Here is a 126,132-nt window from a genome sequence, read left to right on the forward strand (position 1 = left end):
ATTTGCAAATCAATCAATGTGATAGAACACATTAATAAGAGGGGAGAGAAGAACTACATGGTCCTCTCAATTGATGCAGAAAAAGCATTTGACAAAATACAACATCCTTTCCTGATTAAAACTTTCCAGAGTATAGGCATAGAGGGAACATTCCTCAAGTCCATAAAATCCATCTATGAAAAACCCACAGCGAATATCATCCTCAATGGGGAAAAGCTGAGAGCCTTTCCCTTAAGATCAGGAACACGTCAAGGATGCCCACTCTCACCACTATTGTTCAACATAGTACTAGAAGTCCTAGCAACAGCAATCAGACAACAAAAAGAAATAAAATGTATTCAAATTGGCAGAGAAGGAGTCAAACCCTCTCTTTTCACAGATGACATGATACTTTATGTGGAAAACCCAAAAGACTCCACCCCCAAATTAGTAGAACTCATACAGCAATTCAGTAATGTGGCAGGATACAAAATCAATGCACAGATATCAGTTGCTTTCTTATACACTAACAACGCAACTGTAGAAAAAGAAATTAGAGAAACGATTCCATTTACAATAGCACCAAAAACCATAAGATACCTCAGAATAAACCTAACCAAAGAGGTAAAGGATCTATACTCTAGGAACTACAGAACACTCATGAAAGAAATTGAAGAAGACACAAAAAGATGGAAAAATATTCCATGCTCATGGATCGGAAGAATAAACATTGTTAAAATGTCTATGCTACCCACAGCAATCTATACCTTCCATGCCATCCTGATCAAAATTCCAATGACAGTTTTCAAAGTGCTGGAACAAACAATCCTAAAATTTGTATGGAATCAGAAAAGACCCCGAATCGCCAAGGAAATGTTGAAAAAGAAAAACAAAGCTGGGGGCATCACGTTGCCCGATTTCAAGCTACATTACAAAGCTGTGGTCACCAAGACAGCATGGTACTGGCACAAAAACAGACATATAGACCAATGGAACAGAATAGAGAACCCAGATATGGACCCTCAACTCTATGGTCAAATAATCTTTGACAAAGCAGGAAAGAATGTCCAATCGAAAAAAGACAGTCTCTTCAATAAATGGTGCTGGGAAAATTGGACAGCCACATGCAGAAGAATGAAACTCGACCATTCTCTAACACCATACACAAAGATAATCTCAAAGTGGATGAAAGACCTCAATGTGAGACAGGAATCCATCAAAATCCTAGAGGACAAAGGCAGTAACCTCTTTGACATCGCCCACAGCAACTTCTTTCAAGATCATCTCCAAAAGCTAGTGAAACAAAAGCAAAAATGAACTTTTGGGACTTCATCAAGATAAAAAGCTTCTGCACAGCAAAGGAAACAGTCAACAGAACAAAGAGGCAACCCACAGAATGGGAGAAGATATTTGCAAATGACACTACAGATAAAGGGCTGGTATCCAAGATCTATAAAGAACTTCTCAAACTCAACACCCAAAAAACAAATAGTCAAGTCAAAAAATGGGCAGAAGACATGAACAGACACTTCTCCAAAGAAGACATACAAATGGCTAACAGACACATGAAAAAATGTTCATCATCATTAGCCATCAGGGAAATTCAAATCAAAACCACATTGAGATACCACCTTACACCAGTTAGAATGGTAAAAATGGACAGGGAGAGAAACAACAAATGTTGGAGAGGTTGTGGAGAAAGGGGAACCCTCTTACACTGTTGGTGGGAATGCAAGTTGGTACAGTCACTTTGGAAAACAGTGTGGAGGTGCCTCAAAAATTTAAAAATAGAGCTACCCTATGACCCAGCAATTGCACTACTGCGTATTTACCCCAAAGACACAGATGTAGGGAAAAGAAGGGCCATATGCACCCCAATATTCATAGCAGCAATGTCCGCAATAGCCAAACTGTGGAAAGAGCCGAGATGCCCTTCAACAGATGAATGGATAAAGAAGATGTGGTCCATATATACAATGGAATATTACTCAGCCATCAGAAAGGATGAATACCCAACTTTTACATCAACATGGATGGGACTGGAGGAGATTATGCTAAGAGAAGTAAGTCAAGCAGATAAAGTCAATTATCATATGGTTTCACTTATTTGTGGAACATAATAGCATGGAGGACATTAGGAGAAAGAAGGGAAAAATGAAGGGAGGAAAATCAGAGGGAGAGATGAACCATGAGAGACTATGGACTCTGAGACACAAATAGGGTTTTAGAGGGGAGGAGGGTGGGGGGAGTGGCTAGCCTGGTGATGGGTATTAAGGAGGGCACGTACTGCATGGAGTACTGGCTGTTATACGAAAACAATGGATCGTGGATCACCACATCAAAAACCAATGATGTATTGTATGGTGACTAACATATTAAATTAAAAAAAAAAGAAGTAATTAAGGTAAAATAGGTCATATGGGTAGGACCCTAATTCAATATGACCAATATCTTTATAAGAGGGAAAGACACAAGGAATGCACATGCACAGAGAAAAGACCATGTGAAGACAAAACAACTAGGTGGCCATCTGCAAGCCATGAAGAGAGGCCTCAGGAGAAATCAAACCTGCTGACACATTGATCTTGGACTTCCAGCCTACAAACTATGAGAAAATAAATTTCTGTTGTTTAAGCCACCAGTTTCTGGTATTTTGTTATGGCAACCCTAGCAAACTAATACAACATCTGAAGCATTCACCAAGTATTTTTTTTTATTATGTTATGTTAATCACCATACATTACATCATTAGTTTTGATGTAGTGTTCCATGATTCATTGTTTGCATATAACACTAAGTGCTCCATGCAGAACTTGCCCTCTTTAATACCCATCACCAGGCTAACCCATCCCCCCAACCCCCTCCCCTCTAGAACCCTCAGTTTGTTTCTCAGAGTCCATAGTCTCTCATGGCTTGTCTCCCCCTCCGATTCCCCCCCTTCATTTTCCCCTTACTGCTATCTTTTTTTTTTTTTTTAACATATAATGTATTATTTGTTTCAGAGGTACAGGTCTGTGATTCAACAGTCTTGCACACTTCACAAAACTCACCATTGTGGTTTTGATTTGGATTTCCCTGATGCCGAGTGATGTTGAGCACTTTTTCATGTGTCTGTTGGCCATTTGGATGCCTTCTTTGGAAAAATGTCTGTTCATGTCTTCTGCCCATTTCTTGATTGGATCATTTGTTCTTTGGGTGTTGAGTTTGATAAGTTCTTTACAGGTTTTGGATACTAGCCCTTTATCTGATATGTCATTTGCAAATATCTTCTCTCATTCTGTCGGTTGTCTTTTGGTTTTGTTGACTGTTTCTTTTGCTGTGCAAAAGCTTTTTATCTTGATGAGGTCCCAAGAGTTCATTTTTGCCCTTGCTTCCCTTGCCTTTGGCGATGTTTCTAGGAAGAAGTTGCTGCGGCTGAGGTCAAAGAGGTTACTGCCTGTATTCTCCTTTAGGATGTTGATGGACTCCTGTCTCACACTGAGGCCTTTCAACCATTTGGAGTCTATTTTTGTGTGTGGTGTAAGGAAATGGTCCAGTTTCATTCTTCTGCATGTGGCTGTCCAATTTTCCCAACACCATTTGTTGAAGAGACTGCCTTTTTTCCATTGGACATTCTTTCCTGCTTTGTCGAAGATTAGTTGACCATAGAGTTGAGGGTCCATTTCTGAGCTCTCTATTCTGTTCCACTGATCTATGTGTCTGTTTTTGTGCCAGTACAATACTGTCTTGAGGATGACACCTTTGTAACAGAGCTTGAAATCCAGAATTGTGATGCCACCAGCTTTACTTTTCTTTTTCAACATTCTTCTGGCTATTTGGGGTCTTTTCTGGTTCCATACCAATTTTAGGATTAGTTGTTCCATTTCTTTGAAAAAAGGGGATGGTATTTTGATGGGGATTGCATTGAATGTGTAGACTGCTCTAGGTAGCATTGACATCTTCACAATATTTGTTCTTCCAATCCATGAACATGGAACGTTTTTCCATTTCTTTGTGTCTTCCTCAATTTCTTTCATGAGTATTTTATAGTTTTCTGAGTACAGATCCTTTGCCTCTTTGGTTAGATTTATTCCTAGGTATCTTATGGTTTTGGGTGCAATTGTAAATGGGATCGACTCCTTAATTTCTCTTTCTTCTGTCTTGTTGTTGGTGTATAGGAATGCCACTGATTTCTGTGCATTGATTTTATATCCTGCCACTTGACTGAATTCCCGTATGGGTTCTAGCAGTTTTGGGGTGGAGTCTTTTGGGTTTTCCACATAAAGTATCATATCTGCAAAGAGTGAGTTTGACTTCTTCTTTGCCAATTTGGATGCCTTTGATTTCTTTCTGTTGTCTGATTGCTGTGGCTAGGATTGCTAATACTATGTTGAATAGCAGTGGTGATAGTGGGCATCCCTGCCATGTTCCTGACCTTAGGGGGAAAGCTCTTTTTTTCCCCATTGAGAATGATGTTCACTGTAGGTTTTTCATAGATGGCTTTTATGATATTGAGGTATGGACCATCTATCCCTATACTCTGAAGAGTTTTGATCAAAAAGAATGCTGTACTTTGTCAAATGCTTTTTCTGCATCTATTGAGAGGATCATATGGTTCTTGTTCCTTCTTGATTAATGTATCACATTAATTGATTTGCGGAAGTTGAACCAAACTTGCAGCCCAGGGATAAATCCCACTTGGTCGTGGTGAATAATCCTTTTAATGTACTGTTGGATCCTATTGGCTAGTATTTTGGGGAGAACATTTGCATCCATGTTCATCAAGGATATTGGTCTGTAATTCTCCTTTTTGATGGGGTCTTTGGTTTGGGGATCAAGGTAATGGTGGCCTCATAAAACGAGTTTGGAAGTTTTCCTTCCATTTCTATTTTTTGGAACAGTTTCAGAAGAATAGGTATTAATTCTTCTTTAAATGTTTGGTAGAATTCCCCTGGGAAGCCATCTGGCCCTGGGCTTATGTTTATTGGGAGATTTTGATGACTGCTTCAATTTCCTTAGTCGTTATAGGTCTGTTCAGGTTTTCTATTTCTTCCTGGTTCAGTTTTGGTAGTTGATACATCTCTAGGAATGCATCCATTTCTTCCAGGTTATCTAATTTGCTGGCATAGAGTTGCTCATAATATGTTTTTATCATTGTTTGTATTTCTTTGGTGTTGGTTGTGATCTCTCCTCTTTCATTCATGATTTTATTTATTTTGGTCATTTCTCTTTTCTTTTTGATAAGTCTGCCCAGGGGGTTATCAATCTTGTTAAATCTTTCAAAGAACCAACTCGTTGATCTGTTCTACTGTTCTTTTGTTTTCTATTTCATTGATTTCTGCTCGTTGTTCTGTTCTACTCTTCTTTTGGTTTCTATTTCATTGATTTCTGCTCTGATATTTATTATTTCTCTTCTCCTTCTGTGCTTAGGATTTATTTGCTGTTCTTTCTCCAGCTCCTTTAGGTGTAGGGTTAGGTTGTGTTTTTGAGACCTTTCTTGTTTCCTGAGAAAGGCTAGTATAGCTATATACTTTCCTCTTAGGACTGCCTTTGCTGCATTCCAAAGATTTTGAACAGTTGTGTTTTCATTTTCATTGGTTTCCATGAATTTTTTAAATTCTTCTTTAATTTCCTGGTTGACCCATTCATTCTTTAGTAGGATGCTCTTTAGCCTCCATGTATTTGAGTTCTTTCCGACTTTCGTCTTGTGATTGAGTTCTAGTTTCAAAGCATTGTGGTCTGAAAATAGGCAGGGAATGATCCCAATCTTTTGGTACCAGTTGAGACCTGATATGCGACCTAGGATGTGATCTATTCTGGGGAATGTTCCATGGGCACTAGAGAAGAATGTGTATTCTGTTGCTTTGGGATGGAATGTTCTGAATATGTCTGTGAAGTCCATTTGGTCCAGTGTGTCATTTAAAGTCTTTATTTCCTTGTTGATCTTTTGCTTAGACGATCTGTCCATTTCAATGAGGGGGCTGTTAACATCCCCCACTCTTATTGTATTGCTGTCAATGTGTTTCTTCGCTTTGAAATTAATTGCCTTATATAATTGGCTGCTCCCATGTTAGGGGCATAGATATTTACAATTGCTAGATCTTCTTTTGGATAGACCCTTTAAGTAGGATATAGTGTCCTTCCTCATCTCTTATTACAGTCTTTGTTTTAAAATCTAATTTGTCTGATATAAGGATTGCCACCCCAGCTTTCTTTTGATGTACATTAGCATGATAAATGATTTACCAGTACCTCACTTTCAATCTGGGGGTTTCTTTGGGTCTAAAATGAGTCTCTTGCAGACAGCATATTGATGTGTCTTGTTTTTTTATCCAATCTGATAGCCTGTGTCTTTTGATTGGGGCATTTAGCCCATTTACATTCAGGGTAACTATTGAAAGATAGGAATTTAGTGCCATTGTATTGCCTGTCAGGTGACTGTTACTGTATATTGTCTGTGTTCCTTTCTGGTCTATGTTACTTTTAGGCTCTCTCTTGGCTTAGAGGACCCCTTTCAATATTTCTTGTTTGTGTTTGCAAATTCCTTTAATTTTTGTTTGTCCTGGAAGCTTTTTATCTCTCCTATTTTCAATGACAGCCTAGCTGGATATAGTATTCTTGGCTGCATATTTTTCTCATTTAGTGCTCTGAATATATCCTGCCAGTCCTTTCTGGCCTGCCAGGTCTCTGTGGATAGGTCTGTTGCCAATCTAATGTTTCTACCATTGTAGATTACAGATATCTTGTACCAAGCTGCTTTCAGGATTTTCTCTTTGCGTCTGAGACTCATAACTTTACTATTAGATGTTGGGGTGTTGACCTATTTTTATTGATTTTGAGGGGGGTTCTCGGTGCCTCCTGGATTTTGATGCCTGTTTCCTTCCCCACTTTAGGGAAGTTCTCTGCTATAATTTCCTCCAATATACCTTCTGCACCTTCTCTCTCTTTCTTCTTCTTCTTCTGGGATCCCAATTATTCTAATATTGTTTCATCTTATGGTATCACTTATCTGTTGAATTCTGCCCCCGTGATCCAGTAGTTGTTTCTCTCTGTTTTTCTCAGCTTCTTTATTTTCCATGATTTGGTCTTCTATATCACTAATTCCCTCTTCCGCCTCATTTATCCTAGCAGTTAGAGCCTCCGTTTTTGATTCCACCTCATTAATAGCCTTTTTGATTTTGACTTGGTTTGATTTTAGCTCTTTTATTTCTCCAGAAAGGGTTTCTCTGATACCTTCCATGCTTTTTTCAAGCCCAGCTAGTATCTTTAAAATCATCATTCTGAACTCTAGTTCCGACATCATACTAATGTGCGTATTGAGTAGGTCCCTGGCAGTCGGTACTGCCTCTTGTTCTTTTTGTTGAGGTGATATTTTCCATCTTGTCATTTTGTCCAGAGGACAATAGATGAATGAGAGAACAAAATGCTAACAGGGTAACAATGAACGCAGAAAAATATACACTAAACAAATCAGAGGAGACCTGAAACTGGTGGAAAAGAATGGGAAAGAAAGAAAAAAGAATAAAAAAAGAAAAAGATAAAAACAAACAAAAAACAGAATATGATCAAATATGATCAGGCTGGTGCATAGATCAGTGCCATACACTAGATTTTGGGCATATTTTGGTCTGTTAGAAGAAAGTGCCTCCCAAACTTTAAAGAAAGAAAAACTTATATAAGTGCAAAAATAAGGGTAAATACGATGAAGGGATGGAATATGACTGTAAAGATGAAAATTATAAAAGATTTTATAAAAGGAATTGATAAAAAGTTGGTTGAAAAAAGTAAGCAGAGGATTTAAAAAAAAGGGGGGGAGAGAATGTGATGAGGCAGGAAACTAGAACAAAGCCATACACTAGAGATTTAGGGTATATTTTGGTTTGTTAGAAGAAACTGTATCCCAAAGTTTTAAAGAGAGAACAACTTATATATATATATATCAAAAATAAGGTTAACTACTCTGAATGGATAAAATATGACTCTAAAAATGAAAAATAAAAAAGATTTTTTAAAAAAAGGGATTGATAAGATGTTGGTTGAAAAAGGGAAAAAGAAAAATTCAAAAAAAAAAACAAAAAAAAGAAAGTTAAAAAAAATTAACTTTGAAAGACTACAGAATCATGGGAAAAAAGCCATGAATTCTATGTGCAGTATTCCCCTAGCACTGGAGTTCTGCCGTTCTCATTGATTGGTAAACTTGGTCTTGGCTGGCTGTTCTTGCTGATCTTCTCGGGGAGGGGCCTATTGCTCTGGTTCCCAAATGTCTTTGCCAGAGGCGGAATTGCCCCGCCCTTGCTGGGCCCAGGCTAAGTAATCTGCTCGGGTTTGCTCTCCGGAACTTTTGTTCCCTGCAAGCTTTCCATATAGCTTTGGAAGACGAGAGTGAAAATGGCGGCCTCCCAATCTCCACCCCGGAGGAGCCGAGAACTCGGGGCCCGGCTCCTCAGTGTGCCCCCAGAGTAAAGCAATCAATCACTCCTGTCTCCCCGGTCTCCAGCCGCACTCCGTGCTCACCTGGCCAGTGACCGAGCGTTTCTATCTCTGGCACCCGACCCTGTGTGGAGTCTCCAAACCCAGCAGATCCCTGTGGTGCGCTCCCGCACTGCTCCTCCCGGGGGAGGAAGGGGAGTCTCCCTGGATCTGCCAGTTGTTGGGTCCCTGCTGGAGGAGCAGTGGCCCGACTGTGCCGCAGATCACAGTTTATGGCAACCCCGAGCTGAGAGCTCACTTCTCGGCTCCATCTCTGCAGCCGGCTTCCCTGCTCTGATACCTGGGAGCTCTGCCACACTCAGGCACCCCCGGTCTTTCTGTGACCCTGAGGGTCCTGAGACCACACTGTCCCAGAGAGGGTTCCACCCCCTGCTTAGCCACTGGAGCGACGTCCCTCATCGGAGCGAACGTCCAAAATTTCCGATTTTGTGCTCCGCGGCTCTATCACTTGCCAGAAGCGGTCGATGGAGGGCCCCTGCCCCGCTGTCTATCTTTCCGTATATCACCTTGGATTCACTTCACTGCACGTCCTACCTTCCAGAAAGTGGTCACTTTTCTCTTCAGAGAGTTGTTGCTATTCTTTTCTTCGATCTCCTGTTGAGTTCATAGGTGATCAGAATGGTTCGATCCCTATCTAGCTGAATTTCTGGGACCAGACGAAATTTAGGTCTCCTTCTCCTCTGCTCCTCTCCCTCACCAAGTATTTTTAAGCCACAAATAAATGTCTATCAATGAGAACAGGAAGAAAAAAAAACACTTCAGTAATCTTGCAAATAATTTAACAGAAAATAATAAACTGGTTCTATACACAACAGCAAATACAATGACCATGTGGGTCTGGATGCTTTGATGACTGACTACACCATGGTTGAATTGACTGCTTCGAAACTGGGCCACATTCAGAGTTACCATCTTAATCACTATATATGGATTGGGACAGAGTCCAGAAAAGATGCAGGGAAATCATACTACTTCTAGTATTGTCTGATATGACTTTCTGATTCAAAGGAGTCATTCAGGGGCATATATTCTATTTCTACTTACTTTCCAAGACTACAAGACTATGGGACATATAAAGTTTTTCTCATAATATTTTAAGAGTTGCTTTGTTGAAGTTACTGAATACAAAATCTGACAAGGGCTTGCCCCTGCCTCAATTACATTTACTCTCCTTGAGTTTCTTTTGACATTTTTGACAATTAAAAAGTAGTTAGCCTTTTTGCTGACTTTGCATAAAGTTTCTGAAGATACACACAATTTCAACCACATTCATTTCTAATCCATGATTTCCCCCCCCACTGATCTTTGAATAATTCAGAATAATTGACATTCTCAAGAAATATATTTTAAGTATTACCCTACTTTTTAAAATTTGTACCTTGTTTCAATTTGTTCCCATACTTTCATGATATCAGGAAGCTAATTGCAAATGCATTTTGGCTCTTTTTTTTCTTAAAGATTTTATTTATTTATTTGAGAGAGAGTACATGAGTGGGGGGAGGGTCAGAGGGAGCGGGGCAGAGGGAGAAGCAGATTCCCCGCTGGGCAGGGAGCCCAATGCATGGCTCAATCCCAGGACCCTGAGATCATGATCTGAGCCAAAGGCAGACACTTAATATACTAAGCCTCCCAGGTGCCCCTATTTTGGCGTTTTAAAATTATACACATGGATATTTCAACACATGGTAAAAAACCCAATAGGTCTCTTTTCAATCTTCTCATTCACATGTCATTCCAGTCTTTTTTATCAAAGATCCTAAACCATACTGTGAGCCAAGTGTCTGCTCATTCTTACCCACCTTTCCCACCCCTGCCTTATTTAAGGGGTTGGTCTGCCATCCCCTCCTGCATTTGTCCATGTTGCAGAAGCTTCTCTGTTGTCACATAGTGGGGCTTGGTTCATTTCACTCCTGGTGGCCTCGTGAATTCTAGGATCACTGTCCTCCCTCTCTATACCCTCTGGTTCCAGTTACATTGGCCTCAGGGAGAGGTGAGATGGTAAGGCCGCTCTTCCATTTACTGCCTTGTCTCTTAATTCCCTTGCCGACTATCCCAACACCACCCACATAGGCTGCAGAATAGATACTATGTTTTTCTGAAGAATTGGGAGAAAGCTAGAGGGAATAACAATGTAGGAAAAAACAAAGAACTGGATGCTATAGGTCCAAAGAACAGAAATAAGGTTCCCTTTGGGGGAGCAGCATAGTTCCTAGACTTGCTTCACCCTCCCCCAAAGGTCACTTTGCCCCAGAGACCCTCTCCTTTTACCTTCACAGTGAGATTCTAATACTACTTTATAAATACATTCTCCTTAACACAGGAGTGATATACTAGTCCTAGGCTCTGTGCCTTGTGCCCACTTCCACCTAGAGCTATTCACCTGAGGTTAAACATTTCTCCAAGTCTGCATTGCTATATCTAGAATAATAGTACTTAGGATCTTCAGCAAAATTTTGGGACTTAACTCAAAGCATACACCCTTTCATGAGACCTTTGATATATTAGAGGAAAGCTATGCCTCCAAGCTCCTCAATGGGAATCTAGTAGAAAACACACATGCACATATATACACACTCATGGGCACACATACATGTATTACATGTGTGCACACAGCATATGCATACACGGTCACACACATGCATATGTATTCACACACGTACATATATACACACTATCATAACTTTCCCCAAAATATAGAACAACCAACCTCTCATCAAGAGCCTTAATTACAGAACCTGCAGAAGCTTTTAAATTTCTTTTTTTTCATTCATTTTACTTTTATTTTTTTTATTGTTATGTTAATCCCCATACATTACATCATTAGTTTTAGATGTAGTGTTCCATGATTCATTGTTTGTGCATAACACCCAGTGCTCCATGCAGAACGTGCCCTCCTCAATACCCATGACCAGGCTAACCCATCCTCCCACCCCCCTCCCCTCTAGAACCCTCAGTTTGTTTTTCAGAGTCCATCATCTCTCATGGTTCGTCTACCCCTCTGATTCCCCCCCTTCATTCTTCCCCTCCTGCTATCTTCTTCTTCTTCTTTTTTTTCTTAACATATATTGCATTATTTGTTTCAGAGGTACAGATCTGAGATTCAACAGTCTTGCACAATTCACAGCGCTTACCAGAGCACATACCCTCCCCAGTGTCTATCACCCAGTCACCCCATCCCTCCCACTCCACCCCCCACTCCAGCAACCCTCAGTTTGTTTCCTGAGATTAAGAATTCCTCATATCAGTGAGGTCATATGATACATGTCTTTCTCTGTTTGACTTATTTCGCTCAGCATAATACCCTCCAGTTCCATTCATGTCGTTGCAAATGGAAAGATCTCATTCCTTTTGATGGCTGCATAATATTCCATTGTATATATATACCATTTCTTCTTTATCCATTCATCTGTCGATGGACATCTTGGCTCTTTCCACAGTTTGGCTATTGTGGACATTGCTGCTATAAACATCGGGGTGCACGTACCCTTTCAGATCCCTACTTTCATATCTCTGGGGTAAATAGCCAGTAGTTCAATTGCTGGATCCTATGGTAGCTCTATTTTCAACTTTTTGAGGAACTTCCATACTGTTTTCCAGAGTGGCTGCACCAGCTTGTATTCCCACCAACAGTGTAGGAGGGTTCCCCTTTCTCCACATTCCCGCCAACATCTGTCATTTCCTAACTTGTTAATTTTAGCCATTCTGACTGCTGTGAGGTGGTATCTCATTGAGGTTTTGATTTGGATTTCCCTGATGCTGAGCGATATTGAGCTCTTTTTCATGTGTCTGTTGGCCATTTGGATGTCTTCTTTGGAAAAATGTCTGTTCATGTCTTCTGTCAATTTCTTGATTGGATTCTTTGTTCTTTGGGTGTTGAGTTTGATAAGTTCTTTACAGATTTTGGATACTAGCCCTTTATCTGATATGTCATTTGCAAATATCTTCTCCCATTCTGTCAGGGGTCTTTTGGTTTTGTTGACTGTTTCTTTTGCTGTGCAAAAGCTTTTTATCTTGATGAAGTCCCAATAGTTCATTTTTGCCCTTGCTTCCCTTGCCTTTGGCGATGTTTCTAGGAAGAAGTTGCTGCAGCTGAGGTCGAAAAGGTTGCTGCCTGTGTTCTCCTTTAGGATGTTGATGGACTCCTGTCTCACATTCATGTCTTTCAACCATTTGGAGTCTATTTTTGTGTGTGGTGTAAGGAAATGGTCCAGTTTCATTCTTCTGCATGTGGCTGTCCAATTTTCCCAACACCATTTGTTGAAGAGACTGTCTTTTTTCCATTGGACATTCTTTCCTGCTTTGTCAAAGATTAGTTGACCATAGAGTTGAGGGTCCATTTCTGGGCTCTCTATTCTGTTCCATTGATTGATGTGTCTGTTTTTGTGCCAGGACCATGCTGTCTTGATGATGACAGCTTTGTAATAGAGCTGGAAGTCCGGAATTGTGATGCCGCCAGCTTTGCTTTTCTTTTTCAACATTCCTCTGGCTCTTCGGGGTATTTTCTGGTTCCATACAAATTTTAGGATTATTTGTTCCATTTCTTTGAAAAGAATGGATGGTATTTTGATGGGGATTGCATTGAATGTGTAGACTGCTCTAGGTAGCATTGACATCTTCACAATATTTGTTCTTCCAATCCATGAGCATGGAACGTTTTTCCATTTCTTTGTGTCTTCCTCAATTTCTTTCATGAGTATTTTATAGTTTTCTGAGTACAGATCCTTTGCCTCTTTGGTTAGATTTATTCCCAGGTATCTTATGGTTTTGGGTGCAATTGTAAATGGGATCGACTCCTTAATTTCTCTTTCTTCTGTCTTGTTTCTTCTGTCTTGTTGTTGGTGTATAGGAATGCCACTGACTTCTTTTTTTTTTTTTTTTAATATTTTATTTATTTATTTGACAGAGAGAGAGAGAGAGGCAGCTAGAGAGGGAACACAAGCAGGGGGAGTGGGAGAGGGAGAAGCAGGCTCCTGGCCGAGCAGGGAGCCCGATGTGGGGCTCGATCCCAGGACCCTGGGATCATGACCTGAGCCGAAGGCAGACGCTTAACGACTGAGCCACCCAGGGGCCCCGGAATGCCACTGACTTCTGTGCATTGATTTTATATCCTGCCACTTTACTGAATTCCTGTATGAGTTCTAGCAGTTTTGGGATGGAGTCTTTGGGGTTTTCCACATAAAGTATCATATCATCTGCAAAGAGTAAGAGTTTCACTTCTTCTTTGCCAATTTGGATGCCTTTGATTTCTTTTTGTTGTCTGATTGCTGTGGCTAGGACGTCTAATACTATGTTGAATAGCAGTGGTGATAGTGGACATCCCTGCCGTGTTCCTGACCTTAGGGAGAAAGCTCTCAGTTTTTCCCCATTGAGAATGATATTTGCTGTAGGTTTTTCATAGATGGCTTTTATGATATTGAGGTATGTACCCTCTATCCCTATACTCTGAAGAGTTTTGATCAAGAAAGGATGCTGTACTTTGTCAAATGCTTTTTCTGCATCTATTGAGAGGATCATGTGATTCTTGTTCTTTCTTTTGTAAATGTATTGTATCACGTTGATTGATTTGTGGATGTTGAACCAACCTTGCAGCCCAGGGATAAATCCCACTTGGTCGTGGTGAATAATCCTTTTAATGTACTGTTGGATCCTATTGGCTAGTATTTTGGGGAGAATTTTTGCATCCATGTTCATCAGGGATATTGGTCTGTAATTCTCCTTTTTGATGGGGTCTTTGGTTTGGGGATCAAGGTAATGGTGGCCTCATAAAATGAGTTTGGAAGTTTTCCTTCCATGTCTATTTTTGGGAACAGTTTCAGAAGAATAGGTATTAATTCTTCTTTAAATGTTTGGTAGAATTCCCCTGGGAAGCCATCTGGGCCTGGGCTTTTGTTTCTTGGGAGATTTTTGATGACTGCTTCAATTTCCTTAGTGGTTATAGGTCTGTTCAGGTTGTCTATTTCTTCCTGGTTCAGTTTTGGTAGTTGATACATCTCTAGGAATGCATCCATTTCTTCCAGGTTATCTAATTTGCTGGCATAGAGTTGCTCATAATATGTTCTTATCATTGTTTGTATTTCTTTGTTGTTGGTTGTGATCTCTCCTCTTTCATTCATGATTTTGTTGATTTGGGTCATTTCTCTTTTCTTTTTGAGAAGTCTGGCCAGGGGTTTATCAATCTTGTTAATTCTTTCAAAGAACCAGCTCCTAGTTTCCTTGATCTGTTCTACTGTTCTTTTGGTTTCTATTTCATTGATTTCTGCTCTGATCTTTATTATTTCTCTTCTCCTGCTGGGTTTAGGCTTTATTTGCTGTTCTTTCTCCAGCTCCTTTAGGTGTAGGGTTAGGTTGTGTACTTGAGACCTTTCTTGTTTCTTGAGAAAGGCTTGTATTGCTATATACTTTCCTCTTAGGACTGCCTTTGCTGCATCCCAAAGATTTTGAACAGTTGTGTTTTCATTTTCATTGGTTTCCATGAATTTTTTAAATTCTTCTTTAATTTCCTGGTTGACCCATTCATTCTTTAGTAGGATGCTCTTTAGCCTCCATGTATTTGAGTTCTTTCCAACTTTCCTCTTGTGATTGAGTTCTAGTTTCAAAGCATTGTGGTCTGAAAATAGGCAGGGAATGATCCCAATCTTTTGGTACCGGTTGAGACCTGATTTATGACCTAGGATGTGATCGATTCTGGAGAATGTTCCATGGGCACTAGAGAAGAATGTGTATTCTGTTGCTTTGGGATGGAATGTTCTGAATATGGCTGTGAAGTCCATTTGGTCCAGTTTGTCATTTAAAGTCTTTATTTCCTTGTTGATCTTTTGCTTAGACGACCTGTCCATTTCGGTGAGGGGGGTGTTAAAGTCCCCCACTATTATTGTATTGTTGTCAATGTGTTTCTTTGCTTTTGTTATTAATTGCCTTATATAGTTGGCTGCTCCCATGTTAGGGGCATAGATATTTACAATTGTTAGATCTTCTTGTTGTATAGACCCTTTAAGTAGGACATAGTGTCCTTCCTCATCTCTTATTACAGTCTTTGGTTTAAAATCTAATTTGTCTGATATAAGGATTGCCACCCCAGCTTTCTTTTGGTGTCCCTTAGCATGGTAAATGGTTTTCCACCCCCTCACTTTCAATCTGGGGGTGTCTTTGGGTCTAAAATGAGTCTCTTGCAGACAGCATATCGATGGGTCTTGTTTTTTAATTCAATCTGATAGTCTGTGTCTTTTGATTGCGGCATTTAGCCCATTTACATTCAGGGTAACTATTGAAAGATATGAATTTAGTGCCATTGTATTGCCTGTGACTGTTACTGTATATTGTCTGTGTTCCTTTCTGGTCTATGTTGCTTTTAGGCTCTCTCTTGGCTTAGAGGACCCCTTTCAAGAGTTCTTGTAGGGCTGGTTTTGTATTTGCAAATTCCTTTAGTTTTTGTTTGTCCTGGAAGCTTTTTATCTCTCCTTCTATTTTCAATGACAGCTTAGCTGGATATAGTATTCTTGGCTGCATATTTTTCTCATTTAGTGCTCTGAATATATCCTGCCAGTCCTTTCTGGCCTGCCAGGTCTCTGTGGATAAGTCTGCTGCCAATCTAATATTTCTACCTTTGTAGGTTACATATCTCTTCTCCCGAGCTGCTTTCAGGATTTTCTCTTTGTCTCTGAGACTCGTAAGTTTTACTATTAGATGTCGGGGTGTTGACCTATTTTTATTGATTTTGAGAAGGGTTCTCTGTGCTTCCTGGATTTTGATGCCTGTTTCCTTCCCCAAATTAGGGAAGTTCTCTGCTATAATTTGCTCCATTATACCTTCTGCCCCTCTCTCTCTTTCTTCTTCTTCTGGGATCCCAATTATTCTAGCGTTGTTTCGTCTTATGGTATCGCTTATCTCTCGAATTCTGCCCTCGTGATCCAGTAGTTGTTTCTCTCTGTTTTTCTCAGCTTCTTTATTTTCCATCATTTGGTCTTCTATATCACTGATTCTCTCTTCTGCCTCATTTATCCTAGCAGTTAGCGCCCCCATATTTGATTGCATCTCATTAATAGCCTTTTTGATTTCTACTTGGTTAGATTTTAGTTCTTTTACTTCTCCAGAAAGGGTTTCTCTAATAACTTCCATGCTCTTTTCAAGCCCAGCTAGTATCTTTAAAGTGATGATTCTGAACTCTAGATCTGACATCGTACTAATGTCCGTATTGAGTAGGTCCCTGGCAGTCGGTACTACCTCTTGTTCTTTCTGTTGAGGTGATTTTTTCCGTCTTGTCATTTTGTCCAGAGGAGAATAGATTAATGAGAGAACAAAATGCTAACAGGGTAACAACGTTCCCAGAAAATATACTCTAAAGAAATCGGAAAAGACCTGAAGCAGTGGGAAAAGAAAGGGAAATAGAGAAAAAAGAAAAAGAAAAAAAAAAAAGGAAAAGAAAAAGATAAAGATAAAAACAAACAAAAACAGAACAAAACAAAAAAAACCAGAATGTGATCAAATATGATCAGGCTGGTATATAGATCAGTGCCACACACTAGATTTTGGGTGTATTTGGTCTGTTAGAAGAAGGTGCCTCCCAAAATTTTAAAGAAAGAAAAACTTATATATGTACAAAAATATGGGTTGATATGATGAAGGGATGGAATATGACTGTAAAGATGGAAATTATAAAAAAATTTATAAAAGGAATTGATAAGAAGTTGTTTGAAAAAAGAAAGAAGAGGATTTAAAAAAAAGAGAGAAAAAAAAAAGGGAGAGAATGTGACCAAGCAGGGGAGTAGGAAAAAACCATACAATAGAGATTTAGGGTATATTTTGATCTGTTAGAAGAAACTATCTCAAAATTTTAAAGAGAGAACAACTTATATATATATACGCCAAAAATACAGGTAACTACTATGAAGGGATAGAATATGACTCTAAAATGAAAAATAAAAATGTTTTTTTTAAAAAAGGGATTGATAAGATGTTGGTTGAAAAAGGGAAAAAGAAAAATTCAAAAAAAAAAAAAACAGTTAAAAAAAATTAACTTTGACAGACTAAAGAATCATGGTAAAAAAAGCCATGAATTCTATGTGCATTATTACCCTAGTGCTGGAGTTCTGCCGTTCTCATTGATCAGTAAACTTGGTCTTGGCTGGGTGTTCTCGCTGATCTTCTGGGGGAGGGGCCTGTTGCCATGGTTTCCAAAAGTCTTTGCTGGAGGCAGAATTGCCCCACCCTTGCCCGGTCCGGACTAAGTAATCTGCTCGGGTTTGCTCTCCGGAGCTTTTGTTCCCTTCAAGCTTTCTGTACAGGTTTGGAGGCGGAGAGTGAAAATGGCGGCCTCCCAATCTCTGCCTCGGAGGAGCCGAGAACTTGGGCCCCGCTCCTCAGTGAGCCCCCAGAGAAAAGCCGCCAGTCACTCCCGCCTCCCCGGTCTCCGGCCACACTCCGTGCTCACCTGGCCTGTGACCGCGCGTTTCTATCTCTGGCACCCGACCCTGTGTGGAGTCTCCAAACCCAGCAGATTCCTGCGGTGCGCTCCCGCACCTCTCCTCCCAGGGGAGGAAGGGGAGTCTCCCCGGATCTGCTGCTTGTTCGGTCCCTGCTGGAGGAGCAGTGGCCCGACTGTGCCGTGGATCACGGTTTATGGCAACCCCGAGCTGAGAGCCCGCGCCTGGGCTCTGTCTCTGCAGCCGGCTTCCCCGCTCCGATACCTGGGAGCTCTGCCACACTCAGGCAGCCCCGGTCTTTCTGTGACCCCGAGGGTCCTGAGACCACACTGTCCCACAAGGGTTCCACCCCTCACTTAGCCACCGGAATGACGTCCCTCAGTGGAGCAGACTTCTAAAAGTTCCGATTTTGTGCTCCGTGGTTCTATCACTTGCCAGAAGCGGCCGACGGAGGCCCCTCGCCTGCCGTCTATCCTCCCGAATATCACCTCGGATTCACTTCTCCGCACGTCCTACCTTCCAGAAAGTGGTCACCGCTTTTCTGTTCAGAGAGTTGTTGCTCTTCTTTTCTTCGATCTCCTGTTGAGTTCATAGGTGTTCAGATTGGTTTGATCCCTATCCAGCTGAATTCCTGAGAGGAGACGAAATCCAGGTCTCCTACTCCTCCACCATCTTGCCAAGCTTTTAAATTTCTTTATCTTTGACCAGATCAAACTCTTATACTGGACTTTCTCCCTAATTAGTCTCTAAAAAAGGAGGGAGAAGAGTGGAAAGTTAATTTCTCAATTCAGATCAATGCTAAAGCTAGAATTTTCATTTTCATTTATACCACCCATAGGTAGACATAAAAAGTCCACTTTTTCTAAGAAGGATATCCATATAACTATGTGTGTATAGGTATATATAAACATTCAATATACATAAAATGAACACCTCATAAGTAAAATTTTCCATATATAAACTCTCCTGTGGCCACTATCCAGATCATAATATAGAATATTACTATCACCCAGAAGTTTCTCTTGTACTCTCTCAGTCAACACCACCAATTCCTTCATTCTCCAAAGTTTTGACTTCTAACACTATGGATTAAATTTGCATTTTCTTGAACTTTATATAAGAAATCATACAGTATATACTTTTTGTGCCTGGCTTCATTTACTCAACATAATGACTCTGAGATTCATTCATATTGTGGCATATATTAGTAGCCCATTCTTTTCTATTGCTGTGTAGAATTCCATGGTATAAATATACTACAATTTGTTTGTTCATTCTCCTATTTATAGATATTTAGGTGGTTTCCAACTTGGAGCTATTATAACTAAAGCTACTACAAACATTCTTGTACATATTTTGTTGGACATATGCATTAATTTCTGTTGCATATATACCTATGAGTAGAATTGCTCCTAGGGTAGGTATGTAGAAACTGCCCAGGTTTCAGATTTGGTTGAATCAATCTGTGTTCCCATCCTGCAAGGTATGAAAGTCCCAGTTGCTCTTTATTCTTGCTACCACTCAACATTGTCAGTCTTTATCTTTAGTCCATTCTCCTGGGACCTGTGGTAAGTTTTAAGAAACTAAACATTGTTGTGATATTCTTAAAAACATTTTTTATTGCTATGGATATAAAACAAAACAATAATTCCTAACATCTTTCAGATTGTACCATGATATATTCTAAGGGGTCACTCAAGAAAGTATATAATTTTGCCCTAGCTGGGATTAGATAAAATGATACTGTGTCACAAATTTGAGGTAGATCAAAGTTTACTAGCACCAACCAGTCATGTGACAAGAAATTCAGCCTGAACCAGCAAATATATGAAGCGCACTTACAGTAGCAATCTGTGGTTAGACTGAGAGATTGGTGGATTATAAGAAATAGAGTAACAAGCTTACTAATGCTATAAAAGATTACCAATGGATAATCTATTACATCTAGGATTAATAGATGGTGTTTTAGATAAATTACAAAATGGCCATAATTATTTCCCTCCCTACCCCTTTGCAATGAGTCTTTGCAGTTCCTCCTGTCAAGAAGGGGAGTCAATTCTCCCTCTCCTTGAATTTGGGCTGGGCTTGTACTTGATTTGTTCAATAAAATCTGATGAATTGACACTGTGCCAATTCTAGGTCTAGGCCTCAAGAGGTCTTGTAGGCTTCCACTGGCTTTCTTAGAACCCTGCACATCTACCATGTGAATAAACCCAGGCTAGACCCATATGGTTCAGTGACAGATCATTTCAGGTAAGGCCATTCTAAACCAGCCAGCCATCATCTGAAACCTGAAGAACCATTTAGTTGAGCCTAGTCCAAATTCTTAACACATAGAATAACGAATGAAATAAATGGCTGTTGTTTTAAGCCTCTAAGTTTTGAGGTGGCTTGTAATGCAGTAAAATCTAACAAATACAGGAAGTATATCACAAGTACTTGATGAAAAAAAAATTCTTATTTATTTATTTATTTGTCAGAGAGAGAGAGAGAGAGACCAGAAGCAGGGGGAGGGGCAGAGGGAGAGGGAGAAGCAGGTTCCCCGCTGAGCAGGGAGCCAAATGTGGGACTAGATCCCAGGACTCTAGGATCATAACCTGAGCCAAAGGCAGACACTTAATGGACTGAGCCACCCAGTGTCTCGGAAAAAAATTCTTAATTATCATTATGAAAAACTCAAACACAATTGCTTTTGAGTCCTGCCAATAGTTGCTACTGCTGATAATGGTACTTAACATTCACTGAATGGAATGTCAAGTACTTACATATGATATCTCATTTATTCTTACCATAAATCTATTAGGTAAATAATAGATTACAGTTGAGAAAACTGAGGTTTGCCTCACAGAGTTGACTCCAGAGCTGACTCTAAAGCTTAAGCTATCAGCCACCTCACCACCAGCTAATCACTAGTGGTTTATTCTAATGCAATATTACTTTTCCTGCTCATTACAATTTAGAGATAGGAAATCGATAGTCAAGAAAAACTATGATCTTGCTCAACCCAGTCCCTGCTAACTCTTAGTCTAATGTAGTCTTTTGCTAAAATTTTTTGTAGTTTATAAATTATATTAAATTTCACAATAAAAAATCTTCATGGTAGTTTATAAAAGAAAATATGTAGGGTAAATATCCTTTAAAAATTCTCATTCAACAACCTAAAAGGGATAACAAAATTTCCTCACTGTATGGAAACTTTATAAAAATGTATTTTTTTAATTTTTTAATTTTAAAGATTTTATTTATTTATCTGACAGAGAGAGGGACAGCGAGAGAGGGAACACAAGCTGGGGGAGTGGGAGAGGGAGAAGCAGGCTTCCCGTTGAGCAGGGAGCCCGATGCGGGGCTTGATCCCAGGACCCTGGGATCATGACCTGAGCCGAAGGCAGACGCTTAATGATTGAGCCACCCAGGCACCCCTAAAAATGCAATTTTAATAGTACAGTTTTATAGGGAGTACATAGATATATTTGGTTTATTTGTACAGTGTAAATATCATTTTAGGTACCAGGAAGAAAATGAGACTATTATATCACTGTAAATATTTTTGCAATTGTATTGTGATTTTTTTTTCTTTTGGCTTTACAAAATTGTGTTTTAGATTTTAAACTTAGAGTCTGGGAATGAGCAGAGAGAAGGCAAATAGTAGATCTTTCTGAGTTTTGGAAATCCTCTGGGATTTCATAAGAGGATAGAAAGCTCCTTAAAGTGCCTTATAAATATTATGATTTGCTTGTTGAACTAATGAAACACAAAAATAATTTAGATATATGCAAATCTGCCAAGCAGAAGTTAGCACTTCATAATTCATCTCCATCTTAAGCTGACTGGAACCCTATCGGAAAGAGCTTCTTCAAGCTCATAAACCCAAATCCATAAAATGGACTAAAAATGACAACACTGCTTCCCATTCCAAATTCTTTATTGTCTCAAATCATCAACAGAATCATTCGAAAACCAGAATAAATTCTATTGACAGAATGCGTTCAGATATTGTGGGAAAAAAAAAACAACAGAAGAAATTAACCATTATCAAGTGCCTATGCAAAGAGACTTTGTCTCATTTGGTTCTTGTGGCACTCTATTTCAGATACAGAAATCAAGGCTCAGAGAAATTAAGTAAGTTGCCCAATGCTATGACACTGACAATTAGCAGATTGCAGTCAAATTCGGGTCTCTTCGATTCTAGAGCCCATACATGCTACATACTTTCATTAAACTTCATTAAATAAACTAATTACTAAATGGATATGGATCAGTTATAAAGGATTTCTTGCTCATGCAAATCAGCAAAATAATGTCAACATGTGTTTTCAATTGGAAAATGGGGGGAAAACACCTTTCTATAGAATGTATTTATGTTAATCACCTTTCCCCTTCACAGGCAGTAATCCTCATAGCAAACTAAATACATTAGTGAGATTGAAACACTGTATTTTTTCCTCTGTACTAGTCTAGACAAAAAATCTATTTTTTATTACCTCAATTTTCTTATACTTCTTCATAAATAGCAATTAGTTTTAAAGGCATTCAATCTCTTAGTACCTGGAAATTCAGATTATAAGAAAATGTAGAGCAAAGTTTTCTCTATACAAAAATTATAGTTATTTGTATAAAAGAATACATGATTTACCTACTTCCCTTCAAAGAGGACATAGGAGGACATGAAGAAATGTTCTAGGTTGAGGTGGGATAGAATGATGAAGAAAGTGGTATCTCTGCCTTTAGAGGTCTGCAGATTATGTAAATTTGTTTCTTGGTCCAATTAGATACCTGAATAGACTCTAGATAACAACCACGTGTATCTAGGCACCAAGCACTGACTTTTGTGTTGGAAACAAAGATAAATAGACTAAGTCCCTGTCCTCTAGGGAATCAAAAATTTAATGGGGAAAGACAGTTATGCAAACAAATTACAGCTCTGAGTTAAGTGTTAGAGTAGAGACATGAACTAAGTTTGAGAATACAGGTGAAGCATTTCCTTCAGCTGGGGAGTATCAGGAAAGTCAGCCTGGAGGAAGTGGCATTTGAGGGAAATCATGACATAGGTGTTGAAATTTTCTAGGCAGAGAAGGCATGGTAAGAAAGAGCCTGGGCAAATTCAAAAGAGGGTGGCCAGAGGGGTCTAAAGACAGGGGTTTACTGACCTTTACCCTCAAGAATAAAAGGTGAAAACTAGAGTCCAATGAGGCTTTCCACAAATCAAAATTTAGTAAAACTGCCAATTTCACTCTTAAGTCAGTGTTGCTCAAAATTTCTTAAGGCAAAGGTATATGATAAGGATGGGGTTGGCGATGGGTTATAACCTAAAGTAACGTTTAGGGAACATGAGATATTTGTAGTGTTATAATTTTTATATTAGATCTGGGGTCAGCAATTCTGCACCCTGCCACCTATTTTCATAAAGTCTTATCAGAACAAAGGCACATTTATGTATTAAGTAGCCGTTTTTGTATTACAAGTGTAGGATGAAAAGTTGCAAGATATCATCTGTCCACAAAACTTTAACATATTCCCCATCTGAACCTTTAATAGTTTGCACTAGAGCTATACGTTAATGCAAATAAATCTCAGAAAAATAATATTGAGTTAAAACGTTTCAATGTTATAAAGAATCATGTTATATAAACTGTAAAAAGACCTCAAATTTACTATTTTTTAGAGATACATGCATTAAAAGTATAAAGACAGGCATGGCAATAATAAATACTCAATTCAAGACCATGTTTCTCTCTTTGGAAAAGAGAGAGAATGTAAGCAGAGAGGGATTTTAACTACTCGAAATGCTTTATTTCTAAAGCAAAGTGGTGAATACAAAAGGGTTTATACTATTCTCTATACCTTTTTTGTATGACTGATGTATTTCATAATTTAAAAACTCTTTGGTTATACAAAAAAAGAAAGATGGAAGAAATTAGACGGAGAAGTTATAGAAGTTTCTATTTCCCCAAAATGGCTGCAACAGTATCTTCCATCCCATATGTTCTTCTTAAAATATGACTTTTGACACCCCTCCCATCAAGAGGTGGGGTATGTATCCCCTCCTCCTGAAACTGAATGGGCTTTTATAAATGTTTTGGTCAAAAGAGTATGGTACAGGTGATGCTATAGGACTTTCAAACAAAGCCATAAAGGTGATGCAGCTTATACTTTGCTCACTGGAATTCTCACCCTTAAAGTCTTCAATTACCATGTTAAGGAGCCTGACTACTCTGAGGCAGCCATGCTGTGAGAAAGCCCAAACTAGCCCACATAGAGAAGTCCGTGGAGAAGTCCTGAAACTTCCAAGGGTGACATGCCTAGATAGTTCCCAATTGCTCTAGTCTCCATTCTTCCAGTTTTAGCTCTATCTGATTACAATAACATAATAAATTCTGAGCCAGAACTCAGGCTTTCCAACTGAGTCAATTTAGAACTCCTGTGCTACAGAAAATGTGAAAAACAGTAAAGGCACTGTTGTTATTTTAAACCTCTAACATTTGTTTCATAGAGCAAGTTGTAACTAGAATTGACCCCATCACTAGAAAATAGTTACCTGCCTCCAGTGGGGGAAATCTGAGCTGAATTGATCCAAAGACCCTCAGAGAGGAGGACCAGTTCTAGAAGAGAGGAGGAGTACCTGGCTGGCTCAGTTGGTAGAGCATGTGATTCTTGATCTCAGTGTTGTGAGTTTGAGCCCCATGTTGGGTGTAGAGATTACTTAAAACTAACATCTTTAAAAAAATTTTTTTAGAAGGTAGGAGAAAGCATGTGACTGAAAACATGGATAAACTGTAAGTCTTTAGTGAGAATCCCAGGTCCCCACTTCTATCTGAGCCATCAAAGAACCAGTGAGAGGCACTCATTGCAGGAAGGACAAGGATTATTCTCTAGACAAAGTGAATGGAGAAGCCTTGGGAGAAACAAAAGAGGGACAGCTGAAAGGCAAAGAACATTGTCTAAAGAGGAAGGACACAGGAGTCTAAGCTCTAACACTGTTATTCATTGATTACACATCCTTATCCAAATCATTTTCTTATTTGTTAAAGAGAAGATAGACAGGAATGATCTCTAAAGCAGATGTCCACAGTAAAAATCTGTGATTCTATTAAAAAGGAGCATACCCCTTAAAATATAGCTAATTTAAGTAATGAGCCACAATATAAAGTATTTTTTTGTCAATGGAAATTTTAGTTCACTTCTCATAACATGTAGTTCTCCTTCAGTTAAGGTACTTTAATGACACCCCCCACCCCAACACACACATACACTTACAAGGGACCAAATGAAAGGGTATGGGCCATGATACAGAAAACTGAAGGAATATGCATGGATCTAGGACTGTAGAACTGTTAACAATCTGTAGACCCAAAGCAACAAGAGAAACGAAAGGTCATGTAGAGTAGGCTACTTTAAGAGGAGTAGTGACTTCCCAGGAAGGCAACAGATAGCTAGAGATGAACTTTCAGGGGGAAAGCCAGTGGAATAAATATACTGACCTCATTCCTTTAGTTTTCTATTTGTGCTTCCTTTCCAGTGGCCAGACTCAACTAGAAGCCTGAGAGCACTGATTCCATTGATGTATTCCTTGCCATTGGACTCCAGGACAGCAAGCAGGTAGAGTGGCTCTGGTGGAGAAAAAGGAAGACCACCAACATAGAAGTGCTGATGAAAAGGTGCTAATCGTAGCTTCAGAGAACAAATTGAAATTCTCTTTTTTAATATACATAAAAGTTGTTAACTATGGGACATTAGGTGAGAAAACTGGAGATATTCTGTGGTGTGAGGAGTCTAGAATAATTAGCTCAAAAATCAATCGTTTTCTGTTTTGCCTGTTTTAACTTGAACAAATTTTGAGTCATGACTGATGGCATAAATTTCAGTATTTGCTTTTTAGCTACATAAATAATTCCTCTTTTCTTTGCCTGTTCACATCCAAGTTGTTTCAGCTACTCATGTGATAATGAAGCATGTTATGTCAGAACTGTCTGATATTTTGGTTTTTGTCAGAGAACTTCTATCTTGCTTTTTCAACTCGGCAACTTTCTAAGTAGGCAAAGGCATGTAGGGAAAGAGGGGAAACCTTAGTTACAATATGTACTGTGTGGAGAAACACAGAAGGGTGTATTTTGTTACATATAGAAACACTATTTGCAATTACTTATTTATATCCTAAGTAACTTACTACACACATAAGCTTATGTTTCAAGAGGTAATTAATTTGGTCTACACAGGACAAATATATCTCTTCTGGGTCTCACACCTCTAAATCCTGTCCTACCAATCCTTTGGGATCTATATTGATTGGATTAACACAAATCCTATACAGTCCAAGTAGATACCAATTTTGACAGTTTTCCCCCCAAAAGTTCTCCACCACATTAACAAGGATAAATCCCCTCATGGGGGTGAGTACAGAAAGTCTTGACTAGTTCCTCTTTCAGAACTTTTCTACTTCCCTTCAAAACTTTGGACTTATATTTCCAATGGTCAGTTATACATCTCCATCTAGTTCAGTTAAGAGCATCCATTTTTCTCCCAAACTAGAAACCCAGGAATTAGTCTCAGCATTTCACATTTCCACATCCCTCATAGTCACACATCTTACAAGTCTGGGAGGCTTGATTTTCTAGAATATTCTGGAATCTGCTCTTTCTTCTCTTATCCACTGCCACAAAATTTCACTGAAATTGACACAATTGCTTCTTCACTAAACTTTCTGACTGGTCCCTTAGTTTTTCCCTAAGGCATCCTTCAAAATTCCTTCTGTTATCTTTCCAAATGCATATTTAATGCATCAGTGGACTCCTTAAAATTTTAGTTTCTCCCTGGGGCCTGCAAAACTTACTGCTTTGAATGCTAATCTTGACACTCTGCCCTTCTCTATCTAGTAAACCTTTCTCTGATACACAATCTCTTCTGACCTGTAAAAATGCAAACTTTCTGTGTGTAAGCATTCTCTTCTCTTTAGGCATTCTCTGCTTATCTAAATCCACAAAAATAATTTATTGTGTCCTACCAAGGGATGGGCGCTATGCTAAACACTATACATTCATTAAATGTTATAAACACCATTTTACATTGAGGAAATTAAAACAAATAATTGGTCCAAGATCATATTTGAAGTAAACATCAAAACTGGGATTATAATTCAGATCTATCTCATCTATGAGTTGAACATTTAAATGCTGCCCCCATTACAATATACCATCTAACTTAGGTCAAGTTGTACCCCTATCCTTACCCTTCCAGATCATTCCAGTCCCCCTTCTTTCATTGCTAATTACTGTTTAAACTGACAACAAACTACTTAGTACTAAACAATTCTTTAGTATTTTCATCTTTTCTAAATCTTACCTGAACTAGGTTGTAAATTCTCTGTATGCAGAGAATTAAAGAAACTCTTAACATGTCTTCACAAGGGTATAATAGCATGTTCTTATAATAGCAAATAGCTATTCCTTACTGGGGCAGGTTAGAAGTGTGCTTTACATATCTCCATCATCTCATTTACACATGTAATGAATATTCAGTATTTGCTGTACTTAAATCAGGAGCAGATAAGATGAATTATATTTAGAAGATATAAGTGAATGTAAAATTTTCAGGAAGAGCAGAGACCCAAAATATGTGGAAGTATTCCATTTTTTCTGTCTCTTCCATGTTGGACCATCCTTTTTTTTTTTATGTTACTTCTGGACTTCACCAGACCTGTAATTATTTGAATCGGTTATTACAAAATTGCTGCTCTACCTTTATGGTAATAATTAGCACCAGTCTGAATAGTCAAGTTATGGATTATGGCAAGTATAAAGTCCAAATTTTGTTATATATATTATTTTATAGCTATATCCCTCTATACAGCTCTACTTTCATATGTTCTCTTCCTTCTTATGAAGACATTTTCATTTTAAATAAACCCACTGTTAGGTAATCCCGCATTGGGCCTATTTCTGAGAATTTATTCCTGGTAGGATCTTCGGAGTTTTTTCTTCTGAGTTGTGTAGTTCTGCATCCTTTATAAGTGTTTTCCATGACCCTTCAATCCCTTAGGACAAAGGCGCACTGACAAGGAAGGTCCACAATCAGAAACGTCCGATTCTGGCGAGCGGCGCTCCAGGTGGCAACACCAAAACCTCTGTGGCCAAAGGTCCAGGCCTGAGCGCGTCGGATCAGAGAGAGCGATACCAGCGGGAGCAGCGGCCTGCGACCTGAAGCCTCCACCTTGACCCAGCCGCGGGAAACCACAGGAAGCAGGTTTCCGCGCGAAGACAGCATTCGGGCTCGGCGGGAAATTCGGGCCCAGTAGGAAGTTCGCGAAGCAGAAGGGTCCTGGGTCCTTTCCCGGGCGGCGGACCCCGCCGCGCCGCGGGGCGGGCCGTGTTCGGCCGGGCGCGGTGGAGCAGGCTCACTTCCTTATGTGCTTTCTCAGAAATTTAGGCCGCGCCCGCCCGCACCCCCATTTTCATGATCATACAAGCGCACGTCAGAGTTGCTTTTTTTGGATGTATTTTTGAGACCACAGAAACCGTAACCGCTTAGGCCTGAGGAGTCGCTAGCCCCCTGGGTCCCAAAACCAAGACTAAAACGGGAACCCGTGCGGTGGGCTTTGTAACCGCGCGAAACCCGAAGACTAGAGGGCGTTTCCAGGGCCCAGGTGCAGTAGAAGCGGCAAGTAACGGCTCTCCGCAGCCCCGCCCCTCCACCCCGCCCTCCCCGCCCCCGCCCATTTTAGTTCTCTCGGGTCTGTAGCCTTCTCCTCCGCGCCTCCCCACCCCCGCTGCTTCCTCTTTAAGGCGGAGCCGGCCGTCGATCTCGCGAGATCCGGGTTGGCGCCGTGACCTCCATGTGGGAGCTAGAGCTCTATAAGTAAACACTCCGCGCGGCGCAGACAAGGCTTCTTCCTACTTGTGAGGTGGGGGTCTGCGGTAGTGGCGGCCCCTGCGACTGGTTCCGGTTTCCTTTCCTTCTCAGCCCGGCTGGGCAGGCGCGCGAGTTCGGAGTCGCCGCCGCTTGTGAGGTCCCGGCGTCTGGTCGGTTTCCCTCATTTGTGTGCGCGCTCGCCCGCCGCCCGCGGAGAGCCGGAGCCGCTGGGGAAGCGGGCCGGGCGGGGCGCGGCGTCCGGAACGCAGGGGGAGACAAAGCCGGGCCAGCCCCCTCTCCCGGCGCCAAGATGTGGATTCAGGTTCGCACCATCGACGGCTCCCAGACGCGCACCATTGAGGACGTGTCTCGCAAAGCCACAATTGAGGAGCTGCGCGAGCGGGTGTGGGCGCTGTTCGACGTGCGGCCCGAGTGCCAGCGCCTCTTCTACCGGGGCAAGCAGGTGAGGCGAGCCCACGGCACCTCTCGGGAAGCCCGGGGAGAGGGCTGCAGGGCGCCGCCAGAACGCGTAGGTTGGGCGGGCCCGAGAGCTTGGTGCGCCGCGTGCAGAGAGAGCACCTGGCTCCACTTCGGGTGGGCAGCCCGCGAGGCTCAGAGTGCAGGCCCAGGCCCCGCCGAGGGGGCGCAGCGGGGTCCCTACGAGCCCCAAAGTGCAGGTGCGCCTGGCAGGGTCAGAAGCGGAGGCACCCAGAGCGCAGAGACCTCACCCCCCTTTCTCAGCCGGTCAGTAGCCTCTGGCACAGCCCGCCGGAGCGCCTGGGTTCCCTAGCTTCCCGCGCTCTGCGGGGTCGGCGCCCCTGGAGGCGGGGAGGGCAGCAGGCTCTGGCGGCCATGCCAGAGTGCTAGTGGGGAGGGCCGACGGCTCCGGCTCCCGGCCCCGCTGACCCGGCTAACGGCTCGCATTGCTTCCGTGGCTCCTCTGCGCTCCCGCCTCCCAAATAGGAGGAGGGAAACTTAGAACTCGCTTCCTCTTAGGCTCAAGAACCCTAGGCTGACTCTTCACTGTGAAGGGATTTGAACACACTGAAGATTCGAAGGGTTTACAAAACTTCTGGCTCCTCTTCTAGAATTGGAATCTGTCTTGAAGATTAGAGACTTGGGCTGAAGGAGCGAGCTATTGATGGAATTCGGGATCGGGTTTAAACTCCCAGGTATAGGCAAGAAAGGGGGATTATTCCCAGAATGGAAAGGAGTATGAAAGACTGTTTTGCTCTTTTTGCTTCTCACCTTCTGATGTAGTCCTCCTCACACAAGCTTTTAAAACAGCAACTGGAGCATAGCCAGCGTTACATACTTGAAGGCTGAAAGTGGTTTGGCAGTGAGGGTGTCTGTGGGTGTCTCTGGTAGTTGTATGGTATGGCCATGCTCTGGCCCATTGAAGATTTTTCTTACCCGAGAAATCTATACCTAGAGACCCAAGCCTACCCAATTTTGTCTCTCCCCCCCCCCCCCCCAAAGGTGGCATTCTCCAGTTGGATAGACCACAGTTTGGTTTCAGTTCTGTGGTTTGGAGTAAATGTAGCTCTTTGATTTGGTGGAAGTAGCGTTTTCCTATAGCCACAAAGGATTTGAAAGGAGTATTTTTCTTCCCTTCATAGGCTTAGCTTCAAAAACTGACCAGAAATGTCAGGGTAACGAGATTATACTCTGAGAGAGAAAGAGCCAGGGTTTATTTTAACTTGTTTTTAAATAAGTGATAGCATCTTTGATAGGTGTGTGAAGCTGTTTTATATTGATCCTTTACTGTTTGACTTGTAAAAACAGGTGTTCAATTATACTGTAAACTTTGCTTTTGAAATCATATGTGTTAAACACTACCTAGATTTATATTGCTATACCTCCAATGACTGATACCTTTTTATCTTTTGGTCAAAGATAAAAATTATGTAATCAGGTCTTCTGAATTTTATTTTTTAGCTAGGGATATAAGAGTACATGAATTGCTGGGATACTTTGGTGACTTCACAAGAGATAGAAATGAAGCATGAGAATGTGTTCCTGGGAAACACTCCTAAAGTCTAATGATCAAATATACTAAAAGAAAACATGGCACCTGGCTGTCTTGAGGAAAAAGTAGAAATTGAGTTAAATTCAGGTCAACAAAGTAGACTTCCAATAAACCAGGAAACTCATTCCGGATTTAGGGAAAAACTGTTGAGGATAATTACCCTTTTGTACCTCTTCCCCCAGGAGAGTTGCTAACTCACTACTTTGATTTCTTCAGCTCAATGATAAACCAGTAGGGATGAAAAATGGACCTTTGGTGCCCCATTGAGTTGAAGACAGAAGGAAGACACTGCTTCAGCTGTGTAGACTTCTTTGTGAGCTGAGGAGTAGCCATGGCAGTGATTATTCCCTCCATTCTCTCTTACTCTTTGGAGTTCACAGTCTATGGACAGAGTAGTAGATCTATAACCGACAACTACTGTATTGGCATCACAGGGCTGCCCCTAGCCTATAAAATGCCTTTGTGCTTATTTGAAAAGCACCCCTTTACTGCTATGTAGTGAAAAATGTCATAAATAAAAACAAATTTACAGTATCTGTGATGTAAATGGTACCCTTTACTCCTTATTCCCCACCCCTTTTATGTTAGGTTTGCTGCTTTTAGTCTTTGGTAAGGTATAGGCAAGAAAGAAATATCCACAACACTTGTGGATATTTATTATAGGTGCTCAGCTCACCCCAGAATTGCAAGTGGTTGAATTTAACAAGACCCCATGGGAGATTCTCATGGCCACCAGAGTTTGAAAATGGATGTTGAAGAATGTCAATCTCCTAATTTCTTACTATTCAAAGTATGGTCCCTGAATCAGCAGGACCTGCAGCATTAGCTTCACCTGGGAGCCTCACGCCTATTGAAGTAGAATCTGTATTTTTAATGAAGTCCCCAGGTGATCTCAGCGAATTAAATTTGAAAAGCAGAGTAATTGTGTAATTGACTCCACTTTTGAGGGTCCAAATAGAGGGCAGCAATTCAGGGCTATAGAAGTTCTGGTTAGAGTAGGGTAACCTTACTTGGATATTACTCTGGGAGGTTGAGCCTGCATCCTGGGGATTAGGTCTTTAAGGAAGAGTTATGTTGATGGATCTCTAAATATTTTGAGAATCCAGAGGTTTTTCTACTTTGAAAGGATTCTCTCACTTCCTCTCATTCTTTTGTTTATACCACTGTAGGTGGGACATGAACCAGAGCTGAAGGAAAACTTAGTAGTACCCTTTTGGCCCTGGACTCTTTATTTTTACACGGAACACAAAGTAAAAGCATTTGCCTATTTAAAGGGGAGAGAGAATGTGTGTGTCATATCTATATTATATAGATGACATGAAAGACACATGAAAATTGTTAAGGGATGCAGGTCGAGGGCATTAAGTTATCAGTAACCCCTTGGGAATGACTTCTCTCACTGCCTTCTCAGGCATTGCCAGTTGGTGTTTGCTTCCTAGTTTTACTTTGCATCACTGTTGCAATTCTTGCTATTACCTGGAATCTCTTTCTTCAACCCAATACAGATGCAGGACTGAAGCCTGGCAAAAAACAAACACTCTAAGGCCATTCTTGCCCCTCTAGTATTTTAAATACTGTGCTCCCATCTTCTAGGATGGCAGTTCCCAAACATTTTCAGCTGTGAGACATCGATGGACTGTAGTTACATGCCTGAAACTCATGGGTGTTTGTGATTTCTAAGTGACTCAATCCCTTCTCCACTTGAGGTACAACATAAGTGACAATAACTTCCAGTGTGTACTTTCATTAAATTTGGGTGAACTTCACTACTTTTCAAGTAACAGTTCATTCCAACATTCTTCACAAAAGCCTAGCTGTGTGGAAGTTATTATGCAATGGATAGTAATCACTATTTTAGGAAAACTGGAAGAATACCTATGAATTAAGGAAGAAGTAGATAATCTGGGTAAAAGTGGCTGTCCTAGCAAGCATGAATAATTGAAGGAAAAGTTACATGTTAATGTGGGCCTAACTTCTACAATAGGGCCTCATGCCTTGGTATGCTTAGTGTTTTCCTAACTTAAGACATTGCTCTTCCTTTCAAACCAAATACCATTTGAAGCAGCTTATATTATTTTGACCAATCACTTAGTAGAAACTTCTTAGAGGGATTGAGTATAAGAATGTCCCCGCTGTGCCTCTGACTCTTGTGCCTCAGATTTTAAAGGAAAATTATGGAAGCACTTTGAATTTCCAATTATTTTACCACTGAAACAGCTTTCTTCATTTTGGGAAATGTCCTTTCAGTTAATTTGCATATTGTATTACTGGGCTTTTTGTTTGTTTTGCATGCTCTATACTGTTAAGAGTTTGTTTTTATCTTCCACTTAGACATAATGTGCAACAGTTGCATGTTTATAATCAAGTTGTACTTTTTCAACAGTTCCAGAACTAGTATGGGCTTACCTTTTTTGGGGGAAAGGGGTATTGGAGAATGTCAAAATGAAGATGTGAATGTATAGGTTTTTTTGGGGGGGGGGGTTCTTGAATTTTTCTCCAGGAGTTGAGGATTAGGTGGGAGTTGTGCTTTTGTTTTGTTTTGTTTAATAAGGTAAGCAGTATTAATCTCTAATCCCTGTAAGGGCTTACCTGCTTATTGATTTGGGAAACTCCTTAGGCTTATTTGGAATAAGCATGTAGACTAACCTGTGAGATATTGTCTAATTTCCCTATGGGAAATTTGTGAATTGTTTGATCCCTTATTGTAGTTAAAATTGTGAATATAATGTGTAGGATTTTGCTAGATGTGTTTTGGGACCACTTGAATTAAAATTATTTAGCATATTAGTTTATCATTTAAGGACAAACTCGTTCTTCCCTTTGGTGGACTTTGGAAATATGGTCTACCTGTGTTAGGGAATTGAGAATGAGGACGGGTATTATATACAAAGGGAGGAAAAATGAACAGTGATTAAACTGGTAATGTTTCTGGGGAAATGATAGTTTTGATTTTCATGGAGTTTGGTTTTCTTACTGTATTATGGTAAAATGGCCAACTGAATTTTATAAAGAAACAAAATGGAGACTTAGTTTTCAAGGGTTTCTGTAACAAAGCCACCAAAACCTAGGTGGCTTAAAACATTAGAAATTTATTGTCTCCTGTTTCCAGAGGCTGTGAGTCTGAATTAAAAGTATTAGCAGGGCCATGTTCTCTCTGATGGTTCTAATAGAGAATCCTTCCTTGTTTCCTTCAGCTTCTAGTGTTGCTAGCAATCCTTTGTAAATTCCTTGGTTTGTAGATACATTGCTCTAGTCACCTGGCTGCCTTCACATCTTCTGTGGTCCAAATTTACACCTTTCACAAGGATGTCAAATACAGTGGTTTAGGGCCCACCCAATTTGACCTAATTTTAACTTGATTACTGCTGTAAAGACCCTATTTCCAGATACCCACATACTGATATTTGGGATTAGGACTTTAATATAATGGGGAGGAGGGGTTGTCACTATTTAATCCATTGCAGAGACCTTGCCAAAATATGGGTAAGTTGCAAGATAGTTTATTCATTATTCATCCTGGAAGGCTTTTCATGGTACAACTTGACAACCTTTACAAATGGATAGAATTAGAGAACTTTAGACAAGTGGAATAGCATGAACAAGACTTGTAATTCCTGCTTTAATTATTTTCTGCTTGATTTTTTAAAAAAAATTACTGACAGTGCTTCAGAAACACAAAATTGTTAACTTAAATGTCTTAATGAACACAAGGTCATAAAACCACTCACCTTCAGAATTCACCTTTCTTGCAGTGGATTGAGGTACTGTTAATTTAAATAAAACTTGGTGAGAAACCTAGGGTTTTTCTGCCTACATGTTGAAGTCATGTAAGCAATGATACATTTTTGGTTTCAGTGGCTGTGTTCCTGATAGCTAATATGGAATGATTCTCCACAATTTATTGAGGTCCTGAGATGCTGCTGCCATCAGAGGCCATAAAGTAATAGGAATGGTTTCAGGATCACTAAATTGCATTGCTATGAATTTTAATAATTTGGCTAGGACATTTGGGTGACTAAAGATGTAGAAAGATCAAGTTTTGAGAGAAGCATTTTAATCTTTTTTTATCCTTTTTTTCCAGTTGGAAAATGGATATACTTTATTTGACTATGATGTTGGACTGAATGACATAATTCAGCTACTAGTTCGCCCAGACCCTGATCTTCCTAGCACATCTAAACAGATTGATGTACAGGCCAAACCCTGTTCTAATAGCCCACCTAAAGTAAAGAAAACCCCAAGGGTGGGACCTTCTAGTCAGCCGTCTACATCAACTTGTGATTTTCTTATTGATCCTGGCATTGGGCTGTATAAGGTATGTTGTCTTCTTTAGACTTGATAGTTGTGAAAATAGAGATGTCTGTTCTCTTTAGTATGTTGCAAATAAGTGAAGATTGATTGTCATTTGAAAGTAAAGACTGAGCTGTTAATATTTTAACTTCTAAAAGTCTTTGAAAATTGTGCAATATGTAGATAAATGTATAAAACGTGTACGTACAACCTAAAAAATATAAAGGAAAAACCTTTGTGATTCCACTGAGGATAAGTAGAATAATGCCAATTCCTTTTTAAAGCCACTACCAGAACGTTATCTCCCTTTCTACTTAAGGGGTAAACTACTTATTCTATTCTGATCTTTTTTGTTTTAGTGTTACTTTTGTTATCTCTAAAAAATGTTTTGTTTTGCCTATATTTGAAGTTTATATAACAGAATTCTACTTTTTCTCAGCTTTGATTCTCATTTTATTAACATGCCATAATATATTTAATCAATGATTAATAGGGCTTTTCCCACTTTCACCTGTTTTGAACCTTCTTTGTGTATCCTGGTTCACTGTTCTAGAATTTCTTTAGGAATTGTTACCTAGAAATGGAAGTGCTGGTTCACTCACAGGATACTGCCAAATTGCTCTCCACTATGTTCTATTGGTCTGCTTGTGTATCCCTATGCTTGCTATTCTAAGTACTGTAGCCTAGTAGACTGTTACCTCCCTATCCCACATCTCCCAAATCTATTCATATTTAAGGGTGTCTTGGTGTTTGGCTTTTAACACTTGCATGTAAAAATTTTAGAATTAGCTTGTCAGACTCTACAGATAAGTAATAGAGGATTTGATGGGGATTGTATCTATAGAATAGCTTGGAGAATTGACAACTTAACAATGTTGAGTCCTTCATCCATGGACATGATAGATGTCTCCACTAACTTAGATCTTTTATAGCTTTATCAGTTTTCTCTACATATCTTATTTCTAGTGGCTGCGTTTTTAATGCTATTATAAATGGTTATCTTTTAAAACTGTGATTTGGGGGCCCCTGGGTGGCTCAGTTGGTTAAGCGACTGTCTTCGGCTCAGGTCATGATCCTGGAGTCCCGGGATCGAGTCCCACATCAGGCTCCCTGCTCAGCAGGGAGTCTGCTTCTCCCTCCCTCTCATGCTCTCTGTCTCTCATTCTCTCTCTCGCAAATAAATAAAATCTTAAAAAAAAAAATTAAAAAAAAAAAAAAAACTGTGATTTGTTTGCCTACATATAGAAATGCAATTGGTAGATACAAGGGTCAATACATATATCAACTTTTTCAAATTCTAATAAATTTTGTAGAAAAATTGAATGACAGTTTTGTTTCATCCTCTCCTATCCTTAAAACTGTTTTTTCTTAACTCTTACTGGTTGGGACAAATTGGGACCAAGACTCAATTTTTCAGAGCATTTTTAAGGCTAAAAATTAAAAATTAGTAGCTGAGGTAAATTAAGAAAATGCAAATAGAGATAATTTTTGATCTGAGGAAAAATGGAAACAAATCCATACGTATAGAATCAAGAAAACTGGCCAAGAGCTATATGTCAAAACTACCTGGCCTAGATGGCTACCCTGATGAATTACCTTAAACCTCTAAAGAATAGATAATTATCTAAATTGACCCACAATTTAAAAAAAAAACTTCCCATTGTTTTTTAAATTTAATATAACACTGATACTAAAATAGAGCAAAAAGCACCCCAGTATCATTACATATTGATGTAAAACTAAAATTATATTTAACAAATAAAATTATGACTATGTGTTAAAAGCACAGAATATCTTGACCAAAGATAGTTTGTCAAGAAGTGGGATAGTCCATTATTTGGATTTTTTTTTTTTTTTAAATATATAGAAGTTTCAGGTATATAACTATCATTTGCCTTCTAAAATTCAGGTTTACAGCTTTATAATTTGATACACTACAAGGTGATCACCACCATAAGTCTAGTTACCATCCATTACCACACAGTCAACCCCTCACCCATTTTACCCAACCCCCAATATAGTAATATTAATATAATTCATCATAGTAATAAGCCAAAAAACCCAAATGATCTAATCTAAAAAAGAGATCCATTTCTGATTTTTTAAAAAATGCTTTGTAAGTGGAACAGATGGAATAGATGAATATTTTAAACCATACCAGCATCATGCTTATTGGTGGGGAAAAGCCAGAAGCATTCCCATTAAAGACAGGAGCCAGACAAGGAAGCCAGTTAATGCTGTTACTTAACATCTTTCTACATGATGGAGATAGGCAGGAGAACAACAAAGTGTAAATACTGGAGAAGGCAAAGTTATTTATGGATATCTGCAAAGTCTAAGAAGATAAACATATTAGAGCATTATGAGCAATCAGTAAGGTAGTTCTTTAAATACCAATAGCTTTCCTTGCTACAATCATTTAGTAAAAGAAAAAAATTTATGATAAAAAAATGTAAAGTTTGGGAATAAATTTACATGATATGGGTAAGACTTATATCAGCTAAAACAATGCTTTTTATGTAGTCAAAATTTAGAATTTTTTAAGATTTGAGATCGGGAAAAAAAAAGGATTTGAGATCGGAGCAAGCGTAAGTGGGGAGTGGTGGGCAGAGGGAGAGGGAGAAGCAGGTTCCCTACTGAGCAGGGAGCCCCACGTGGGGCTTCAGCCCAGGACCCCAGGATCGTGACCTGAGCCAAACATAGACCTCTGACTGAGTCACCCAGGTGCCCCAAAACTTAGAATTCTTAATATTGAATGCCCACTTTCCATATTGTCCACATCACCTGTTGATATCATCCCTCTGAATTAACCAGTATTCTCTATGTTGTTTTCTTTTTTTTTTTTTCCTTAAGATTTTATTTGAGAGTGTGTAAGAGTGGGTTGAGGGGCAGAGGGAGAAGTAGACTCCCTGCTGAGCAGGGAGCCCTATGTGGGGCTCCATCCCAGGACTCCGGGATCATGACCTGAGCCGAAGGCAGACACTTAACAGACTGAGCCACCCAGGCGCCGCTCTGTTGTTTTCTAAATAAACTTGTTTTAGAACAATTTTAGATTTATAGCATGATTGGGAAGATACTACATTTCCCATATATCCCACACTGGTTTGCCCTGTTAACTGATATTTTACCTTAATATGATACATTAGTTATAAATGAACCATATCTCCTTAGCTTTTATCTAACATCCTTTTTCTATTCCAGAATCTCATCTAGGATACATTATATTTACATTAGTGCTATACTAAATAGTTGTTCCTCTTGGCTGTGACAGTTTTTCAGACTGACTGTTTTTGAAGACCTTGATAGTTTCGAGGAGTACTGGTCAGAAATTTTGTAAAATACCCTTCTATTAGGATTCATCTTGTTTTCCTCATCATTAGACTGGATTTACATATTTTTTTGGAGGAAGACCACAGAGGTAAAGTGCTATTTTTATCACATTCTATCTAGTATACAAACTACCAACATCCTATGGGCTAAACCTTAGGTTTTTACATCAGTAGTAACTTATTATACTGTTGATGTGAACCTTAATCACCTGGCTAATGAGGTAGCATTTGTCAAGTTTCTTCCCTATGAGGTTACTCTTCCCCTACCCCTTTTTCATACTTTGTTCTTTGAGATGAAGTCCCTATATGCAGCCCACACATAAGGAGATGGGTTAGTTACAAACCACTTCTTGAGGGTAGATTGTCTACAAAATGTATTGAGAATTCTTATACATGGGAGACTTGTCTCTTTTCCCCCATTTATTCAGTTAGTCATTCACATCAGTAGGGATATTTTCCCCCGTGTCCCTTTGATATACCTCCGTTATTGTGGGGGTTTTTTGTGCTTTTGTTAAAGCACTTTCTTTCTGGCATTAGAAGATGCACCAGGCTCATCTTAGTTATTTCTTGCCCCGGTCCTGGAATCAACCCATTTCTTAAGGAGCCTTGATTCTTTTAATTGGAGAATGGTATTAGAAAGCAAGATCTAGGGTCTAGGTATGTTCCTTGCTACTAGAGTATCATTGCTTTTAGGGCCCTCAGCTGACAGACTAAGGAGGTGTGTGTGTGTGTGTGTGTGTGTGCGTGTGTGTGTGTACACACATTTATATAGGAATTCCTGTATATCCATGTATCTATGTAAGTGTATAGCCATCTGTATGTTAAGCTTACATTATTTTAACTTTTTGGTTAAGGGCAATAGTTCAGAAGCTGCTACTTTTGACTTAATGTTTTGGGCAGTGAAGGCATGCATTTGTTTTCAAAGAGGGCCAATGTATATATGTATCGTAGGTCTGAGCTTAAGGTTAAGCAGTTCTAGTCAACTTAAATTCTTCCTGTTTAACAGGGATGCCTGGGTGGCTCAGTCAGTTAACCAGTCTGACTTTTGGTTTCGTCTCAGAGTCATGGTCTCACTCCCTGCATTGGGCTCTGCACTCATCGCAGAATCCGCATGAGATTCTCTCCCTCTCCCCCAACCCCCCGCTCGTGGGCTTGTGAGTACTTTCTCTCTCTCAAATCCATAAAAAAAAAAAAATTCTGTTGAGCATATTTCTCAGTACCCTGACACGTCTCCAACCTAATGCAAAAAAGCATGATAAACTACTCTCAGCAGATCTGTGCTTTTTTTCAGTGTTAGTACTTTGACTATCAACTACTTCTAGTACCTAACTTTTTTTTAAATGTTTTTGTTTTTTTAAAAGACTGTATTTGAGAGTGAGAGAGAGCATACATGAGCCAAGGGGAGGGGCAGAGGGAGAAGCAGACTCACTGCTGAGCAGGGAGCTTGACACAGGGCTTGATCCCAGGACCCGTGGATCACAACCTGAACCGAAGGCGGATGCTTAACCGACTGTGTCACCCAGGCGCTCCTGTTTTTGTTTCTTTTTAAAGAGGATTTTATTTATAGGACATAGTGTTTTTTGTTGTTGTTGGGTGGTTTTGTTTTTTTATTTTTTTTAATTTTTTTATTTTTTTAAAGATTTTATTTGACAGAGAGAGACACAGCGAGAGAAGGAACACAAGCAGGGGGAGTGGGAGAGGGAGAAGCAGGCTTCCCGCGGAGCAGGGAGCCCGATGCGGGGCTCGATCCCAGGACCCTGGGATCATGACCTGAGCCGAAGGCAGACGCTTAATGACTGAGCCACCCAGGCGCCCCTGGTTTTGTTTTTTTAAAGTAGGCTCCATGCCTAGCATGGAGCTCAGCAGGCATGAACTCACTACCCTGGGATCAAAACCCAAGCTGAAATCAAGAGTCGGGTGCTTAACCGACTGAGCCACTGAGGTACCCCTGTTTTATTTTGTTTTTAAAGTAAGCTCTACACCCAGTGTGGGGCTTTAACTCACAACCCCAAGATCAAGAGTCACATGCTTTACTGACTTGTTGGCCAGTCACCTCTCTAATACCTCACTTTTTAAAAAACCCTTATATCTGCTATTAATATATAGCATAGAGATTAAGAAATTTAGCTTTGTCATCAGACTTGCTTTCAAATTCCAATCCACTTCTTCCCATTTGTACAAATGTATTAAGTTTTATATTGTCTTCCTTTCCTCATTTTGAAACACACATGAAATCTGGAACTTAAACTCTCAGAAGGCTATACTGTTGTTTGTAATGTTTAATCAGAGCTGCATTTAACCTGTTAGTTGAAGAGGCTAATAGATTTATTTGCTCTTTTTGGTGAAGCTCAGTAATGGGCATAGGTATTTGAAATTTCACTGATTTTTATTTTTTGAGAGAGCGCGCGTGCGAGTGCACAGAGGGAGAGAGAGAGGGAGAAGCACACTCCCCGCTGAGCAGGAAGCCCAAGGCAGGCCTCAATCCCAGGACTCTGAGATCATGACCTGAGCCAAAGGCAGACGCTTAACCAACAGAGCCACCCAGGTGCCCCTGATTTTTTTTTTTTTTAAACATAGAAGTGCTTATTTCTGGATAATTCATCCATTGGATGAATATTTGGTTATCTCGTATATATTTGTACTAGGTATTAGAGATGGAAGGATAAACAAATGATATTGCCCCCTGCTTTCACAGAATCTTACTAGCTATTAAAACTTAACCTTTGGCTAACCTGAAAACACTTAGAAGCTGCTACTTTAAGTTGATTTGTTGTGAATATTTTCCTTTGAGCAAGTCTATCAAAATTTAATTTGTTCCTAGATCACTAAAATTGGGAAGTTTTTTTGTTTCTTTGTTTTTTGTTTTTTGCCTTTATCTTGAATTCCTGCTTATGTCACTTATGCTTTTAAAGATTTTCCTTTTATAGACATAGGGCTTTCTATAATTAAAATTGCTTTATGGATGAGCAAACAGATTTGGGGCTTTTCCTTTTGCCTAAAATTTTCCTTGGACCTCATGTAAGTGGATACAAAAAGTTAAATTTTCAAGTCAGTATTTCTCAAAACTGTCATAGGTAAACATTTAAACATTTAAACATGTTTTTTTTAACATTTGTATTTTTTAAATAGTTTTTTTAAATTTTAATTTAATTTTTTAAATAATTTATTTTTCCTATTAAAAAAAAAACAGTTTTAAACTGAAGTTCTTGTCCACCACCATTCTTGTTTTGCCCTATTTGATGTCTGAAACTGACCAAATGTTGCTCAGGTATCTTTTCATATGTTGTAAGAAACTAGATATATCATTATCACACTCGGAGAGCCTGTGGAAGATTGTGCAAAGTCTGGGTACATCCGTTTCCATGGTCTCTGGGAGGTAATTTTCTCAAACAGAGTGGACTTTTGATATCTAAATAGAGTTTAATTCTGATTTTTGGATGTGGAAGCTTTGAATGACTCACAATAGATCCTACTGTTGAAATACTGTCATCTTGGTCTAAACTTTAGAATGAGGATAATAAAGCTTTAGAGTTTAGATAAGTTAACTTTTTTAGATAAACTTTTTACATATATTCTGATGTTCATTATAGGAAATAAAAGAAAGGGGAAACTTCTCAATTACCAAGTAGAAGTCATGGATATTTTAATATCTCCTATTCTTTTGTAATACAGTGCAACTGTGCTTCTTGATTTTGAACCCTTTTGATTATGAAACATAATAGACAATACAAAAAAGTAGAGCTTAGTGAAATAGGAAGTCAATGTAAATACCACCAAATTAGGAAATGCAAAGCAGTACCCCAGGAACTTCCCATGGGCCCCCTCTTGATTATTACTCCTTCCTCCCTAGTTATAACTAATACCCAAACTTTTTTTTTTTTAAGATATTATTTATTTATTTGACAGAGACACACAGCGAGAGAGGGAACACAAGCAGGGGGAGTGGGAGAGGGAGAAGCAGGCTTCCCGCTGAGCAGGGAGCCCGGTGTAGGGCTCGATCCCAGGACCCTGGGATCATGACCTGAGCTGAAGGCAGATGCTTAACGACTGAGCCACCCAGGCGTCCCAATACCCAAACTTCTAAGTAGTCATTTCTTCACTTTTTATTAACTTGATCCTATCATTACCCTTTAACAACCTCTTAATTACCTTTAATCCATGTGTATATCCCTTATTTTCTTAGCTTTATATAAATGGAACCACATTGTATTTTGATTTGTAAATTTTAGAAAAAACATGATGAAATGAGAGTCATGTTCAAAGTCAGAGAAATCTTTCTCAGCTTAGTTCCCACTTCCAGCTGTGTATATCTCCTGAGGAATGTATTTCCTTTTGTACCTCATTGGAAAATAAGGACTTTGTATTGTAGTTATTAAAGGAGGTAATATATATAACAGTAAATTGCTAATATCTTTACTAAGAAGACTATGGTGTTAAGATTATACTGAGATTTAATGAGTCTTAAAATTGTACATATTGATACTTAGTGGAAGGAGACAGTTGTTTCATTTGTGCCTATGCTTGCTAGGTTGGCATATCATGTGGATTTAGTCAACTAATCTCTTAATACACAGCAAAGTATATTATTTTATAAAGAAGCTGAGGCTGAGACAGGTTAAATAATTTGTTCAAGGTTATACCAAGTAGATGATAAACACAAACTTAAATCTAGGTTTTATCTGCAGAGCTGGTGTGGGGTTTTTGGTGGTGGTGGTGATGGTGGTGGTGGGTGTGGGTGTGGGTGTTTTAACCTAAGTTAGGAGCTGGTTCTTAAATGAGAGAGCTGGTGTGTTTTAAATGGAACATATAAAGTGCTTAGAGGTATGCCTGATATAGTAACTTATCCAGTATTTGTTGGTATTTCATTTTTTAATGATTTCTCCTTGCCTCCCATACTTTTTTTTTTTTTTTTAATTCACCTACTTGGATATGGAAGATTCTTCTCTAAATGTGGCTATATTTTTTTATATGAATAAATCCAGCTCTTCAGCTAACATTTATGTGATTGGGTTTTTAACTCTATCTCATAACTTCAGTTCAAACACTCCTCCCCCATTAATTTGTTTTCCTGTATCTTTTATGATTTGACATCTTTGGGGGAGGTACTTGCTGGCTAAGGATAGACTACCTCTTTCTAGATAGAAAGAGACAGTAACTTGTCTGTGAGTCCGCCTCCCCCCTGTGGTGGAAGGATGGTTTTTATTTAAGAATTCAATTTATTAAATATAGAGAGATTTAGATATTTCAATTTTTTAAAGTTTTTATTTTACTTCCAGTATGGTTAACAGTTACATTAGCTTCAGGTGTGCAGTAAGTCTGTTTCATGGTTTCTCTTTTTCCCTTTATTTTCTTAAATTCCACATATGCATATGAGTGGAATCGTATGGTATTTCTTTTCTCTAACTGGTTTATTTCACTTAGCGTAATACGTGATTGTTGCAAATGGCAAGATTTCAGTCTTTTTTATGGCTGAATAATATTCCTGTGTGTGTGTTTGTGTGTGTGTGTGTGTGTACACACATGTACCTCTCCAGTCATTTATCAATTACTGAGGAATTGGGCTGCTTCTATAATTTGTCTATTGTAAAGCTGCTATAAACATAGGGGTGCATAAAACCTTTCAAATTAGTGTTTTTGTATTGTTCAGGTAAATATCCAGTAGTGTGAATACTTGATCCATAGGATAGTTCTATTTTTATTCTTTTGAGGAAGCTTGTACTGTTTTCCACAGTGGCTGCACCAGTTTGCATTCCCACCAACAGTGTAAAAGGGTTCCTTTTTCTCCACATCCTCACCAACACTTGGTGCTTCTTGTGGTTTTGATTTCAGCCATTCTGACAGGTGTGAGGTGGTGTCCCCTTGTAAGTTTTGATTTGCATTTCCCTAATGATTAATGATGTTGAGCATCTTTTCATTGGTCTGTTGGCCATCTGTATGTCTTTTTTGCAGACATGTCTATTGATGTCTTCTGCCCATTTTTTAACTGGATTATTAGGTTTTTGGATATTGTGTTGTATCAGTTCTTTATATATTTTGGTTACTAATCCTTTATTGGATATGTCATTGCAAATATCTTCTCCCATTCAGTAGGTTGCCTTTGAGTTGATGTTTCCTTTGCTGTACAGAAACTTTTATTTTGATGTAGTCTCAATAGTTTATTTTTGCTTTTGTTTCCCTTAGAAGGCAAATCTAGAAAGAGGTTGCAACAGCTGATGTCAAAGATGTTACTGCATGTGCTCTCCTCTAGGTTTTAATGGCTTCAGGTCTCACATTTATGTCCATTTTGGGTTTATTGTTGTGCGTGGTGAGAGAAAGTGGTCCATGTGGGTGTCCAGTTCTTCCAACACCATTTGTTGAAGAGACCATCTTTTTCCATTGGATTTATTCCTCCTTTGTTGAGGGTTATTTGACCATATAACTGTGGGGTTATTTCTGGGTTTTCTCTTCTATTCCATTGATCTATGTGTGTGTTTTTGTGTCAGTACCATACTGTTTTAATTATTGCCACTTTGTAGTAGAATTTTTTTTTTTTAAAGATTTATTTATTTGACAGAGAGAGACAGTGAGAGAGGGAACACAAGCAGGGGAATTGGGAGAGGGAGAAGCAGGCTTCCCGTGGAGCAGGGAGCCTGATGTGGGGCTCGATCCCAGGACCCTGAGATCATGACCTGAGCCGAAGGCAGACGCCTAATGACTGAGCCACCCAGGTGCCCCATAGTAGAATTTGAAATCTGGAATTGTGATACCTCCAGCTTTGTTTTTCTTTTTCAAGATTGCTTTGCCTGTTCGAGGTCTTTTGTGGTTCCATATAAATTTTAGGATTGTTTGTTCTAGCTCTGTGAAAAATGATGTTGGTATTTTGATAGGGATTATATTGAATGTGTAGATTGCCTTGGGTAGTATAGACATTTTAACAATATTCTTCCAATCCATGAGCATGGAATGTCTTCCCATTTCTTTGTGTCATCTTTAATTTCTTATATCAGAGTGTTATGGTTTTCAGCGTACAGGTCTTTGACCTTTTTGATTAAGTTTATTCCTAGTTAATTTTATTGTTTTTGGTGCAGTTGTAAATGGGATTGTTTAATTTTTCTGCTGCTTCATTATCAGTGTATAGAAAGCGAAAGATTTCTGTACACTGATTTTTGTATCTTGTGACTTTACTGTGAATTCATTTATTGTTTCTAACAGTTATTTGGTGGAGTCTTTCAGGTTTTCTGTATATAGTGTGTCATCTTCAAATAATGAGAGTTTTACTTCTTACCAGTTTGGATGCTTTTAAAAAAATTTTGTCTAAATTGCTGTGGCTAGAAGTTCTAGTGCTAAGTTGAATAAAAGTGGCAAGAGTGGACATCCTTGTCTTGTTCCTGACCTTAGGGGAAAATCTCTCGCTTTTTCACCGTTAAGTAACATGTTAGCTGTGGGTTTTTCCATATAAGGTCTTTAATATGTTGAGATATGTTCCCTCTAGACCTACTTTACAGAGGGTTTTTTATCATAGCATATCATAACTTTTTATCAATTCAGTTTTTAATTTTCGACTGGATTACCATGAAATCAAAGAAATTACCATGGCAATATTCTGTTTCATGTTATTCATATAAGTTGAAGTATCCTCTTAACCATATTCAAAACCCAGGCTTTACAAAGGATCTTTAATCTCTTGCATGCATTTTGACCCATTCAAATTTGACCTAATTCAGTATGTCTGTGTAATGTGCAAAATCCTTTTTAATTTAGAAGCATTTCTTCCACCCAGTTTATATGCATTGTCCTGAGTGGTTAACTAAATGGAGAATTTGTAGTTCTTGCTTACAGTTTTAAGTCTAAGGTTTTTACTCAATGCCCTACCTTTTATGAGATAATAAGTTCTCTTAAGAATGCACAATGGAGTATTTTCACATTGCCTTATGTTTCTGTTACCTCTTTCAGTATCAACTGTATGCCCCCTATTCCCTGCTATAATAATTGCATAGTGCTACATAAAACCTTACATTTTGATTTGCTATGAAAGAGTAATCTCAGTGTCTTCTCCCAAGTATGATCGACCTTAACATTGATTATTTTTTGTTTTAGTTAATGTTGCCTGTAAGAAAGTATGTCTTTAAACTTACCAGTGACTGTTAAGAAGAAAAGCACTTGTGTCCATTTAATGCATGGATTAATTTATGTAATATATACTCTGTTTCATCTCTGATTTTATCTTTTAATACTTTATTTCATCACTTAACCTTTGAAGTTCCTATTTACTTATCTTGTCATCTTCTCATCAGGCTTCCTAATACAGTGGCAAGAACAGAAGCATCAGGGTCGATATCTGCAAATTCTAGCTTTACATTTCATTAGCTTTCACTTGGAGCAAGTTAACTTGTCAGAGCTTTTCATTTCTTATCTTGTAAAAGAGGAATTATTAAGCTTGTTAGAGTTAGACAAGCCTAAAGAGAGACTTGCATAATATATGAGTATTTAACTGAGTACAAACTCCACCCTGGCCCAAAACTATACCATCTGTCAGAATTCTATTGGATACCTTAAGTGGTCTCTATACCCTCAGGAAGAACTAGGTTGATGAGATGATCATCTTGTATTAATGATGTCTTTTTTTTTTTTCCCTTTAAGGGCTTTAAAAAAAGAAACGCTGAAGGGAGAGGTCTCTTGGTTATTGCTCTTGAAAGAGCCTCACCTTTAGATCAGTTTCTTCAGGTTTTTTTTTTTAGGAGAGGTTTTTTGTGTTTTATTTAACCAGCTTCCATATTGTAACTCTTCTCTGATACCCATGGTTCCTAATGCACTGTTTTCCTTTTGGCGGATTGCATATTTTAGTTCTGGATTATCCACTAGACTTGAATACGTCTATTTTGCATCTTACAGCTCTGCTCTCTTTATTTTGTACTTTGAGGTACGAAATAATGCATTTGCTAGTGACTTATTAACTGGTGATAGAACCTACCCCACTTTGTATAGATGGGTTTGCTAGATTCTTCCCTTTATACATGTGTATAATTCCCCCATGTTCAAGTTTTTTCTGATACTTAACTATTTTCTGTTTGACTAAGTTATCTCTAGGATTCTGAAGAAATTAATGAAGCAAATCAATAACAGCCACAATCCTGTGAAGTTCCGGATTTTCACTAAGTGACATTCTTATTTAATGACTTGCTAGAACAACACTTTAGGTACATAAGAATGATATTTTTAAAAGTCTAATGTAGACCCAGGCAAAGAGTAAAAATATCTATTTCATTGAATGAAATGAGAAGGAAAGTTAATTTTCATAACAGTAAATAACAGATTTGACAGTATAATCCAAAAAGAATAGTTTTGATCTAATCTTATTACTTTAAACAGGAATAGCTGCAAATGTTGTTAACCATGATAACTCTCAAAATAACTTGAGTTATAGTATGGTTTTTGAAGCAGTAGATGAAATTAAGCTTCATTAACTAATTTTAAACTTTTTTTAGGTAAATGAATTGGTGGATGCCAGAGATGTCGGCCTTGGTGCTTGGTTTGAAGCCCGTATACGTAGTGTTACTAGAGCTTCTGATGGACATTCACGTGGCAAAACTCCACTGAAGAATGGCAGTTCTTGTAAAAGGACTAATGGAAATGTAAATCATAATTCCAAAGAGAACACAAATAAATTGGACACTGTACCCTCTACGTCTAATTCAGACTCTGTTGCTGCTGATGAAGACGTTATTTATCATATCGAGTATGATGAGTAAGTGCTCATGCTATTGAGGACTTCGTTCATATTTTTGTTTATAGAAGCAAAGCCTTCCATTTCAAGATTGTTTTCAAATAGTTTTTCTGAAGAAATCTTTTAGGGGTCATATTCAGTCTGTTACCCTTTTAGTGGTTACTGTAACAAGGCTTCTTAATGCTCAGTCATCTCTGGCTCCTAAGTGGTTTGTAGTTTTTCGTATCTTAATGCCTGGCTTAATTTAGTGTGTAAGGGTTTCTTTGTCTCTTCCTCTATGATCTAGTTTTTGGTTTTTTGAGTTTTTTGTTTTGTTTTGTTTTTGGTTTTGTTTTGCTGTGTAAGAACATGTAGAGTAGAGCTATTAGGATAAGGTTGAAATGTTTTTTAAATAGCTTATTGAGAAAATTAACGTACACAGTTTACTCATTTAAAGGGTACAATTCACTGTTACTAGTGTATTCACAGGATTGTTCTTTACCACAAACCAGTTTTAGAACATTTTTGTCCCCTCCCCACAAAAAAACCCCATACCCAGCAGTCACTCCCTTCCCCCCCAATAAAATGTTTTTAAATGTTCTTTTTTTTTAATTTTAATTTTATTTTTTTAAGATTTTATTCATTTATTTGTCAGAGAGAGAGCACATGCCTGTGAGTGCACAAGCAGAGGGAGAGGCAGGCTCCCCACTGAGCAAGGAGCCTGATGCCAGACTCAATGCCAGGACCCTGGGATCATGACCTGAGCCGAAGGCAGACGCTTAATTGACTGAGCCACCTAGGCCTACCATTTTTAAATGTTCTTATGAAGACAGTATTATGAATTTGCCTTGAGGGCCAAGATTCTAAAATTGATTATTTTTTTTTTTAAACCTGTTTTCAGAATTCTAGTATAAAAGTTACCATTGGGGCGAATTTAGTGTTTATTCAATACACTAAATGAACTTGTCATCACTCAAGTGATAACCTTAATATGCATGGAAAATATTAGGCTACCAAATCTTGTATCAAGTATAAGAGTTCAAGATCTTAAGATGGTTTTAATTTTTTTCCCCCCCATACAATGGTGTAAAAGACTTTGGTGTTAAGCTACATTTCCAGCATGCCTAGAAAGGGGTCAAAGGTAGATCTCATTAGTCATTACGTTTCTGATACATCCTGTGGTTGTGGCTAACTTGCCAACATTGCTTATTTCAAGTGAGACTTCATACAATAAATAGAATATCATGTCGAATGAATATTAAGATCTGGGATTGGCCAGAACTGGCAATATTGGTAAATTGAGTCTGGGATAGAAAGGGATTAGAGTTGGTGTGTTGATAGCAGTCCGTCTGAGTTTGTGAATGCTGTGACAAAGGGTACTGGGGACTAGCTATCTGTATATCTGCTGTCAACAAGTAGAGTTCTTGATTTGCTTTGAGTTTTATTTCTTAGAGAATAGAAGAAGAGTTATTTGGCAAAAAATATTGTACAGAATGTTAGGGCAGAGAAATAGTGTAATCTTTAAACAGTAAGTGAACTAAGGCTTATTAGATTTTTAACAGTTTTAGGTGACTATTGGTTTTGGAGTAAGACTTTTCAAGGGATAGGCCTGAGTTTGGTGTAATGTTAGGGCACAAATCACTATACCTTAGCATTTATTTGGCTGTTTTTTTGTGGGTTTTTGTTTTTGGAAGGAGAAATTTGTCTGATTAGAATAAATGTTAGTAAGAGTCTAAATCCAACATGTATGAGAAGACTAAAATTATTTGTCCTAAATACTTTGATGTGATAGAATTAAATGTTTCACTGCTGGCAACTTAAAGATAGAGCTGAACTGTCTTTGAGAAATAAAAGATGACAAAAGCTTAAGTGGTAGGTGAATGTCATTCACATCTTTAAAAAGAGAAAAAGACTGTATAAAACAAAGTATAAAATAAAGTGGATGAGCTTTTGGATAAGAGTCTCAAGTAACAGAAGACTGGTGTATGCACCTAGAAAGAATCATGACCCAGTATGGATAACAAATCCTGTTAAAGTTTTGTTCCTCATGGTTATTGGAAAGTAAGTTAAAAATATATTAAAGTGCCTGTTGATCTCAATAATAAACAAGTTCTTGATTCCTTGGATGGAGGATGCATTGAGGAGTGCTGTTGGAGTGGTGGTGTTTTTTTTTTTTTTTTTGAGTAGTAAGCTCCAAGTGAGTCAATAAAATGTGGCTATTAAATAGTTATATTGTAAGGATGTTTTATCAAAAGATAGCTAGAATAAGCAGGGTAATGTTACTGTTGTACTCACCTGATTATTCCCTACTTGGAATATTATTTTCCATCTCTCATGCTTTAAGAATACCAACAGGACCTGGTGCATCTTCAGAGTAGAACCCAAAATGTAAAATTACCATGAAAAGTAACTGAAGGAACTAAGTATTTAGCTTAAAAAGACATGGATCATTATAGCTTTCACATTTTTTAAAGATTTTTTTATTGTTATGTTAATCACCATACATTACATCATTAGTTTTTTTTTTTAAGATTTTATTTATTTATTTGACAGAGAGAGACACAGCGAGAGAGGGAACACAAGCAGGGGGAGTGGGAGAGGGAGGAGCAGGCTTCCCGCTGAGCAGAGAGCCCGACGCGGGGCTCGATCCCAGGACCCTGGGATCATGACCTGAGCCGAAGGCAGACGCTTAACGACTGAGCCACCAGGCACCCCTACATCATTAGTTTTTGTAGTGTTCCATGATTCATTGTTTGTGCATAACACCCAGTGCTCCATGCAGAGCGTGCCCTCTTTAATACCTATCACCAGGCTAACCCATCCTCCCATCCCCCTCCCCTCTAGAACCCTCAGTTTGTTTTTCAGAGTCCATCGTCTCTCATGGTTCGTCTACCCCTCCGATTTCCCCCCCTTCATTCTTCCCCTCCTGCTATCTTTTTTTTTTTTCCTTAATATATATTGCATTATTTGTTTCAGAGGTACGGGTCTGTGATTCAACAGTCTTGCACAATTCACAGCGCTCACCATAGCACATACCCTCCCCAGTGTCTGTCACCCAGTCATCCCATCCCTCCCACCCCACCCCCCACTCCAGCAACCCTCAGTTTGTTTCCTGAGATTAAGAATTCCTCATATCAGTGAGGTCATATGATACATGTCTTTCTCTGATTGACTTATTTCGCTCAGCATAACACCATCCAGTTCCATCCACGTCGTTGCAAATGGCAAGATCTTATTCCTTTTGATGGCTGCATAATATTCCATTGTATATATATATATATATATATATATATATATATATATATACCACATCTTCTGTGTAGGAGAAAGTTCTTTACAACATAGATGGTAAATTTAGGATAACCTAAACTTCAAACCAGTCAAATCTCTAAAGAGAGAGAATGGTCTGCCCTGAACAGTGAGCAGTAAACAAGCATTGGCCATCTTCAGTCATATAGACTGGAAGATTTAGTAGAGATGTTACATTGCAAAGAGAACTTAGAAAGTTTAAGTGATTAGATTAAGTGACCCCTAACTTAGAATAATTTTTACTTCTGCGACAGAAGTTCTCAGTTTTTTTGGACTTAAGCTTACTTAAATAGGCATTAAGTATTTACAGGCTACCATCCCATTCCGTTTTTGATACTGATTGTTCTCATTTCGCTCAGTGAACTAACCTCATTTCTCTCCTGTTCGAGTAAATTGAAAGTAATCTGCTTAATTAATAATCATACCTCCAAACCTCTGAGTATAATAGTGTAATTTGAACAGGCTGTCACTTAGCCGGGGCAGAGAGGTACATGGGACCAAGGAACCCCAAAAAGCCAAATAAAATCTAGTGGTAGACATGGTCCTAAAACATAAATTTGTTTTCCTAATCTTCATTTTTCCTTTCAAAAATTAAAGATTAAAACCTTGTAAATTCATGAACAGATTGAGATTTATCTGAAATATTTTAAGATTTAAGAGTTTTACTGTTTGTAAGGGTTGTTTTTTTTTTTTAAGATTTGAGAGAGCTCGTGCACTCACTAGCAGGGGGAGGAGCAGAGGGAGAGGGAGAAGCAGCCTCCTGGTTGAGCAGGGGGGCCCAGCTCAGGGCTTGATCCTAGGACTACGGGATCATGACCTGAGCTGAAGGCAGACGCTTAACCAACTGAGCCGCCCAGGTGCCCCATAAAGGTCCCTTTTCTATAGATTCTTGATGGACATAGACTGAATTGTTGAAGGCTACTAGTGAAGATCTTGTAGTTCATCAATCATAAGGCCTAGATTAGGCTTGTCAGCTTTATGTTTCACATCTACTGTAAATAATATAAAGCAGACATGTGATGTTAACATCAAAGTGTCTGGTACAAAGGTATTTGTGGGTTTGTTTTTTTTTTTCTAATTGCTATTCTATACCACTTTGCTGTTACCCTTGTCTTAGCAAGGGCTTTGTATTTTTAGAACTCAACATAGTAAGTACTTGAGAGGAAAAGAGTTGGCAGTAGGAATATTAAATTTATACTTAAGAGATTTAGATTCAAAGGAATTCTGAAATCCTCCTTAAGGTTTTTAAAAAGTACCCGGTTAATGGGAATGTACAACATGGCTGTGAGGAGAGCTACCATTTTTCCTCCCAAAGCCATGATTACCGGGAAGAGACTATGCCTGATGAAAAGTGGTATTTTGGACAAAAAAGGGGGGGGATTCAGAAATGAGTGAACGTCAGGATAATAACAGGCAATTATAAATCATGAAATGGTTAAGCAATTAGAGAACCTGAAATTTTCCCTTATTTCATAGTAAGCTTGTACTGTATACTTCATAGCTTTCTAAAAGTTGTATTTATTTCCATTAACTATTCCCTCTGTAGGTAAGGTATTTAAAGTTTAACACTACAGTCCTGAACATGTAAATTCACAAGGGTATGACTGTAATCTTGTAAGAGTAAACACCCTGATGTTGACTGAAGGGGAAGAAGTAGACTTGGAGAGGATGATAATTTCTTTAATGTTTCTGGTAGGTTAATGTCTAAGTATGTGTATGGATGGCATAGCTTACAGCAATTTTAGATTATGTTAAATCTTAGGTGCTAGACTCTGATATAACTTCTTACATGGATGCCCCTGTGATCTTTAGCATAACTACAGTGTTAGTTTCATTAACTCCCAAACGAAGACACCAGGGCTTAATTATGTAACTTGTCAAAGGTAACATCTATTAAATGCTCTGACTCCAGAGCCAAGAGTTAACCAATATGCACTATTGCCACTCAGCCTAAACTTGGTACATGGGATTGATAGTAACCTCTGTTTCTGTTGTCTTCAAAGGTCAGCCATTTTGTATGACCTAAAGACTTAATTAGACTTTGCCTGGGATTTAAAACAGGCAGCATACATACAACTTCTGTTGAGTTTAACCCTAGGTATGTAAGCAGCTGAGGCCACCATACTGAATTTAATCTCGACTCCTTATTTGCCTGCTTTATCAGCAGATAAGGGCTAAAAATCTTACCCTGCTTTTGTATTAAGCAATATCTGTTCTCAGTAGATTTGGTTTAGATTTAATTAACCAGACTAGTGGCTTTCAACCCTGGGTACACATTAGTTGTCTAGGACTTACCTCCAGAACTTCTAGTATGATTGTTCTGAGGGACTCCCAGGCATTGGTGTTTACAGAAGTTCCCCTGTGATTCCAACGTGCAGCTGTGGTCGAGAACAGCTGCCCTTAGACTAGTGGTTCTCTGTATATTCCTTGGCCAGCAGCAGCAGCATCACTTGTTAGAAAAGTAAGTTTTTGGGCTCACTGCAGATGTAATGAATCAGTCCTGGAGTGGCCCACCAGTCTGTTTTATTTTTTATTTTATTTTTTTTCACCAGTCTGTTTTAATAAGTCCTCTGGGTGATTCTGCTGCACATTCATGTTTGCAAACCACTCATTGATAACAGCTGATAAGGCTGGGCCAAAGGCAATTGACAGACACCTGCTACTAAAGAGCAATATGGGAAAAGGGGGTTGATAGACAGTTTGAGTAAATAGTTTATTAAAGGCCAAAGATGATACGTAATACCTGAGCAATCTGACTGTTCATCCTTATTTTGCACAAGTCCAGGTGGTTTGTGGTTTGTTTTTTTCCCCCCATTTTGTTTTCATATAGACAAAATTATTAGAACTAAGTCTTTCTAAAAGAGCCATTTCAGTCAAGCTAAATTATTTGTATGTAACTTTGAATGAAGGACTATTTTCTACTATGCAGTCACTATCTGTACTAACTTTGCATAGAAAGCAATGTCCATAATGTGTTTATGGAAAATTGATGTATTTATGATGTTGGTAAATCCTTGAGTGGGGGAAAATACTCTGTAATGGTTGAATATTTGTTCCGAGACTAATCCTGGTTTTCCTGTTAAATTAGGCTCTTAATTATACAGTTGGTCCTTCTAAGAACTTTCTGAATTTGACCTAGATCTCAAAATCTTACCTGATGCCTTCTTGCTTTTAAGGTTCACAATGCACCTTTAGTTAGTCTTAGAGCCTTAAAAGTCTTAGTCTTAAATCCCATAATACAAGGTCGAACAAGTGAATTTGGTAATACTGTTCTTGTTGGTGATTTGCTTTCTTTCTCTCTCTTTCTTTCTGTCTCTGTCTCTCTTTCTCTCTTTTCTCTTTTTCTCTTTTCCCCTTTTTCTCTCTTTTTCTTTCTCTCTGTCTTTCTCTCTTTCTCTCTCTCTCTTTTTTTTTTAAGATTTTATTTGAGAAGAGAGAGTGAAAGAGCACCCAAGAACCCGAGCAGGGAAGGGCAGAGTGGGAGGGAGAGGGAGAAAGAATTTGAAGCAGACTCCACACTGAGCAGGGAGCCTGACTTGGCTTGATTCCACAACTGTGAGGTCATGACCTGAGCCAGAACCAAGAGTCTGATGCTTAACCAACTGAGCCACCCAGGCACCCCAAGTGATTTGCTTTCTCTACTGCTTTATTAAACTTAGTAGTCTAATGTAGAGTTCTTGATTTCTAAATTTTAGCTGATTTCTGTAAAGAGAAAAGTAAGCCAGAAAACACCTGTTAATTTGGTAAGGAAGTATATATGTAAAGAAGGAAAATGCTTAAACATGGAGGGTTTGGTTTTTTTGTTTTGTTTTTAGGACTTTATTTTTAAGGAATCTCTACACCCAAGATCAAGAGTTGCATGTCCCACTGACTGAGCCAGCCAGGCACTCCTTATTTCTATATTGTATGTTAAGAATGAGTACTTACTGTCTGTAGCTAGGCAAAGTTGAAATCTTTAAACTGAGTAAATGATTGCTAAGAGTTTTCATAATCACATGCTCTATAATGTTCCCATTTAAAATAGAAATGTCATTTTACCTCAGAAACTAATGTTTTTGTTTTGACTTTTTAGTAAATTATTCCAAAGTATTCTTTTTAGTGGCACCTGGATGGCTCAGATGGTTAAGCATCTGCCTTTGGCTCAGGTCATGATCTCCAGGTCCTGGAATCGAGCCCTGCACCAGGTTCCCAGCTCATTTTCTCTTTCTTTCTCTCTCTCTCTAATGAATACATAAAAATCTTTAAAATATTCTTTTTATAGTAGCTTAATTTAATAACTGTACAGTGCCTGACAGTGTTATTTTAGCAAATACTTACCTGGATTGTTTTATATAATCCTCATAAAAACTCAGTGAAGTGTAGATAGTTCTTTTATGTGTTAAGTGGAGATAACTGAGATTTAGAGAGGTTTTAACTTGCCTGATGTTGGACAGCTAGTAAGTGGTAGACCCCAGTTCACAAAAGCACATACTTGGCAACCGTTCTATCATACTATAATTTTGAGAGAAGCATGCTTATAAAATATAATAAAACATCTATATGTAGCCTCTAGGATTGTTTACATAATTAAAATTTTTTTCTGTCTCTCCAGTTATGATGTTTTTGCAGAACAGATACCTTGAACCAAAGGTTCTTTACTTGTCCATAAATGCCTGTGTGCCTTTTTCCTGTGGGGAGAATCCATAGCTCATTAGTGGTATATGACTTTTTGAATCAAATAGGTTAAACTGCTTTTTAACACAGTGTCAAGGCTCTACCATTGGATTGAGTCAAATGGAAATGTCATAGCATCACTTAGGACTTGGAGGGGAACTTATGCTAGACTATAATTATAAAAGCTCATCTGGCAAGTATCTTAGTATAATGTTGTGATTGCTTTCAGCATTCTTTAAGATTTTTCAAGCTGCTCTCAGCCTATGTTGCATGTCTTTGAGTAGCCTTAATTATTGCATATAGAAGTCATTGAGCCAGTTCTGAATAAAACAAGTGGTATTTTTAGATAAAAGTTTTTTCTATAAAGTAACAAAACTAATTTTCTTGACTGTTATTGTTGTAGTGATCTGTTTCTGAAAGACTCCCAAAAATATTTTTTTAAAGATTTTATTTGTCAGAGAGAGAGCACACAAGCAGGGGGAGTGGCAGGCAGAGGGAGAAGCAGGCTCCCTGCTGAGCCAGGAGCCCGATGCAGGACTTGATCCCAGGACCTGGGGAACATGACCTGAGCTGAAGGCAGACGCTTAACCGACTTAGCCACGTGGCCAAGTGTCCCGGGGAGTCCCAAAAATATTTTAAGCAATGTCAAAATGTAATGATTTCTGAGTTTTGATGGGGGAGAAAGAGTAGGAGATTTTTCTTTAATCAAGTCAGAGTTCTGTTGATTTTTGAGTATAGACAGCAAGAATGAGAGGTTTAATTTCAGAACCCATGTGCAGCAACCAGTCTGCCCCATTGTTACTTGATTAGTATAATGTATTTACCAAAGACTTCAAATATTTCCTCCAACTTTCTCTGACATGCCATGTTCTGAAGAGATCATAATCAAAAGGAGGGCGGAAGAAGTTAGGTGTGTGACTTTGTCATTGCTCTTCTCTTGTGTTATAAGATCACTTAGTGCCTAGAAGAATGACTTTACAGATTGCACCTTTTCAAATTTATACATCCTCCCTTTACATTAGTCTTTCTCCAAAGGTTGGTCAGCAGCACTGCAGATTCATGGGGGAAAGATGTTTAAAATGTAGATTCCTGAGGGACACCAAAACCGACCCCCCACTCCTGCAGGGACACCAAAACCCACCCTCACTCCTCCGTAGGGTGGTAAGTATTCATAGTGGTAGTTCTTTTATAGTTCAGGCATTAGAATCAGAATTTGGTTTGAATTCTAGGTCTTTGGTTCATTGGTAAGGTTTTTTGTTTTATTTGAACTCTTGCAGCTTTAATTTCCTCTTCTGTAAATATCTACTTGACCTATTTTTTCCCTAATAACCTTGAAAAATACCCAGTAATAGTAGGATCAAACTTTCTGCATTTCATTAATAAAGCCAGGTTGGTAAGTACTCTTAAATACAGTTTTATCTTTGGCATAGGTATTTTTTAACATAATTATGTTGTTTACATTATTAAAACAGTTATCTACCTTTGGTTAATGTGTTAAACAAATGAGATTTATTTCCATGTAATATGTAAAGCCCTCCTACAAAATTCTTAATTGTCTGAGTATGCTTTACATTTAAGGTGTGAAACTTAGTAATGTTATCTGTTAGAATAAATGCTTTTTGCACACGGTAGGACATTAAAGATTTGCTAAAGTAGAACATGCCTCCAGGTGAATGGTGTTCTTATTTAAGCATATTAGCTCCAGGAAGCCATATTTTGAAGGAAGGTTTCAGTGATACTACTTTGCTTAATACAGTTTGAGTCTAAAATTAGTGTTAGCCTACAAGCTAAAAGGAAAGGTAGTTTACTATATAATCTATTTTTGAAGAATACTTAATTTCCCTGAAATTTAACTCCTCAGGCTTTATTCAAGGATTGTTTTGTCAATTGAAAACAGGATTGGCTTTGGCTAAGATGGCTAAGATGTCACATAGTTAAGATTAATCAAAAGCATGTACTCCAAAGGATAGCTCTAAAAGATATCCAAATATTTGGACCAATGAAAATGTTACTGAAAAAACTTGAGCTTAGGAATTTTAAAAAATTTTAATTCCAGTATAGATAACGTACAATGTTATTTCAAGTGTACAATATAGTGATTCAACGATAAGCTTAGGGAATTTTTTTTTTTAAGATTTTATTTATTTGACAGAGAGACACAAGTGAGAGAGGGAACACAGCAGGGGGAGTGGGAGAGGGAGAAGCAGGCTTCCCGCTGAGCAGGGAGCCCAGTGAAGGGCTAGATCCCAGGACGCTGGGATCATGACCTGAGCCGAAGGCAGATGCCCAACGACTGAGTCACCCAGGCGCCCCAAGCTTAGGGATTTTTAAGGGTTATCTGATTTGTCCAAACTCTAAAGGATGCAAAGTAGCTAATTAGAAAAACTTATATTAGAATAACCTTGACTTTAGGTTCTGAGAACAGGAAGTCATGTAGTACAAGAGAAAGAAGAATCCTAGTTTCATGCTTCCATAGGTTATAGGATTGGCCCTCAGCACCATGTAGGTAAAATTGGCCTTGATAGATTCCTACCTCTCTGTTTTTCAGTCTTTGAGAATATTTTGAGCCCTGTTTTCGAAGTTGTTCAAGGCTCCAACACTTTCCAAAATATTTCAAATAGTGTCCTACATAGTTTTGCTCAGTGCAAATGCTGAAAGAAGTTAGTTACTTGGACCAGTTTGCAGAGGTTGTCTTCAACCATACATCGGACCTCATGGGACGGGGAGAATGCTGTATTGGGGACTGCCTATACTTAAATTGAGTACTGGCATAATTAACAGTTGAACTGACTACAGGTTTTTTGTTTTTAAGAACATCAGAAACAATCTTTAAAAAGCCCTTATTAGCTCTTCATTGAATTCTGTGGTCCTGCTTAACTATTTCAAGGATGAAGAGGAGACATAGCAAAATCAAGAGGATCTTTCCAAAATACAGTGGTCATAGTTTATTATAGTTGATTAAGAGCCTTAGTTATTTAAAAGCAGACTTTTCTATTTAATGAGTTACATGCTTCTACATGCTACTACAAACATTTGTAGTCCTGGTATATCCCAAACACACCAAAGTTTGAACATGGTACCTGCTCAATGAAAACTTGTTTTTTTTACAGTCTAAGTACTGTGATAGAAATATGCACCCCTAGTTTCTAGAGTATCTAGGGCTCTGAGAGTATAAGGTAGAGGAGATAACTTCTGTATTCCTGAAGGAGAATAGCAGGGTACCAAGGATAAAGAAGTAGGAAATAACAGGGGTTACCTGAGGGTAAATTATTGTGGCTGGGTTGTAATAGGTACATGGTAAGTAGTAAGAAGTGAAACTAAAAGTGAATAAAGACTTTCATTTAAACATGGAAGATTAAGATGCCAGTTTGTCTCCAGTCCTTAAACCTTCCTAGAATACAGTAAAAGAATCAATGCATAAACTCCCAAGGATAAAAAATGGGATAGGAGTAAAAGACACAGAAAAGAAAGCAACAAACTTTTGGAAGGTAAGAAGCTAATGGGTAAATGATACCTAACTTAGCAAGCCAGAGAAAACTGGAACCTAAGGATGAGAAGCCAACAACAAGCAACTAAATTGGCATTGAAGAACCTTTGAAAGGCTCAGGCCTTGGATTTACCAGGTACCTTGGAGGTAGGCATATGAAATAAAACTGAGAACAAAAGGATTGGTTAATTTATATGAAAGATCATTTTAACTGCTCCCACCCTATTCAGGGTTTACACCAAGAAAGAGGGAGACAATGGTATTCAAGAAAACAGGAAATAATGAAAGGAGATCCCAGCATGAAGCTGTGGAACAGTCTAGGCCTACAGAGCAAGCTGTCCAGATTAGACTTAGGATGAGGTCTCTAAAAGAGATGTTTTGAAGCCAAAAAGATTGGTTGAGTGCCTGAAATGTCTGGATATACAGGAGTTTTAACAACCATGGCAGAATGAAGATAAAATAATGATGCAGAACAGTTAAGCATTCAGTGGAAACCAAAACTGTGGAAGAAAGGACCGGTATTAAAGAATACTTCTTTATTTACCTGTGATTTCTACTTAACATCTTTAAAAAATTATTAAAAAATACTTAGTTAACAAAGATTGTATAATATGCTCTTAAGCAAGAAAAAGTTTTCAGACCTTGCAGAAATATGGGTTTAGACCCAGATAATCAGAGTTTGAATCCTGTCTTTGCTTCTTGTTCTTGTCCAAAAAAACGTCTCTGTGCCTCATCTGTAAAATTGGGGGCGGGTGCTAGCACTTCTAAGAGTTGTAAATATGTGAACACTTAAAGCAGGGCTATGTGTTACCAATTATAAGGAAGAGGGGTATGGAGACAAATGAGCCGTACACGAGGGATGGGTAGAATAATTTAAAGTAAAAAGCAAAGTATGAGCATGTTATTTAAAAATATGGATGTAAATAAAAAGCTGAGAATTAAAAATGGTTGCATCTGGGGAATACAAGCCAGGAATATGGTGGGCTGGGGCAGGAGACTGCTTGTCCTCATTGTAAGGCTTGAGTATTAACTTTTTGAGTTTTGTACGTATATGGGAAAACTGAAAAAGGATGAGCCTTTTGTTTGGATTTTAACTCGAACCACAAAGCACTCTTACTTATTATAGAAATCTTTAAATTTATTCAGAGGTTGAGAGAACAGTATAATGAACCCATCCCCTAGCTTCAACCATTATGAACTCCTGGCCAATCTTGTTTAAACCAGCATCCCTAAGCACCACTGTATTATTTTGAAGCAAGTCCCAAGCCTTATCTCATTTCAACCAGTAAATGGCCTTAGTAGCCAGGGTGGGTGCACTGCTCCTCCCTTCAAGAAAAAAAAAATTGACCAGCTGCAAGGAATAAACGCAATTAGCTGAAAACTTTTAGCAACAGCACTTTGGAGACCTGCCACAGTGTTTTGAGCCAAGACCACATTCTCCCGGCACCCTCCAACCAGTGAACAAGTGTGGCCTGGCAGTTTCTGCCCACTGTGGAACCCTGTGGTCGATTTCTGTACCATAGCTCACCATTGGACTGGTCCAGACTTTGTCAGAGTTGTACCACATTCTGATGCTTTTCTTGCTCAACCCTCCTCCTTTCTTCGCCTTTCAAAGTGACAGACAGGGGCGCCTGGGTGGCTCAGTTGGTTAAGCGACTGCCTTCGGCTCAGGTCATGATCCTGGAGTCTCGGGATTGAGTCCCACATCGGGCTCCCTGCTCAGCGGGGAGTCTGCTTCTCCCTCTGACCCTCCCCCCTCTCATGCTCTCTCTATCTCATTCTCTCTCTCAAATAAATAAATAAAATCTTTAAAAAAAAAAAAAAAAAGTGACAGACAAACATGGTCTAAGGGCTTTTGCTACCTAGTCCCTATTTTTTATAGGTTCATCTTCATCTTAACATCTCAGAGCATTCAACTGGCAAAATAGCTAAAAGGATTCTTTTTAAAGTGTGTAAGAAAACATATCAGATCTCAGACTGATTTTCTTTAAAAGGTGTTTGTGCAGTGGACCTTAGGCTGGTGTTGAGGACTTAGCTTTCAGGAGGATTCTCCTCATTCTCTGACTTTAAAAAAAAAACCTCACTGTGCCTAACCTGCAAACAGTATTAGTTTGTGCTGAACACCTGCTTCTAGTCCCTAATAAAAATCGTGTATTCTTTACTGAACATCCCTGGTAGATAATATTTCACATGTGTTGTCATAATTTGTTGCTGGAGGATTTAAGCACATTTTGTGTGACTCCACTGAGAGAGGATTCTGAGTTTGTACTTGGTTTCCTTTGATTTTACCCTATGTGCCTTTTTCCTTTGCTGTTTTTTGCTTTGCGTCCTTTCATTGTGGTAAATCATAGCTGTGGAAACAACCATATGCTGCCCTATGAAAAAGAGTCCTGTGAGTTTCCCTAGTAAATCACTGAACCTGGAGATGGTTTTGGAGACCTTAACAAATCAACAAATCCCACATGAAATTTGTAATGATTCATAAATATGAAATAACCAGTCAATAGTCTTGTCTCTTCCAAAAATATATTTAGGTTGTCCAAATACGGATCAAAACCAAGATCTACCCATAACGTTTAATTGATGGGTTAAATCTGTAAGTTGAGACTTAACCTGTTTTTTCCTTCTTGCTAATTTATTTGTGCAAGTGACTGTTTATTCAGTTTTCCCAGAGTCTGGGCTTTACTGATTACATCCCTATTAGTGGTATTTAACTTTTCTCTGTTAATGTTAGTTTCCTGAAAGCTTATAATTCTATCTAGAGGTTTGATTGGATTCAAATTCTTTATCTGATAAGACTAGTTGAGAGATGATGTTTACTTATGTATTGTATAATATGGGGAGACACATAATACCTGCTGCTTTCCTTTTTTGGGAAGGGGATCTTAAGATTCAGTGTTGTCATCCTGGTCCATTTATTGTGAAATTTGCTATTAGCTTTTAATGGTTTAGCAGCCATTAATCTTTACCTAGATCCACTATTTTGTTGTTGCAAAAAGGAGGATGCCTCCTTCTATCTTTCCTTCATTTATTAGCTGTAATTCTTTCATAAAGAACTTTAACAACCAGTTTCATATATAGAAAGATAAATTTGATTCCTGAACTTTTTTTTTTTTTTAAGATTTTTTATTTTATTTTTTGACCGAGAAAGCGAGAGAGGGGACACAAGCGGGGGGAGTGGGAGAGGGAGAAGCAGGCTTCCCGCCGAGCAGGGAGCCTGATGTGGGGCTCGATCCCAGGACCCCGGGATCATGACCTAAGCCGAAGGCAGACGCTTAACGACTGAGCCACCCAGGTGCCCCGATTCCTGAACTTTTTGAGTGTTAAGTTTTTTAGCATCCTCCAAAGGTTGGCCAGTAAGATCTTTATTTTTAAATGTCATTATTAATAGATTTTAACCCCTTTTTTTGAAGTTCTTGGTGCCCAAATCATCCCATCTCTGGCCTGTGGAGGCTCCTTCAAGTTCAGCTTGACATAACCGTTCTTAAGGGCTTCTTTGCATTCAGGTATAGTAGGATGTCCCAAGCCCTTCTATTTCCTGCACATTTCTTCAAGGAGCCCTAGTTCTTATTAGAGATGGTATTTAAAGCACATAGTCTGGGCTGGTCATCGATACTTGTTTAATCATGTTTCTGGGTCTTCTCATTGGACACAGCCAGGAAATACTTAAATATACCATAGGTTTATATTGCTATTTCCAATTAAATTGAGAGTAAGGAGTTATAATTTAATCTCTTTAATCTTCCATTTATTATTTTTTTCTCTTGAAAATCGTGGTTCCTAATAATAACACCGTTGACTTGCCTTATCCTACTCATTGTAGTTTCAGGCTAGGCAGTAGTAATATTTCAAAAAATATGATTATTGAAAAATTGGTTTTGTTTTCTACTTTGTCCTTAGGAAATAACCCTATTTAGGATGTATTGTTAATCTAGTGTTTTTAAGTCACTTGTAATGGTTCCTCCTTATGTAGTTAAGCCACCATGCTTCTATTTTTTTAGGGATTTCTTATATTTTTTTAAATTCTGCTTTGTAATTGTAAAAAACAGTACATGGTTCTATAGGTAAATCTCCCAAACAAGATACATGAAGAGAAACAGAATGTCCATCATGGTTTCTTCTATTTCTTACCTCTTTTTATAGTAACTATATTTATTAGTTTTGGTTTATCCTTCTGTTTTAAAATATAAGCATATATAATTATATATTCACACCCATTTGTATATGTATGTATACATGTGTGTGTGTATTTGTATTTCCATACACACTTATTAGGAAGTAAGTAGCACACTATGAACACTTTGCATCTTGCATTTTTTTGGGTTACCATAGCTCTCCATATAACTCCATTGTAGATATTCTATTCCTTTTTCGTGGGAGCATAGCATTCCATTATGTAATTGCACCATATGCTATTTCAAGTGGTTTTCTCCTGTAGACATTTGATTGTTTGTAGTCCTGCTGTTACAGGTAGTATAGCTATAAATAGCTTTGTGTATGTGTCCTTTCATGGGGATTTTTATTTAATGTTTGGAATGGATTCCTAGAAATGGAATTCCTGGGTCAAAAGGTAAACATAGGCAATTTTGCTGGCTATTTGCTGGGATAGTACTACTTTGTATTTCCATCAACAGTGTATGAGAATACTTGTTTTCCCACAACTTATGAACAGACCATTATCAAACTTTACAAAATATTTTAAGTAGATCTGTGTCTTAGACTTCAGCAAAAGTGTGATGTGGGTTTAAGATGTGATCCTAAAGACAGGGAGCTATGTTAGGCCTTGATGGTAGGCTTAGAGAAATGCAGGTCTTTGTTAAGGGGGTATAGTTACATTAAAGAAATGTTAAAGGTAAAGCATAAGGAGGACTTACTAACTGGATGGAGGCATTATTAGCGGAATCGGGGATAATTCTAAGTTTCTGGGAGTATAAATAGTTTCCTCTAGAGAATACTGAACACCAGATTATGGGATGGGGAATTCTATCTTGGATGCCTTGAATTTGAGGTGCTTCAAAGGTATCTGTTAGAAATGTAGTTGGATATATGAATCGGAAGAAAAAGGGATTATAGTGGAGCTTATGTGTCCCCATTCTGTGTGTTAGGATGTCTGTAGATGAAGATGCCCAGGAAAAGAATAATATTTGAGCACTTGGCATGTTCTTGACTTTGATAAGAATAGTTTTATGTGTCCCTTCCATGTCTGTTTTTATACAGAGCATTGACTTAACATCTCTTTGGCCGAAATTAGAAAAAGTATACTTCATTTTCATGAGTTACCTTCTATAGACTAGTGTATATATGTAGAATATATGTATATATAATTCTGTTATGAAACTATACAAATTTCCAGGGCAAGTATAGCTTAAATTCCCTTGCTCTGATGTATGGGATGATTTATTTTGCCTTATCTCTGATAAACATGATTTTATATACAGTTTTGATATTTTGGTCAAGATTTCTACTTTAAGATATTTTCTTTCTTAGTATCTACTTAGGCAAACTTTGACAAACTTAGGCAAATGGAGAATTTTTTTGCCACTGAAATATGCTTTCTTACTGTATTAAACATACAGATACATAATGTGAAAATTATATTTTGGCATCGTGACATTACAGCTGAGAAAAGAATCTTACTTAAAAGAATAGGTTTCTGTCCTATGTGGTCTTAAGGATATTGAAGCAGGAAACAAGTTCACAAACTTCAAAATTAGAGAAGTCCTAAAAAAAATCTAGTTTAACTTCACTTTATGGGAGAAATGTTGGTTATTTTTGTGACCAAACCAGTGTGAAACAACATGAACGTATAAACACAAGAGTTTGGCTAGAGACCTCTAAATTTAGGTTTGACCGTTAAAAAATGGGATTGAAATGGGAGAAGAGCGGAACCATAGACATGATTTTGTATTTGTCAGTTTCTTTGGGATTATTTCTGTGGGATAATGACAGAATATTAACTGACATTTAACCCATTATGTAGTTTTAAGCACTTTACAAGTCTCATTTTAGTTACGGAAACAACCACATGTGATAACAGTTAACATTAAACTACATTCTACATAAGACAGAGGATTAGTACGGATACAGAGTTTTCCCAAGGATATCCAGTAGTAAGAAGCTAAAATGGGAACTTAAACCCAGCCAGTGAAGACACCAGGATGATAAAGGACTCAAAACCTTTTTATATAAGTTGATGGAAGTCCACTTAAAACATTTTTACTTAGAATATTGAGGGTGGCAGGGACATTTAGACTGTCCAGTATTAGGTCTTTTGTGGACAGAGTGTATAAATTTCTTCTTGGGACTTACTCATAAAATGAGTTTCAAAGCTTATGTTTGATCCAGTATCAAGTATTTTCTCTTCCCTATGTCAGAGCTATATGAAGATAGAATGGCTTTTCTGAGGGTTAAAAGTGCCCCCTTACCACTTACTGTCCAAGCAGAGGTCACATGCTTATTTGGAAGGCTTGTGGTAGAAGGGAGTTATGGCACTAAGAAGGTAAATGGACCAGATCTACTTTGAGGCCCTTTGCTAATCCTGAGATTGTTCTTTTTCAACTAGCTAAAATATGAAGAGACTTTGTTAAATTGGATGATTAACTAAAGATCCCACCCAGGATTTATACCCATTTACTCTAAATGAGTTAGGTATTCTGTGAGAGTCCTACGCTTGCATAGTACTTGGGTTTCTTCAGAAGAACCAAGGCTTTCCTGCTAGAGCTTGCTTCCATCTTTGGACCCACTTATATTTTGAGCAGGCCACTCGGTTAATGGTGAATGGTCTTTTCTTCGTTTCTACCTTGTTAATACTGTCATACTAGGGTATGATACTTATTCTTATACTACACTAGGTTTACCAAACTGGAACATGCTTTTCAGTTACTGACAGGATTTGTGAAAATTGATTGCTGGGCCTCATTCCCAGATTATCTGACTCATTAGATCCGAAGTGGAGCCGAAGAGTTTGCATTTGTAACATGTTCCCAGATGATGTTGATTCTCCTGGTCTGGGGCTCATACTTTGAGAAACACTATTATAGTAGTTTGGCCTACCCCAACAGATTGAGCTTTCCAAGAGTAGGAACCAGATATTACTCATTTCTTTGTCCCCCTACTACCAAGCAATACATAAAGGTAACAGGTCTTAATTTTGTAGCAGCTGTTAGTGTTACATTGCTCTCTTTGGCTTGTTGATAACAGAAGTTAGGCCTAAAATTTAGGAAACTTCTAAAGCTTTAGGTTCAGATCAGGTTTCAGTTTAAGTTAAGCTTACCTTTAGAAGCACAAAATCAAGATTCTGCTAGAATTATTTCACATGGGTCCACTTTTTTTTTCTTTTTTGCCATTACTAGGCTACATGGCTACATGTAAGAACTAGAATTTCGCCTCTCTTCCTGGAAAAATGGAGGTTATTGAAACGTACTGAAATGTACTAAGTTCATGTTCTGTGTGTAAAACAAACAGCAGATCTCAATGAACTGATTCCCAAGTTCAAGAACAGGTCAGCACCTGTTAAAAGTAGTTTTGAAGCTTAGGTCAAGAAGATTTAGAGCAAGAAGAGCTTGTGTTTTTTTACCTACTCCTACCCCTTAAGCTAGCAAAGAATGTCTTAATAAAATGTTAGCAAGAACTGTTTATTCTGGCAGTTACAATCATGGAAAAATACCATTTAAGTGAAATTCAGAAATGATTGTTTTTATGTATGTTGCATATACTTTTAGTCTTTGGTAGTAATCATAAGCAGCATTCTATGATTCTTCTCTTTTTCTCTCCTCAGATACCCAGAAAGTGGTACGGTAGAAATAAATGTCAAGGATCTTCGACCACGAGCTAGAACCAATTTGAAATGGAATGAACTAAATGTTGGTGATGTGGTAATGGTTAATTACTCTGTAGAAAATCCTGGTAATAGAGGATTTTGGTTTGATGCAGAAATTACCGCATTGAAGACAATCTCAAGGACCAAAAAAGAACTTCGTGTGAATATTATCTTAGGGTAAGATTACTTATACTGGGGGCGCTTGGGTGGCTCAGTCAGTTAAGTGGCTGCCTTCAGCTCTGGTCATGATCCCAGCATCCTGGGATCGAGCCCCTCATCGGGCTACTTGCTCAGAGGAGAGCCTGCTTCTCCCTCTCCCTCTGCCTGCCTGCCGCAACCCCTGCTTGTGCTCTCTCTCTCTCTCACTGTGTCAAATAAATAAATAAAAAATCTTAAAAAAAAAAAAAAAGATTACTTAACCCTGATGCCCTTTAGCTACTGAAGTAATCAAGGAATGTAATTTTTAGGTATTACGCACATGTTCCTTAGTGAAAAAAAAAAAAAAAAAAGGAATCTATGAAAGTTAGAAATTTATATACTAAAGGAGAACTTTTTAATATAAATTCTTGAGATTTTTTTTAGTAAGGATGTTCCTTAAATGTCCATCACTGCTTTAAGGCTGGAGATATTATTTGAAAGCATTTTGGAAGTAACTGAATATTTTATTTGAGAAATCCTTGCTTACCTCACAGGATTCTTACAGGTAATATACAAAAGCATTTCAGTAGCTGTGGTGGTTATGAGGATCTATGTTGATATAGTAGCAGTGAATAGCAACCTAACCAGCTGTCTGCTGTACTTGTAAGACTAGCTGAAATTTTCCTTTATAGTAATTTTCTTCATTTTACAGAATTTAACAAGCTTAATAAAGAGAATTCAAAATGTAAATTGTCACCCAAAATGCCAAATTGCTCCACTATTTCCATCATTAATTCTTTAAGAAATATTTTGGTGTTGGGGCGCCTGGGTGGCTAAGTCAGTTGAGCGTCTGCCTTCGGCTCAGGTCATGATCCCAGGGTCCTGGGATCGAGTCCTGTGTCGGGCTCCCTGCTCAGCAGGGAGCCTGCTTCTCCTTCTGCCTGCCGTTCCCCCTGCTCGTGCTGTCTGTCTCTCTGACAAATAAATAAAATTTTAAAAAATATATTTTGGTGTTTCACTCAAGTGATAAAGTACCATGCATTGTTTCACAGCTACTTTTTTACACATAGGAAAATATTATCACCATCTTTCTGTGTCCGGTTCCTTTGAATAGAGTTTATTGGATGAACAGTCACTAATTTACTTTCTTAGAAGTCTGTTAAACTGTTTCTAGTTGTGGGGTGCCTGGGTGGCTCAGTCGGTTGAGAGTCTACCTTTGGCTTAGGTCATAATCCCAGGGTCCTGGGATCAAGCCCCGCATCGGTCTCCCTGCTCAGCAGGGAGCCTGCTTCACCCCTGCCATTCCCCCTGCTTGTGCTTGCTCCCCGCCTTCTCTCGCTATCAAATAAATAAAATCTTAAAAACAAAAAACAAAAAACTGTTTCTAGTCCTTATAATATTTAACAATATCAATATATGTATTTTGTGCTTTTGTGCTTTGCTTTTTTTTTTTTTTTTTTTTTTTTAAGAATGAATTCTTATAAATACATTTTTGTTGAGCATTGAGGATTCTGGAATGATCCTGGCAGTTGTGTATATGTGTGTGTGTATAGGAAGCAGCCACACTAAGATTCTTGTCAAGTTCTGATTGACAGGATTATTATGTTACATGTAATATATTGGATAGATATATAATATGGATTATATATGTTAAATATAATGAATACATTATAACAAATCTGAGATTAAGCATCTGCTTATGATTAATAATACAAAGTAGGGGTCAGTAAACTACAGCCTACTGGCTGCATGATTTTATGAAAATAGTTACTGGAACATAGTAATGCCCTCCATTTACACATTATCTATGGCTGTTTTTGTATTCAACATTGTTCAGTGGTTGCAACTGAGACTCCCTGGCTTGCAAACCTAAACTATTTACTCTCTGGCCCTTCATGGAAAAAGTTTGCTGACTCCTAAGATAAAAAGAATGTTGTGAGGTGCTGAAAAAAGCTTATATTTTAGAAAACAGTTTCAGAACTTTCTACAAATAGTGTGATTCTGTTGCCAAGTACGGATGCAACTCAGACTTCTAAGCAAATTGAAATTTGGGTAAGGATACAAATCATGAAGAAAAGGAAAAGGCCTGTACATAAATGGGTTATATAGGGAACCTTGTAATGTGTTTGAGTGTAAGAAGTACAAAACAGCACATGTATACAATAGGAGGAGATGACAGTACTCATAGCATAGAGTTAAAAAAAAAAAATAGCTTACTATTTAAAAAATTTTCCCTGAGTGATTCTGAAATAGTTAGAGTGGAGCACCCTGGCTTTAGGGACTAGAACTAAGATTGAGTGGAAATTATAGATAGGCAAATAGAGACCAATTATGTGATAGCTGTCCCAGCAGTAAAACACACTGTCCTGTAAAGTATTATGTTCTCTGTGCTTTAAGTTTTTACTAAATATGTTAGGAACATAAGAGTTTAAAAAAGAGTCATTGTGGCATGTGGCTGTGGATAAGAATTTTTTTTTCATGGTTAGAAATCTTTTTACTGGAAAGAGTGGATAAATAGAAGGAAGGTCTAAATGTATTCTGCTGTTCACAGTTTTGGGCTGTTACAAACTGCTGTGTTCATGCTGTGACATCCTACCTGTGTTCTGGTGCTTATGTGCATTAGTTTTTGTAGGGTGCATCTTGCCTAGAAGTAGAATTGCTGGGTTGTAGAACTGCACATTTTGACTTGAATAAATAGGACCAAATATTTAAGTGGCTGTGTCAGATTACACTTCCACAGCAGTATTAGAGGTCCCATTGCTCTGCATTCTCATCCACACTTAATTTTGTCACATTTGAATTTTTGCTAATCAGAGGGGTATATAATAAAATAGTATATCATTATGGTTTTGATTTGCATTTCCTTGATACCAGTGAGATTGACAGCCTTATGTTCGTTGGCAATTTAGGTACCTTTTGTGAGGACCCTGTTCCAAACATTACTGTTCTGTTGTTAGTCTGTATTACTGATTTTTTTTTTATTATGAAGACTTGACCATTTTAGTTCTGTGTAGAGAAAATATTTTCGCTTTTATAGCTTTTCTCATGTTTTGAATAATAGTATTAATTTTAACTAGCTTATTAAATTTTTTCCCCTGATGTTTATGCTTTCTGTATCTTAAGAAACCTTCTGGGGTTTGGGCAGGGAGTGGGGGATATGGGTGAAGGTGGTCAAAAGGTACAAATTTACAGTTCCAGGGATATGTACAGCATGGTAACTGTAGTTAGCAGTACTGTATTGTATATTTGAAAGTTGCTTAGAGTACTTAAAAGTTCTCATAACCAAAAGAAATAACTATCTGAGGTGATGGAAGTTAACTTGTTGTGGAAATCATTTGTCAGTATATACATCTATCAAATCATTGTTTTACACCTTAAACTTACACAGTGTATGTCTGTTATATCTCAGTAAAACTATTAGACCTCAGTAAAACATGGAGTGGGCAGGGGAGAAACTTTTCCTACCCAAAATACATTAAGACACTCTCCATTATTAAAAAAGCTTTGTGGTTTTACCTTTCCTTGGTAGATCTTTAATCCATTTGAAGTAGGTTTTGATGTAAGGGTTGGACTTACCTTGATATATATGGATAATCATTTTTCCTGACATTGCTTATTAAAAAGCTCTTTTTCCCCTCTCTGGTCTTCAGTATCACCTCATATCAAATATGTAATTTGATGCATCCATCTGATTTCCATTCTGTACCATTGGTCTATTTTGTGTATCCTAATATCAGTTCCACATTTTAATGATATGACAGAACGGGGCTTCCTACCTTGCTCTTCAGTAGTTCTCTGTTTTCTTAGGTCTTTGTGCTTTCACTTGAGTTTTCCAAGTCATCTTGGTAATTTAAACATAACCATTGGGAATTTAATACGTATTGTGTTGACCCTAATCCAGGAATGTGCTTTTTCTCCATTTATTTAGGTCTTTAATGTGTTTTTCTCCTATTTTTATTAGGTTGAACCATATAACATGTTTTTATAGGTTCAAAATAATTGAGTGATGGCAATTATATGGTAGAACCTGATTTAATACTCTCCAGAGATCTGATCTTATATGAGTCTGTTATCCTTATTTAACTTTAAGTACTACTTATTGTTCCTATAAATGCTATATATATGTATACTTTTTGTCACTGGTATATAAGTAACCTTTGATTTTTGGATCTAGTAGCCTTACTAAATTTACTAGTTTTAATTTACATGTAGATTTTTTGGGAATTTTTATGATTATAATCATCTATGAATTATGACATTTTTGTCTTTTAATCGTTTTTATTCACCAGCCGCCCTTTAGTACGTTGTTGAAAGGATGTGGTGATAACAGGCATCTTTTTTCTCCTTCATCTCTAAGAAAAACTTCTCAAAATTTCACCAATAACTATAGTATTTGACATAGGCATTTTGTGGATATGCTATCCTGGATTTGCATTGACAATATTTTGTGTGGAATTTTTGCATTTGTGTTAATGAGTAAAATTTGCATGTTAGTTTTTCCTAACTAGCTGTCCTTCACAAATTATTCAGGTTTTATAAAATAATTAGAATATTCTTTGTCTTATGGTGAAGTTTTGTGTCCTTTTCTTGACTGTTTGGTAGAACTTCTCAGTAAAGCCCTCTGGGGCTGAGCTTTCTTTGTGGGAAGGATTTTTATGATTGGCTCAATTTCTGTAATGATAGGGAGACTCTGATTTTTCTATTTCTTGAAATAAAATTTTATTTTTTAGGAACTTGATTTTACCTAAATTTTATTTATTGTCATAAATAAAATTTGTCATAAGTTTAACCTCATCTTTTAATGTGCAGTCTTTATTGTGATGTTCCCTTTTTTTATTCCTGAGTTTAGTTGGTGACTTTTTAATCTGTCCCACCAGAGGCTTATGAATTTTATTAGGCTTTTACAGATAACGAAACTTCAGCTTTGTGATACACTATTATATTGAAGGTACAAAAGGAGAAATATAGGACATTGTTTTTTAATCTATCTTGGGTATTTGATAAGGGAACTTGCAGTTAAAGTTTATGCTTGTTTCTATTTTTTTTTTTTTTTTTTAAAGATTTCATCTATTTATTTGTCAGAGAGAGAGGGCAGGGGCACAAGCAGGGGGAGCTGCAGGCAGAGGGAGAAGTGGGCTCCTTGCTCAGCGGGGAGCCCGATGTAGGACTCAATCCCAGGGCCCTGGGATCATGACCTGAGCCGAAGGCAGATGCTTAACCCCTGACCCACCGAGGCGTCCATCTATTTTAAATTTGTGAGTACCAAAAAGTGAATATGCTTAAACTGTCTAGTGATCAAATTCTATTTTTAGTATCATTTTCTGTTTCTATTTTAGCTTTGAAGAAAATTCAGAACAAAAGTTTGTGGAGTTTAAATCCATTTTTCATAATACTTCAGTTACTGTTATGCATATTGCATTGATTACCACATGAAGTTATACTAGTTTAGATATTTATAAGTAGAATTTGAATTCTATAACAAAATAATTTATCTAAAGCTGAAACTAAACTATGGAGGTACTTTATTTTCAGTGTCATTTTTTATAGGGCTTTATTTACTAAATTTTATCTATACTCATTTGTCATCAAACCTCTTTAATGATATTTTTAATATTCTTATACAGTATAACTTTGGTGTCCATTATCAAGTTATAAATCAAAACTCACTGTATTTTAACCATATGGGCCTCCTTGTGGTGCTTAATCATCTATGTAAACATATTTCTGCTTCAGAGCCTTTGCATTTGCTATTCCCTCTGCCTGTTCTGCCCCACACAGACACTCATTTGGCTTGCTCTGTCTCTTGTCTCAGTTCTTTGTTCAGACATCACTTCAAAAGACATCTTTCTTGAATGTGGTATATAAAATTATACGTGCACATGCCATGCATAGATTCCTTGAATCCTTATTTTTCTTTATAGTATTGATTATCATCTGATATTTGTGTCTACTTGTAGTAGTTTCCTATTCTTGCTGCAATAAATTACCACAAACTTAGTGGCTTAAGCAGTATAAATTACCATTTTACAGTTCTGTAAGTCAGAAGTTTTGTATGGATTTCACTGGGCTAAAAGTGTCAGCAAAGATGTGTTACTTTTTGGGGACTCTAAAAGGAGAATCTATTTCCTTGCCTTTTTCAGATTTTAGAGGCCCCCACTGCCCACTTCCTCCCTTTTTAACATTACATATCTGACTCTTCTACTTTTAAGTTCCCTTGTAATTACTTTGGGCCTACCTGCATAATCCTGTTTCAAGGTCATTAACTGAATCATGTCTACAAAGTCCCTTTTGCCATGTAACATAATATTCACATGTTCCCACACTTAGGACCTAGACATCTTGGCACCCATTTATTCTGTCATACTACTGAAACGTTAATGCCCTGGTTTTTGTTGGCTACTGTGTGCCAGGCCCTGTTGTAGGAACAAGTTATAATGAGTAGTCAGTAAATAGAATATTTCACAGAATCTTAGATTAACAGGTTTTTTTTTTTTTAATTTTAACATCTCAAAATGTACCTTAAAATTGCTATTGGAACGAAGTTGGGTTCTTTTCATAGATTTGAGTTTGCTTCTGCTAGGTACTGTGGAGTACCATCTAACTTAAAATTCTCTGAGCTTCTTTAGACCACATTCTTTAGTATGAATTCATATCTGCAAAACGGCATGAATCATACCTTTGTGGTTCAATTCTTGGGATACTTTTCCTCCTTTTACTTAGTGATAATATTGAAATAGGCATGTTTGTTTTCTGTCTCTACATGCAAGGTGGTTTATTTACCATTTATCTTATTAAACTGTGAGAAGAACCATTTGGTAGCCTAGCTTTATTTGAGGGTCCTTCTTAGACACCTCAGACTTTTTTCTTTCTTATAATTTCATAAAATGGTGTGTTTTTTAGTTGTTGGCTTCCATCTAGAGTACCACCTTTGGGGGTGGTTCTTAGACTACCCCATTGCAGGCCAATTTCTTTTTTGGTACTACATAAAATAATGCATTTTACAGTTGTTGGTTTATTAGATTCAATTGAAATATACTATTGAGGGAATATTCATGTTTTTTGGTGTGATTTATGCTTCATCAGCTTTGCGCAGAGGAAATGGGTGTGGTAGGCCTTCAACTAAAATGATAAATGATTGAAAAAGTGATTCTAGTTTTGAAACTGTTTTTGTGATATTTATTGAAGCACCTAATGAAATACATGGAAGGTTTCTGTTTCCAGGTAGGATGGAATAGCTGGCAGTAATTAGCATTTTTACTTGAAACATCTAGATCCAGATCAAATACCATTATCATCTGTTTGAAGGCAACAGAGAGGCAAGTAGAACTACCAGTGCCTAGGACTCTGGAATGGGAAGAACCTTAGAAGGCAGTTGGTTTTTGTAGTTGCTTTTTGCCCTGGGAACTTTGCTAATTATGGATGCAAAGCAGATCTAATTGAAAGCAACTGGGGGCATGGTGGAGACAGAAATCAGAGCTTTGGGCAGATAATGGGGATGGCCTGTTTTCCTCACACGACTTTTGCTAAATACTGAGGTTTGCTGGGCAAGAGGCTAAAAATGTAAGTAAACGCACAGTGGAATTTTCAGCAGTCTTAGAAGGCAAACATGGATTTTGGGATCACTGGTGGAATGGTCCCACAGAGTATACAAAAGGCTCTTAGTTGAAAACTGTGGATGGCTAAGACAAATATGTAGACTAAATCTAACCAAGACTATAAACAAGCCTTGCCTCAACATAGTTGCTGAATGAATGTTAAACTAACACAGTATCTCCCGAGCAGAAGGAAGATTGCCCCCTCCTTATGGTACAGAAACATCTGAAGCCTCCTCTAATGTTTTATATTTATTTATAATGTTGAATTCTTAGGTTTGATAACATCTTTATTTTGTCTTCATTTTTTGTAACCTGTTTTCACTAGAAATGTATTTCTAAATTGAGAATTTTTTTATCTGTGTTTTCAGATGCTGTTCCATTGTATTCTAGCTTATGTTGTATCTGATGAAAACTCAGCTCATGTTCCCTCTGTTTTTATATTTAGTTTTCAGCAGCATTATTGCAGTATGCCACTGTGTTTTCTTTATATTTATCCTGCCATGAACCCAGAAACACTACCAAAAGACAGGGTCACATAATCAAAAACCAGAAGAAAAACCAACAGTAAAAATGAAGCTGATCTTGGGGCGCGTGGGTGGCGCAGTCGGTTAAGCGTCTGCCTTCTACTCAGGTCATGGTCCCAGGGTCCTAGAATCGAGTCCCGCATCGGGCTCCCTGCTCAGCGGGGAGTCTGTTTCTCCCTCTGCCACTGCTCCTGCGTGCACTCTCTCTGCCTCTCTCTCAAATAAAGTCTATTAAAAAAAAAAAAATGCTGATCTTGATAATTCAAGTTCTCAGGGATTTTAGAATAATTATGATTAAAATACTCAAGAAAATAAATGAGAAGATGGAGAATTTCACCTGAGAATTGGAATCTATAATCACATTGAATCTATGAAATCACTGTAGAACTGAAAAATACAGTATCTGAAACTAAGACTTCATTAGATTGACTTAATAGCACTAGATAGGAGTAGTGAACTCAAAGGCAAGTCAGTGAAAAATTTGGATAAATTGAAACAGAAATTTGGAAAATTTTGGATAAATTGAAATGGGAAAAAATAGAAATATAGAAAAGACTGTTGGACATATGGGACCTGGTAAAAGGTATGCATTACGTCTACTTGTAGTTCCCAAAAGAAGAGAAGGGTGAAAACAATATTTGAAAATATAATAGCTAGAATTTTCAAAAGCGAGAAAATACCAGCCCGGAATTAAGTCCTGTGAATCCTAAGCAGGATAAATATAAAGAAAGCACGGTGGCATATTGCAGTAATGCTGCTCAAATCTAAAGATAAAAACAAAAGGAATAGGAGCTGAGTTTTCATCAGAAATAACAGCTCTAGAACACAATGGAACTGCATTTGAAAACACTGCTAAAAAATTCTCAACTTGGGGGGGCACCTGGGTGGCTCAGTTGTTAAGCGTCTGCCTTCGGCTCAGGTCATGATCCTAGGGTCCTGGGATTGAGCCCCGCATCGGGCTCCCTGCTCCGCGGGAAGCCTGCTTCTCCCTCTCCCACTCCCCCTGCTTGTGTTCCCTCTCTCGCTGTGTCTCCCTCTCTCTCTGTCAAATAAATAAATCTTTAAAAAAATAAAAATAAAAAATTCTCAACTTAGAAATACATTTCTAATGAAAATAGATTACAAAAAAATGAAGCCAAGATAATATCAAACCAAACCCAAGAATTCAGTACCAATAGACCTATACTATTACTAAAGGGTTGTGTAAGCAGAAGGAAGGTGATCTCAGAAACATGGAAATACAGGAAGAAATTAAAGAACAGAGGAAGGGTAACTATATGAGCAAGTACAGACTATTCACAACACTAGTGAAGTTTATGTGTAGAATAAAGTGCATGACAACAGTGCAAAAGATGGGAGTTGATAAATGAAGCTGTGAAATTCTGATCAAGGAAGTGAAGTAAAACTTTGATTTCTTGGGTTTATTTACATGGTATATTCTCTAAGAACCACTAAATTATTTTAATAAAATTATTAAATATATAATTTTAATATAACTAAATAGAATTTTAATAATTATAGTTAAACTAAGGGACGCCTGGGTGGCTCAGTAGGTTGAGCGTCTGCCTTCGGCTCAGGTTGTGATCTGAGGGTCCTGGGATCAAGTTCCATGCTGGGCTCCTTGCTCAGCGGGAGCCTGCTTCTCCTTCTGCCTGCTGCTCCCCCGCTTGTGCTCGCTGTCTCGCGCACACGCTCTCTCTCTGACAAATATTTTTTTTAAAAAGGTAGATAAAATGGAAAACAGTAAAATGGTAGAAACAAAGCCAAATATGTCAGCCATTTATATTAACTAAATGTGAGCTTGATTTTATGGTTAAAGATGAACAGGATTAAAACAAAAACAAAACCCATATGCTGCTTATAGGAAAGATTCTTTAAATATGAAGTCACACAAGTTGAAATTACAAAAATGGATGGGATTCCAGGTAGATGACAACAGCATAGATTTTTTAATCTCCCTAGATGTCCTTTTACAAACATACAGAACAACTAAAATATCTAATTCAAAATTCATGGGCAATATCTATAACCATTCAAGGTGTTGTGGCATCCCCTAAAAAAAAAAACAAGATAGCTGGTGGGATAAATAACTGAAAGCTACAAGATCAGTGTTGTATCGGTAGCTGTGCAGGAGGTGGGAAAGGGTAACTACAGGTGTATGATGGACCCAAGAACTCTGAAATAAAACTAGTTCAGCAAACTGTTTTGAGAAGAGCAGCTTGGTGGCCATTTCTCAAAATGACCCCCAGTGTTTCCCGCTTCCTGGTATTCATTCACACCTTACATAGTTCCCTCCCACATTTTACTTAGGGTTACTTTTGTGCCCAGTAGAATATGGCAGGAGTGATGGTTTACCACTTCCAAGATTCGGTTATAAAAACATTGAAGCTTCCATTTTGGGCTCTCTCAGATCACTTCCTTTGGGGGAAGCCAGCTGCTGTGTTGTGAGGATTCATACATCCCGGTGGTCTTGCCCTAGTTGAGCCTTTAGATGAGACTGCGACTCTGGTCAACAGCTTGACTGAAACTTTGCAAGATTTTGAGCCAGAACTACCCAGCTCTGCTGCTCCCCAAATCCTGATTCGCAGAAACTGTGAGGTAATTTTTGTCTTAAGCTGCTAGTTTTAAGGTGATTTGTTATATGACAACAGGAGTAATACAGCAACTGAAGCTAGAAGGGGTATGCACACCAGTTTAGATGAGTACAAGCAGTTTGTAATAATAAGATTTTGAAGGGATTAGTGACCAGCAAGCTCTCAAAATTATCTAGCTAAAACTGTTCCAGGACAAAGCCCCATACAGAAAAACTACTGGAAATACATTCCAAACTGGGTAGGATAGGGACAATAAAGACAAAAAGAAAAAAGATTCAGTTAAAAATAGGGAAGGAGAATAGAGCCAGGAGATTTAAGAAAGTAAGCTTCCATAGTACCTTTTTAAAATAATTTGAGACTTCATTTACATACAACAGTATGTATTATATATTTTTTGTACTATATATTAAGTGAATGTTAGCAAGTGTGTATACCCATGCCACCACTGTAATCAAGATTAATAGAAGGTTTTCATCCCCCCAAAAAGTTCTTACGGGCTCCTTTAGATATCTCCAGTACCCTCAGCCTTGGCCCCAGACAACTACTCATTTGCTTTTTGTCGGATTAGATTTTAGTTGCTATAGTTTTGAATGCTTCTCCAAAAAATAACAATTAAAAAAAGTGAGTTCTATGGAACTCTATAGCTGTGAGCTAATAAAGCTAAGTGAAATTATACCCTCCAGAGGTTCAATACATTTAATTTTCTTTAAAAAGGCATTGATGTCAAATTACATATTAAAAGAAAAAGGAAAAAAATGTAACGTTGTTATCCTCCTTCCTTTTAAGGAAAGTATTCCAGAAAGACATGCATGAGTCAAGAAAAGATGAACCAAGGATTTTAAGTCTAGCCAAACTGGCCTTCAGAATAAAGGCTGGAAACAAACTGTCATTACCTTGGAAGAACTAGGGGAGCTATTCTCATGAACACTTCCTGGAGAATGTTGTAGAGAACTAGCTTCAGGTCATCAGGATGACTGAAGAAAATTTGACATAAAGAGCAGTGATAAACATTAAAAATATTTTTAAATTTGGGGACACCTGGGTGGCTCAGTCGGTTAAGTGTCTGCCCTCAGCTCAGGTCATGATCCCAGGGTGCTGGGATCGAGTCCCATATTGGGCTCCCTGCTCAGTAGGGAGTCTGCTTCTCTATCCACCTGCTGCTTCCCTGCTTGTGCTCGCTTGCACTCTCTCTGACAAATAAAAAAAACCTTAAAATATTTTTACGTTTAGAAGTTAGGAGATAAAGGAGATACATAATGAAGAAAGTATAGTATGTAATGGTTACATGATCTGACATCAAATATAACTAGGATGTGGGCGGAAATACACAAAAGAATTTAAAACTTTTAAGTAATCACGATGACAACTAGTAAGAATGTCTTGTGTGTAATGTGGGATAAGGCAAAGACGTATTTGTAACATTCTGATTTAGACATCCCTGGTATCTTTGATAACTAGTAGTTTCTGATTGGGGAGAAAGGAGAAACAGACACATAATTGTTTTTAGAAAAGTAAATTTACCCTTTAGTTCTGAATTTGAACAAAGCATTTGTGTGAACTCACTATTTTATATGTGTACTCATGTGTATGTTTAAATTTTGTAGTTCTGTCCACTGAAGAAGCCTTGAAACAGTGATCAACCTAGTTGCAGTAAGTTTTTCTAGTGCCTGAAGTATGGCTTTGAAATATTTCCACCCAAAAGAAATTGGGCTTCCTTATAGATAGGACTCCAGGCTAGAGGCAGAAAATGTGCAAGATGAACTTGAAACATCTTGTCTTAGGGATAACAAGGAAACCCACAAACACTGCTAACTAAATTCTTGTCAGAAAAATTTGGGAGTCAACTGGAAGTTCCTATTGGCCAAAGATAGTTTGAACATCAACAAGGAAAATAGCTACAGTGGATTGAAACACCTCATATATGTATGTGAATTCCTAGTAATATAGAAACTCATTGGTCACCTATATAGGAAATTAGGGAACTATTAAAGTTGCCAAAGAAAACACTTAGTCCATATTTTTTTTTATGATGTGTCACTGAGTCACCAAATAATTGATGAGGTGAAGTTTCTTTCTATTGAATTCTAGCAAATAAATTAGAAAGGAATGCTAAAACTGGAATGTCAATGCTTTCTAAACCCCAGTGAATTAACCTTAGCATTGAGTATCGATGGCTGCTATCATCATAGAAAAAGACAGCTAACTAAACTGGGTGCTTCCTAATAGAATAGACCTATAAATAGTTTTACCAAAACATGAACCTGGATTTGATTAACATTTCTAAATGCAAGGATTGACTTTTTTTTTTTTCATATAAAGGGCCAGATAGTGGTTTTAACCCTCGACAGCCAAATGGTCTCCACCATCACAGCTACTCAACTCTGCCATTGTAGCACAAAACCAACCATAGAGAATGCATAAGTTAGTAGATGTAGCTGTATTCCAGTAAAACTTTATTTACAAAAGCAGGCAGCGGACCAGGTTTTTGACCTCTACTCTGGATCCAGCTACCAACTTGAAATGCAAATAACAGAAAAAACCTATTTAAACTACACTTTGGGAATGCAAATATTAGAATCAAGATATTGGGCAACTCTATAGGACAAATGGTGGTGGTTCTTCAACAAATTGTAAAGAAGAAAAAGATAATGTGGGAATTGATAGAGTCTTTGAAGCACAGGCAAAACTATATGATATGCTTAGGAAGACAGGTGGTAAGACTGAAGAAAATTAAGGTAAATATATCTCTTGGAATAGAAGAGATTGAGATTGGGAGGGCGCATGGCAGGGGCTTCTGAGATAAACTATTCTGTCTCCTATGTTGGTTGGTGGCTATAAGATGTATACCTTATAACTGATTATACATTTATCTATGCATTTTTCTGCTATTTGTGAATATCTGACATTAAAAGTTTTAAAAGTGTTGCATGTGAAAACGTGGGAAAAGTCATCAAGCAAATTCTAACCAAAAAAAAGTACACTTTTGATATAAAATGTATTACTAGAGATAGAGACATTTCATAAGATGATTTAAGAATCCTAAATCTGTATGTACCCAATAACATTGCTTCAAAAATATAAACCAAAGTTGACAGAGTAAAAGGAGAAATCTATATACAAATCAATAATAGGAAACTTTGAAGAAGCATGTGTAAACAGGTATAAATTGTGTCTTTGAGGAATACGGCTTAATATCTGAAGGACTTTTTAATAAGTCATCTTTTTACCTAGAGACTTACTGTATTTACTAGAAATATGTTTAAATCTTTTATTTTGATTGATAGAGTATCATTTTACCTAGTGTTTAAATTTATAAGATAACTGTCTTCTAGCCAGATAATCTAGGTGTGAAGTCTGTAACTTTTTTTCCTCCTTTACACTAAAGTTACACTTAACTTTGAATAGTAACTAATCACTGTTGGACTTTTCCTGCCATTGGAAACAATAGCTCAAGGTGATTAGAATACCTAGAATCCCAATTTTAAATCAGCAAAGTTCAGTGGGTTTCCCAAACGACTCTTAATTGTTTGTATATGGTTTAGATTTTGCTGGCAAAAGTTAACTTTTCTTCTTTTTTTAAACAGGGGTTCTGAAGGAAAATTAAATGACTGCCAGATAAGATTCGTAAATGAAATCTTTAAGATCGAGAAACCTGGAGCTCATCCCCTGTCATTGGCAGATGGAAAGTTTTTAAGTACGAATTTTTCTTACGGGTTTAGACTACATATATTGTACTTGATTGGTATTTTAAGCACCAGGAAATAACTTTTGAGAAAGTATAAAACTGTAGATCATGCAAACATTAGCAAAACAACAGTTTTGATCTAAGACCCATTTTGGTTTAGTGGATTTAATGGATTTTTCTCAAATGACAAAATTTGTTTTCCAAAAAATATTTTCTTGGCATTTTATTGCTGTTTTCTTGTTTTCTTGACTATAGATCTTGACTGTCCAAATAACCCATTCAATAATTTTGTGGCCACCCAAGATTGATTTTTAATAATGAGACTTATTTTTATATAAGTAGAGTCTGACTGACAGTAATGTCGGTTGAGCCTTGAGTTTCTGAGAGGTAATAAGTGAGGTTTAAACAATTGTGAGAGTGTTGGAATATAGCCCTGCCTTTTCACTGTACGTATTGTATTTGCTTAATATCATACAGCTAGTTGGTAACAGAGGTAGGAGTAGATTCTAGGTCTTTTAATTCATGGTTCAATCACTGTCTTTCCAAATAGATTACTGTCTCATACTCTCTTAATTCTGGATTTTTTGGGGGAAAGCAATTTATTGGCTTTATGCCACATGTCAATATCTAGTATATATTTTTTTTAAGATTTTATTTTTAAGTAATCACTACAACCAACATGGGACTCAGACTTACAATCCTGAGATCAAAAGTTGCATACTCTACCTACTGAGCCAGCCACGAGCCTCAATATCTAGTAGATTGTTTTAGAAAAATACTCCCAACTAAAGGCTTCTGCTTAACCTTTTCATACCGCAGTTGTGCAAGATAATAGCAAGACAGTACCTTTAACAGATCACAAAATAGACTTTCATGTTACCAGTCTAAGCCATTCTCATTTTTTGAGACTGCAAAGCTGATATATCTAGATTTGAATTAAGAACCTTCAGGCATACTCTGTATGAGTACTTGTATGGTTATATCCTAGGAGTAAACGTAACTTGAATAAACCTTTTTTTTTTTTTTAAGATTTATTTATTTTATTTTAGAGGCGGGGAGATAGGGGCAGAGGGGGAGAGAAAAAGAGAATCTACTTCCCGCTGAGTGTGGAGCCTGACGCGGGGCTCAATTTCACAACCCAGAGATCATGACCTGAGCTAAAATCAAGAGCCAGATGCTTAACCAACTGAGCCACCCAAGTGCCCCTGAGTAAACCTATTTAATGTGACTTAGTCATTCTCAGTAAAACACAATACAAAACCAAGATAGATGAGGGTTTTTTTGTCTTTCTGTTATCTCTTAGTACATCTGCATGTATTCTCTTCTCTCTCATTCTCTGTATCTCTCCTCTGCCTAATACTAATCACATTATAGCTACAACTTTAAACTTGTATGTAAAGAAATCATTTCGCAGCGACAGCCAGATTGCCTTTGATCACATCACTCCATACCAAAAATCTATCAAAGGCATGTCTTTAGGTCTGTTATACATCCATTATTTCTATGTTGTCATGGCTCCCTTAGTGGAATTGAAACAAAATTGTAATCTGCCATTCATTAGCAAGAATAGGCACTGACCAGGCAGAAAGATAGTACTGAAATCAGTGCCTTTTCCCTTCCCCCCTCTCATTTTTCCAGTATGGTTCCCCATGTCCCTCATATTGCTAGATCAGTTCTGATATGGTAAATTTCCTCACAGTTGTGTACATATGTCAGAAATTCAAAATCTAGAACAATATTAATTTAAATATGGGGGCACCTAGGTGGCTCAGTTGGTTGGGCAACTGCCTTCGGCTCAGGTCATGATCCTGGAGTCCCAGAATCGAGTCCCGCATTGGGCTCCCTGCTCAGCAGGGAGTCTGCTTCTCCCTCTGACTCTCCCCGATCTTGTGCTCTCTCTCTCTCTCATTCTCTCTCCCTCAAAAAAAATAAATAAATATAGGACTCCCAGGAAGTAATCACTCTAACAATGTATATTATTGTAGACATCTTCCACTATTTACATAATTCATCTTTGTGTATTAAAGATAAAATTCTGCAGTTTTCTTTTGAATTTCATATACCTCATTACCTCTGTATTATGGTTCTTATAAACTTACCTTATTTTTAATAAAATCTTTCCAACCATTTCTCTTTTGACATTTTAAATTAAATTTTGTATTATGAACATTAAGATTTTTTTGTGTACATGTGTATATCTTAAAATTTCAACGCTTTGGCAAAAGCTGTTTGGATTTAGATAGGTTGGGGGGCAGTAAATGCTACACCTCTTACTTGCCACAGTTCTGAACCAATTGACAAATAAGATAAAAATCAACTGAGTTAAAAATACTATTTCTATTACTGATAAAAAGTATGTTGGGGGCATAACTTGAGTGGGAACCAAAATGGGCTTGCTAACTCTTAACAAAATCAGCCCTCCCCGTCTTAGTTTAGCCCACTCAAGGAAAGGTTTAGGTCTGCAGGTACATGGTATTTAATTGTTCCATTTATTAAGTAGTTAGATCCAAAGAACTTTGTGCAAGAGAATGTTGCATACCCTTGAATTCTGAAGACACGTGTCCTTTTGGTGCCCTGGTGAGTTCACTGCATTGGCCCTGGAACTTTCAGTCTGGTCAATGCAAATTTTAAAGGCAAGAGTATACATTATCCTCTTGCAGGTAGTGATGCCTGCTACACCTGGGCTTCATCCCTGTTATTTTGATAAGTATAGAATGACGCTCAGGTGTTTATTATTAAAGTCCCACACTTGATCATTCTTTGTGGTTTTTTCCTATTAAAAAAAGCTGTATGCTACTTTCATGTGTTTTCCTTTGTAAGATTCATAGATGTAAAAATGATCCTAACACTGGGCTTGTTATAATTTTATTCTTAATAGGGAAAAACGATCCTGAGTGTGACATTTGTGGTGGAGATCCAAATAAGAAATGTCGTTCTTGCTCCTGTCATATATGTGGTGGAAAACAAGAACCCAACATGCAGCTTCTATGTGATGAATGTAACATGGCCTATCATATTTACTGCCTGAATCCACCTTTGGATAAGGTCCCTGAAGAGGAGTACTGGTATGATTATCAGGGTTTTTTGTTGTTGTTACTGTGTTAAGAATTGAATGTGAAATATGTATTTGAGCCACCAAAAGAAGATTTCTGAAGATATATAATGTGTATTAAAGTGCTTAAAATTTTTGCAGCCAATGGTTACTTGGCATCGATAACCTTATTTGGTTATTATAATGGCTTGGGAACCGGTCTCTAGCTCTATTTTTTAATCCTTGCAGTCCTTCCTCTAAAAGGAGTCTGTGTTCTTTCAAAAATGCAAATCTGATTGTGTTAACTCCTTTAAATGTCACCCTATAGGGCCTCGCACAATACTTTTTTAGTTGATTTCTCCAGGTGTATTTCTTATTTTTCCCTTTCATTTTCCCAAATATTCTATACTCTAGCCAGATTAAATATCTTTCAGCTCCTTAAGTAAGTCATGTTCTTTCTCTCCTCTGGGTTTTACACTTGACACATTTTCTCTTAGAAGCATTTTCGTCTTTGCTTAACCTTCAGGATGATATTTATCCTTCAGGTTTTCACTTAACTGTGACTTTATCTGGGAAAGTGGGTGGTCCCCTCTACCCCCCAGTAATTCTGTTATTTTTTAAATTTTTTTGTGCTCATTTTAAAAAATTTTTTTAATTTAAATTCAATTAATTAACATGTGTATTAGTTTCAGAGGTAGAATTCAGTGATTCATCAGTCTTACATAATACCGAGTGCTCCTTACATCATGTGAGCTCCTTAATGTCCATCACCTAGTTACCCCATACCCCCACCCCCTCCCCTCCAGCAGCCCTCAGTTTGTTTCCCATGATTAAGAATCTCTTACGGGTTGTCTCCCTCTCTGATTTTGTCTTGTTTTATTTTTTCCCCTCTTCCCCTATATGATCTTTTGTTTGTTTTTTTTTTTAAAGATTTTATTTATTTATTCATAAGAGACAGAGAGAGAGAGGCAGAGGGAGAAGCAGGCTCCCCGCTGAGCAGGGAGCCCGATGCGGGACTCAATCCCAGGACCCTGGGATTATGACTTGAGCCGAAGGCAGACGCTTAACCATCTGAGCCACCCAGGCTCCCTTGTTTTGTTTCTTAAATTCCACATATGAGTGAAATCGTCTGATAATTGTCTTTCTCTGTTTGACTTATTTTGCTTAGCATAATATCCTCCAGTTACATACATGTCAATGCAAATGGCAAGATTTCTTCTTTTTGATTGCTGAGTAGGAATCCATTGTGTGTGTGTGTGTATATATATATATATATACATCACATCTTTATCCACTTATCTGTCGATGGACATCTGGCTCTTTTCTAGTTTGGCTGTTGCGTACATTGCTGCTATAAACATCGGGGTGCAAGTGCCTCTTGAGATCACTACTTTGTATCTTTGGGGTAAATACCCAGTAGTGCAATTGCTGGATCATAGGGTAGTTCTATTTTTAACTTTGAGGAACCTCCATACTATTTTCCAAAGTGGCTGCACCAGCTTGCATTCCCACCAACAGTATATGGGGGTTCCCCTTTCTCTGCATCCTTGCCAACATCTGTCGTTTTCTACTTGTTAATTTTAGCCATTCTGACTGGTGTGAGGTGGTATCTCATTGAGGTTTTGATTTGGATTTCCCTGATGCCAAGTGATGTGGAGCACTTTTTCATGTGTCTGTTGGCCATTTGGATGTCTTTCTTTGGAGATGTGTCTGTTCATGTCTTCTGCCCATTTCTTGATTGGATTATTTGTTCTTTGGGTATTGAGTGTGATAAGTTCTTTACAGATTTTGGATACTAGCCTTTTATCTGATAAGACATTTGCAAATATCTTCTCCCATTCTGTCGGTTGTCTTTTGGTTTTGTCGACTGTTGCTGTGCAGAAGCCTTTTATCTTGATGAAGTCCCAATAGTTCATTTTTGCTTTGTTACCCTTGCCTTTGGAGACATGTCTAGCAAGAAGTTGCTACAGCCAAGGTCATAGAGGTTGCTGCCTGTATTCTCCTCTAGGATGTTTTTTATTTTTATTTTTTCAAGATTTTTATTTACTTGCCAGAGAGAGAGAGTGCAAGCACGCACAAGCAGGGGAGCAGCAGGCAGAGGGAGAAGCAGCCTCCCTGCTGAGCAGGGAGCCCGATGTGGGACTCAATCCCAGGACTCCAGGATCGTGACCTGAGTCAAAGGTAGATGCTTAACCAACTGAGCCACCCAGGTATCCCTCACCTCTAGGGTTTTGATGGATTCCTGTCTCACATTTAGGTCTTTCATCCATTTTGAGTCTGTTTTTGTGTGTGGTGTAAGAAAATGGTCCAGTTTCATTCTTCTGCATGTGGCTGTCCAGTTTTCCCAGCACCATTTGTTGAAGAGACTGTCTTTTTTCCATTGGACATTCTTTCCTGCTTTGTCGAAGATTAGTTGACCATAGAGTTGAGGATCCATTTCTGGGTTCTCTGTTCTGTTCCGTTAATCTATGTGTCTGTGTCTGTGTATGTGTCTGTTTTTGTGTCTGTGTTTTGTAATAGAGCTTGAAGTCCGGAATGTGATGTCTCCAGCTTTGGTTTTCTTTTTCAACATTCATTTGGCTATTTGGGGTCTTTTCTGCTTCAGTACAAATTTTAGGATTATTTGTTCCAGCTCTGTGAAAAATGTTGATGGTATTTTGATAGGGATTGCACTCAGTGTATAGATTGCTCTAGGTAGCGTAGACATTTTAACAATATTTATTCTTTCAATCCATGAGCATGGAACATTTTTTCCATTTCTTTGTCTTCCTCAATTTCTTTCATGAGTATTCTGTAGTTCTCTGAGTACAGATCCTTTGCCTCTTTGGTTGGGTTTATTCCTAGGTATCTTACAGGTTTTGGTGCAATTGTAAATGGGATCAACTCCTCAATTTCTCTTTCTTCTGTTTCATTGTTAGTGTACAGAAATACAGCTGGTTTCTGTGCATTGATTTTATATCCTGCCAGTGAATTCCTCTATCAGTTCTAGCAATCTGAGGGTCGAGTCTTTTGGGTTTTCCCCAGAGTATCATGTCATCTGTGAAGAGTGGGAGTTTGACTTCTTTGCCGATTTGGATGCCTTTTATTTCTTTTTGTTGTCTGATTGCTGAGGCTAGGACTTATAGTACTGTGTTGAACAGCAGTGGTGATAGTGGACATCCCTGTCGTGTTCCTGACCTTAGAGGAAAAGCCCTCGGTTTTTCCCCATTGAGAATGATATTTGCTGTGGGCTTTTCTTATATGGCTTTTATGATACTGAGGTACATACCCTCTATCCCTACACTATGGAGAGTTTTAATGAAGAAAGGGTGCTGTACTTTGTCAAATGCTTTTTCTGCATCTGTTGAGAGGATCATGTGGTTCTTGTCCTTTCTTTTATTAATGTGATGTGTCACATTGATTGATTTGCAGATGTTGAACCATCCTTGCAGCCCCAGAATAAATCCACCTTGGTTGTGGTGAATAATCCTTTTAATGTACTGTTGGATCCTATTGGCTAATACCTTGTTGAGACTTTTTGCATCCATGTTCATCAGGGATATATTGGTCTGTAATTTTCCTTTTTGGTGGGATCTTTGGTTTTGGGATCAAGGTAATGCTAGCCTCATAGAAAGAGTTCGGATGTTTTCCTTCCGTTTCTATTTTTTGGAACAGTTTCAGAAGAATAGGTATTAATTCTTCTTTAAATGTTTGATAGAATTCCCCTGGGAAGCCATTCAGCCCTGGACTCCTGTTGGGAGATTTTTGATTACTACTTCAATTTTCTTGCTGGTTATGGGTCTGTTCAGGTTTTCTATTCTTCCTGTTTCAGTTTTGGTATTTTATATGTTTCTAGAAGTGCTTCCATGTCATCGAGATTGCTTAATTTGTTGGCATTATAGTTGCTTATAATATGTTCTTATAATTGTTTGTATTTCTTCGTTGTTACTTGTGATCTCTCCTCTTTTATTTATGATTTTACTTATTTCAGTCCTTTCTCTTTTCCTTTTGATAACCCTGGCCAGGGGCTTCTCACTTATTTTAGATGTGCCTATAATAGTACTTAATGATTATTAAGTGCTTAATATATGCTGGACACTAACAAAGTGCTTTATATGGATTATTGTACTTAATCCTATGAGGTTAATACGTAGAACCAGGCACTAGGGTTAAATACACTGTCCGAAACCTATACTTCTTTTAAGTAGTCTTAGCTACAAAATGAAATCATTAGAAAAAAGACTGGGAAGAACATACCCAAAGTAATAATAAATTTTTTCATGTCATACTAGGTTTTTTCTTCTTAAGCTATGGAGTGTTGCTGGCGTGGAGGCTCAAGTTAAGGAATGTCACACTCAGAAATACAGGCATACTTCAGAGATAGTACAGGTTCCAGACCATTGCATTAAGTAAATACTGCAGTAAGGCAAGTCAGATGAATTTTTTTGCTTCCCAGTGCATGTAAAGGTTATGTTTACACACTATGTTGTAGTCTATTAAGTGTGCAATAACATTGTTTCTAAAAAAAATACATACCATAATTTTAAAATACTTAATTGCCAAAAATGCTAGCCATCATCTGAGCTTTCAGCAAATCTTAATCACTGATCACAGATCACCCTAACAATATATAATAATGAAAAAGTTTGAAATACTGCAAGAAATACCAAAATGTGACACAGTGACAGAAAGTAAGCAAATGTTGGAAAAATCACACCAATGGACTTGCTCAGCACTGGGTTGCCACAGATCTTCAATCTGTAAAAGAACACAGTATCTGTGAAGTGCCATAAAATGAGATGTGCCTGTAATCACATCACAGTTGGGTAGCTGGTATTATTGTGAAGAATAGATTATTTTCCATTCCTTTGGCCTCTCCCCACCTATTAAGAAGGTTGTTATTGTATTACCACAGAGGCTGTAAGGGTGGGAGAAGCGAAGGGATCCTACTTCTTCCTTTTACCCCCTCCTTCTCCCTTGCATGGTTACAAACTGTATTTTACCATCTATAAACAGTAATTATATTTCCTCTAAAGTCTCTTATATTTTTCTTCCCTTTTGTTTCTGTGGAGGATAGTTCCTGCTTCTCTAAAATGCAAACCCTTCTACCTGCCCTCACAGTTTCATAACCCTTTGCCTTTTCAGGAACTTCACTCCTGTAGTTAATTCTCAAATTGCCATTACTGGGTCATTCTCATTAGTATCCTGGAATCTATTCAGTCTTCCAAACACACACACCCCCTTCCCTTGATCCCATTTCTTTGCTTCCTTTATGGCAAAGCTTCTGAAGAGCTATCTTCATTGATGATTTCCATTTCCTCTTGTCCTGTTCATACTTCAGCTCTCCACTTGGACTTTCCTTCCCACAACTCCACTATACTTATGTTAAGCTCAAAGACACGTTTCGTGTTGCGAAATCTAATGGTCACTTCTAAGTCCTCTCCTTACTTGTACTTCTCGGCTCTTTGTCTTTATAGATTGTATGATACCCTATGACCTAATTTTTATTGTATCTCACTTGGCCTTTCCTTCATCTCTGTTTGTTTTCTCATATCTATCAGATTTACGAGTTTTCCAGAGCACTACTCACTTGCTTTTTGTCTTCATGCTTGCTTCCTAGATGACCTCATCTGATCATGAGACTTTAAATACCAAGCTAATGATTCTATATTTTCAATATCTTTGTATCTAATCTTCCGTGGGTTCTGTATTCCTGTATTCATTCAACTGTTTACTTGATGGACAGCACAAAATCAGTCCAAATGGAGATCTTGATTTCCATAAACACACCCCCTAAAATCCTGCTCCTCTCCCAAAAATGCTATACTCATCTAGTTGTTCAGGCTGAAAAGCTATACTTCCTCTTTGATTTCCTCTTCACCCTCCTCACATATTCTACATCCTACATGAGCAGGTCTTATCAGTCCTCCATAATCTTTCTCTGCTCTCATCCTTCAGTCCAAACTAATGTCGCTTCCCTGAACTGTATAATAAATGCCTAACTAGTCTCCTTGCTTTCACATTGCTTGCCAGCTATCCTTTCTACCATAGTAGCAGAATGATCTTACTAAGTCCTGAACTGAGTAACAGGGTTACTCATCTGTTTAAAATCCCCTAGTGTTATCCTGTTGCACTTAGATGGCATGTGCTTAGGTTTTATTCTGACCTGGCCCTGCCTGCTCTATAACCTCATTGCTTATCTCTGTGCAGTTTATTTTGCTAAACTTCAGATCTACCCACCTAATGTTTTTCAAGGCATACCACTCCTTCTTAGGCCTCAGGACTTGTATACTTAATGTCTTTTTGCCCAGAATGCATTCCCTGGCTTCTTCATAGGACTGACTCCTTTGGTCGTAGCTGGAATATCACCTCAGAAAACTACTCTATCTAAAGACACATACCATTTCTAATCACTCTTAACACCCACATAACCCTGATGTATTTCCTTTATAGAACTTGCCGACTTCCTGAAATTGTTTCATTGTATGTACTAGTTTTCTTTACTCTGTACAAACATTTTGATCATATTTATCCCCAGCACCAAAATAGTGCCTGATCTATCTTTTCTATTTCTCCAAATCATGTTGTTTGCATATTTAACCTCTGAGCTCATTTTCTCACCAGAAATAGTACCTGTTTTGCCCCTAAGATCTCTGAAAAATTATAGTTTTAAAGGTTAGCACATTGGGTAAAATCCAGTCTTAGAACAAATTAATTTTTGGAAGCCTCCTGATTTCCCAATTAGAAGGGATTTTACTTGATAATATTTATTACTTTCTCCTACATTTTAATTTTTGCCTTCGTTTTGTATGTGTATATCACAGCCTAACTAATTTTCTCAGAATCGGGACTGAATTACATTTTTCTTTCCTCTAGTACTAAACAAAGTATCTCATAAGCAGTCAGAATTAGCTGGTGGGCATGGATGGTTTTTTTGCTCTAAACACTATATGGAGTAATTATGAAATGGAAAGTATAGGCACATTTAATATTAATGGTGAGAGGGGCCAGTTGATCTTTATCAGGATATCCCTAAGGTTTGTATTCCTTGGTGATATAGGAACACCAATCTATATCTGAATGTCCAATTCAGAATATGAATAAAGATATAGAATCTGATTCTATAGACATATTTATACTTTGCTTTTTAGGAATGATTTAAGGTAGCTCATAATGATATGCAAGTTATAGTAGGTTGACCAACTGCAATATATAGTAGATTGACCAACTGCAATAGGCCAAAGGACAAAAAGTATAGAGAATTAAAACAGAACCTACGGATAAGGCTAATATAAACAAGCATCCTTGGATCCTGTATATTAGTTGTGATAGAGTATACATTTTTGACTTTGAGAGTTTTAATAATCAGTTTAGATGCGGATGTAACCTGAATTCAGTTGCATAGTTGAACATTCAGTCTAAGATCATCTATTCTTGCTACCTCTGTTTTAATAATAGGAACTTCAAATGAATAAATTCCATTCTCCAGGTTAGTGATAAGATCAGAGTTAATGGGCGCCTGGGTGGCTCAGTTGGTTAAGCGTCTGCCTTCGCTCAGGTCATGATCCCAGGGTCCTGGGATCGAGTCCTGCATTGGGCTCCCTGCTCAGTGGAGAGTCTGCTGCTCCCTCTGCTCCTCCCTCCCCAACCCCCACTCGTGCTCACTCTCTCCCTTTTTGTCTCTCTCTCTCTCTCTCGCAAAAATAAATAAAATCTTTAAAAAAAAAAAGATAGGAGTGCATGATGCCATTTGAATTGGACAGCTGTCTGGCTTTTGAACTGAATTTGAGATTTTATGATATTATAATCCTTTACATTCTTTAAAGGAGTGATAAGGTTTTGGTTTTGGTTTTTTCTTTTTCCTGCTAGCTTAATCATGTAAATATTTTCAAAAGTTTAATATTTAAATGCCAGCTGAAGATCTATAATATACACCAAGTATTACATCTTAAAACTTGTTCTGACCTGGAAAGACCATTCTGTTATTGGCTTTAATATGGTATTATCAAAATTCCTTTTTCTTTTAAAGGTATTGTCCTTCCTGTAAAACTGATTCCAGTGAAGTTGTAAAGGCTGGTGAAAGACTCAAGATGAGTAAAAAGAAAGCAAAGATGCCATCAGCTAGTACTGAAAGCCGGAGAGACTGGGGCAGGGTAAAGAAGAAGTCTCCTTTTCTTCCTAGCTATAACATTTATGACTGTAATGCAGGTTATAACATTTCAATACCAACAGTAGTGGTGATATAAATTATGCTTTCCATATCAGAAATATTAACAAATAACTATAATTATATAATTGTTAATTTACTATAACTGTTAGCTGTATGTTAATGAAATCATAAATTATGTATTGTTAATCATATAGTTAGGTTTCTATTTTATTCTCATTTTTATGGGAATTAAGGGCTTTAAGATTTGACATAACCAGTTTCTCAAATAGCTTGTTTGTTTACTTATAGGGAATGGCCTGTGTTGGTCGCACTAGAGAATGTACTATTGTTCCTTCTAATCATTATGGACCTATTCCTGGGATTCCTGTTGGATCAACATGGAGATTTAGAGTTCAGGTATGTTTTAAATTGGTTTTGTTGAAAGGGTAAAGTTGGGTATAGTTAAAATTGTAGCAATGTCAGTTTCTGTTGATTGTAAGTGGACTAACCTAGGTTTTGTCACATGGCATTCAGTTGTTAGAATAAAAGATTCTCTATAGGATGGGTAGACTCTTCCCCATAGCTTAAGACAGAGGACCATACATCATGGAATTAGGCATCAGCTATGCCTTTTCATCACTTTGTTTTACTGTTCTGATAGTTAACATTATTGTTAAGCTTTCTAGAGAATTTTCCTTGCTGAGAATTTAATATTTGAAATATTAAATTTTTTTTCTTTAAAATATTTGGTAAGTTCTCACTTAATATCATTGAAGTCCAAGAAAGCTCACTTAGGTGTCTTGTTTGCAGCTTATCCTCCTGAATGAATGTTAAGGTGTTGGTCAGAGGAAGTGCCCAGATAACCCAAGGATAAAATTACTTCTCTTTTCCTCTTGAAGGCTCTCCTGTATTCATTTCTAACTTCTTTTTTAGAATGGTAATTTTATCATTATAGAGAGCTTAAGTTATCTTCATTTTCTGTTTCTCAGACACAGCCACTTTAAAGTTTTAATTGTTTCTTCTGGATTTACCTTATTTCTAAATAGCATGTTTCTACTGCTTTTGTCTTCATATTTTAGTTTAACTTCTTTCTATGGAAGATGGCATTTAGTTTAACACACTCTGTGTCTTCCCATCCTTGCAATGGTTATAATTTTGGCTAAATCCATATGCATGTTTTATGACTTTAGATCTTTAAATACAGTAAAAAAAAAATACTACAAGTAAATACAATAGAATGTTATAAATACAATAAAAAGTACACTTAGTATATTTTTAATTGCCTTGGGTTTTTTTGTTGTTTGCTTCATTTTTTTTTTTTTTTTTTTTGTATACCTGTCACTAATTTATTCCCAAATTCTAAAAGCCCTATTAATACAGTCTCAGATGAGTTTGAGGTTGTTGGCCTGAGCAACTACAAGGGTGGATTTGCCATTTAGGAAGTGGGGAAGAGTAAGATTTATTTTTATCAGGATTGGTGAGGTTGGGAACAGGTGGTCCTGTCTTCTGGAGTACCTGGTGTTTTCAAGACCTAAACTCAGGCTCTGATGCTTTCATTAGCTTCTCATTGGCTTCTAATGTGTGTCTTTCCCTACCCCGCTATGCAGGCTTGGATTTCAGCTTCTTTTTCTCTAAGAATAATTATATGATAAACAAATGAGTTCTGATACTTCTCTCAGGGAGTTTGAAGTACACAAAGTGACACTGTTCAGTGAGCCAAAATTGAAGATAGATGGGAAGAAGCAGTAGGCCATTGAAGTAGTAGAATACATGAGTAAATTTAACAAATTGGGAAGCATGTTTGGGTAACATTGAGTAGTTTTGGCTCAAACATATATGCTCTCTGAAGGAGAAGCTGGAGATAAGAGTTAAGGTGGGGAAAGTAGATAGGAGCCAGATTGAGAGAGGGTAATATGTAATATTTGGGGCTTGATATACAATATGACCATTTGATGTTGAATATTAAAAGCAGATTTATTCTTAACAGTATTGTTCTGTTTGTGATGGGTAGAATGGGATTTGAAGAGAAAAACTGGAGGCAGTGAAAAAGGATGTTTATAGTATTCATGACTCAAACTAAGATTATAGCAGTTGAAGTAGAAAGAGATGTATTTGAGAGATTTAGGAGATTGATCAGCAGTATTTATGACCAAAATGGGTTTGAAAAATAGAGGAGAAGAATGAGGCTAAAATGTCTCTTGCCTGGGGTGCCTGGGCTCCTCATTCGGTTAAGCATCCTACTCCTGATTTTGGCTCAGGTCATGATCTCAGGGTCATGAGATTGAGCCCCTGCTTAAGATTCTCTCTCCCCCTACTCCCCACCCCCACCCCCACCCACCTGTACACACCCTCTCTCAAAAAAAAAAAAGAATAAAATGACTCTTGCCTTTCTGATGTGACTAGGGAGCATGCAGTAATTGAAGAGAAGAAATAGGATAGGAAGGGATCTGGACCACTGATAAACAAATTCTGTTTTACCCAAGTTGAGCTGTAATGACCAGTAGACATAAAATGGTATTTAATAATTATTTTGAAACTCCGAATTCTAGGTCTGAGCAGTTTTAAGGTCACCAGCTTAGTATCTAAGGGATATATAGTTGGAAAGAAATAAAGTTGGTGAGCAAAAGGTAGAACTCTGAGCAACATTCAGTTCTTAGTTGGAGGCTTTTAGGATACAATAATATATGTGAAAGCATTTTATAAATATAATTTGACTATTCAAAGGTATTTTGAGACTCTCTTTATTTCATAGGTGAGCGAAGCAGGTGTCCATAGGCCCCATGTTGGTGGAATTCATGGTCGAAGTAATGATGGGGCTTATTCTCTTGTCCTTGCTGGTGGATTTGCGGATGAAGTAGTAAGTCATGATACAACCTTGTTCTTTAGAACCCATCAGTAAAATACAGAAGCTTTTTCTAGCATATATCAAATCCCTTTTTTTTTTTTTTTTTTTTAGCATAGTCTGTATGTTGAAGTGGTCACTTCTGTACAAATTACAAGATAAATCAATTGGCGGTCTTTAATCTTTACATGTACTGATTTATGTATATATGTGGTAACTGATTATTGCAATGAAAATACATTCTCTATAGAGCTCATTTTTTTAAATTAAACTTATTATTTTGGGATGTTGTAGACTGATATGTAGCCTTAGAAATACTGTAGATATCTCTGTGCCCTTTACCCATCCCCTCCCAGTGGTAACATCTTACAAAACTGTAGTACAGTATCACAACCAGGATATTGACATTAATACATCCAGGTCACTGAACATTTCCCTACCGCAAGTATCCCTCATGTTGCCCTTTGATAGCCACACCTACTATACCTGCCCTCCCTAACCCCTGACAACCACTAATCTATTCTCCATTTCTATAATTTTGTTGTTTCAAAAATTTTTAGAAGTGGAGGGGCGCCTAGGTGGTTCAGTCAGTTAAGCGTCGGCTTCTTGATTTCCACGTGGGTCATGATCTCAGAGTCATAGGATAGAGCCCTAAGTGGGGCTCCGCATTCAACGGGGAGTCTACTTGAGATTCTCAGTCTCTGTCTCCCCCTGCCCCTCCCCTCCCATGCTCACGCTCCCTCTCTCCCTCTCTAAAATTCTTTTAAAAAATTTTTGTAAGTGGAATCATATAGTATGTGACCTTTGGGAATGGCACTTTTCACTCAGCATAATTCTCAAATTGTGGCATGTATTAATAATTTATTCCTTTTTATTGCTGAGTAGTATTCCATGTTATAGGTATGCCACAGTTTGTTTAACCATTCACTCATTGAAGAATATTCAGATTGTTCCAATTTCTGACTTTTACAAATAACTGCAATAAACATTTGGGTACAGGTTTTTTTTTTTATAAATATAAGTCTTCATTTTTCTGTGATAAATGCCCAGAAGTGCATTGTTGGGTTATATGGTAGTTGCATGTTTAGTTTTTTAAAAAACTGCCAAATTGTTTTCCAGAGTGACTATACCACTTTACATTCCTATTAGCAGTGTGTAAGTAAGTGATCCAGTTTCTCTGCATTCTTGCCAGCATGCAGTGTTGTTGCTTTGTTTTACTTTAGCCATTCTGATAGGTATGCAGTAAGATCTCGTGGTTTTAGTTGACATTTCCCTAATGGCTGATGGTGATATATCTTCAGGTCATTTGCCCATCTTCTAATTGAGTCCTATTTGGGGTTTTTTGCTGTTCATTGAATATGTAGTTTGCAGGTATTTTCTCCCAGTCTGTTTCGTTGGGTTTTTTCATGATATGTTATAGCTATGTAGAGGCCAAGATACAGTATGTTTTCAGACAAAGGTAGAAGAGCTTGCCATTTTTCTAACAGGCCAGTTTGTCAATACATTTACACTAACATGGCAAAGGAAACTGAAGATGGAAATATGCAGGGTAATTATTTGAGTACTCGTATAACATGCATATTTTTAAGCTGTATTTTTTAGAAATACAAAGGATGTTGTATAGTTTACTACAGTTGGCACTTAATTTTTTTTTAGGGCTCTGTAAGAAAACAAGCCAGCTAAAAGTAGAATCTTTTTAACATGTTTTTAGCATCTAGCCAGTTGTGTTTGATCTGGACTCTGACATTTGTGTGTGAGACTTTGGCCTAATTGTTTTACTCCAGTAAACCTCAGTTTCCCCATGTGTAAAATAGAAAAAAATAGTACCACCATTTTATATCAAAATTATTGATATTAAATGAGGTAATTTATGTAGTCTTAGCATATAACAAGGATTCAAACAGTTGTATTGTCTATAGCAGAGCTTATCTTAAATACACAAAACATAAACATGTAGAGGTGAAAACAAGTACCAAGTTGAATTGGGATGGTTATTACTACTTCCCTTTTTCCTCATCTTTTGAATACAGTTACTAGTCAAACATTAAACATTTGTAGAGAAAAGTACTGATGAGCTGTTAATTATGTGTCTTAAGCAATTCTCAGTCTGTTAAATAATATAAAGAATCATTCATTTTGGAATCTCAGATCTGTACCTCTGAAACAAATAATGCAATATATGTTAAGAAAGAAAAAAAGAAGAAGAAGAATGTAGCAGGAGGGGAAGAATGAAGGGGGGGAAATCGGAGGGGGAGAAGAACCATGAGAGACGATGGACTCTGAAAAACAAACTGAGGGTTCTAGAGGGGAGGGGGTTGGGAGGATGGGTTAGCCTGGTGATGGGTATTGAGGAGGGCACGTTCTGCATGGAGCACTGGGTGTTATGCACAAACAATGAATCATGGAACACTATATCTAAAACTAATGATGTAATGTATGGGGATTAACATAACAATAAAAAAAATTAAAAAAAAAAAAAGAATCATTCATTTTGGAGCTAAAACAAATAGGCTTAGATCACCAGCTAAGATATATTTGGAGATGTTAATATATTTTATAAGCATTTTTAATCTTTTGATCGCTTATTGCAAGCAGGTCATATCTATAGAAATAGGTGGAGGAAACCTGAATAAACTTTTCTCATTTGAGAAAAAAATTTGTTTTGAAACCTTTAAGTATAACATTCATGGAGCCCATAATCTTTGTTTTGTCCAGATGAATGGACATGAAACTACTGAATACCTCAACAGGTGAGGTAACCATTCAGTGAATGGTTAAACAAACTTGAGAATCAAATGCTAGTTTTAGTGCCCTGTGTTAGGGTAACCTCACTTGAGGAGTGAGAACCCACAAAGATGATCTGCCTTTTATATGTCCTGAGAAATAGTTTGCTCAGTGATCAGGAACAGATTCTGGAACCAAACTGGATTTGTATCCTGGTGCCATCTCTTACTAGCTAAGTGACCTTAGTCAAGTTAATGAACCTCTGCCTCATCTATAAAATAAGGCTTTAAAAAAATACTTCATAGGGTTGATGTGAGTGTTAAAAGAATAATACATAAAATGCTTAGCCTAACTTCACACACACACACACACACACACACACACACACACACACACACACAGAGTAAATGCTAGGTAGGTGTTATCAGGAGTAAAGTGGTAGTACCCAGCTTTGCAAACATGAAAGGGGTATTTTGAGAGAAACTGGCAGAGATTGAAGCTGTATAATAGATAGCTTTGAATTAAGGAATCATTAAATGTGTCTGGGAAAAGTTTAATGATCTTAACTATGCTTTCGGATATTTATCTGATAGTCTTTGTGGGGGGCAGGGAGAAGATTGAGATGAAGGTCTTTTGCTTGATAACGGTGATGGCGGGAATAGGAGCATCCAGCTTATTGTGTTAGGCAGCTACTTTACAACTTGAGAGGAGTTGAGATTGGGAAATTGAGTCACTCTGGGGCAGTAGTATGTCCCCTGTACAGATGATGGCTTCTTACATGAGGTGTTCCCAGACAGCAGGCTTCTTTAGGCTGCTGACCCACAGGGATACAACTTTGTGGAGCATGGACTAGAATATGTAACAAATTTGGGCTGATCATTTTTCCTTAGGAAAATTAGTCTGAACTATATATTGGCTGAGTTCTGACAGTCCAACATTCCTTTTTCCCCTAATAATAATTAAAAGTTTCTGTTGGTGTGATGATTAAAGTATAGATGAGCTAATGGCATAGAATTTTAATTATTCTTACTTGATTATTTGCTGTTTGAAGAATAATCAGAAATGTTTTTGTTCTTTCATTTTAAACACTATTGAGCTTAGGTTGCCCCTATTATGCTCTCCTAGTCACCACTACTTTTTCCTTTATAGCACTACCACAATTATAACTTTAAAAGTTGACAGGGGTGCTGGGGGGCTGGAGGCCTCAGTTGGTTAGACATCTGCCTTTGGCTCAGGTCATGATCCCAGGACCCTGGGATCAAGCCCCACGTCGGGCTCCCCGCTCAGTGGGAAGCTTGCTTCTCCCTCTGCCCTGCTGCTCCCCTTGCTTGTGTGCGATCATGCACTCCCTCGCTCTCTCTCTCTCTCTCTCTGACAAATAAATAAATAAATAAATAAAATCTTTAAAAAAAAAAAGTTGAGAGGGTTATGAATATGAGCATTGTGAAGTCAATCCAGGTACCATTTGGAAGACTGTTTCTGATTAAGAAGTGTTCTAGGCTGCTATAGATGTAGTTATTTATTAGATTTCCTTCAAATGGAATACACACTAAAGATGAAATTCCTTAATGCCTTAGTCTTTATAGACTTCAATATTAGATCAACAAAAAGTGAAGTCATGGTTTTTGGACAGAGAAAAGTACTTCTAAAACCATGAGATTTTAGTTAGGACTTAATCCAAAAACAAGATGCAAAATAATTGACTTTTATTACAGACAAGGATTTAGTAGAGAAAACTTCATTATCTTTAGTCTAAACTAATTAAAATCTTCCAATAAAGAAGAAACACTATTGGATGGGGGAATGAGCAAAATGGGTGAAGAGGAGTAGGAGATACAGCCTTCCAGTTATAGAATGAGTAAGTCAGGGGAATAAAAGGCGCAGCATAAGAAATACAGTCAGTGGTAACATTGTATGGTGACAGATGGTAGCTACACTTTTGGTGAGCACAGCAGAATGTATAAACTTGTATCACTGTGTTATATACCTGAGACTAACATAATTGTGTGTCAACTAACCAAAAAAAAAAAAGAGTTAGAAACCACCACTATTTTGATAATGTTAGTAGAGTTAATTGTATACTGATACTCTTCTCAACTGATTTTGAGTACTGAATCAGAGACTTAGTAATATCAATATAAATTTGTGGCTATTACAGAGATATTTTTGGTCCTAGTTTATGTAACATCTACTTCCTCTGGCATTTTTTTTTCACATTTAGTAGACACTTTATACAAATTTTAGTTTTCAAATTCTTTTCCAATGTTCTTTTTAATGATAGGCAATTATTTCACCTGAATGTAATTTAAGTGAGCTATACAGTGTGAAATGTGAGGAACTTAATATGCTGTTAGGATTTTAATTTTGAAATTGAACAGCAAACTTAGGTATAGTGTAGATTGCTGATGGGAAATCAGATATGAAGTATGTACTGATAAAATGGTATTCTATAAAAACCTACAAGATAATATTGATGTTTATTTTAATACCATTGAATTAAATGAAACAATATTCCCAGTCCATCAGGTCTTATTTTGTAACATTCTAGAGATTATTAAGTTGTATATATAGCATGAGACTAGCCACATTTGGAGGTATTGAAAGCTCTAACTTTAAAATGATCAAGTGATGTAACTTGATATAACTTGAAGATGTACTACATACACAACTGCATTTGAGATATTTTGGCAAATCTCTCTCAAGATGTCTTGAGAGAGAACATGTAAATTCATAACATCCTAACCAAATGTTCTGACTGTAAAATAAGAATTGGCGAGATTATACTTGGGTTTAGGTATCTTAATGCTGAAAATCTTTTCCTGTAGGACCGAGGTGATGAATTCACATACACAGGGAGTGGTGGTAAAAATCTTGCTGGTAATAAAAGAATTGGTGCACCATCGGCTGATCAAACATTAACAAACATGAACAGGTACTCTTTATTGTTAGAGTTTGTAAAGACTATCTATTTGGGCTTTGTATAAAAGTTTGATTATAGTAATATAATTTGTAAGTTAGACTGTAGGGGGGAATCTTAAATTGAGAGTTAAAGATCTAAATTTAAAATCCCATTACCTGATTATATAATTGTAAGCATTCTAACTTATTTCTTCATACTGTTTTTTAAATGACATAATTCCCAGTCTTAATACATGTGTTTTGCATTTGAAAACATGTTGAAACATTTGAAGGAAGGGAACCTATTTAAGTGAAATTGAGGACAAGGTGGCTATCTACTATCCCAGAGGTCAAAGCTATGTTTTACTCAACACAGATTTATCTTTTAAAGTAACAAACTTCTTAAGAGACTCACCAGTGTGAGATAGGTTTAAGTTTGGGAGCCACATTTGTGGGCATAAGTGAAACATCAGATAAACTTAATCAGAACTACACTCAAGGTGCTTTTAGAATTTATAATAACGTCTCTTAAGTGTTATAAAAGAATGTTTAGTTACAAAAGTGACCTTTTCTAAGTAAATACTTATAAAGCATTACAAAAGAGCCACCTTGTGCTGACCTTTGTTCTATAGAAGTATTAATGATATTCCAGCTTCCATGGGAACAAAAAAATGACTTCAAAATGTTTTATTTCATATATGCATGCTATAGCAATAATAAAAAAGTGACCCACACCATCAGATAGCAATGACCACATTATAACTTGTCGTATTGATAATTTTTTGACCAATTTCATAAAGTTGAAATTTTTATATCCTATTGTTAAGGGTGTTTTATGGATTGAGTAAAAATGAGTATTTTTCTTTCTTGAGTCTAAATCACTCGGTTTTAAGTAGTGTGCCCTTAATTTCTGATTACCGTGTGAAGTAAAGAATACACCAGTATGATTTCAAGAATTTGTTGCATACCAAATTACATACAGTCTGTTTTTATGTCTTCCTTCTATATTATTTCTGACAGTAGGATTATTTAACTGAACCAGCAGAGGAGACAGGTCAGATTTGCTGGTGAAAACATTCCTGAGGCAGGAGTCCAGTCCCTAGCTAGTATTTTTCTAGCAAAATAGCAGGTCTTCAGGAGGAATGATCTTAAAAGGATTTAGAAATATTTTGATGTGTTTTTGTCAGTGAAAGTGTATCTTGAATTTGTAAAAGGGCTTTTTTACATTGTTAAATTTGAAAATAATATTTACCTTTTAATAACAATAGATTATTTTGCTTGAATGAAGTTTGTTTCCTAACTTCCTGCATTTGTAATATACATGGTAAATATTTTCCAAGCTTTTAAAGAATCTAATAAGTATAACCCTGTTTGCCATATGTTATAATCTTATTAGAAAATAATTGACAAGTAGTAAAAATGTTTGTATTGAAAGGAAGGTAGTGAATATAAAATATTAACTCAGAACCATTTAGGATTGACTTATCATAGGGACTCTGACATCCATTCTGTTAGTTTATACATTAAGCTTTGAGTACGCATTGTGATTGTAAAGACCTCTGGGCAAAAGATACCTATATGTTTTATAAGCATGAAAACCGAGGTTGAAAGACCCTTAGCTCTGCATCATATTATACTCTTTCCTAACTAGCATATGGTCCAGTTCATTTTTGCTTCTCCACTAAGAGGTAGTTTGGTGCCTGCTTCTTGCTTTGAAAAGTTTGTTCCTATTTCCTCTCAGCTCTTTCGCTTTATGAAACTGAAGAGGGCAGCAAGGTAACCTGGCCTTCCTTTATCAGGGCAGTTAGAAGCAATCGATTAAGCTGCAGAGTAATGGAAAAGCCTTGTTTCACCTAGTTTGACCTTAGATTCTTTTCACATACTTGAACAACCTACATACTTCTGTGAAGCTAGAAGTGAGTTAATAATGCCAGTTAGGGGTGGCAATCATTCTGAATGAAGGTGCCTATAAGCACCAAGGCATTCCACTCATTAATGTGAAAATAGCATTTGTCCTTTTCCTAGCTCTTTAAGAAGATGAAGTATGTATATCTCAATAGGTATTACATAAATAAGATGGAATACTAGCCCTAGAAGTTTGGCTACATTTTCTTCTACCTCCCAGAGATTTAATGCATCTACCTTTGAGATAAAAAAGATAACTTGGTAAACTTTGACTATTTGACCACATTTATAAAAGTTTTTTTTTTTTTTAAACGAAACACTTTGAGTTTATTTACTTTAACAGTATAACTGATCAAGAGATCTGAATAGATTAGACGTTTAGTCATAAGGTCAATTTTTTTTTATTTGAGCCTACGTAAAATTATACCCTGAAAAAGTATTTTGTATCATACCTGAATTTACCAAATTGGGTGTGTATGTGTTTTAACCTTACATGTTCTCAGTGGTTTCTTTTCACTTAAGTTAGGAAGTAGGTATCTGAGAAGAAGAATACTAATTTTAAATAGATTCTAGTTTGGTGGGGTCTTTTGGGGGGGGGGTTGTTTTTGTTTTTTGTTTTTGTTTTTTGACAGGACTAAGTTCTCCCAAGAAAGGTCTTCTTACATAACCTTACTGATTAATTACTACTAAGTGAGTACACATACTAAGGAAGCTTCAACTAAATCAGGTGCTGCTTCTCACTCAGTGTTCCTCCTTGTTCACATGTCATAGTAAAAATAGTGATCTGGAGGAGCCAAAAATCTTTATTGTCATGATTTAACACAGACATTTGAATGCTTCAGTTTTACTTAAATTTTTTACTCAAAGTCTTTAAACGATATTCTCATATTAAACTTGTTCTTTAATAGCTTCTAAACATTAAGGATTCTCTATCGTCTGGAATGTGGAAAGTAGACCTAGAAAGGTCATTTGTACCTTGCTGACAAATTTATTTTCCTGGATTTCTTTCTACATTATTCCAGCAATTTACCTCACTCCCTTATCAAAAATAAATACTACAACAATCACTTGCTTTAGTTTTCCAACTTTCTCCCTTCCCTCAACAAACGTTATTTTAAAAAAATTCCATGTATTTCTAGTTGTTTTCTATTATACGTGGCACAGATGTTATTACTTTCAGAAGAACCCTACAGGCTATCTGAGAACCAATCCCCTGGCTTGGGGGTGACATCAGAAAACTGATTTGTCTTCTCTGCTGGTGGGGGAAAGCATAATCCTATTATCTGGAATAATATGGAAAGAATCATAGAATCTTAACCATCAGGTAAGGCATAATTCACCTTTTAATTGAGCTAATAATGCGATTATATACTTAAAGATTACTTGGTATAAAGAATTTGTTTTATTTTTTAGGGCATTGGCCCTAAACTGTGATGCTCCATTGGATGATAAAATTGGAGCAGAGTCTCGGAATTGGAGAGCTGGTAAGCCAGTCAGAGTGATACGCAGTTTTAAAGGGAGGAAGATCAGCAAATATGCTCCTGAAGAAGGCAACAGATATGATGGCATTTATAAGGTGCTCTATCTGGCATGACATCTTGTTAGTCATTCTTCCTGGGCTTTCAAGACAGGGTTGCCAAAGGGAACTACTCTACTGGGGTGGGCTAGAGGAAAGAGTAGATCACCTTAGTTGGTACTCTGCTTTTTCTGGAAATGTAACAGATATACAAAGTGAGCTTCTAACTTTGATACTTTTCTCTTAACACTTATTTGAAGTCTGTAAGGGCAGAGTTACATTTTGAGTTAAGCTTTTTGTGAGTATATATTCTCTATGATAAAACTAAATAATGTGGCCATTGTAGATACTGATTCTTATATCTTTATAATTATTTTAATTGTAATAGATTTTCAAAGCCAAGCACGTTATGATTTGTAAAATAGGTTGTTTGTTTAAAAAACGGAGGCATTTACTGCCACCATTTTTATCTATTATGCAGGAATCTATTCATGAGCATAATCTTGTTAATATTTCAAGTTTATAGCAATGTGTACTTATATGGGAGCTATCTTAATTAGTAAATAAGGTCAAAACAATATCTTAGTGAATATTTTTTATTTACTGTTCCTACAACAAAGCAAGCATCTTTTGAAGTTGCATTTAGTTCAGTCAAGTATACTTAAACTAATAATATATTATGAATAAGTCTAAATATTAAATCTCAAACTACTACAAAATACTGTGATTTAGGTGGTGAAATACTGGCCAGAAATTTCATCAAGCCATGGATTCTTGGTTTGGCGCTACCTTTTAAGAAGAGATGATGTTGAACCTGCTCCTTGGACCTCAGAAGGAATAGAACGGTCAAGAAGACTATGTCTACGTTTACAGGTTAGATTACATTTGTCTAGGCTACTTGTATGTTCATAAAAATGTGCACCTCTGTAGTATCTTTGTGCCTTAACACTGGATACAACTCATGGCAATTGATCAGTGGACTTTAAGGGGTGAGGAATGAAATCATGCAAGTATACAGAAGGAAAACAAGTAAAAAGGTGGCATTCTAGGTGTCACACTGCCCTAAGACCAAGAATTGTGCTTGGGAAAAGCCAGGCCTTCAATGAAAAGTAAGATATTTCAATTCAATTTGGAAATGACTTGAAGAATGAGGGAGAGGGATACATAAAATTTACATAAAGGAGGCCTTAAGAAGGGAAGTTTATCCTAGAGGGCACAGGGGGTGTGTCTCTGGTAGGGGAAGGGGGAGGTGGCTTGTAAGAGTGGTCTGCTTCCTACCCTTCTCACTTTTCCTCACCCCTTTTTTCTCTTCCCCCTCAAAGCTGCTTCCCTGTCCTGTCACCACCTTTAGTGCTTTGCCTTTTTTTTTTTCCCCTTTGCCCATGTTCAGCTGTTAACCCATTTAAGACTTTGTTGGTTTTGTGTGCATAATGGATGGTATGGCTACATTCCCCGTCCACTGCCTATGCACCCTAGACTTTGTCCCTGACACTGACTTCAGAGCATGGTTTGAGTTCATCCTCCCATCATTCCCCATTGTTGTGCTTCCTGTAAAGACTACCAGCTTTTCATTTCCCCTGGCTCTGCCCACACTGCATGTGTAGGGGCTGAACTATGGGCAAGTGTCTGACCACCCAGGCAGGTGAGTGTGTGTTTTCTAGTGCAAGTCTGTGTCTGTTTTTGTTTTCTTTTTAAACTCGTAGAATTAATTGTTTCATTAATTAAATGAGACCCATCGGCTGCTAAAATAACTGCCAAAATAATTCTTTTTATAACAATATAAAAAAATAACTTGTTAAATCCATTTTTAAAAGATTTTTTCAGATTCATTGTTCAGCAGAGCAGTGTTCTAGATAGGTTAGATTTGAAACTGTAAGCAGAAGCATGTAAGCCCATCTACTATGATAAGTTAATAATATCATTGATGGGGCCTAAACATGTTGAGTTTTAAATATCAGTGTTAATCAATAAAGCATGTCCCCCAGAAAAGGGTAGCCAGTAAAACACAAATAGGTAGACTCTATTCCTTAAACTCGAACCTTTAGCTGATAAAGAATTCAGTAATTTAGTGGCTTTAGGTCTTCTAAAAGCCCCATCCCCCCTATTTTGGTAGATAAGAAATTTAGCCCTTAATGTTGGGGGGGTGGGAGTTGTTTTGTTTTGTTTTTTAAAGATTGGCTCCACAATTGAGTGTAATACCATCTATATGAGTACTGTACTGTACTCTGTGGTTGATCTTCACTTACTTCATATCTAGATTCTTCTCTTCCTTAAACTTCTTAAGCCACCTAGTCAAATCTCCTGAAAACTTGTCTTTCCTCTTTTAGATCTGAAACTAAGATCATTATTTTATAAAATGAAATATCTTAACAGTCATAACTACATGGTTTTACACTGAATTGGGGATTTTAATAGTCTTCTGTCCTTTAAATGTCTGTTTCCTTTATATAAAGTCTCTCAGTTTAGGAAAAATATACTCTTCACCCCTCCCCTTTTTAAATTTCTCAGCAGCATCTAGAACAACCCTCCCCCCCCCACTTCTTTGCGAAGCTTAAATCTATATTGTACTTTTTCCCCTATCAGTATCCAGTAGGTTACCCTTCAGATAAGGAAGGGAAGAAGACTAAAGGACAGTCAAAGAAGCAGGCCAGCGGAGCCTCAAAAAGGCCGACTACAGATGGTAGGTAATGATTACAGACATAAGTCCTAAAAATGTAGTTACTCATAAAGAAAAATATTAAGAGAATAAATTGAGAAACTCATAAGAAAAGCAATATTTGGGAGTGGTGGAAAAGCGCGGGACTTTTTGTGTATTTTAGTAGTGTTGGAGCCAAAACAACAGCAAATGTAGTATTCTAAACTCCAAGGGAAGTCAGGTGCTGCTTTATGCAGGTTATCTTCGTGCTAAACATTACTGGTGCCAGTTAACTCTTTGATCTCATAGTTCTGCTTGGAATCACTCAGAAGTCTGCTTATGTATTTTTAAATAAATCTAGATGGTTGTCCAAGTGCCTCCAAAGTGTTAAAAACACCAGATTCAGCAGAAGCAGTTGAGGCTTTCCAACTAACCCCTCAACAACAACATCTAATTAGAGAAGATCACCAAAACCAGAAGCTATGGGATGAAGTGCTTGCATCTCTTGTGGAAGGTCCAGTATGTAAAGGTTTTTTTAATAATAATGTTCTAATATTAACAAATAGTGAAAAATAATACTCTTTGCAAGTCAGTCAAAACTTGATGTTTTTATGTAATCCTCTCATCCAGTAGCCACTACCTTTCAAAAATAATCTGAAGTAATACTTAAATGCTTTTAAATTGATTTTAGGCCTCTTAGTTGTTGGTTTTGACCTCTCTGTGCCTGAACTTACTCATTTATGTTGAAGGCACTGTTGATGGGAAGAATTTTTGGTTTGTATAACACAATTTAAAACTCATCGGGAAATTTTTTGCTGTAGTTCAAAGTTATTCTCATGGTGTAAATCTTAAGCAATTCAGCACATGTTTAACCTAGTGGTTAAAAAAAAAAAACTTAATTTATTTGAATACTTTATATGTTTTAGATTTTTTTCCCCATTTTTTGGTAATCATGACATTTTAAAGTGAAAAGAAATTACAACTGATGTCTTGATTTTGTGTTACACTGTATTTTGCAAATGAAGCTTTCTTATCAAATTCCAGAAGCTGGAATTTTCAAATATGAATTGTCTATTCCTTCTTTGTTCACTTTTATTTCTTTAATTTTGCTTAAAATTAGAATATTCCATTTTATTAGATAGTAACCCCTTATTAGGTGTGATATAGTTACTTTTCTGGGTTTTTTCCTCTGTGCAACTGTTGTGGGTGAGCTTCAATTTTTATCCTGTCATCGTCTAATAATTTCTTCTTTCCAATGTTCCCTTTATTTCTGTACATTCATTAGCCAGAACTTCTCATGTGTCTGAAATGGGGTTAGTTACCTTTCTGTCTAAATTTAGAGAGAACTCTCAGTTTTTGTGTTGCTTTTTATTGAGAAATAGTCATCATATTAAGGAAGAATGTTCCCTGGTACAATTTTTAACATCCATTTATCTATTTATAGTCATTTATGTATATGTATTTATATATATAACATTTTATTTTTGAGTAATCTCTACTCCCAATATGGGACTCAAACTCAGAACCCCCAGGTCAAGAGTCACATGCTCTACCGACTGAGCCAGAGGCACCCAGGCTTCCCTATTTATTCATTTTATTTTATTTATTTATTTTTTATTTTATTTATTTATTTTTGAGTAATCTCGACCCCCAACGTAGGGCTCAAACTCACACCACCAGGATCAAGAGGCTCATGCTCTACAGACTGAGGCAGCCAGGTGCCCCTAATTTTTTTTTTTCCATTTTGTTTTTAAGTTAATCACCATACATTACATCATTAGTTTTTGATGTAGTGTTCCATGATTCATTGTTTGCATATAACACCCAGTGCTCCATACAGAATGTGCCCTCTTTAATACCCATTACCAGGCTAACCCCTCCTCCCCCCCCTCCCCTCTAGAACCTTCAGTTTCTTTTTCAGAGTCCATAGTCTCTCATGGTTCATCTCCCCCTCCGATTTAGGAAGAAGTTGCTGCGGCTGAGGTCGAAGAGGTTGCTCCCTGTGTTCTCCTTTAGGATTTTGATGGACTCCTGTCTCACATTTAAGTCTTTCAACCATTTGGAGTCTATTTTTGTGTGTGGTGTAAGGAAATGGTCCAGTTTCATTCTTCTGCATGTGGCTATCCAGTTTTCCCAACACCATTTGTTGAAGAGACTGTCTTTTTTCCATTGGACATTCTTTCCTGCTTTGTCAAAGATTAGTTGACTATAGAGTTGAGGGTCCATTTCTGGGCTCTCTATTCTGTTCCATTGATCGATGTGTCTGTTTTTGTGCCAGTACCATACTGTCTTGATGATGACAGCTTTGTAATAGAGCTGGAAGTCCGGAATTGTGATGCCGCCAGCTTTGCTTTTCTTTTTCAACACTCCTCTGGCTCTTCGGGGTCTTTTCTGGTTCCATACAAATTTTAGGATTATTTGTTCCATTTCTTTGAAAAGAGTGGATGGTATTTTGATGGGGATTGCATTGAATGTGTAGATTGCTCTAGGTAGCATTGACATCTTCACAATATTTGTTCTTCCAATCCATGAGCATGGAACGTTTTTCCATTTCTTTGTGTCTTCCTCACTTTCTTTCATGAGTATTTTATAGTTTTCTGAGTACAGATCCTTTGCCTCTTTGGTTTGATTTATTCCTAAGTACCTTATGGTTTTGGATGCAATTGTAAATGGGATCGACTCCTTAATTTCTCTTTCTTCTGTCTTGTTGTTGGTGTATAGGAATGCCACTGACTTCTGTGCATTGATTTTATATCCTGCCACTTGACTGAATTCCTCTATGAGTTCTAGCAGTTTTGGGGTGGAGTCTTTGGGGTTTTCCACATAAAGTATCATATCATCTGCAAAGAGTGAGAGTTTGACGACTTCTTTGCCGGTTTGGATGCCTTTGATTTCTTTTTGTTGTCTGATTGCTGTGGCTAGGACTTCTAATACTATGTTGAATAGCAGTGGTGATAGTGGACATCCCTGCCGCGTTCCTGACCTGAGGGGGAAAGCTCTCAGTTTTTCCCCATTGAGAATGATATTCGCTGTAGGTTTTTCATAGATGGCTTTTATGATATTGAGGTATGTACCCTCTATCCCTATACTCTAAAGAGTTTTGATCAAGAAAGGATGCTGTACTTTGTCAAATGCTTTTTCTGCATCCATTGAGAGGATCATATGATTCTTGTTCTTTCTTTTGTTAATGTATTGTATCACGTTGATTGATTTGCGGATGTTGAACCAACCTTGCAGCCCAGGCATAAATCCCACTTGGTCGTGTGAATAATCCTTTTAATGTACTGTTGGATCCTATTGGCTAGTATTTTGGTGAGAATTTTTGCATCCATGTTCATCAGGGATATTGGTCTATAATTCTCCTTTTTAATGGGGTCTTTGTCTGGTTTTGGGATCAAGGTAATGCTAATGCTGGCCTCATAAAATGAGTTTGGAAGTTTTCCTTCCATTTCTATTTTTTGGAACAGTTTCAGAAGAATAGGTATTAATTCTTCTTTAAATGTTTGGTAGAATTCCCCTGGGAAGCCATCTGGCCCTGGGCTTTTGTTTCTTGGGAGATTTTTGATGACTGCTTCAATTTCCTTAGTGGTTATAGGTCTGTTCAGGTTTTCTATTTCTTCCTGGTTCATTTTGGTAGTTGATACATCTCTAGGAATGCATCCATTTCTTCCAGGTTATCTAATTTGCTGGCATAGAGTTGCTCATAATATGTTCTTATCATTGTTTGTATTTCTTTGGTGTTGGTTGTGATCTCTCCTCTTTCATTCATGATTTTGTTGATTTGGGTCATTTTTGTTTTTGAGAAGTCTGGCCAGGGGTTTATCAATCTTGTTAATTCTTTCAAAGAACCAGCTCCTAGTTTCCTTGATCTGTTCTACTGTTCTTTTGGTTTCTATTTCATTGATTTCTGCTCTGATCTTTATTATTTCTCTTCTCCTGCTGGGTTTAGGCTTTATTTGCTGTTCTTTCTCCAGCTCCTTTAGGTGTAGGGTTAGGTTGTGTATTTGAGACCTTTCTTGTTTCCTGAGAAAGGCTTGTATTGCTATATACTTTCCTCTTAGGACTGCCTTTGCTGCATCCCAAAGATTTTGGACAGTTGTGTTTCCATTTTCATTGGTTTCCATGAATTTTTTTAATTCTTCTTTAATTTCCTGGTTGACCCATTCATTCTTTAGTAGGATGCTCTTTAGCCTCCATGTATTTGAGTTCTTTCTGATTTTCCTCTTGTGATTGAGTTCTAGTTTCAAAGCATTGTGGTCTGAAAATAGGCAGGGAATGATCCCAGTCTTTTGGTACCGGTTGAGACCTGATTTATGACCTAGGATGTGATCGATTCTGGGGAATGTTCCATGGGCACTAGAGAAGAATGTGTATTCTGTTGCTTTGGGATGGAGTGTTCTGAATATGTCTGTGAAGTCCATTTGGTCCAGTGTGTCATTTAGTCTTTATTTCCTTGTTGATCTTTTGCTTAGATGATCTATCCATTTCAGTGAGGGGGGTGTTAAAGTCCCCCACTATTATTGTATTGTTGTCGATGTGTTTCTTTGCTTTTGTTATTAATTGCCTTATATAATTGGCTGTTCCCATGTTAGGGGCATAGATATTTACAATTGTTAGATCTTCTTGTTGGAGAGACCCTTTAAGTAGGATATAGTGTCCTTCCTCATCTCTTATTACAGTCTTTGGTTTAAAATCTAATTTGTCTGATATAAGGATTGCCACCCCAGCTTTCTTTTGGTGTCCATTAGCGTTGTAAATGGTTTTCCACCCCTTCACTTTCAATCTGGGGGTGTCTTTGGGTCTAAAATGAGTCTCTTGCAGACAGCATATCGATGGGTCTTGTTTTTTAATCCAATCTGATAGCCTGTGTCTTTTGATTGGGGCATTTAGCCCATTTCCGTTCAGGGGAACTATTGAAAGATAGGAATTTAGTGCCATTATATTGCCTGTAAGGTGACTGTTACTGTATCTTGTCTGTGTTCCTTTCTGGTCTGTGTTGCTTTTAGGCTCTCTCTCTGCTTAGAGGACCCCTTTCACTCTTTCTCATAGGGCTGGTTTCGTGTTTGCAAATTCCTTTAGTTTTTGTTTGTCCTGGAAGCTTTTTATCTCTCCTTCTATTTTCAATGACAGCCTAGCTGGATATAGTATTCTTGGCTGCATATTTTTCTCATTTACTGCTCTGAAGATATCATGCCAGTCCTTTCTGGCCTGGCAGGTCTCTGTGGATAAATCTGTTGCCAATCTAATGTTTCTACCATTGTAGGTTACATATCTCTTCTCCCGAGCTGCTTTCAGGATTTTCTCTTTGTCTCTGAGACTCGTAAGTTTTACTATTAGATGTTGGGGTGTTGACCTATTTTTATTGATTTTGAGAGGGGTTCTCTGTGCTTCCTGGATTTTGATGCCTGTTTCCTTCCCCAAATTAGGGAAGTTCTCTGCTATAATTTGCTCCAGTATACCTTCAGCCCCTGTCTCTCTTTCTTCTTCTTCTGGGATCCCAATTACTCTAATGTTGTTTCATCTTATGCTGTCGCTTGTCTCTCGAATTCTGCCCTCGTGATCCAGTAGTTCATCTCTCTTTTTCTCGGCTTCTTTATTTTCCATCATTTGGTCTTCTATATCACTGATTCTCTCTTCTGCCTCATTTATCCTAGCAGTTAGCACCCCCATATTTGATTGCACCTCATTAATAGCCTTTTTGATTTTGACTTGGTTAGATTTTAGTTCCTTTACTCCTCCAGAAAGCGTTTCTCTAATAACTTCCATGCTTTTTTCAAGCCCAGCTAGTATGTTTAAAATCATCATTCTGAACTCTAGTTCTGACATCGTACTAATGTCCGTATTGAGTAGGTCCCTGGCAGTCGGTACTGCCTCTTGTTCTTTTTGTTGAGGTGATTTTTTTCCGTCTTGTCATTTTGTCCAGAGGAGAATAGATTAATGAGAGAACAAAATGCTAGCAGGGTAACAATGTCCCCAGAAAATATACTCTAAACAAATCAGAAAAGACCTGAAGCCAGGGGAAAAGAAAGGGAAAGAAAGAAAAAAGAAGAAAAAAGAAAAGGATAAAAACAAAAACAGAACAAAGCAAAAAAACAACAATATAATCAAATATGATCAGGCTGGTGCATAGATCAGTGTCACACACTAGATTTTGGGTGTATTTTGGTCTGTTACAAGAAAGTGCCTCTCAAATTTTTAAAGAAAGAAAAACTTACATAGGTACCAAAATGAGGGTTAATACGATGAAGGGATGGAATATGACTGTAAAGATGAAAATTATAAAAGATTTTATAAAAGGAATTGATAAGAAGTTGTTTGAAAAAAGAAAGGATTTTAAAAAAAAGGGAGAGAATGTGATCAGGCAGGAGACTAGAACAAAGCCATACACTAGAGATTTAGGGTATATTTTGATCTGTTAGAAGAAACTATCTCAAAATTTTAAAGAGAGAACAACTTATATATATATGCCAAAAATAAGGGTAACTACTATGAAGGGATAGAATATGACTCTAAAAATGAAAAAGAAAAATGTTTTTTAAAAAGGGGATTGATAAGATGTTGGCTGAAAAAGGGAAAAACAAAAATTCAAAAAAAAAGTTTAAAAAAAAATTAACTTTGACAGACTAAAGAATCATGGTAAAAAAGCCATGATCTATGTGCAGTATTCCCCTAGCTCTGGAGTTCTGCTGTTCGCATCTGCTGTTCTCACCGTAAACTTGGTCTTGGCTGACTGTTCTTGCTGATCTTCTGGGGGAGGGGCCTGTTGCCATGGTTCCCAAATGTCTTTGCCGGTGGCGGAATTGCCCCGCCCTTGCCGGTCAGGGCTAAGTAATCTGCTCGGGTTTGCTCTCTGGAGCTTTTGTTCCCTGCAAGCTTTCCGTGCAGCTTTGGAGGCCGAGAGTGAAAATGGCGGCCTCCTAATCTCCGCCCCAGAGTAGCCGAGAACTCGGGGCCCCACTCCTCAGTGCGCCCCCAGAGGAAAGCAGTCAGTCTCTCCTGTCTCCCCGGTCTCGGGCCGCACTCCATGCTCACCTGGCCTGTGAATGAGCGTTTCTATCTCTGGCACACGACCCCGTGTGGAGTCTCCAAACCCAGCAGATCCCTGCGGTGCGCTCCCGCTCCGCTCCTCCCGGGGGAGGAAGGGGAGTCTCCCCGGATCTGCCGCTTGTTGGGTCCCTGCTGGAGGAGCAGTGGCCCGACTGTGCCGCGGATCATGGTTTATGGCAACCCCCAGCTGCAAGCCCACTCCTCGGCTCCGTCTCTGCCGTCGGCTTCCCCGCTCCGATACCTGGGAGCTCTGCCGCAGCACCCCTGGTCTTTCTGTGACCCCGAGGGTCCTGAGACCACACTGTCCCAGAGAGGGTTCCATCCCCCGCTTAGCCACTGGAGCGACGTCCCTCAGTGGAGCCGACTCTTAAAAGTTGCGATTTTGTGCTCCGTGGCTCTGTCACTTGCCAGAAGCGGCCGACAGAGGCCCCTTCCCCCGCCGTCTATCTTCCCAACTATCGCCTCGGATTCACTTCTCTGCACCTCCTACCTTCCAGAAAGTGGTCACTTTTCTGTTCAGAGAGTTGTTGCTATTCTTTTCTTCAATCTCCTGTTCAGTTTGTAGGTGTTCAGAATGGTTTGATCCCTATCCAGCTGAATTCCTGGAACCAGATGAAATCCAGGTCTCCTACTCCTCTGCCATCTTGCTCTGCCCCAAATCCCAGGTGCCCCTAATTTTTAAACTTTAAAGAAATGGGTGAGATTTATCAAATACTTTTTTTTTTTGAGAGAGAGAGTGCCATGGGTGTGAGGGGGAGACAGAGAGACAGAATCTTAAGCAGGCTCCACACGCAGTGAGGGGAGCATGACGAAGGGCTTAATCTCACCACCCTGAGATCATGACCTGAGCCAAAGTCAAGAGTCAGATGCTTAACTGACTGAGTCACTCAGGTGCCCCTCAAATACTCTTTTTTTGGAGTCATCGTTTTCTTTGCTTATAAATATGAAATATTGGGTCATTCTTGGTAAAATGAGGCTTACATGTTTGGAGGACAGAAGGAAAGTGATTTAGTTGTATATGAAGTGTTACTTGCTTTTTAGCCAGGAGACCCAGCCAAAATGAGAGTCTGATTCTGGTAGGTCATTTTCACTTAGAGAAAGCAAGATACAGCAAACAGTTGTTGATAATAGTCTAATTATTCTCTGGTGAGAGGATACAGCTGGTTAGGGATAACTCAAGTGAGTTCTAGCTCCGGGGTGGGCAGGAGACAAAGTAGTAGGTATAGATAGGTGAAGGAAAAAGCCACTTAAGTGTACGTGGAAGTTCTTTGCATATCCATTGATTGGATGGAAATGTGTATTGGGCTTCACTGTGAGACTTTTAATATGTATATCCTGTTTATCAATTTTTAAAAAATTGAAGTGATTGTATCCTGTGAGACTTGGCAAATGTGTACAAATCAAGTACACTTGTCACCTCTTCTTTCAATGTAACTTTTATATGAAATAGTCACCAGTTAACAGTTCTCAAACCACTACCAAAAGAAAAGACAAAAGTAGTATTCAATAGGTTATCCACTATTGGCAGGGTCTTTCATGCCTGGGTGAGATGATTGTGACCTTGCTGCTAGTGATTACTTTGGATGTTTATGTGGTATTACCATGGGCAAATTTTATGCCCATTCTGTTCAGATAAACCAGGAATACATTTATCAAGCCAGAAAAATCAGGTGTTGGCCAATGGCGACTTTTAAATAAATGCATATATTATATATATGTATGTATATTTTTATCCCAATACCTTCCCAAGGCCCTACATGATCTGGCATCCGTACTTACTACCTCTTGCTACTCTCTCAGGCCCAAACTGCTTCAGCTACAGTGACCTCTGTGCTATTTAAACACACTCAACCTGTTGCTGCTTCTAGGCCATTATACCTGTACTACCTCTCTGACTAGAAAATGCTCTTCTCTGCACCTTCATGTGGCTCACTCATTCCTGTAAGTCTCTGCAGAATTCTAGTCCTCAGAGAAGCCTTCCCTGGCTACCCTTTCCAAAACAGCCACTCTTTATTCATGCTCAGTTATTGCTATCTGAAATAGGTTTTTTTTTTGTCTGCTCTCCTAAAGGAATATAACGTTCTATGAAAGTAGAAACTGCCTTTTTATCACTTCTACACAGATGAGTACCTAGCACATTGTAGGAACTCAAAATATCTGTAGTACATCTTACAGGTATTTTGGAGATACCAGGGAAATTATCAGTCATTAACAATGTACTTTGTCACGGGGAAGGGGACCTGGTATTAAAGTTTGAGTTCTTTCCGTATCTCCCCTAAATGGTATATTCTTTCAGTGTGTTTTGTAATACTTGTTGATAATTTGCTTGACTTTTATAATGTTCATAAATAAGTTTCAAGAAACAACTTTGAAATGGAACCTTTGATTTAATTTTTACCTGAAATTCTTGTACATTCTGCTTTTTTTATTGACCAAAAAAAAAAGACATAAAATACACTCTCGTACTACCAAAATAGCTGAATTAGCCTTGTGACTGTTCAAAAAACTATTTATCCTTCTAGTTTAAAAGAAACGGTTGGGTAAAATGGAACCAGTAGTGGCTTTTGATGAGTATGAGAGTACCCATTTGGTCATCTTTACTTAAGATGGCTCTACCTTTTTTTTTGTTTTTTTTTTAAGATTTATTTATTTATTTATTTATTTGAGAGAGAGAGTACCTGAGAGCACAGGGAGGGGCAGAGGGAGAGAGAAACTTTAGCAGACTCCTCGCTGAGCTCAGCCTGATGTGGGGCTTGATCTGAAGACCCTGAGATCATGACCTGAAACCAAGAGTCAGCGCTTAACCAACTGTGCCACCCAGGGGCCCCAAGATGGCTCTACCTTTTATAATTTAGTCCCAATTTGAGTAAACATTGGTATCGGGAAAATACGGGATTTTTTTAGATTGAAGCAAAATACCACAGAAGATAATCCTAGGAAAATAAATATGTTGATTCTTTTTTTTTTTAAGATTTTATTTATTTATTTGACAGAGAGACAGTGAGAGGGAACACAAGCAGGGGGAGTGGGAGAGGGAGAAGCAGGCTTCCCTCAGATCAGGGAGCCTGATGTGGGGCTCAATCCCAGGACCCCGAGATCATTACCTGAGCTGAAGGCAGCCGCCCAATGACTGAGCCACCCAGGTGCCCTAAATATGTTGATTCTTCAGAGTATTAGATACTACAGAGTATTTGTGCTTTTATTTTCATAGCTTAAAAAATACTGAGGTTTTGGGGCACCTGGGTGGCTCAGTGGTGGAGCATCTGCCTTTGGCTCAGGTCGTGTTCCCAGGGTCCTGGGATTGAGCCCCACATCAGGCTCCCTGCTCGGCAGGAAACCTGCTTCTCCCTCTCCCACTCCCCCTGCTTGTGTTCCCTCTCTCGCTGTGTCTCTCTCTTGTCAAATAAATAAATAAAATCTTCAAAAAAAAAAAATTGAGTTTTCATAACAGCAAAAGATTGAATAAATAACATGTGTTCATATACTGGAATACCACCCAGCTTTTTTGATAAAAGATCTGTATGTAATGACTGAGAGAAGCTGTCCATGATTGTTTTTTTTTCCCTTGCAAGTTTTTATTTAAATCCCAGTTTGTTAACATATGTCCGTGATTGTTTTAAAGGGAAAAACAGTAATCTCTGGAATGTGAGGTTTAAGGGGAACGTTCACTTTTTAATGCCATATATTTTGATTTTGCACATTTTCCAGTCCAGTTCTAAGGTTTAAAACTAATGTGTATATCTTAATGGAATGGAGTTTCTCCGTTTTGTATATTTGCTTCTAGTACCATCACTTTTTTTTAATACAAAATGTGTGATAGTGACAAAGACATTTTTTCCCTAATTACTTAGAATCTTATTAATATTTTATGAAATACTAACCTTTTTTCTTCCTCTTGGGTACCATTCTAGAATTTTCTGAAAAAATTGGAACAATCTTTTATGTGTGTCTGCTGCCAGGAGCTAGTTTACCAGCCTGTGACAACAGATTGCCTCCATAATGTCTGTAAAGTAAGTAGATTTCTTTCTCATTTTATCTTGTTTAGGACAAGAGGGTTCACTAACCTCCAGACGTGTTTTTAGCATGTAAAGCATTTTTCCATGAAACAGAACAGTTGTGGAACCTTGTGAGCTAAGAAACATTTCATTACATTTTGGCAGTAATGCGTGTTTCAATTCTACAGTAATAGTTAAATATGTATAGTTGAGGTATTCTATCATATTTGGAGTTACTGAGGAGAGGTTGAAATGGAGAAGAAAGTAAGGTGTTGTTGCTGTTTTCTATGTTAGAGCATATGTATGTTTCATATAGTGCAAACTGAATTCCATCCACTAATGGAATCTAAAACATACTCTGTCTGGCAGCATGCCCAGAGGAGTTCAATATTGTATTATTAGTGTGGTGTAAAGGGAAAAACTGAGTTTTAGTCAAACCGAGGTTGGAATCCTGCTCTACTGCTCAGTGGTTATGTGCCCTGACCTAACCTCTGAACTTTAGTTTCTTTTGTAAAATGGAAGTAAACCTTTCGCATATGTTTGTGCCTGACCTATATATTTCTGGAAGACACATTCTACGTTTAAGTGATTTGTTGAAACATATAACTTAGTTCTAAGTAGGGGAGTCCTAAATTTTTTTTTAGGTGTTCTGTCATGAAAGATCAGGATTAAAATGCAACCTAGAAGATGAGGCTAGTGGAAACTATACATAAATTCTAACACTCTCATTTTATTGGATGAGGAAATTAAAGGACACGAAAGTTAAAGTTTCACAGTATGTGCTAGAAGTGGAACCTGAAGCCATGACTGTAGAGTAGTTTTCATAGTGCAGATTCAGACCTTTACAGTTGTTCATCCTAAGTTTCTAGTTCCTATTTAAAAGCATAAGTCATTGACTTTTCTACATGCTATTACTGTTATGAAATTGGGTATGTTTTTGTTTTTGTTTTTTGGTTTTGCCTTAGGATTGCTTACAGCGCTCCTTTAAGGCTCAAGTTTTCTCCTGCCCTGCTTGCCGGCATGATCTTGGCCAGAATTATCTCATGATTCCCAATGAGATTCTGCAGACTCTACTTGACCTTTTCTTCCCTGGCTACAGCAAAGGACGATGATTTGTCTATTTCTACTGTGTTGCTCTTGATGGCTTTTTGGACAATAAAGAATCTAAAATGATTGGGGGGAGGGAGCGGGGAGGGTGGAAGCGCAATGGTGGACCATATCTCTCACGTTCTGAAGCAGCTAATCCTCTTTCCTACATAGCCATTATCTTGTGTGTGTAGTAAGAGGCCCATTTCTCAACTGTCTTTTAAATATCAAAAGGTAGTTCCTGTCAGTAACAACTAGTTTTAAATGAGTAAAAAGTCAAAGCCTCAGCTCTAGTTGATATCCAAGTTAATGATTTATTTTGCAACTACCTCAGGACAGAAAAGACTTATGGGGATTTTTTAAATCATTGAGTAATTAGTTAAATGAAATTTTAGCTACGCACTGCCTCCCAAATATTAGTTGTGCCTGGTTTGTGTAATTTGATTTTACAGAGGAAATGACACTCAAGATCTTTGGAACGCAGCTTCTGTATTGTGCATAATACATTTTTAATGTCTTCTTCCATTACAATGTGTTTTGCAAGGACAGGTTCATTTTTTAGCCCATTTTGTGAGCTCCATTGTGCTTTTTTCTGGTGTTTTATGCAAGTTGACTACTAATGACTAATGAGAACAATATGAATGCATTGTTGCTGCATTAGTGTAATGTGGTGTGGTTTTGCACTTAAAAGAGGTATTCAGATGCTCTAGTTGTAAATGTTCATGAAAAGCCTCTTCTGTACTAGTCAAACTGCTTTTAGTGAGTCTCACCAGTGGTTTTACATCTGCAGAGCATTGAGGGCTGGGCTGACTTTTGAGAGGACTGAAATTGCTTCATATTGTGATCCTAAATTTTATATTCACTATATTCCCTAAAGTATACCTTAATAAATATTTTATGACCAGAAAAATAGCTCATCTTTCTTCACTTTTTTACATTTGTCTGGCTTATAGTACATATTTTTAAGAATTAATCACTTCCAGAGTATTTCATTGTATATTTTAAAACAGACATTTTCTATAATTCTCTATTCTTGATTTTTGGTAATACGAAATAGTATGAAATCTGGGTTTGATTTTTTTCTTTACTTTTACTAAATTGGAAAAATTTTCAAAATAAGTACTTAGTGACTGTTCTTTTATCTATAACAACTTCAGTCTTGCATTCAGTTTTAGTATTATCAGTGCTACTTATTTCACTGCCATGAGAAAACATCTTTCTAGTCTCTGAAAGTATATTGTTAATATTTTCATCAAAGTTTTAATGATTGTTATATTTTCATCAAAGTTTTAATATGATAAAAAGTTTAATATGAGAAAACATCTTTCTAGTCTCTGAAAGTATATTGTTATATTTTCGTCAAAGATTTAATACCAGTTTTCCTGCTTCTGGATTCAGAGCCACACATAGCACCAGTATTTATTGAATATTGCTTTGCACTAGTCACTTGTACGTTTTTATGTGTATTCATTTCATCCTCCTGACAACCTTTAGAGGCAGGTACTATTATCCCCATCTTATGGATGAACATCAGAGGTACAGAAAGGTTAAGAAACTTGCCAAAGTTCGTACGTCAAGGAAGTGGCCCAGCTGTGCTAGAAACAGGCACGGACGCTGGCAATCTTACTTCTGGGCTATATAAACTCTCACATTTGAATATAAGCCAAGCTAGTTTGGGTGCTTTTCCTGCCTTCAATTAAATTCAAAATCAGGTCCTGGGGATCACTTACAGCATAGTGATTGGAACTGTTTTTACTTAGGGCTAGTTATGGACATTGGAATAGTTTTCATTTGAAGAATCAAATAGGGCCTTTTTAGATTGAAATGAATCATTAAATTGCATCATCTAGTGTTGTATTTCCTTTGGCACTGGCCATCTCTCTGTGTGAAGGGTGGGAAACAAACATCTCCCAGTTTCAGCTACTTGAACTGGTTTAGTTCTGCTTTTATTAGCAAAATAAGTGATTCCCACAGTTAAGCTATGTTTTTTCTTAACTTTGCTATAATATTATGGACTAGGAAAGAAAGTGGACTCCAGCTTAACATGTTCAGGAGCCAAGAATGGCCCCAAACTAAGCAATTTTATGTTGCTTTTAAACTTTTTCAAAAGACCTCGGGTTTTTTTTACATAAACATTTTGGTTTGATATAAAAGATACAGACTTTTAGAAAATAACCACAATACCTTTGCCACACATGTAAAAAAAAAAAAAACCATTAACAGTTACATCATCAAATGTCTAGTAAATGTTCAAATTTCCATTGTCTAAAATGTCATGTATAGATATTTTAGGTTTGTTTATGTCAGGATCCAAATAAGGACCTTACATTGTTATTAATTGCTATCACTTATGTATCTTTTAATCTGTATATATCCCTTCAATTTTCCTTTACTTTTTGCAATTTGTATGTTTAAATTATTCTGGAGCCTTTCTGACAGAGCAAGATTTTGCTGATTATAACCATTGCTGGTATGGTTTAACCTGTTTTCTTTATTCTATGCAAAGTGGTAATTGGAATTCAAGCATGACCAGATTCAGGTTTGATCCACTGCCCCACACCCCCCACACCCCCCACACCCTGGGCCAAGACTTCTTCATAGGTGGTATGGTTATTCCTTCAGGTGGTATACAGTATTTGGTTGTCTCTTAGGCTCAAGTTTGAAAGAGTAGCTTCTCACTGGATTCTGTTACATGTAGTAGGTTACAGTGATTGCTGTTAAGTACTCAGCCACTTTCATATGGGTAGGATTTTTTTTCTAATTAGCATAAGCAGGGCCTCTAGTTGTAGAACTCATTCTAAATAATATCGTTCATTCAACAAATATGTGCATGCTAGTATGTTTAAGAATATTAGGTAAACTTTGGGGAGTTGGCAATCTAAAACACCCTAAGCTCTCTCATAAGCTTGTTATGACAGTTTGGCTAACAGAAAGGGGGACCTGCCTGTATTACAGCTTTGGATTTTAGTATAGAGCCTACATACGAACTGAAGAGAGATCTGCTCTGACTTGCCCACTGTGTACTATTTCTTTTCTGCTTATTAGGGACCGAACCTTTTCCCATTCTTCAGGACACCCTGAAATACAGAGCTCATGACTCTACCTGATTTTAGGGAATTGAGCTTGATAATTCACTTATCACCAGCTTAAACTGGGAAGAGTTTTCCATGCTTATCTCCTGTATGCTGACTGGTCCACACACCAGACGTTTGAATCCCTGAAAGAACTGATTATTTAGTAACCTGGATTAATCAGACGGTACAAAGAAAAAAATACAAACACCAAACACAAACACAAAACATCAAGAACTAGCTAGAGGGACCAGGCAGGCAGACCAAGTTACAACTATTAAAAAAATGAATGAAAGAACGAATTTTACACTATATCCTCAAGTATAAAACTGCATTGCATTGCTAGAATAACAATAAGGTGCTGTGTGAAGAGTAGTTTGAGATTAAAATTCTCGGAAGTAAATGGTTGAAAACAAGAGTAACAGACAAAACAGTGGACAAAATCTGAACATATTACTGTCTATTCCATTATATATGGATATTCCACGGTTTGTTTATTCATCTGGTGATGGATATTTGAGTTTCTAGGATTTTGCTATTATAAATAGCTGCTATGACCCTTCATCTGTAAGTCTTTGGGAAATAGTTTGAAAGTTTCCTATCAAATATGTTCTTACCATATAATCCATCAATTTCATTAGTATTTACTCAAAACAAATGAAGAGATGTTCTCAAGTGGTTTATACCATTTTACACTCCTGCCAATCATGTATGAGAGTTCTAGTTGCCCCACATACTAACACTTTGCTTTTGTCCTCTTCATTGTAACCATTCTGGAGGATATGTAGTTTCTGTAGGACACAGGAGTGGGTTGAATATATAGTGACCAGAATGATGAGTAGTCATCAGTACTGTTCTTCTGGTATTTCTGGCTCTCAAGTGCATGTGTTAGGATTGTATATCTTAGCCTCCTTGTGGTTGGCTAGGGTCATGTGACCAGTTAATCAGTGAGCTGTTTAATAAATGCTGTGTGTCACTTCAAGACAGAGTGTTTCATCGCCCTCCAGAGTTGTTTTTTTTTTTTCTCCCTTCCATGGAGATCAGTAGTACCCAGACAGCTTTTCTAATAACATGGGTCCCAGAGTGAGAATGATACAGAGTTCCCCTGCCCAGCTTACAATGGACAGGTAACCATGAGTGAGAAGTAAATCTTTTTAACAACCTGACATTTTTGAGTTAACATGACCTAGCCTATCCTGACTAATGGAAGCATTCTTAAATTCCTCAGTTTCTCAGTAGACAAGGAATTGAATTTTTTAAATTAGTGTTTTAATAATTTAGAACTAGAACTTCCACTATGTTTAAACTAAATTTTTCATCTCTAAGTCAGTTGCCTACAAGCTATTGATTGGTTGATGGTGTGGTAGGCAACCTGTAAGATGGTCCCCGATGATCTCCAGCACCTCATCTTCATTCCCTGTTGTAATCTCTTCCCTTTGAGTGTGGGCTAGACTTTTTTTTTTTTTAAGATTTATTATTTCCTTATTTTAGAGAGAGCAGGGATGGGGGGAGATTCTTTTTTTTTTTAAGATTTTATTTATTTGTCAGAGCATGAGCACAATCGGGGAGAGGCAGGGAGAGGGAGAAGCAGGCTCCCTGCCAAGGAAGGAGCCTAACGCGAGACTCGATCCCAGGACCCTGGGATCATGACCTGAGCCGAAGGCAGATGCTTAACCGACTGAGCCACCCAGGCATCCCGAGAGGGAGTCTTAAGCAAACTCCACGCTGAGCACGGAGCCCAATGTGGGGCTCGATCCCATGACCCTGAGATTATGATCTGAGCTGAAACCAAGAGTTGGACACTTAACTGACTGCGTCACCCAGGCACCCCTGGACTTACTCTTGTAATGAATAGGATGTAACCAGAGTGATGGGATATCACTTCCAAAGTTAGGTTAAAACTAATGTGGCTTCCATTTTGGGTACCCTCTCTTATTCACTCAGAGAAGCTAACTCCTGTGTTTTGAGCTACCTTATGGAGAGGCCCATGTGGCAAGAAACTGTTGTCTCCAACCAATAGCCAGCAAGGTCCTAAAGCCACGGGAGTGAGCTTGGAAGTGGATTTTTCCCGTTGAGCCTTCACCGGTGAGGTGACTTCACCATTCATTCCAGTTGAGACACCCTGAGCCAGAGGTGCCAGCTAAGCTGCTACTGGATTCCAGACCCACAGAAACTGCGATAAGGAATGTTGTTTTTAATCACTAAATTTTGGGATAATCTGTTATGTAGCAATACATGACTAATACAGATAGGGTAGCCTTAAGTGTCAGTTTGCCCAGGACAAACCAAAGTTGTATTCGTTGTTCCAGAGTGATTATGAATACAATTCACTTTTCCTCTTGTAAAGTACCCCAGCAGTCCCTCTGAAAATAACACCAGCATTTTTCACAGAACTGGAACAAACAATTCTGAAATTTGTATGGAACCAGGAAAGACCCCCAAATAACCAAAGTAATGTTGAAAACCAAATCTGGAGGCATCACAATTCCACACTTAAACCTCTATTACAAAGCTGTAATTATCAAGACAGTATGGTATTGGCACAAAAACAGACACATAGATCAATGAAACAGAATAGAGAGCCCAGAAATGGACCCTCAACAGTATAGTCAACTAATCTTCGACAAAGCAGGAAAGACTATCCAAAGGGAAAAAGACAGTCTCTCTAACAAATGGTGTCGGGAAAATTGGACAGCCACATGCAGAAGAATGATACTGGACCACTTTTTTTTTAAGATTTTATTTGGGGCGCCTGGGTGGCTCAGTTGGTTAAGCATGTGCCTTTGGCTCAGGTCATGATCTGAGGTTCCTGGGATTGAGCCCCACGTCAGACTCCCTGCTCAATGGGGAGTCTGCTTCTCCCTCTTCCTCTCCGCTCCCCCACCCCACTTATGGGTGTGCATGTGCGCTCTCTCTCAAATAAAATCTTTTAAAAAAATAAAGATTTGATTTATTTGAGAGAAAGTGGGGGGAGGGGCAGAGGGAGAGAGAGAATCTTAAGCAGATTCCCTGCTGAGCGGGAAACCCTATGTGGGGCTTGATCCTGGGACCCTGAGAATATCACCTGAGCCAAAGTCAGACACTTAACTGACTGAACCCCTGGACCACTTTCTTACACCATATACAAAAATAAATTCAAAATAGATGAAAGACCTAAATATGAGACAGGAATCCATCAAAATCATACAGGAGAACACAGACAGGAGCCTCTTTGACCTTGGCTGCAGCAACTTCTTGCTAGACACGTCTCCAGAGGCAAGAGAAACAAAAGCAAAAATGAACTATTGGGACTTCATCAGGATAAAAAGCTTATGCACAGGCAAAGGAAACAGTCGACAAAACCAAAAGACAGCTGACAGAATGGGAGAAGATATTTGCAAATGACAGATAAAGAGCTAGTATCCAAAATCT

The 126,132-nt window shown here is 37.8% G+C and overlaps 1 protein-coding gene and 1 long non-coding RNA gene across 4 annotated transcripts; one reads left to right on the top strand and one right to left on the bottom strand.

Moving 5' to 3' along the window:
• Positions 1 to 17,394: 17,394 nt before the first annotated feature.
• Positions 17,395 to 28,504, bottom strand: LOC144380038 (uncharacterized). The gene is made up of 3 exons (XR_013443757.1): positions 27,204 to 28,504; positions 25,346 to 25,474; positions 17,395 to 18,613 (listed from the first exon to the last, which is right to left on the bottom strand). It is a non-coding gene; the product is annotated as an uncharacterized LOC144380038 (long non-coding RNA).
• A 169-nt stretch (positions 28,505 to 28,673) lies between these two features.
• On the top strand, positions 28,674 to 120,560 carry UHRF2 (ubiquitin like with PHD and ring finger domains 2). Of its 3 annotated transcripts, none has more exons than XM_078062179.1 (16): positions 28,674 to 29,172; positions 34,820 to 35,053; positions 47,822 to 48,081; positions 67,266 to 67,484; positions 81,743 to 81,852; positions 84,722 to 84,908; positions 92,883 to 93,006; positions 93,312 to 93,419; positions 95,755 to 95,859; positions 101,394 to 101,500; positions 104,785 to 104,947; positions 105,620 to 105,760; positions 107,471 to 107,567; positions 107,884 to 108,036; positions 118,481 to 118,579; positions 119,530 to 119,670. In XM_078062179.1, exons 1-15 carry the CDS (start codon positions 29,020 to 29,022, stop codon positions 118,567 to 118,569), a joined length of 2,250 nt encoding a protein of 749 aa, XP_077918305.1. In that variant the 5' UTR covers positions 28,674 to 29,019; the 3' UTR covers positions 118,570 to 118,579; positions 119,530 to 119,670. The 3 variants fall into 3 exon arrangements, with proteins under 3 accessions (XP_077918305.1, XP_035921699.1, XP_077918306.1); XM_036065806.2 differs by having other exon boundaries at positions 28,676 to 29,172; positions 107,884 to 108,041; positions 119,530 to 120,560; XM_078062180.1 differs by lacking the exon at positions 34,820 to 35,053 and having other exon boundaries at positions 28,676 to 29,172; positions 107,884 to 108,041; positions 119,530 to 120,560.
• The last annotated feature ends 5,572 nt before the right edge of the window (positions 120,561 to 126,132 follow it).

Source organism: Halichoerus grypus, chromosome 14, assembly GCF_964656455.1.
Source record: "Halichoerus grypus chromosome 14, mHalGry1.hap1.1, whole genome shotgun sequence".
In the NCBI taxonomy this organism is placed as follows: Eukaryota; Metazoa; Chordata; class Mammalia; order Carnivora; family Phocidae; genus Halichoerus; species Halichoerus grypus.

Coding starts and splice junctions, on each gene's coding strand:
- UHRF2 (XM_036065806.2), top strand. CDS start 29,020: ATGTGGATTCAGGTTCGCACCATCGACGGCTCCCAGACGCGCACCATT. Junction 95,860..101,393: donor GTGGATTTGCGGATGAAGTA/GTAAGTCATGAT, acceptor CTTTTCCTGTAG/GACCGAGGTGATGAATTCAC. Junction 118,580..119,529: donor GCCTCCATAATGTCTGTAAA/GTAAGTAGATTT, acceptor GTTTTGCCTTAG/GATTGCTTACAGCGCTCCTT.